Source organism: Oryza brachyantha, chromosome 4 (assembly GCF_000231095.2).
Source record: "Oryza brachyantha chromosome 4, ObraRS2, whole genome shotgun sequence".
In the NCBI taxonomy this organism is placed as follows: domain Eukaryota; kingdom Viridiplantae; phylum Streptophyta; class Magnoliopsida; order Poales; family Poaceae; genus Oryza; species Oryza brachyantha.
Genome location: NC_023166.2, coordinates 16,766,563 through 16,906,742, shown reverse-complemented (window position 1 = coordinate 16,906,742; position 140,180 = coordinate 16,766,563). Strand labels below are relative to the sequence as shown.

Below are 140,180 nucleotides of genomic sequence, written 5' to 3'. Positions count from 1 at the left end.
GATTTTTATTGTTTCTAAGAAAGCTATGCCAATCACTTAAGGCAGAGTTAAACGTGTGCCTCTCAATTACTTGAGGGAGAGAGAAACCATTGAGGACCTTACGGTACTGCAGGGAAGTTAAAGGACATGAATAAGACAATGCCGTAATCTACTGTCAAACACTCTCTTCAATTTTATGGTAATGAAAAAAGGAGCAGAAGAAACTGAGGTTTGAAACAAGCACGGTGTGAATATGGTGCATAACACCAGTCCAATTTCCACCATAATCCATTTGGAACTGTCCAATACGCAGCAAATTTTCCAACGATGACAACAACCACCCGAAATTCCTTTTCGCGCTTCCAAATGGGGATAGAAACTGTAGTAGTATACAAGTGAGCCTAACAAGCGTAAAGAGCGATGGGCCACATCACGGTCCCTCCCTACCACCTAATATCTTTACTGGATTCATCTCGGAGAGGCGAGGGCAGTATGGCTGTAAAGCTTCCACTATCGCTTGTGCTGCGACCATTTGCCGTGATGCGTGTGATTTATGTCATCCGTGCAATTGTATAGTAGTACTGTCCTTCGTATAGTAGTATACTACTATATTGCATCCAACTCCTACTAACGTTTAGTTACTACGACACGGCCGGGTTATTGCTCCAACTAGTCCAACTACCACTAGTCCTACTTTATGATTTCCGTGCCATCTTGCTAGTAATACTGGAGCTTATAGAGAAAAAAAGTTGGGTTATGAGCAATAGAGATCGAAGAGAGTGAAAAGAAAAATTGGACTGCGTATTTGACTATGGAAGAGATCGTTGGTAAACGCCGTTGAGGAGGGGAATATTTGAGCACTTGGAAGAATCCACAGGTTCATGACTATGAGTGGACTGATTCCTAGCTTCTGGTTGCAGCCGAGATGAATTTCGCAAGGGAATTCGCTCGTCCAAACCCGGACTCTTCCTCCACCATTTCTTATTTTTCCACAGCCGGCTAGTCGGAGGTGTCCGTCAACAAGTGGAGCTCAATTAACGCCCACAACTTTCTGCCCAGCTTCCAGTCTTAAATAGGCGTCGTATGGCTGCGAAGACAGTATGTAATAGGAAAAGAAGACTCATGTTCGATCTTATGGGTTAGAAATTATCACGTTAATCGGAGAAAAAGAAAAAAATATGAACCATTAGATCACGGTGGGTCCAGATTATAACGGTGTAGATAAATCAGAGAAAAAAGAAAAAATATGCACCGTTAGATCATGGTGGGTCCAGATTATAACGGTCTAGATAAATCATAGAAAAAGAAAAAAGGAGGAGTTTTTTTTAGAGAAAAAAGAATGTGATTTTTTTGGATAAAATTGAACGTGGATTTTTTTTTGGAAAGATTGGATCTTTTTAATATGGATCTAAAGTAATAGGAAAAAAAGGCTCCACGTTCACTCTCACGGGCTAGAAATTATCACGTTAATCAGAGAAAAAGAAAAAAATATGAACCATTAGATCACGGTGGGTCCAGATTATAACGGTGTAAATAAATCGGAGAAAAAGAAAAAATATGAACCGTTAAATCACGGTGGGTCCAGATTATAACGGTGTAGATAAATCAGAGAAAAAAGAAAAAATATGCACCGTTAGATCATGGTGGGTACAGATTATAACGGTGTGATAAATCATAGAAAAAGAAAAAAGAAGAAATTTTTTTAGAGAAAAAAGAACGTGATTTTTTTGGATAAAATTGAACGTGGATTTTATTTTTTGGAAAGATTGGATCTTTTTAATATGGATCGGACATACGTGATTTTTTAGTAGAAAAAAGAACATTATTTTTTTTGATAAAAATAGAATGTGGATTTTTTTGGAAGGATTGGATTTTTTTTTTAATATGGATCGGACAAGGAGATAAAAATGTTTTTAGGAGAAAAAAAGTGATTTTTTGGATAAAAAAAGAGCGTGGATTTTTTTGGAAGGATTGGATTTTTTTTACCTGGATCGGACAAGGGGAAAACATGATTTTTTTTATTAAAAAGAACATGATTTTTAGAATAAAAAAACTTGATTTTTGGATAAAAAATAACGTGATTTTTGGATATAAAAAAGAACGTGGATTTTTTTTTTAGAATCTAGATTGGACAAGGAGTTTTTTTAGAGAAAAAACGTGATTTTTTGGATAAAAAAGAACATGATTTTTTGGATGAAAAGAATGTGGATTTTTTTGGAAGGATTGCATTTTTTATAATCTGGATCAAAAAAGGAGAAAAAACATGATTTTTGGATAAAAAAGAACGTCGATTTTTTTGGAAGGATTAGTTTTTTTAATAAAAATTGGACAAGGAGAAAAAAACGTGAATGTAAAAGTTTGATCTAAGTTAAGTCCGAGTTTAAAACTATATTGGCACTTTAATATTTATATTTTATAATATAATATGAAACTATATTTGATATTATAAAAAATTTCGTAACGAAGTCTGCGCGGGCCACGATGCTAGTTTATAAATAAAAATAACTATAAATTATATATATATATATAACGATTAAAAACCAAGGCAAAAAAATTAGGACAAGAAAACTCAAAATTTATTCTAAGTTAAAGGTTACAAATTAAATTTAGCATATATATATACACACACGTCAGAAGTGAAAAGATAGGCTTTTGTTTTTTTTTTCTAGTTTAATTCCGCCCTTGACGTCTAAGCGAAGCTTGGACGTCACACATCTCCCTGCCTTCCTGACTTGATGCCGCTGTGCCCCAGGCCCAGATCGACGCTCTATGCTGCCTTACCAACTTGGCCAATTTGCCATTTGCCAAGTGAATGAATGGTGGATCCAATGCATATATACGGCTCACTCATTATTCATCCTCCCATGGACACAACAAACATGATTCTTCCATGGCAATGGGGGCCCTACTCCGTGGGTCAGCAGCAACCGTCAGATCAGTCTCAGGGTCAGGGGCGATGCAAATGGGACGGCAGGGCGTGTTTGGTTCCCAAATTTTTTTAGATGCATGTCATCAGCATTGCGGTCACACAAGTATTAAACATAGTTTAATTATAAATAAATTTTAGATTTCGTCAGAAAACCGCGATACAAATTTTTTTGAGCCTAATTAAGTCATCATTATCACATATTGGTTACCGTAGTACTTATGACTAATTATAGCCTAATTAGACTTAAAAATGTATCTCATAATTTTTTCAATTAGTTTTTTTTTTTCATCTATAGTTAATAATCTATTTAAAAGTTCAAAGACTTGATACGATATTTTTTGGAAAACTTTTCGGAACCAAACGGGGCCTTAAAAAAGTGAAGCGGGTTCAGTTAATGAACAACGACGGGCAGGCGGCCATCGGATCAAAATCAACGCGGGTTTGAAGCTTTCGGGAGCAGCAGCCGCCCGTCACCATGGAGACGGCGGCACGGCGTCAATGTGGGCGAGGCGGATCCGGCAGGGGTGATCCGGTCGGCTCTCCTGTGTGGTTGGAGCCAGTGGGCTCCGACTCCCGAGCGACCTGGTCGCGCCAGCCCAGTGCCAGGCTGTTCGAATTTTCCCTCGCATCCGCGGCAGACTTGGCCCTTGAGCCGCCCCTTGATGCGTACCGTATTTTTTGCCCTTTTTATTTTTTATTCCCAGTAAGAAAAACAGTGTAAAGGGGCTTGGTAACAAGGGGTGTTTATTTTTAGGGGCTAAACTTTAGCCTCTAGTGATGGATATTTGGATACTTATTATAAATAATAAACGTAATCTATAAATAAAACTCATCCATAATCTTGGATTAATTCGCGAGACGAATCTAATGAGCCTAATTAATCCATAATTAGCGTATGTGATGCTACAGTAAATATTTGCTAATTATGAGTTAATTAGGCTCAAAAAATTCGTCTCGCGGATTAGCTTTCATTTATGAAATTAGTTATTTGATTAGTCTATATTTAATACTTTAAATTAGTGTCCAAATATTCGATGTGACATGGGGCTAAAAAGTTTAGCCCCATCTAAACAACCCCTTAGAGCGTCTCCAACAGCATAGCTAAATGTCTCTCTAAACTAAAGTTAGGTAATTTAGCCCCATCTAAATAACCCCTAACTTTAGTAAGTCATAGGAAATGTGATGAAAAAAACGAACGACACATGTTAGATAAACTAAGTCTATAATAATAGATGATATATGATGTTAAAAAATATCACTTAATATTTTTTTTCTTACGTTTATAACCCAAAATTTAAATTTTTAACCTTAAATTTAAAGTTTTAAAGTTGATTTTAAGTTTTTCACACCGAAGCTTATCTTATCGTCATGACTTTTAGATAACTAAAAATAAGTATAAAAATAAGTATATGGTAGTTTTATTTAAAAATTATTTTATATTTACAAATATACGTTTAATCACCCCACACGGTAAGGTTGTCGGGGTGGCACAACTAAATACGTATCCGTACAACTGATCGATGGGTGGGTGACTCGGAAATAAATTGCATCTACGAGCTCCCGTGCACAAAAAGATAGCAATGCATGCACTGTAGCACTTGAGAAATATTTCGCGCCGACATTTTCACGTTGCAATTGCATCGTTCTAGTACAGTAGTCGAGTATATGTATGTGTTGCTGCACTCAACCTTACAACTAGTAGCAGTATAGTAGAGTAGGGGAGGAAACCGGAAAGAATCGCTGACAGGAAGAGCGTGCGGTCTGCGGTGTCCCAAAATCAAATCCAGGAATGGATTCCTTTGTCAATTCGTTAATTGAGCGCCGTATGCTTGTTTTTCTGGACGGGTGCTCGTGCCTAGATCATGTACTCACTCCATCCTAAAATAAATCAATTTTTTAGTTTTTATATAATATTTAACTCTTCGTCTTATTAAAAAAATTTATGAGATAAAATATGAATATTACTTTATGTGTGATTCATTTTTTTTAAATTTCTTGAAAGTTTTTCGAATAAGACGGATGGTCAAACGCTCGATAAAAAACCAAAAAGTTTTTTTTCAGAGGGAGTATAGTAGAGCAAGTTCAATAGTATAGCTAAAAGTAGTACTAGATTTAATTAATCTATTATTAATCTAATAGTTAATTCATATAATAGTTACCGATAAAGCATTAATACATGGTCTTACATATGATACACATACTGTAGAGCTCGTGCTGTAGCTGCCTACAAATCAGTAGCTTACTGCTATTCTCTCTTCTTTCTTACTCCCTCTGTTTCGTAACGTAAGTCTTTTTATCATTGCTTAAATTCATATAGATGTTAATTAATCTATATATATATATATATTCTATTCTTTAAAATATATTTATAGCTAGCTTATAACCACAGTTTTGGTCACCACTCACCAGAGCATGAAAACGAAAAAAAAAAAGAAAAAGAATTTCGCCGAATCCTGCAGCTGCTTTCCGCCAGTGACCTACCAATCGCCGTAAAGGCATCTTCACACTTTCCATCGCCACTGCTTGCAATCAGTAGTATAGCACTGTAGTACAAATACGAGTACATATTTCTTTTTTTTTTCTTTTTGTCTTGAGGTTAGCAATAGGGAATTTGACGACGTAGGTGCATTTACGCCACCAATTTGCACTAGTAGGGACAGCAAAGCTTTGGTACTTTTGTGACAAAAATGGGCTCTTGTGATATCTCCATTGTTTTTCGTATTTGCCAAATAAATATTTCATATCGCTATAAAAATTAACCTGAGTACTAGCGTACCTGTGGCGACAAAGCATTTTCGTAGATGTTGGAGGAAGCATTTAAACATGATGCAACTAGTTTTATCCAGTAAAGAGCTTGGTTATCTTTACTCAAGTTTATCCCATTTTTTTCCAAAATGCTGGACGATCTCTTGGGTGACTGGCGCAATTTCAATTCTTTGTATTATATTGATTCCCTTTTGCTGAATCTTTTCGTTCTATAAGAGCATCTTCAACACACAGTCTAAATTAGAATCTCCAAATACCAATTTAGCCACTCTTCATTGTCAAATTTGTTTTTTTACTCCAACCGTCTCTCCATTCATCCTCTCTATTTTAAGTGTATAACACAATAACCCCACCTGTCAGTCTATTCTTTTCTCTTCTTCTCTCTTTCTCTCCCACTCCCTCTTTCTTTTCTTTCTTTCTTCCTCAGCCGAGAGGAGGCGAGTGGCGGCCTAGGAGGCGGTGCGGGGAGGGCGGTGATGGCTGCTCCCCGCGCGCGCGAGCGGCGGCGTGGCACGGGGAGGGCGGCGTTGGCTCTCCCCGTGCACAAGCGGTGACGAGGCAGGAGGCAGCAGCGCGCGCCGTCGCAGCACAGGGAGGGCGGTGGCGATGAATCCTCCCACGCGCGCGAGCGGCAACGAGGCAGGGGGCGGCGGTCCAGACCTAGCGGGCGGTGAGCCACTCGGATCCGGCGGCCGACGAGCGGTTCGGATCTGGACGGCAGCAGTGGCGGCGACGACGACTGTGGACAGTGGCAGTGGTGGTGACGACCACCGACGACCGTGGACGGTGGCGGCGACAACTACCGTGGATGGCGGCGACGTCATCCAGTGAATCTACGTGGGCCTATGGGTGAGGCCACATTTGGCAAGTGTGTCCATGGTGGCCAAATTTGGCCAGTTGCTAGGGTAGTTTGGCCAGCCATTCGGTTAGCCATTCTGTCGGAGTACTTTTTTTTAGAATGGTCAAATTTTGGTTTGAAGAGAGCAATGGGGTGTCTCTTGGAGATGCTCAAATTTTGACCACTTGCTGCAGTGGTGTGTGCATAGCATTTTGGCCCCTGAGGGCAGGTGATGACTTTGAAACGTGAACCAAGTGGGGCCTCTCAGCCGGTGCTACAGACACAGGGACGCAGATGTTGACCTCCCGCGCTTTGCATCGACGGAAAAGATACCGAGGATTCCGGGGTCCACGTGGCTGGACCCACCGTTCAGTGGCGCTTCCCCTGTCCCGGTTCTTCCCGGTGGTGGTGTGCCGGTCAAGCGGTTTGGCCCGGAACATTCGGATTTGTTGTTGGCTCACACGTGTCAACCCGAGCCGACCGTATGTCTGTCCGGGGATTTTATGTTTCAACCTTGCTGTGTGGACGTGTGTGAGCATATTTGTGTTGCGTGACTCCGTCCATGGTGTGCAAACCGCAACAACCTTTCGCACGATGAGAAACGTGAAATTAGCTGAGGTAACAACCGTTCACACGAGGAGGAATGTATGGTAGTACTTGCATTGATCTTTTTTTAAGATATATGCCAATTCCTACTTAAAGATTTCTTCCCGCTATGAGTAATTTGGATAACTTAGATTATAAAGATAAAATCAAATATAGTCTCTTAAAAATTTATATGTTATTTAAAGAAGAGAGCATGTACAGACAGTATGGTCTATTAATCAATAAAATATATTATCCTTATTTTCATTTTATCCACCTCATATAATAAAATATATTTTAATAAATGTTAGAGGTCGATCATGAGCCGTTATCATGTGTAGCACATATTTTATATTCTCTCATCTCTCCTTTGTCATCATATTTGATTTTACGGTGATGAAGAGAGTAAGCTAATAAACTTTTAGTATGCACTCATCAATATAAAAATATTAATCTATGCAACTCATAAATCGACATGTTTTTATTTCTTTAACTTTTGTTCGATGCAAAACTTCTATAATAAATTGAACCACTTAATTACCCTTGCATCCAAAAGATGGTAAGTAAAGTTATGTTGTTATACTTCTATCAGAAAATTAGGGCGATATATCACCGTGTATAGTTCATAGAAATAATCCCAGAGGGCTTTCTAATAATCTTTTTCAATATATTTAAAATATAAGTGTTTATCATTTATAAAAGTTATACTTGGTTCTTGAACCGAAATAAGCGGATAATGATGTCACGGGAGAGGTTATATAGTGGAGAGACATACCATGTATACCCATATCATACACTTATCCCGATGGGTAAACACTTTTATGTATACTTTTTCTTTATTATCTATGCCATACTATATCATCATAAGATAAGTATGACCTAATTTAATATACCTAATTATTTCACCTTCATCGATGTATCCAAACACCGGTTATGTAATTAAGTTCACATGCAAGCTAGTATTCTGTGGGAGATGATCTCTCTGAACAATATAATACTTTATCTATTCTAAAATATAGTTACTGTCATATATTTTTATCACAATATGAACATGCCTATGCCGATTTTCATAATCTAGTCATATCAATGATTGTTCAACCAATCGAATCTTAGAAAAGGAGTCTAAACCATTGAGAATTTATCTTTTAACCATTGAAAGTGAATAAGAGCACAATTTATCCCATTCTCAATATTTATTAAATAAGCTAGAAAATGTTATATTTTAAATCGGATGGACTAGAATACTACAAGTCGATTACAAATATACGTGGATGAGAGAATGAAAAAAGGGAGTGTTGACTCTTAAAGCTGGTTCTACTTATGTTCAAAGATATCTGTATTGAATACAAAACGAGAGAAAGAGATAGAAGCAAATATATCTTTATTATTTTGGTTTAGATTATTGATCGGTTCACACACGCTTTCCCAACGCTAAACAGTATAGTTTGTTTGCAAAGTCGTTATGTCGCTGCTCTACTAAATTTTCAATTTTATGATAGTTAATTTTTTCACTTATACTATTAAATAACTATGAAAAAATTACATAATATTTCATATTTCAAAAGAACACCGTCATATCTGCTTAGCGCTACTATTAAGGCTGCTCTCAGATCTGCTTCCTCTGTGTGATTATTATACTACCAGTATTTGAGAAGATATGGTATATTAAAGATCATTTGAGAATTATTTTTGCCGATGCCTGAATAGGAGTACTGGAGCATCCTTAAAAAAATACATGTATTAGTATTTCGCTTTTTGTTTGAAATTATGTATGGCACCTGCGATTTTCACATTTTGGTCCTTTTGAAAAACTTATTTTATAAATAGACCTATGAAAAAAACTTATTGTATAAATGGACTTTTTGACCGCGCCAACGTCATTGGCGCCGTGTTGTATAGGACACCGATGACATTGACACCGTCCTCCAAATCATGATGTTAGGCTCATGTGTCAGGAGGACGGCGCCAATGTCATTGGCGCCGTTGTTGTAATGACATTGGCTCGGTCAAAAAGATCCATTTGTATAATAAGTTTTTTATAGGTTTATTTGTAAAATAAGTTTTTCAAAAGATCAAAATGTTAAAATTTCGGGGCGGGAAGACTTGTGAAAAAAATGTTTCACAAAGATAACCCAGAACTACATGTACCCATAAATTATGATATAGTAAAATATAATGAATATATTGTGTATATATCAGATCATATCTTTTCTACCACTAAATGACGCAAAATATTCATAAACTAGTCTTATTGTATCCTTAAAAGTTGATTGGAACAGATCCACCGTCTAACGATAGGATATTAGAATATAATCCCTGTGAAACGAACCCCTATTTTATTGTTCCAAAAGAAACTCCAATTTTACAACTGGACTTTTGGGTTTTAGTTTTGCATTAGGAATGGGCGGTTTGAAGACGTGACTGGTTACCAAGAGTACGAAGCCTGTTTCAGCTGTCAGTTCATGCTAATTAGCCATCTACGCTATTCACAAGAAAAAAAAAAAGAGAGAAGCCGTCCTTTTGCCCGGCCAATTCTTCATGACACGAGAGGTTTACAGGGTGAGCATTCGTACGTAAAGCTCGTATTTTTTTAAGAATATGCATCTTATCTCCAAAGAAAAAAATCTAAACTTTTATGCATGATTCCCTGTATTGTTTTACCCACAACCATGAGACACATGGAACTATGGCAGTTGACTTGTTAGGCACTTAATTAATAAAGCAGAAACCTGATGCGTATGGAGAAGTGGTATGAACATACATAGGGCTACAGAGGAGGGAAGCAGGGTTTGAGCGCAGAAAAGGTGGGTACGGGGTTGTTGGGCGGATATTTCGGTTTCCTAACTAATTCCAAACGCACCCCTTGGCAAGCAAAACCCTCCCTCGCGCGCGCAACGTCGAGCAGGATGAGAGGGGGGAAAGAAATTCGCACGCGATCTGACGGAACTGCCCTCGTTTTATCCTATTGTTCCTCCACATCTCGGTAGATCGCGTGATCTGGTTAGGGGGCATCTTGGTCGATTTAGTGCGAGCCAGGCAGGCCAGGATCGCTCGCGTCGCGCGGCGCGGCGCGGCGCGAGCCTGGTGACTGGCCAACGTCGACCTGGGCCTACCAAAGTTTTGAAAGCGACTTTTGCATAACCCTACCCAATCTTTCCGTGAAATACCACTATACTACTTGGTATAGTAGCATAATCCAGCATAGTAGTACTACTAGTAATGGTTAGGTCGGAACATGAGGGGAGGATGCTACGAGTTCGGGAAATCGCATCCGGGCGCCGGGCCCATGAAGCGTGGCGGCAGAAAGTCTGGTCCCACCGGTGAAGCATCCATCCATGACCAGCGGCGTTGCTTGCGAAACACACGCGGCTCGGAACGTAGAAAACACCTTGAAACCGCGGGGAATTCGAAACAAAAGAAAGAGGGGGCGGGCGGTGGTCACCGGCAGGCGTCGGTGGCGAGGCGTAGCCAGGTCCCCCTGCCTCAACTCCTCTCGCCGCGGGAGGCCGGACGGCGTCATCGCTCGAAAAGTGGGGGGAGAATTGCGTGACGCGACGCGACGCGACGCGAGCCATATAACCCCCCTCCCTCTACTCCGTCTCCATTCCTTGGCTTGGCACACGCCATTCGCCTCGCTTGCCCGCGCATTTATTTTTAGCACCAAAGCGAGCGGGCCCCGCCATAACGCCCCTCCCGATAAACGCACCCCGCCACGACCCACCAATTCCTCGACGCCTGGCCCACGCCGTCAGTGGGAGTGGCGGTGTCGGGTCCGAAACGAAACGGCGGGTTTTCTTTCTTTCTCTTTCCTTTTTTTTCTTTTTTTCTTTTTTTTGCTTCGGAAGCGTATAATAACAGCATATGGGTGAGGGCGTTTTATTAGCGCAAGCAATTGAATGGCACCGGTTTTTAGCTGGAGGCTGCAGCCATAGCATTTGGAGCTAGCCTAGCGGTATTCCTCCCCCACCTCCACCTCCTCCTCCTCCTGCTCCTCGGTAGATTCGTCTCGTCGTCGCCGCCGCCTCGCTCCTCCGTCCCTCACTTCCTTGCAGCCCCTGCGCGCCTGCATGGAGCCGTGGCGCGATCCGCATCATCAGACGTACCCGTATGGCGGCGTCGTCAGATCGGCGGTGCAGGTGACGATGCAGCAGCGGTCCGACGCGGCCGCGGCCGCTGCCGGCGGGGTGCTCAAGAGGAGCCTCGGCGACATGGAGAGGTGGCAGCATCAGCAGCAGCAGCAGCGACAGCTCGCGTTGCAGCAGCAGCTGTTCATGCGTACCGTGAGGCAGCGCACGGCCGCGGCGTCGGCGGCCGTCTCGCCGCTAACCTCGGCGGATATCGCGGCTGTTCTAGGCGGGCCCCCGTCCCAGCCTCTGGTTCTGTCCGGGTCCAGCATGGGAGGGACCCTAGGATCACCGTCGTCGACGCTGTCGTCCCTCACCACCGCGTCCAGGGCGATGGCGATGCCGCTGACGCAACCACAGCTGCATCTGCAGCGGCAGCACGTGACGTACACGCCTTCGCCGCAGGTGCAGGTCCTTGGAACGGCGAGGGCCCTGGCACCGCCGGCGGCGGCAAGCGACATGTCCATCCTGCAGGAGCTCGAGAAGCAGCTACTTGGAGACGACGACGAGGTGGAGGCGGCGATGAGCGGTACCGGCTCCGCGGTTACCGGGTCCGAGTGGGAGGAGCAACTCAACTCCATCACCACCGCGCCGTCGCCCCCGCTTCCTGCGGCGATGACCCCAAACAACAACAACAACAACGCCGTGGGCATGACGCGGTCGCCCTCGAATTCGTCCACCTCCACGGCGTCTTCCTCGGCCTCCTGCTCACCGCCGACCTCGGCCACGACTTCACGGCAACTACTTTCGGAAGCGGCGACTGCCATCGCCGACGGCCACCTTGAAACGGCGGCCACTCATTTGGCCGCCCTCAAGCGCGCGGCCAACTCACGGGGCGACGTGGAGCAGCGGCTGGTTGCAATGATGGTGCCGGCCTTGTCCTCCCGCATTGTTCAGACGGCCTCAGTCCCGTCGCAACACGTCCCGGACCTCTGTGGTGCCGAGCAGCGCACCGGGTCCCAACTCCTCCACGACATCTCTCCGTGCTTCCGTCTCGGCCTGCAAGCGGCAAACTTGGCCATCGTGGACGCCATCGGCGACCACCGCGCCATACACCTGGTGGACTTCGACGTCAGTGCCCCGCAACACGCCGACCTCATCAGGTGCCTCGCTGCACGCCGCCTGCCTGGAACCTCCCTGAAGGTCACCGCCGTCACCGATCCCTCCTCACCATTCACGCAGTCTCTGAAAACCACGCTCCCCGCCGCCGGGGAGCAGCTTCAGAAGATTGCGGAGCGAGCCGGCATAGATTACCGGTTCAAAATGGTCAGCTGCAGAGCAGCGGAGATAGAAGCATCCAAGCTGGGCTGCGAGGCTGGGGAGGCGCTGGCTGTCAACCTGGCCTTCGCGCTCTCCCACGTCCCCGACGAGAGCGTCTCGCCGGCGAACCCGCGCGACGAGATCCTCCGGCGAGTACGCGCCCTCGGCCCGCAGGTCGTGGCCCTCGTGGAGCAGGAGCTGAACTCCAACACAGCCCCGCTGACCACGCGCTTCGCCGACGCCTGCGCGCACTACGGGGCAATCCTGGAGTCGCTGGACGTCACGTTCCCCCGGGAGAGCGCCGAGAGGGCGCGAGCGGAGGCGGCGCTGGCCGGCAGGGCAGCGAACGCGGTGGGCAGGGAGGGCCCCGAGCGGCTGGAGCGGTGCGAGGTGTTCGGCAAGTGGCGCGCCCGGTTCGGCATGGCGGGGTTCCGGCCGGTGGCGCTCGGCCCGGGGATTGCTGACCAGGTCTTGGCCCGGCAGGGCCCCGTCGTGGCCGGGTTCGCCGTCAAGGCGGAGAACGGCGTGCTCCGGCTCGGATGGATGGGGCGCGTGGTCACCGTCGCCTCCGCCTGGCGTTAGACCGTGGAGGCCGCGACATTATCGCCGTCACCAAACCGGTCGCTTAATTAATTCACGCTCTTTTTCTTTTTCTTTCTCTATTCTCATTTCCCATTGGTGCGTGTTGAGTTTGGTATTGATCTGGTAAAGCTTAATTAGTTGTAGCGACTCATAATTCTTGGTAGCTAATGCTATATGGAAAGAGTAAATTATATGACAATTACTTGCTGTTTTCGCCTTTGTTTCCGTTTGCTTGAACAAGATGTAGATAGCATTTGCTGATACTAGTACTAGTAGTATTTACGCATTTGCCTAACAAGTGGGCGCAAACGTGCATCCGGTCCTACCATTTTTCTTGTTGATTGACGCTTCCTTGCCACGTCGACAACGGATGATGTTTTCCTTCGGTGGCAAGCCCTTACAGTATATTGGTAAATAAAAAATAATAAAATTTTAATATATATATTCATAGCGATAAAAAAAGAAACAAGACAAATGAAACTCATATAAAAGCAAAGAATGAAACTACGATAGGTGAGAGATTCAAATTTTAATTTATAACGACAAGGAAAAGAAAAGGTTGCAGCTTACGGAGTAATACCGTAGCAGTTGATACGGTAGTAGTAGTAACAAAACTGCCAACTTTGGAGTACTGTTTGTTTATTACCACTCTTGAGCTGTTTGCAGCCTGCACAACCCACGGAATGGATCAGGTTAAAATCTTAAAATATGCGATTGCTTTCGGGACTAAAGAAAGCAGAGAAGGTTTGGGAGTACGGGGAAGAGATAGATGTGCACGAAAGGATTTTGCCAACGCATTGCAGCACCGAGCATTGGGATTTTCCAGGATTTCGCTACGTGCCTCTTCGATTTGGCTTGGGCAACGCACGCTTTGTTGCCAAGTTGGGGCAGGGTGCTCGGGTTTGCGTTCGTGGGGGCGGAAGGCTCCCCCCCCCCCCCCCCCCCCCCGGGTCTCGTGGTGGGAGATGTAGTTGTCTATTTCTTCTCTCCGCTGCTTGCTGTGCGCTTCAAGCTAGCTGCGGCCAGAGCCGGTACGTGGAATCCGCGTGCCGGACTTGGCTGCTCCTCGGCGGAATTCCAAATACCGGACTTGTGGACGTTTCGTGCGCCATTTGGGGGGCCGAAGGCGTGGCTGATTGGCCACACTTGGCTCCACTACTGCGGTTTTGCTGCACAGGCCAGAGATTTCATTCAACGCGTCACACGTGTCACGTGTGCTACCTACCTGATCGATGTTCGCTCGAGACCGACAACGTTAGCGTTTTTGTTGCACGGTTGCATCCGTGAACGAGCGCGATTGGTCCATAAACCAATCGGATGGCTTTTAGGGAGGGTCTGTTGGCACGTACTATCCGGTATCATCCTACAGAAAAAAGAGTAATAAAATATCTTCTTCTTGGGTAATGCTTGTCCGTCGACACTGCACGTTGGAGTCTTGAGCCATGCGGTATTTTAAATATCTTTGTGATAACGATGAACGTACCAACATGGTGTTTTGCTTGCTCTCGGACGATGTTGACTCGAGCCAAGTTAATTACGTGTCGCGCTCGTCTACAGTGTAGTACAAAACTACCAATATCCCAATGGGAATCAACAAATTTGTGATAACGATGAACTGTCTATTCGTCTTTTTTTTTGTTTGAAAAAAGTTCTTTGCAAAAGGAATTCCTAACCATGATTTGCATGCCGCCATGTTTCCCATTACTTACTTTTACCAACGCAATATCATGTTAGTTAATTGCACAATTATATTGAAGATCATTCTTATCCTAATAAAGGCACCAAGCCTTCCTCATTCATTGCCCCGTTAAAACCTAGGACTAAGATAACAAACAAATAGAAAAAAAAAACATGATTTTAGAATAAAAGTGCAAATCATATGAGTAGACAACACTGAAAAAAAATTAAAACTTGGTTTGCTAGATCCACAAAGCATAGCTCAGAGCACATGGCTCGGGACATCAACGCCAGTGTAGATCCGATTTGACATTGGTGAGGGTGCAACACAACATGATAGAGGCAATAAGTCCGGATGTTCGGAAAAAACGACAACGACGACATTTGAAGGTAATGTCATGGAGGTTCAGTGTTGATGTGGCGTTCCCGTCTGATCAACTTCGATGGTTATTCCGGTGGAAAGATTTGGTCGAAAACTAATTTACAACATAGTACTCTCTGGTGTTATCTTCTAATTTGCTTTGACATCAGTCGCTAAAATAGTTTTGAGGTAAGTGGACTTCGATTGGCTGGTCGAAAATTGATTTCGGTTATTATGTTTCCTGGTATGAGAAACAACAGTAATGCAATGTCTTACTAACTCTAGATAAAAATGTTCTCTCTTTCTTAGACCGGTAATTTAAGTATTTTTTTGTTTTATATTAATATAGATCGATCTATAATAATTGGTTGCATTTTTTGGAAACAAAATCAAGAATCAATTCTAATATCTAAAAATGAAAAATACATAAAAAAAACAAACGAATTGGTTGAGAAATATAGGCGCAGAGAAAAATTTTCAGCAGGTTGGAGTCTTGCTATCTTTCATCCTAAATATACACGCCCGTCCTTAAAATTTCCGTAGGATTGGAGAAACTACCATCATTTGTTTTAAAAGGTTATTTAGGAAAAAAATCCTATAGGATTTAAATCTTATAAAATTTATTTACAAATCGTCTGATTTAAAGAGGGCCTTTAGTTCAACCACTTTCTATTGCTGAGACGATCTGAACTAGGGAGATGACGACATCGGAGGAGAGAATGGTGGGATCGAACGGAAGAGCATGGATTTACATATAGACACAACAAGATATAAAATCATCACCCGACCATTTGTATAACACAAATTCCTTTTGATTTGTAGGAACAATATATAAATTAGAAAAAAATCGTGTAGTAAAATTTCCCGTTTAGTCATGTGAAACAAATGATTGAGACTTCCACAATTCTACGATATTCCTATGAAATAGCTAAGATCAATAAGATTTTGGAGAAAAGTTAGCTTGAGTCAATGTCTCTCCTTTTATTTCCATGTTTGTCCTGTGGCCTATTTAAACGATGATTCTTGTATTAAATTATTTTCACAAAATCTTGGTTTTATGCCCATTACAAATATTTTTTACAAGAAACCAGCAATCCAATATTTATTTCTAGATTTAAATGGTAATACACCGTACAATATAGGCCCTCATTTTGTTTTTTTCTTTGAAAAATCCAAACAACATATTTAGACTAGAAAATAATTCGTGTACAATAATTTTATATAGGTGCTTTTAGTGATATAAAAATAATGACAAAAAAAACTTTAATTGAAAATTTTTAAAATCAACTTTAAATATATAGTGGTGAATTTAAAATTTTACTTATATGTATAAATAAATGGAAAATACTATAATGGTATTCTGAGACAGTGCAAGGATATGCATTACCGACTGATAGTACAATGGTGGCAGCACTGTAGCAGCAATAGATGCCATCACGTACTGTGTACCAGGTTTCGGCACTCATAAATGCAGTGCACATCGGATGTTTGGATCACGGTTTTTTTTTTCCTTATCAAATTGGATGTTTTAATATTAATTAAAAGTATTAAATATGGACCAATGATAAAACTATTGCATAAATAAAGGCTATTTCATTAGACAAATTTTTTAAGCCTAATTAAGTCATGATTAGCAAATGTTTACTATAGCATCATATTCGCTAATCATGGACTAATTAGGCTCAATAGATTCGTCTCATGAAATAGTCCAAAATATGAGGTGAGTTTCGTTAATATTCTATATTTAATACTTCTAATTAGTGTCCAAACATTTAATGTGACGTGGATTAAAAAAAGTTATGGGGATCTAAATATGGTCTAAGATTACACGTAGTAATGCAAAACGGTACTAGTACCTTCCAATAAAGTCGAATCAACCAAACAAAATTATCCATTTAATCCGCCACTAGCTTCAAAGCTGTTAATTCATAATATTAGAAAATGTATTACAGAATCCGTCCCCTTTTTATTCCGCGAGAGCTGTACTCATTAATTTGAAATGTTGAGGCGTAGTACAACGCCACTTGTAACACCAATCATTTCAGCACATTCTAATGATGCCGGGATTATTTGTATCAGAACCTGCAGAATTGTCTAGTCCTCTCCTCTCCATTAGTTGTTTTTTTTTCCTTTATGCAAACCATGCTAAACAGAGTCACATGCACCTGCTCGGTAGGAACTCGATCTGTAGTGTAGAGTAGGCATACTTGGTTGAAAAAAAAATCGACTTGAACACGGCGTGGTAGTAGTTCCCTCCAGCCCATTTACACCGTGCACTTAGGCTTAACCAACCTCTCGAGTTCATGAACACCCAGCCAACAAGAGTCCCGTGCCCACACCTCCGTGCAGAACTGCAATCATATCCACCCATCAATTGCACGGGAGAACATCAAATCACAATCAAGCGCATGCAAGGGACTAAAGATCTCCAGAGAAAACCACATACTGTTTTTATAAAAATATAAAGCCAAACAGTGTATTTATAAAAAATAATATATATATTCTTAGCAATTTAAAAGAAAATGATGAAAAATAAACTTAAATAAAAAATCTTAAAATTAATTCTAAATTTAAGATAAACAATTCAAATTTTGATACAAGTATAAGAAAAACAAAAGGTGCGGACATGGCTAATCAATCGATTGACGCCGGCTGATTCCACGAGGTCCCACCAGGGCAGGGGCGGCACGTACTGCACCTTACCACTGTTCAAGCTGAATTCCATCTGCAATTCGGGAGAACCGCTTCCAAGCCCGTGGCCGTGGATGTGTGTGTCGGCCGGCCCCAGCATGAGCTAAGGTTTCGCGTGGGGGACCCAAGGTACGTGCATCGGTTTCAATTGTGGAGCAGGGTGCCGCCGTGACGTACGCCCCCCCACAGGCCGAGCCCAATCGACCTCACCAACATTCGGTTGGGGGCGAATCGGAAACTTGTGCAGAAAAACAGGACGGGGGCAAATGCAGCCGCACATCAGTCAGTCTCTGGCCTCTGCTTGGAACCAACAAAAGATGAGATGGCAGCACGCACCAACCGATACCCCGACCGAGCCGCGCTCTTCGGCGCAGGCCAACCACACGAGGGAGGCGGCCATTGATTTTTCCGAGGAATCTTGTGTCCCTCATTCACGGTTCACACAAACGACTGGAGAGTGGAGACTTTATGGTACGGTTTGTTCGTTCACTTGTCTGTGTGTTTATTGTGATGAGTTGGCGTTGACGTGTCAACTAATTTGAGGCTTAACTGATCAAACGAAACGAGTGGAAGAACTGGAGATAAGGTGAAGACGATAACCACGGAGTGGACAGACGAAAACTGTTCACGGTCACGCTTTTAAGCTTGGCTGCATTTGCACGTATATGAATGATGGGATGAATTTAGGTCCTCGTAGTACAATCAAAGGTCACGCCTGGGTCCTGGAGGCCTACGCCGTAGTGGTAGGAATCGGTCGGTATGTTCAAGATCAATACTCGTAATAAGTAGGCTAGATGTTGGCCCTCCTTAGTTTACCGCACGTCTCATACCAGGAACGACTTATAAACCCTTCGTGGCACGTGTCACGCAAACGCAGCGCGAGAGTGTGGATCAACCACGCACACGCAGGTAGATTAATTAACACCAGGTGTTAGTTTCGCATGAGCAACACATGCGTGTGTCATGACTTGATGAGCATGAGGAGAGAGCATCAATCGCTCATGATTCATGAGCTAGAAAGAGGGTGTGGTCTCAGCTCGTTCCACGTGACCCCGCAACGTTTCCAGCGGTCTATTTATTCGCACCTCCCCGTACGTTTTGCGACTAATCGGCCGAGCCCCCGCTTGCCAGCGTCACGGACTAACGGCTACGCCGAACCGCCGCTCGATCGATGACGAGGCGTTCCGCTTCGTATGTTTTTGAAACTATTAAACACTGTATTTTGTAAAATAAAGTTTGCAGAGATTACTTTAAAATTGGATAAAACCATTTTTAATTTATAATAGTCAATATATAATTAAACGGTAATGACATTTGGAATCAAGCCGTTTACATGTATAAAGAAAGGCTCCAGCTAGTTAAAAACGCTGCCGAAGCCTGACGCCGCAGCCGTGCAGGCCGAATAGTTAGTTGTTCACCAACGCGGCAGTGGTCACTGGTCAGTATAGCTTGAACCAGCGGCCGGTGTATCGTCGACTGGTTGACTCGTGTTATCCATGGTTCGCTTCTGCCCCCCCCCCCCCCCCCCCCCCCTTTTTTTTTTTATTTTTACATGTGTGTTCCTACGGATGCTGTACCCTTTATGTTCAGGTACCATACAGTGCAACCACAGCAAAGTAGGTAGTAATATAGTACAATTTTGCTTCCGTGAAAAGTGACACGGCCTCCTTTTTAGCAATATAGATATAGGGTGTGATTGTTTTTCTTTTTCATGCGGTAGTAATTTGTGGAAAAAAATTTATATACAAATTCTTAGTAATATAAAAATTAATGCTGAAAAATAAACTTTGGCTAAAAAGCTGCAAAATCAACTCCAAATTAAAAGTTGAAAATTTTAAATTTTAACCGACAAGTATAAACTAAAATGAAAAGAATAGAGATAATAGTACTTCTTAGGCCGCATTCACCGCTCCATTTAAGTTAACTTACCCACCATCGTTTTCTACACGCACGTTTTCCTAACTGCTAAACGGTATATTTTTTAAAAAAATTTATAAAGAAGTTGTTTTAAAAAATCATGTTACTCTATTTTTATATTTTTTTAATAATTAACAATTAATTAATTATATATATTTTCCGTGCCATAGTCCTTTTTAGCAAGTCGGCAGGTTCCGGTGTTAGGACGAACCAACCAAGAGGTAGGACTTCGGAGCATCGAACAATATTAGCCACCGTTACGTACTACGTACTCTCATTTGGAGCTTTGTGTAGGTTCGATCAAGTTGACAGTCGAAAGGGAAGTGGGGGCAGTGCAGCGGGGAGTTCTTAACTAGGGTAGGTGAGTAGAAGGTCCATCAAGCCACCGCCTAGATAGAAATGGTGGCGCCACTTGTGCAGCTTTCTTTTCTTTTTTTTTTTCCTGTTTGGAAGAGTGTTGACATGTAGAAGCAGCAGAGCACAAGTGCAAAGCATGTTGGCCAAATTGCTGTGCGCCCTAAAAAGAAACAGCAGCTCGCATTCTTTTGTGGCCTCGTGGGCACGCAAGTTGCGGCGGCAAAAGACCGGGTGGGATCGAGTTGAGACGTCTACCGAGCCAACGCCGGTGGCAACGGAGTTTGCTGACACCCACACGCAGTTCTTTTCAGCCCCGCTATGTGGCTGCCGTCTCGACGTTTTGTTTCATACTTTCTCGAACATACTGCAGATGATGGATCAATAGGCGATAGCTAGCGCAAAGGATCGTATGCAGGGAGTTCAGGGGATGACATGGTAGATCTCGCGTCAGCCTGACCCACGGATATGTAACTAGCACCATATACGAAAGGCTGTAAATGCTGTAATTTCGTCAACTAATCAGGGCTCTCAAATATTTGAACCAATCGGCAACAATACTACAGTAATCAGCGAGATAAAGTCCTGTTCCTTATCCCGTTCTGTCTTCAGGAAGAAATATTCAGTGTCTATTTACAAATTCAAATATTCGGCACGTAACACACAATGCATCATGAGGACAGGTTTTTTGGGTCAACTGACAACTGGAATAATACATTATCCTTCAGGCTCAGATGATTTCAGTTCCCCAGTCCTCATATACAAAATACGTAGTACTAACGTTAAACCTACGTGCAAAGCTAGCAGGGTAACATTAACCGTCATTATAGTTTAAGGCTGCAACTGAACTACACTGCATTCCCGCAGATCCAGTCATACCCCATTCCATACTGGCCCTTTTTTCAATCCAACCGTCTTTTACACCAATTAATAAAACTTCACAGCATTTGTTATGAGATTTCTACGGCCTCCAGCGAAAAGAATCTACCCGGTACTGCTTCATCTATCCCAAAATATAGCTACATAGTACTATATTTGACGCTTTTTAGTACAATGAATTTGGATAGATACATGTCCAGATTAGGTATGCTATGAAGTGTCAAATCCAGTACTAAATAGCTATACTATAGTATGGTGGAAGTAGACTACCCTCCTATTCCAAAATAATTTTATTCTTCACTCATCTCGCATATATCAATACAAAAGATTAAAAAAAATAAAAAATCCTTCACTTTAATAAATCTTAATACAACTATCTCTTAATTTATCTATTTACAATGTATTTATTTCTTGCTTCCATACACTCCAATATAATGGTTATTTAAAAATGAACTTATTTTAGAACAAGTTAAAACTAACCTTATTTTGAGACATAGTTAATACATAGCAAGCAAGTTTTTGGTCACAAAGAAAACTTTGGAAGAAGAAATTCAGTCATTGAGCATTGTACTTCTACCAGATGTACTGAGCAACTGGAAAAACATGGCAAAAGACGTGCAATCGTACCGATGTTTAGGAATTTCTGACTCTTTCTGGACTTCTTTCCACTTGCCACTTTCACAGTAGTCCTTGTCCATTCTTACCCTTGATGTACATCAGTACATGCAATATGCTTTCTGTTTCAGATTTTTTTTAAAAAAAAGTAGTTGCGGTTATATTTCCTAAGTTTCATATCACATAAACAAAGTTCAGGCTTGAGCAAACAAGAAACAAGTGAATTAACCTACACGCACTTCAAAAGAAAATAATTGTCATGAAATTGTATGAATAGCTCATAAAAACTAGTTCCATGAGGCAGGGATAACAGAAGCTGTTTACCCGAAGCAGTGGTTCACAAGAGCAAATACGCCTTTTTACTGAAAAAAAGATAAGGCAAATGCACCTTCTGTCTGGTAAAGGCATTTACTCCCGAGGAAGAAAACAGCCAGGTAGTAGTAACATAGATTATGGTAAGGAATCAGAGCTGATTGCAGTACATGCATTTTAATAATCAAAAGCTATGAAATACTTGGCAGAGACCAGCTGTGGGCACTTTTTAGTTGAAAAAAAAAACTTTTGTTCTACCGTTTGGCTTAGGTAGCATAAGTGCATAACAAAATATATTAGAGGGTCAACTTACTTAGAAGAAGGATTGCAAATCGTAAGGATGCTGAACAATACACCAAACCTCAGAAGGTGCACAGAATAATGAGATATGATTGCTATTCACTACAACAGAAGTTTATAAAAAATAGGTGCAACAAATTGCATGGACAACAAACATTTTAATAAGCATTAGCACATAGTGAGACCATCACCTCATTCTTACTACACTCATTCTGAAAAAGGCATAGCGGCTCAACCACCACACATTGACAAATACAACAAATCAAACTGATTGGATCAGAATCTACTCTAACACTGCGCTGAAGCAAACATCCATCCAATTCCAATTGTACACCAACTTTTATCACATGGCATGCCAGCTCGGTCAGATAAGGAGACAGAAAAAGGGGATATGTAAAACATGCACCCAACTAGCAATTACACAAACAAAAATAAACAAACAAGAATATGGAACTGAGTGAGCCTATACAAACCTTGCGTTAGGAAGTACAGTTTCATCCATCTGAAATTAAAAACCTAAAAATTTACATAATCCGTTTGACCCTCACAAAGAAACCATGTACCGATGTACTTCACATTGTATTTGAATCTCTCAACTCTTGTACCATAAGCTGTTATACTAGTTGGGGAAAAAACACTCGTACTTCGATTCCAGTTCAAAATGGATCCAGCATAGAGATACATCAGATCTGGTATAATTGAACAAGATGAACATACTCATGTATAATCACCTAAATCAAACAGATATAATAGACAGCTCAACACGACAGTTAGAACACAGCTACAGATCACACGACATTAACCTTTACATCACAACTTCAGCCACTGAATCAAAGTAATCAAGAATTCTCACAGATTGCTGTGATCCTTAAACGAGGTGGCTGCTCGGGTTCACCATTTCTTTTCCAGAAGGCACGCCGCCACCATACCTCGAACCCTCTCTGAATATTAGGGCAGTCCTCCCCAGAGTTGAGGAACCGATTAAACCATGCAAGCAAGATCTCCTGCTGAGTTGGTAGGGGCAGTGTCAGGATGGTGTTTGCAAGTCCATCCTCAATCAAATGCCGGTCAAGCCCCTTGCAGGCTCGCCTCATCCATCCGAAGTCCTCATAGAATGGTTCTAACCAAGTACTCAAGAGCTGGCAACGAGCCTCTTTGGATACTAAGATCTGCCCCTTGCCAACCCCAACAAACAACCTCGCCGTCACTCGGCTAACTTCATAGCGGTGAATTGCTGGCACCTTACCATGCAACTCTGCCAACTCAATCTGCATTGCCCATGTCCTCAAGAAATCTTCGGCAATCTGGCGTTCTACAAGGATGTCGAGCATCCAGTGAAGGTTGTCAGCCTGCCTGGCAATCTGCACCACCTCAGATTGATCACCACCTGCAGCCCTCACAAATTGATCATGCAGCAGGCGCAAGCAGCCATTGCACGCCGAATACAGTGACTCCTTCCGGAGGTCACCTCCGATGGCTCCTCCACGCGATGTGCTGTTCTCCCTTAGCATTTTGGAAACCAGCCCCTTCATTTCCCTTCTTGCCTTCTCGTCCTTCCCTTCCAGGACGACCTGCAGGAGCCTCACTAACACCTCCTCCCCACCACCATTGCAGCCTCCACCGACCTCCACCTCTTCAGCCACTGCCGAGGGAGCCAGCTCCAGTGAGACCCTCTTAAGCACCTCCCCAGCGCCGGAGCTCTCCAGGTGCAGCTGTGTCAGCAACGCCGCCACCTTCTCATCGTCATCCTCCGCCCATGGCGCTGCCTCCAAATATTCCAAGCAAGACAGGACCCCAGCATCGAAGACAATGGCCGCGGACACCTACAGAAAGGAGGAAATCTCATCAGTGGACAAAAGTCAGTGATCCCGGATGGCCATAAGACATCAAAGAAAGAAAAAAGGCGCACCTTTAGAATGCCGAGAACCTTGTTCACATCCTCCCTCATGAGCCTCCGGCGCAGATCCTTGCAGTACATGAGCCGCAGCGTCTCGACGTACACCTCGACATCGTCGCAGTCGGAGATCTCGACGATGTGCGGCAATGTCCGCTGCTGCTTGGACCACCGGTCAGACAACTTCGCGGCGAAGAACCTGCTGTGGGCGACGAGTATGTGGCGGTGCACGCAGAGCGTGACGGAGAGGCCATCCTTGGAGGTGAGAGTGAGGCGGACGTCGGAGGAGTCGGCGTCGTTGAACTGGTTCCCGGGGCTGCAGCTGCCGATGAGCTCGGCGACCCGATCCTGGAGCAGCACCTGCCTGTCCATGGAGCGGGCGGGCTGCAGCGGGTGCGGCTGCGGCGGGGCCGGGATGGAGTGGATGGCGGCGGCGGTGCGCGGGTGGTAGTCCTGCTCGTTGGCCATCATGTCGAAGAGGGTGGGGCTGGAGCGCGTCTTGTCGAGCGGCAGCGGCGGCGGGGACATAGGATTGAGGAGGCCAGCGTTGAGCGCGGAGTTGAACTTGGTGTAGCTGGACGGATAGGACGGCGCGTAACCGGAGGCGGGCGGCTGCGGCGAGGGGTCCATGGGTGCGGGGTCGGCGCGGGCAGGGGAGGCCGGTGCGGCGGCGGTGGGGGAGCTGGATTGGGACGACAGGAAGAACAAGGCGGCGGCGGCGGGGGAGTGGCCGTGCGGAGAGCAGCACCAGGAGGAGGCGAGGTCGTGGGGGACGAGGTGGGAGGCGGAAGGCTTGGGGAACGGCCTGGATCTGGAGGAGGTGGATGAAGCGGGCATAGCGGTAGTAGACTACCTCCACTACGCCGGTATTTGGGGCAAGGAGGATGGGTGGGATGGGACGGGGACGGGGCCGGGCGCGCGTCGTGGGGATTCTCGCCGCGCGGGGGCAGGCAGCCGAGCACGGGGAGCGCTTGCTTGTCGTCTTTTGATGCGGGGACGGGGACGGGGGCGTGGGGGAGTTAATGGAATGGCTGGCCAGCCCGGGGACCACCCGGTGGCCGGCCGTGATCAATGCCGAGGGGTGGCGGCTTCGTGGCTGAGCCGGGGAACCGTTGGCCGCGCGCCGGTTGGACCCCGTATCGCAGCCGCCTAAGCGCGAGGAGGCGATGCCTGCCGTGTTCCGGCATTCCTAATCTATCTATAGCACTAGCACTAGAGTAGTTTTTATAAATTTCATATAATCAAACTAGTACTAGACATTACTCTTCCAATACAAACAACACTATTTCATACTTCAATTTAATGCTATTTATCTCACATGATATCTTGAATGTTGTGTAAAAATTATGTCTCATGCAAGACATGATTTCATTCTCTTTTCTTATTTATTCACTTGCCACATCATTTTTCATCCTAGATGATAACTTAATTAATGAGCAATTGAGTTGTGAGCACGGTAGAACTATCGCATGCTATGACGATACCGGTGCGTAGTAATTCACCGCAGCCATTATCAACTTCTCTCTCTTTTTAAATGTTTAACCCATTTGATTTTTCTATGCGCATTTGAATACTTGTCTTATCTAATTTTTTATCAAAATATGTGAAGTTATATATATATACACACACATAAAAGTATATTTAATAATTAATAAAATGATATAAAATATTTAATAAGCATATAAATTTTTTGAATAAGATGAGTAGCCAAACATGTATAAAAAAGTCAATGGCGTCAAACATTTAGGGAAGAATGGAGTACTAGGCTAATTTTTTTATGACAGAAAGATAAAAGAAAATATTATTTGATGTTTTAATAGTTATGTAGTGTTGTAAGCTGTAAAATTAACTAGTATAAAGTTAAAAATTTTATTTTAGTGATATGGAATGATGATATTATGTATAAAACTTTAGAAAAAATACAGATGTCGTTTAAGAGTTCAATAAGTGTGCACGTAAAAACAAAAATAATCTGCATGGTAGCATCAGGGCATTTTAGTGTATATTTCCTTGGTAAATTTTAAGGATGGACATGTGATAAGGTGCTAGTTTAGTTAAGTATGTTCCAATGCTTAGACTCATATTGTTAGACTAAGGTGGAACCCACTAAGATAAAAAGTTGCCATCCTTCTCACCTTTATCCCACCATGCAACATTTTTTTAATCTAAGCCCTGGTTGCTTTGATAAGCAATAGCTGCTTAAAAATTTAGCTTAGCACCCTCTCTCTCCAAAGTATAGCATCCCCTATAGATTTCTCTCTTCTATGCATCTTCTTAGAACACATATTAAAGATGCTCTCAAAAAGAACTAAGACAGCGGTTTATAGTCTCATAACTCTAAAATAGCCCTATATCGAGTTGACGAATTGAGTCGAGAAACTAGTAAAGCATGCACCAGAATGAAAAACTCAGCAGAACAGACGACTGCTCCCTGTTCAATGACAGGGCATGGTACCCCCGCTTAGCCTAAATGAAACGGCGACGACAGCGATTACTTCACGTGGCTGCGGCCGTTGCTTAGTTCACGGACGCTGCAACCGGTGAGTGCCGCATGTGCGTCCTGAACTCCTTGATCGTTACCTTTTGGCCTTTACTAATAACCAGCCATAACACAAGAGGTTAAGTGCATCCAAGGCTAGTTTTGTTTGTTCAGCAAGCAGCCAGGGAAAACCAGTTTGGCGCTGGACAGTTGCGTTTTGCTGTCTGTTCGTTGAACTGTTGTTGCAAGAGGAAACTCCAGCTTGGTTTTATGCAAAACCACGACGAAATTCCAAACGCAGATGGCCGCCAGACGCTTCTCCTCCACGTACTACAAAACAAAGGGATTTGCTGTTAAGACGAGCAGCTTTTGCAGGGTTAACTGGTCATACCTGGATCGACCAGGACAGACAGCATTTCAACATCACCAGTGCCATGATCCCCAATGGTCCTATTATGTATACTCCCTCCGTTTGAAAATGTATTTGTTTTTAGTATTTAAATTTTCAACCGTAATAACATTTCTACATTGATTTAAGTAATTTTAACCATAATGATTTGAAAGCCAATTAGATATTTAGAAAAAAAATCCAGTTAATTTTAATTTTTAAAAATAACCATTAAAATAGCTAAGAGAAAATCGTTTCACTTCTTAATTTATGTTACGGCAGATTGATTTGCATAGCCCTCCTTCCCCTGATGGCAACATCATGGTACTCTCATAGTCTCATGTTCACTGATTTACCATTAACCGCACAAACACTTAGCACTTCCATGTTCGTGCGGGGAAAAAACATTTCTGCTCTGTTCTCAATAATTTAAAAAGAATTATCATAGTAAACACTTTAATTCTTTCCATTTTCCTTTAAAAAGTTTTCGATGTGAGGCGTTGCTGATGGCATTGTCATTCTTAAAGTATGATCGGTCCAGTCTTTATAGGTGCTTAGATGCGTAGGATGATGCGCATGTTCACAATGGTGAGTGTCATATGTTATAAGGTTGTGATTAGATTCAAAAAATTTTTAGGAGAAGTGTCACGTCAAATGTTTGATTAGATGTCGGAAAGGGTTTTTGGACACGAATAAAAAAACGAATTTCACGGCTAGCCTAGAAACCGCGAGACGAATTTTTTGAGTCTAATTAATCCGTCATTAGCACATATTGGTTACTGTAGCACTTTTGGCTAATCATGGACTAATTAGGCTCAAAAGATTCGTCTCAAGATTTCTTCCGTAACTGTGTAATTAGTTTTTTGGTTCATCTATGTTTAATGCTGTATTTAGGTGTCCAAAGATTCGATATGATGTTTTTGGAAAAAAAAATTTGGGAACTTGTAAAACAAGGCCTAAGTGTCTCCGTGTTATGTTTCGCAAAAGAGAATTCTTTAAAATATTTCACAGAAAAGAGGTCTATCCGTAGATTCTGACGCTTAGAGGGTGTTTAGATTGAGAAAATTTTTGGAAGATGTGTCACGTCAAATGTTTGACCGGATGTCGGAAGGGAGTTTTTGGACACGAATATAAAAATGAATTTCATGGCTAGCCTGGAAACCACAAGACGAATCTTTTGAGCCTAATTGATCCGTCATTAGCACATATTGGTTACTGTAACAATTATGGCTAATCATGGCTCAAAAGATTTGTCTCAAGATTTCTTTCATAATTGTGTAATTAGTTTTTTAGTTCATCTATGTTTAATGCTTTATTTAGGTGTCCAAAAATTCATTGTGATGTTTTTAGAAAAAAATTTTGGGAACTAAACGTGTCCTCACCCTCAACCTCACACTCGCTCACCAGGCTGGTCTGGCCCATACAACAGTCCATGACATGCTAAGAACTGTTCTGAACTGATTACCGAGTTGCATTGTATACAGCTAGTGGAATACTATGTGAAAAACTGATCCCAGTATACGTCAAACAAATCTTAGGTGTTCATCATTTGGTTTAAGTAAACGGTATATTTGTAAATAAAATTTATATATATATGTTTTTAATGATCTAAAAACACAGATAAAAAATAAAATATGATTAAAAAACTCTAAAATTAATTTTAAATTTATAAATATAAACATAAGCGAAAAATCAAGAGAGTGAATGTTAGGACGGTGTGTCCAGGAGAAAGGGCGAATCCAAAAGACAATCCAGAGAACAGAGGACTAAAATTGATGGTGCATGAGAAATTAATATGTCTAGCGAACTCCATTAGTGCCAAGCGGTACCGGTAGTCCTCGGCACGGCGGTATATATGCCCTAGATGGTTGGAATTGTTTTGCGGGATAACTAGCTATTAGGGATGGCAAATTACAGCCGGGATCCACCGGGGACGGTACCTACAAGGCCAGGGCGGGAGAAATTTGACCCGCAGGGTTCTTTACGAGCCTCAAAGTGTACTAGCCCACTAGTATTTTTTTGTATTTGAAGCTCAATAGATATAAACCCTTAAACCCTATTTTTAAGTATCTTCCCTCCGTATTTTAGGTTTTCACTCACCATTCTTGCCGCCACGCCCATCACAACCCATCCCCATCGCCGAGCCCTCGATATCTACTCATAGAGGTCTGGTAGGATCAAGACTGTTGTGGACCAATCCGCCCGACTCACCCGTTGCCAGCCCTACAACAGTGATGTTGAGAGGATTCTGAAAATATCCTTCCAAGTTTATCCTATCGTCCATGGCATCGAGGAATCCTATGGAAACGGAGAAAGTTCCCAGGTTTTCTCAAACAGCATCATGGCTACTGTTCAACAGCAAAACATCCCTGTGAGTAGTGATGTTGGGCCTCACAGACGTAAGTGGTAAGCTGAGCGGGCTGCACCGGATTAATTTCTGGACCGTGTTACTCCCGCTCTTTCCGCATAAAGGTGTGCGATGATATGGGGCGAATAGCCCAACCATCTTTAGACTGGGCCGAGCTTGAACAATGTTAGCGTGAAATTTAGGCCCCATGGATGTATGCTTTCTCTACGCTTTAGGCCCTTATCCCTCTGTCACAGAATGCCAACGGTGAAAGCTTTTTGCATTCATGCATCTTCAAAAGTTGCTTTGCATATTCTTTTAAAGAATGTTGCTTTTGCATTCTCGCTGTTGGTTACAATACATACTTAATAAACCTATTACTCTGTATCAAGCTGCAAATTAAGCTGCCAATCACACGAAATGCTGGCACGACTGGATAAGCGCGGCCAGATGCATCGTTAACAGCAGAATCCGAGGCCGTACGAGTACGTTATGGTAAAGCATGCCCTTCCCCGCACGGCATCACAACTGTTAACTCGGATAAGCATACGCGCGCGTGAGCGCAAATGCATCCATGGAAAAGTCAGTACTAGAGTACTCTCACAGCTACTAACCTGCCAACTTATCCTGGGAGAAGGGCATCATGCATGCATAGCCTAGCACGACGGGTTGCATCAGCATGTAGGGGCCTCTGAAAAGGCCTGGAATCATGTGAGGCGTACACTTGTGAGAAGGAGAGAGGCAGCGGCCGCACAAACTGAAAAAGAGCACCGACAGAGTGATTATTGATTGGTACCAGCACACAAGATGATCTTGTTCTGATAAGGATGACTCATGAACCACCGTCAGAAGGCAAATACTGCCAAGTAACCGGTGACTTGGAAGCAAAACTACTGCAGATAGTAATACTATAGTCTGTACTATTCTTTGACCTCGCAGTAGCCGTCGTCATGTATGGTTGGTGAACCACGTGACAAGTCTGTAAGACGATTTGAAGCCAAACTGCAAGGAGAAAGGTTTCGAACATCATGCGCACACCGACAGAACGATTGTTCATTAGTAGAGTTACTAACTGAAGTTAGAAGCCAACATGGCACAGTAAAAAACACAGGGGGCGGGAAGCATCTTACGCGCATTTCGGTATCAAGTACGGCCAGCTCGCACTTCCATTCACCCCAGATGGAGGTGTACTACTCTAAGACGCACCATTCCCGGCAAGTTAAAGTCTCACCGAAGAAAAAACGACAGTTTGCCTGCATGAGTCACGCACGCCAATACGCGAAGCCAAAAGGCAACTAACCATAGAGCCTTTTGCGCTTTCTAGGAGTCGTGCACCTCCGATCGAGACCGATCATCGAACCAAATCCAACGCACCAAACAGCTAGTTAAGCACCTGTTGGATGCACAGGATCTGCTTGTCACGATCCTGTTAGCACCAAACAGCTCGGATTGAAGAGATAGTGTACCCTGTCCGTGGTTGGGCACTTGAGCTGTACGTGAAGACACAGAAACCGATTGATCACGAGAGAGGATCACCGCCCGTACGTGTGTACCCGGCCTTGTTCAGGCAAAGCTAGGTTCAGAGAACGGCACAAACGTTCATCTTTTGGTTTTTTATGAGAAAAGACCTATTTACCAAAGAAGCATAATTTATTTTTAAAAAAAGTTGTATATGTATATGTTATATGTATGTATAAGATTTTTTGTAATTTTAAAGTAAATGTTAAAAATAAATTATGATAAAAAACGTAAAATTAATTTTAAGTTTATATTTAAAAATTAAAGTTTTGGCATAAAAAAAGGGAAAAGATGCCACCGGTAATCGCTCGCAGCAGAGGGGTCCAGCGAGCCGTCCCTCTCTCGCGCGCGATTCCGCTGAACTTGAACTGACAAACGTGGGTGGCTCTGCTAGTTCCGGTGCCGGGCCGGCCCGCCCCCGCGCTGCGCCTAGCTTGCCGTGCGCGCGCGCGCCGCGTGCTCGCTACCTCTGGCTTCCCCGTCCCGTCCGTGCAGCGCGGCGCGCGTCCTATGGATTTGTAGGTGGTACCGCCTGCGATGGCATGGACCACCGGGGAAGCCCGTCGTCTCCGGCATCTCGTTGGGACACTCGCCGCCGTCACGTGTGAGGGGCAGCTAGTCGCGACGGGCCGGGTTCGTACGTGCGTGCGCGCCCGGCGGCCTCGTGGCGAGCGCGGCGCAGACTGCTGCGTGGATGTCCATCCATGTGCTGGATCGTATATCACGCTGGACGATCGGCCGGTGCGGCGCGGCGCGGCACGGCGTCCTTGATTTTAATTGATCGGATTCCGTTCGATCTCGTCGTCAGGCAGCATGATTGCGTGAGCACGTCGCGTTGATTAGAACGCGTGAGAGTTTTCGAGCTGTTGGATCGCCCGGCCCGGAAGGCCGGAACAGAAATAGTAGTAGAACAGATCGGTTTTAAGGAACTAGAGAGTGGACCAGATCGAACTAAATGGATCACGGATTTTATTCATCTTTTGAATATAATTAACCAAGTGGAATAAACATTACGATCCCAATGTGGATGGTTGGATGCCATCCTAGGTACCAGGAGCGCTGGTCTGCTCCTAGGATAGAACATGATTCAACATCTGAAAGTGGCATCATGCGAGGACATAGGGACTGTTTGGATGATATACTCAATTTGTCTAAGGTTGTCATAATATTTTAGTTAACTTGTCTAAGATTTGGCTAACAAAAATGGAGTCACACTTTACCTAGCTTGTAACAAGTGTCATACTTTCTTGTGTCATTGACATGTGGGTCATATATATCTAAAATAGAATATTGTCACAAGTGTGGCACAAACCAAACACACACCTAACTTGATCAAATTTGGCTAACTTGAGATGTGGCAAACTTATACAAGTTGTGCTAATCAACCAAACAGACCCTTAATACGTCATCGCTTGTCATGAGCGAGAGACTGCGTAGGTGGGCATGCTTAGATGAGATGTCATGCACAAAACTATCGTGGACAAGAACCACAGGGATCATGCGGAGTTCGAATTACCACAGGATTCCGTAATCATCAACCAGTACTTTGCTCACTCTTTCTTCATTTACTACTATTACTATTTTAACTTTAATCATTAATAATAATTAGACGATCGGTTGGTGATTTGTAAAAATTGTACTACTATATATTTATACGTCATACATCATAAATACAACATATTTTTTATATACATAATATTTTTTAAAAAAAGATGAATAGTAGACCGGAAGGAGTATAACCCGCAAAAAGATATCTATGTTTTTCTTATAGGGAATGCTACCGGACGGTATACCGTCCAGAGCAAGAGCGACGGGATACAAGGCTAAAACCGTGGTCGGCTTGGGTTGGGTTGTAAAATCTCTCTCTCAGCGTGTCAACGTGTCATGGTGTGAGACGGTGCATATGCATTCTTGGAAAGTTTGCCTTGCGCTGATATACTTTGCACACGTGCCATGAACTTGTGAGGTAGCGTTTACCTTGCGTAAGTAACATGTTACTTTTCAGGTAACATGATACCTCAAACATGTTACTTCTCAGGTAACATGATACCTCAATGTATCAGGCATGGTACCATGTCTAGATAACATGGTAACATGCTCAGATAATACGATACATTCCAAGTAACATGGTACCTTACATGTATCATGTATGATACCTAAATAATATCATATTTGTTACTAGTGGTATCATGAACGTTCATCGTCATTGTCGCACCTGCTCTTTCCTCCCCTCCCCTCTCCTGCCCCAACTGCAAACAGCAGCTCTTCACGCTCCTCCTCCTCCTCTCGCCAGCTTCGCCGCAATCTCCAGCAAGGCGGCGACCTACCGGCGACCACGGGCTATCACCCCGCTTGCTAAGGTAGGCCGGAGCAGCTTCCCTCGCCGGCCATTTCGCCTGCCTCCCCTCCGCAGACGCTGCCGCTTGCGCTCTGCGCTCCGTCCGGCAATGCCGCATCCGCTATCCCGTCGCTGTCCGTTTGGACGGTAACCCGTTAGATAGCATTCCTCTTTTCTTATTAACTAGCTTGTAGCTTGTGTGTTCCGCGTAAATTATACGGCTAACTTTATTTTATTCTTATATAATTTTAAAAAATGGATAAATATTAGAAGTGGCAACATAATTTTACACTCCCGTCTTTTCATTTATGTTTTTGTCTATAAAACAAAAAATTAAAATTTTATTTTAAAGTTTATTTTAGAGTTTTTTTATCGTAGTTTATTTTTTAGCCTTGATCTTTTGCAAGGACGATAAAAAATCCTTTCTTACCACTACTCTAATTCTTGCTACTACACTAATTCTTAAAACAACGAGGTGAATTATAGCTTTGCATCCGTAAAGTAATAGCAGGATTGTTTTATTTTTCATTAGGGTGCTACTTCATATGGAGTAGTACTTTCACTTGCACCAAGTTGACTAAAATAAGTGTTGCACTACCCGCCAGAGTAAGCACTTCAAGTTGCATCGTATTAACATGCATAATGCATGGAAGGTGCTTTCAGCCCCACCACCCCAAGTCCTCTACGGAGTCGAATTCAATTGGCTGTTTCTTTGTAATTATTAAATGGATACCTAGTTAATTCCTAATGTACCATTATGTGCACATTAGTAGATAGCGAAATAACCTTCCTTTTCGTCCGACGTTTTTAATTTGGCATGTCCAACAAAAGGGCTACAAAGAAACATGATTTCCTTTCAACAAACAATCTCATGTGTTTTGAGGACATAACAATCTCATCGATCTGTTGGCAAGTCGAATTTACCTGGCCCATACACCCCCCCCCCCCCCCTCACACCACAAAGCGCCAACTCGTACTGTAGTGCCTTGTCTCGTCATGTGGATGTAATTTGTTTCTGTACTAAACAGACTTAGAAAAGGCAACACCTGATCACCAACAGCCCCTTTGAATTTGAGGATGTTTCAAGAAAAAAAAAGTCAGACTATGAACAGCAACAAAATACAGTATCACGCTTGCACACGTTTCACGCTAGTTTACATCAGTTGCATGGGAAATGAAAAATATATATTTTGGCAGAACATCTAGATCACATAAATTCTTGCAATTTTAAAACGCATAGTGTATTAATTTTACAGTATGTCAAACCTACACAAGTACTAGAAACATCTCTAGTAGCTCATCTAAATTTGATTATTCCTATCTCCATTTAGATGATCATCTAAAACAGTTTCATTCTTCATATCTCTTTATACTCCAGCAGATCATCCATATATGACATTTTCCGTATCTCTTTGAAAAATAGAGAGAATATCTAAATATGTCTTTTCTCTCTCCTAATATGAATGACATTTATAAATAGACGGTGAGATAAATATTCTGCTGAAGCTCAATTTTTACTCTCTATACTCTATTTTCAGAGTAAAAGATGAGATAATTGATTTAACGGGATGCTATAAGAGTACACAATAAACCATCACTATATCGTAGACACACAACTAGTATAGGTGTAGCTAGACACCTAACATCAGGCGTAATACTCTGCTCCTACTCAAGCAGTCCAGTACTTTTACCCCTTCTCCACAAGTGCAGAAACCAGTGGTTCGTGCCAAAGCGCATCGCGAAAGTCAGGCACGGCGCATGACATTTCTGTGGTGGGAAAAAGGCGGCAGAATGCAGGAGAATTTAAGGTTAGGGTCCTTTGATATGAGGCCTAAAACAGTTCTATTTATATTTATAAATCAAAATTTAATTTATTAATATTAATTTTAAAGTTTTTATCATAATTTATTTTTTATCATTTGCTTTTAGATTACTAACAACACGTATATAAAAGTTTTATTTATAAAATATTTCTTTTTTACAAATATGTTGTTTGATTTTGTTTCATGAAAAAACAAACAATTATCTCGACGTCGTCGAATCAATCATTCCTGGGAATGACTTCGCAAGTGAGTGCAACGTTTAACTACTGTGCTGCGGGTTGCTGACTTGCTGTGGCCGACTGGCCTCTCGCTGCGATCTTTTTCTCGAACGCGCAAAAGAATTACACGTCAAAATGCCTCTCACTGTGATCATTGGAATCTTGAAGAAGACAGCCCGATACACCCTCCAGGTTCAGCGTAACCACCATGTAATTCTATCAAACCAGAGCTTTTCAGAACCGTCGTTGCTCTCCATGGTCGACACTCAAGACCACGGGTTGATGCGTAGCGCAAAACTCTACTAGTAAGTACGTTGCAGATGCACTCTCGATCTCTTGGGTCTGTTTGGAGAAGCTTTTAGATTCTAAGAAGCAACTGTTTGGCTGTCAGTTTTGAGAATCTAGAAAAGCTCTGAAACCCAGCTTCTGGTTTTTTGGTTCATTTTTCAGAATATGTAACCATAGATTTTCAGAAGCCGTGGATCGTTTGAGACAGTGAGAAACTCCCCAAACAAGTACTTTGTCCTCTTTGTCATAGACATCAATATCTATGATTAGAGACCACTCACTCGAATAGAAACACTAAAAATAAAAGACATAATATTAAAGAGGTAGAATATAATGTTAAAATAAATCATTTAATCCCTAACTTGTCTATAGCCGTTCTCCACCAAGGCGGCCTCGACCTTTCTCGGTGCCAACCTTAATCCCTGAGTTCAACCTTGAGCGATGACCAACTTTTAATAAGGTTGGTGTCGAAACCTTGGTCACTCGAGCATTGGCGGACCAAGCCCAAAAATCGAGTGGGGCACCTTATTAGGATTGTTAGTACGCTCAAAATATTTTTACTTAATTATACATTAGTAATACACTAAATACTAATTTTGAGTGAAGCAGAACGTGCGTCCGCCCCTGTACTCAAGTACTAGCGTAGCCCAAATCCATTATGCTAAGTTGTCGACGTTAACATCAACGGGTGTGTTAGGCAGGGTTCCTATTACTGTGGTAACTGGGCTCTCCACCGGGACGCGTCTATAGCATGACGCAGTTTCACCATACGAAATTGATCCAAATTAAAAAAAACTTAAGGAAACTTATGAATAAAAATATATGATGATATTGATTTGTAATGACGTTGAGTGAAAAAATTGATGAAAAACTAAATTTACGAATGGATAAAAATCCAGTACCGAAAAATGTTAGGTAAAATAAAAAAGACATTGTTCACAACACCTAGTTGAGTATGTATTTGATATATGAGGCACATATTTGAATGTTTGCAGCACTTAGTTGACTATGTAATTGATACTTCATATTTGGTTGTAGGTACACTTGTGATGTCAAAATTTGTGAAGAATTTAGAAAATGTTATGCCAAAATTCTCTTTTTTTTCCTGTAACATGTTCTAAATGTCAATTATATAACTACATACTATTTTTCTTGTATTTTTGTAGATTTTTTCAAATTAATTTGCATCAAGCTGTCAAATTGCACTAACCGCGATTTTTGGTTGAACCCGCGCGGTATTGACCCGAAACCGCACGTTAACTACACATATTGAATTCAAATTTTTTTGGTTCAAATTTATCGTGGTATCCGTGGTTACCACGCAGTAAACGGGAATTTGGCATGCCTGGGCACGGACGGGACGAACAGTTTCAGGAACCATCTATTGTTTTCTTTTTTTTTAAGAGTCTATATTTATGAAATACTACCTCGCTTCATAGTTTAAGATGTTGACTTTTTTGTTTGTAACGTTTGACCATTCGTCTTATTTAAAATTTATTATAAATATAAAAATGATAAGTCATGTTTAAAGTTCTTTTGATATTAAAGTAAGTCACAAACAAAATAAATAATATTTCTATAATTTTTTAAATAAGATAAATGGTGAAAGATTAAAAGAAAGTCAAACATTATGTTACGATACAGAGGGGAGTAAGTTATAGTGAAGAGCAACCATGTACTCCAAAAAGGTCCAACAGTAACATGACAGCTGTTTTAGAAAGTGCACGCTGGCGATCTCGGCTGCGGTAGACTTGTGTCCCATCTCTTATTCGCTCCTCACCTCCTGTAGTCCTGTAGATCTAAAGATGACAGGAGGGAGGCTGCTGCCACAGCTCGTCCTAGCAACAGTACCCCTGTTTGCGTAGATGGAAGCAATCAGATTCAGGAAGCTAGGTGGCATCGTACGGCCTGTGATGTTAGCGAGGATACAGCTGGTGAGGTCACATTACCTGATGCGCATTGGATGCAGCATTTTTATTTCCTATCCTCCGCAGATGTACCATGCCTAATTGTCGCCGATGTGTATCAGCATTTTCATTTTTAAAGTATTCTATCGCTGGCTGGCCAATGGTTCGTCTCAGCTTGTTCAGTGCCAAGATAAGAGGGAATCCTCTTTGGCTGGTCGCCTCAGCAAATCTACAGAAAAAGCGATGGCAAACAGCTGGGGGGAGCTGAGGCTTGCAGCGGATAAGATAATCAATCCTACACTTGTTCCATGGATGTGAAGTGGTGTTTTGCTCCGCGAACAGCCAGAGAGCAGTGTGTAATGTTCGATGCATTACCACTTCAGCTCGAAGAACTTAATCTGGCAGAAAAGCAATTTCTTTTTACTGAACTTTAGACTCTATGACTGGCTCGGTTTTTCTGACCTGGCCCTTGCTTATTCGCTCGTCCTCTTTATGTCATTTTCACAGTAAATTGCAAAGATGGAAAGGAGGGAACAGGATCTCAAGAGACAAGACTTCGTGGGTCTCATGTCCGATTATTTCATTAGTTAGACCAAACACCACGACATGTTGGTTATCACGCAATTAAGCGACGTTGATGCGGGGGGTGCTTCCGTACTTGACCTAATGGATCGAAGAAGATTGCGCTAATCTTAATCATGGGGCATCACAACCATGCAATGTACAGAATGGTACGCCAGTACTAGAGATCGAGTCATCCTGCGATGCAGCTGGCGGCGATCAGACCGCCGAACACAGCGGCTGTTTTGTTGGCTTCCGGCCAGATTATTTTGGATTTCAAGGGCTAAACTGTAATGCCAATTGGCGCGGCGCGTTTGTACTCACCTGACATTGCAGGATTTAAAAGTCTTAGGGTGATTATTTGAAAAAAAGTCAAACCTATTTATAAACGAAAAATAATTTATAAATAAAAATTATACATATATATTTTGAGCGAGCTAAAAGTTAAGGCTGAAAGCTAAAGTTCAGCTAGGAAAATAGGGGATCATATCTCTAATAACAACTTAAGAAAAAAAACCTAAAATCAACTTTAAATTTAAGATTAAAAATTTAAATTTTAACTCATAACTATAAGCAGAAATGAAAAAATAGGTTGCAAATGTGAGACTGATTGACTACGGTGATTGATCGGTGAGGAGTCTTCGAAACAATATGAGAACTTGAAGCGCCTGAAATTCTGAATAGCTAGCTAACTATTTTTTTTTCTTTTGATGCCATGCGACAAATTGCAGAGCTAGAGTTTTCACGCTGATGCTATGCCAATTCGGAGAGCCTCCAACACCATCACTCGAAGTCCTCTACGGACTACGGAACAAAGTAATCTGAATCGGTTTAGCCCTCATCGGAATTAGGAAAACAATCGCGGTTCGTAGAAGGACTGTCACCTTCTGAAAGAAAAAACTAAGCTGCTATCACCCTAATATTTTCAGTTCTATTTATACTTATAAGCTAAAATTTAAATTTTTAATCTTAAATTTAAAACTGATTTTAGGTTTTTTTTCATCGAAATTTATGTTCAAACCTTATCATTTAGATCTCTAAGATACATATATCAACGTTTATTCACAAATTAATTTTCTTTTGTAAATATGTCATTTGACCGCTTCCTGGGTGTATTTTTCTACACCAACATTAACACTGTCTGTGCATTTACATAATCCCGATTCGCCCCCTCCATGCTCTGTGGAGTATGATAATGTGCCGAACAACATTCATAATGCATCACTCACGCACCAACAGTGTCAACAAACTGTCAATTCAAAATTAAAAAGACACCTCTGAACATTATTGTTATAGGCACAGACGAGCTGCCGATTGATGCGATCTTTTGCAAATCCAACCAACTACGTCAGTGCACCTTTCGTTGTTAGGGCCGGCCGCCTTTTGAACGGGGGGTCACTGCTCACTAGCTCCCCCGTTGTTTATAGTTCTGGAAAGGATATCTATGACTGGAACTTTTTGAATACGTGCGTTCTAAACCACTTTAGACCACGTAATTGACCAACTCAAGAAAGGATTAATAAGTGTTTAGAACTTTTCCGGAAGAAATAAAGAACTTGCACCGACGTACGGGCTATGATTAATCTAATGAAACCATAGCAGGGCTTGGCTTAGCTGAGCTAAGAAAAGAGGATTAGCGCGTCTGCAGACTGCAGGTGGTTAGACTGAAGCAGAGGCACTTTCGTTCTTCTTTAGTTTCTGGAGATGTAGCGAGTGCTTTCTAGTCCATGTAGCCCACAGGGTTCATGGATTATTTTTACATCATAATCTTTTATAAAAAACTTACTCCATAAATTAATTTATGGATCATTTTTTCGACGCCATCGTAATTGGTGCTAAGGTCCACTGTATCAACGCCAACAACACTGGCGCCTGTACCCTCAGCCCTTGTGGCATTCGAGCGATGATGGAGAGGGTATTAGCACCGATAAACTTTCTCAAAATAATAAAAAGTGAATAACTTATCTTACAAAAAATTTCTGAACATCCTACTCTTTAAAAAAACCTGAACATCATTGACACTAAAATATTAACGCTCAATAACTAATTATAAAATAGGTTATTTATAAATAGGTTAGAGATTGGAGTCGACCCGTTTCATGTCAACTGTTATGGGACGAGGATCTCGACGTTTTCTGAAGGAACCGCCGACTCCCCCGCGACGTGATAAAGCACTCGGCGTCTGGTGTCCCCAAGTCCCGCTCAACTTGAAAAGCAAAAAGAATCCAAGAACCTTCCTGCAAGCATCAATTTCTTTACCTGGCCAAGCCGATCCAACTTTCCTCTATCCAAAAAAGAAAGAAAGAAAAAGAAAAAGAAGACGGCCTCCAGCTTCTGTTCGTCATCTCTGGCTCGGTGTTACGGTGTACTCAAGGCCCTGTTTAGAGACACTTAAAATGTCAAATGATAAATGATAAAAGTTTTGATGGTAAAGGTTTTAGCATTGTAGTTTTGAAAGTTGGTGTTTAGAGCCATGTAAAAGTTGTCATTTTTTGCAAAAGTGAGATATGGTCTGCGTCCCTATGTATTTTTTGGCGAAATTTGCTAGTCTAGACTGCCAAATGCCAAATACAAATTGTCATTTACTTACCCTAGTGTTTAGATCCATTTTGTCAAAAAGTGTTTCAAAATAGTAAAACTTTTACTATTTTAAATGATCTAAACATGCCCTCACAATGTGTGATTTTTCACTGCTACTATCACGTAGTAGTAGCAAGCAGCAGAACGAAGGGGGTTGGGCTGCGGTTACCAGTGTGTTCTATGTGAGGCGAGTATACATCCACACGTGTATGTATGTATCCAGGTAGTCCCTCCGTTTTATAACGTAAGATGTTTGATTTTTTGGTTGTAATATTTGACTATTTTTTTATTTCAAAAATTATGGAAATATTATTTATTTTGCTTGTGACTTACTTTATTATCAATAGAACTTTAAGCACAACTTGTCATTATTTTTTGTATTTGTACTAATTTTTTGAATAAGATGAATGATCAAACATTGACCTCAGAAAAAGTTAAATATCTTACGTTATGAAACGGAAGCAGTAGGTTAGCTCTGTTGAGGAAAAATTTACACGGAATGCAAGATAGCGGTGTTTGTTCCTGGGCTGCGTTTGATTCTGCCGATTGCAAAAGCTGCTTTAACAGCACGGAAAACGATAAAACGTAATTAGCATTTGATTAATTAAGTATTACTTATTAAAAATTTAAAAAATAGAGTAATTTGATTTTTTAGAACAATTTATATATAGAAAATTTTTGCACCAAATACATCATTTAGTAGGTTGAAAAACATGCTAACTAAAAACGATTAGCCTAACCGGTTGAATCGAAAGCTGCCCTTGTGTTGCGCTGCCGCCTGCGCCCGGTTAACCGTGCGATTCACCGACCGTGGTTCCCAGCGGCTGGGAACACGGAAGCAAGCGGGGGTGCCACCGGGGCGCGCGACGGCGTGATCGAGCCGTGAGGTTCCCACGCCCCCACTGACTCACCGAGACCGAGCCACCACCAGCAGCAGCAAGAGGAGGGAGACTGGGAGAGTCCTCATCGGGTCCGGGTCGCGCGCGCGCGCCACACCGCGGAGCGGCTCACCACGCGACGCAACCAAAGGGGCCAGCGCGCGCGCGCCCCACGCACGCGAGCGGCGACCGAGCCGAGCGGCCGGCCCCCACGGGCCCCGACCCCTCCGCGTCACCCCTCGCTTGGCCTCCGCTTTATATAGCCTGCAACTCCCCACGGCCGCTCCTCCCATCCGCGCATCATCGCCACCACCACCACCACCACAGGCGCACCGCCTCCCCTCCACCACGACACCGACCGCGTGAGAACCCCGACGAGTCCGTCCTCCCTCGCCTTCGCGTCGGCGCGGCATGGGCTTCCCGGTCTGCTGCTACTCGGAGCTGCTCCTCCCGAAGCAGCTGCTCCACCTCCTCCTGCTGCTCGGCTACATCCGCCGCTTCCTGCTCTGGGCGTTCCACGCCGTCGGCCTCGGGGACCTTCTGGATCTTGGAGAAGAGCAGCAGGCGCTGCAGGAGCACGGCGCGCCGGCGCAGGCGCTGCTGCAGCACCGCCGACCCGAGTTCCGGCCGGTGCCGGCGATGGTCATCGAGGAGGTGCTGCCCGTGGTGCGGTTCGACGAGCTGGCGACGGTCTGCGGCGGCGGGGACTGCGCGGTGTGCCTCAGCGGCATCGGCGGCGGCGACGAGGTGCGGAGGCTCACCAATTGCCGCCACGTGTTCCACCGGGGCTGCCTGGACCGCTGGATGGAGCACGACGACCAGCGCACCTGCCCGCTCTGCCGCGCGCCACTCATCCCCGACGAGATGGCCGGCGCTCTCTGGGCCGCCGCCGGCGTTCCCGACGCCTCCGACTTCGACTTCTCCTACTTTGGCGCGCCCCTCACGGCGATGCCCACGCCGACTCTGCTTCGGCCGCATGAGCTGCTGCTCACTGGCCTGGGCGGCTACCAGTGACCGGTGAACCGTTGTTGGCAATCTCCACCTACTTGACAGCAGGCACCGGCGCCCCCGGAATGCGCAGTTTTACAACGACTGAATTGGTCGTCGCGTTCGGGGAGGAACAAGAACAGAAGGCGCCTTCAACTGTACATAGGCAAAATGAGTAAAGCAAACCTCCCAAAAAAGGGCTTAGATGATTAGTTTTTTCTTTTTTGGTTTGTTTTTGTACAGAAGATTCCATCTTCCAGGTTTGAGAAGTAGTGAATCTTTGTGCTGATTAAATTCTTTGAGCTTGGCGTTTTGGATGCAACAATCTGTGCATTTTTAGACCTTTTTTTTGCTCCTTCCAAGAACCAAGGTGCTCTCATCAGTCACCCACGCATCTATCTGCTTAGCCTTTTCGTTGCATAATTGTCATCAGTGTAGTGCACGGAGAAGCTTTGCTTACCTTCCCGTTTATTGTGGAAAGGGTACCACTACTATTTAGGTTCTGTTTTTGTATGTGCATTTCTTTTGTTGAACAGGAAAGTACGGAAGCCGCAGCCTTCCTGTGGATCCGGATCCAACATCAATCCAACGCCATCCAGCATTCCAGCAAACCATTGTTCTACAGGCTACCAAATCACTCGAGGGGATATCGCGTGGAATGGCCCAAGAACTGATGATGCTCAACGATGTTGTGAACTGAAAATTTGTTAGTTTCGCACAGACTGATTCTTCTAGAGGTTTGTTGCGCCATGCATTGCCCTCGGAAGGATTTTCTTTGTCAGATTTTTCCTGGGTAGTAGTAGCAAGTAGTTACCCTGTACCCTTTCTGCAGTGACAGGACGGTCTGGTTTCGTTCAGGTAGACGCAAAGGAAGAAATGGGAATTTCACCTCACACCGTGAGCGTACAAGAGCGAGAACCAGCTGAAACTTCAGGACCTTTGCGATAAAGCGGGAAAGTTTGAGACGTACAAGGTACTAGCAGCCTAGCCTACCTCTATAGTACAGCGACGTGCAGGCAAGGTGCGCGTATTACACGTAACGCTCCATTCTTCAGAAGGGAGCTTGGACAGGTAGAACAGTCGATGGCGCCTCTGCGCGCATTGGGCAAGCCAGTGGATGCCCGGCCTGAACGCACCGAAACACAGTGAGTATTAACTGCATTATCCACGGATTTCGTACTAGAACAGCAAGCAACTTCATCTACTTTCATGAGAGGGATATTTTTTATGCTTAACTTAGGTCATGGGCTCATGGCTTCGTGTCGGCTGAAACGCAGCTCTCTCTCCGTTCTCCTACGTTGCTGCAGCCGCTGTGGTTTACGAAGGCAACAGTTTAGTACTATTACAGCAGTGGTAGCAAGGTATTGTTTAGATTGAGAAAGTTTTTGGGAGAAATGTCACGTCAAATGTTTGATCAGATGTCGGAAGGAGTTTTTGGACACGAATGAAAAAATGAATTTTATGGCTAGCGTAGAAACCGATAGACGAATCTTTTGAGCCTAATTAATCCATCATTAGCTCATATTAGTTACTGTAGCACTTATCACTAATCATGGACTAATTAGATACTGTGCAATTAGTTTTTTAGTTCATCTATATTAATACTTTATTTAGATGTCTAAAAATTCGATGTGATATTTTTGAAAAAAAATTTAGAAACTAAACAAGACCTAAAGCGTGCTACTACTACGCGAGAGGGAGGGTGGTGTGGTGGGGCATTATTCCCGATCCATGCACTGAATGGAACCAAAAACGAACTCAAAGGTGATAATTGATGGGAATAATGACACGTCAAATCCCGCCCCCACCGGCTCATTATCGTACACGCGACGCCGTGGTGTTGGCCGCTTTGGCCTGACCCGCTTTCGACGTGCCGTATAACGGCAGGTCAGCAGCCACCTCGTCCCCTTGGCTGCACAAAAATTAATAAGGCTCCCAAGCCGTACGATTTCTGTTCTGCAGACACACGTCAGCAAGGATGTTACGGCGCCTTGATGTACGCTTGCCTTGGGGTGCAAATATCTACAGGCAGTTACAGTTAATTACTCGTAGTAGGAGCAGTACACTGTTCTTGCAAACCGAAAGCAACATGACGAAATGTCCCATGTTGCTCCGGCTCATCTGGCAACCGGCGACTGGGCAGGCAAGCCCTTCGGAGGAAAAAACAAAGCTTGAGAGAGCGTGACATGGTAAGGATCGTATTCCTGAGAGCAATCATGGGATATGTCATTCAGCAGCATGCCCATGTTAGCTTCTTCGCACATGATCGATCGTTTTCACCCTCCACTCACCGACGATCGATCTTTCTATCCGGTCGAAAGACCGCCACCGCGAATTCCGAATCGTGTCCAGGATAAGAACGAAATATAAATATACATCTTTTCGTTTATGCTTCCTGTACTTAAACTAAACTTTAAACTTTAAAATTAGAGTTTATTTTGTGATTTTTTAATCAAAATTTATTTTTTATCATTAACTTTTAGATCACTAAAAATATGTATATAAAGTTTTATTTATATATTATTTTTTTATTTTTAAATATGTTGTTTGATTTTTTTTTCTCGTAAACTCACTGGCCGTGAAATGCCACCAAGAACAGGAATCTTCACCAACGATTGATCCAAAGTTCGGCTCTTCAAGTGACGAAGTGGCGATCCTCTTGGATCCGTCCCAATCGTATAGTGAGAGATGTGTCCCAAGATCCCTCTTTATGTTTGGACCCCCGCCCGTTGCTTGACGACATTCTGAACATGGAACACATGCACCGCCCTTTCGGTTTCGTTTCGTTTCGTTTTAGATTCATTGACGGTTTGCCAGGCAAAACGAAACAGAAGAAGGGGAGGAAGAACACAGGTGGTTGGGTTGGGCGCACCGGCGCACAAGGACCCCTGGGCGTCAACGGTCCACTCCACTCCACGAGCCATCGGATCAGGAGCAATGTATGTGGCTGCCTTTCGAGTACCACGACACCATTTTTGCACGTTGCATCTCGCAGCAGCAGCAGCAGCTGCTGCTTGACACATCGTTGGAACGTTGCGACGTCGATGATGGCCGGGAGGACGATGGCCACGGTGACCGGTGCGTACCGTAGGCTGCTTTTCTGGCCTGCACGAGGAAGGCGTGTGTGTAGCCATGTAGGCAAGGCAACAGCAGGAATGAGCATATGCATGTTATCGCGGATTTTATGGAGATTTTGTGGCCACTTCAGATGGCAACCGCTGTGTGAGAGCCTACCTGCCGCTAAATATTCCCATCGTCCCCTCCCTTTCAGCGGTAGTAGCTGGCAATCGCAGATTTGTATTGAGATGTGAACTTAAATACTACTCCATTGGTTCCAAATAAGTGATGATTTTTGGCTAAATATTGTATCCGAAAATTAGGACTTAGAAGAAAAAAAATCAGATTAAATAAGAGCATACACAATTGTTGCACATCTTTCCATCATCAAGGTAAATATATATGGGTACGATAGCATTTTAGTTGAGTACTAATTTATCTAAAATTAATCAAAATAACCACTTATTTTGGGACAAACGAATATAATTTTTCAGTCGCTCGAAGTGTCAACAATCAGATGTTAACCTTTTGTCAGGTAGCACCATGATATATTTGCTGATTCGAAGTTGGCAACAATTAGGTCTTTTCATATGAGAAAATTGGCTAATCCTGTATAGTCACATCCAAGTACCCAACCAATTTCATGAAGAAAGAAGCAGCCAACCACTGGTTTAAATCGATGCCAGACCCTGCTTTATGGGGAATGTGGCTGTCAATATGCTGTATGTTTGAGAGGGAGTGTGTGTTAGCAAGCCCATCAATCATTTGGGGGCCAGTTAGCAACTGGGCTGTACGATTTGTTTGAGACTAAAAGAGGTGGGCCTATTACCAAGCCCATTAGTTTTTATTTAATATAATTGACTTTTGGGTTCATGTTTAATTGCTTATTTTATTTAAAACTTTTATGCAAATATGCGAAATCATAAGTTATGCTTATAGTTTTTTAAGTAATAAATAAAATCACAATATAATAATTAATAGCCATATAAGTTTTTAAATAAGATGGATGATTAAATGCAAATTTAAAAGTCAATGACATCAAATAGAATAAAGTGGAAAGAGTAGTAGGACACATTAGTTGGTCTAGTTACCTTTAGACAGTACTCTTTCTATTTTTTATATAACGCCATTGATTTTTGAATCTATGTTTGATTGTTCAGCTTATTCAAAAACCTTATTCAAATATGTAATATTATAAGTTATAATTAAAGTTACTATAATAATAAATTAAATTATAAAAAATAATTAACTATAATTTTTTTAAAAGACAAATGATTAAGCGTGGACATACAAATCAATGGCATCATATAAAAAAATGAAGAAAGTATTTCACAAGTCATTTGGGCCAAGTCATCTCATTATCGGGCTCCTTCTTAAACTGTCTCTTCTATCTTTGTTAGGATTACACAAAATTTCAGATTTGTAACAAATTATAAGTAGAACGTATCGATTCCTCCCTCTTGAACTGTCTCTGCTATCCTTGTCTTTCTGTATTTCTGTTCACAGGCTAACTTGCTTGTGCAGGCTATCCTCATCTCGCCTCACTAACCTACAAACAGTGTGACGCACAGGCAATTGTCCAGTTCGCCCATTCTCTTGTCTACGAGCAATGCTGGCAAGTGGCAACAAGAGGACATGCCGCTATGTCAGGGATTCTAACACGCGAGAGAACCACATTAGCAAAACTGCAATAAATGACATGATGAAATAGGTGCCATGGCCGCCCATTCCGATGACATGAATGCATCCCCGATTCCCAAATTCGCAATCCCATTCGTTGATGCAGCAAAGCAGTCTTTTCTGTAGATGAAAACTCGTGTTTCATGTGTAAAAACCGTATATGACATTTTGCGACCTGTCTGTTGTTCCTGTTAATTGAAGAGGCACGCTGGAGACTGGTGGGTTCTCCATTTCTAGGCACGGGACTAGTGGATTGCGATAACTCACACAAGAATCATAGCGTTGGTTTTGGTTTCGCATCACTTCGAGGAAATGAATTCGTCAAAAACCAAAAGCTCTATAGGCAGAGGACCCTCCTACGACCAAGATGCAAGTCCTTTTCTCCAAACGAGTGGACTAGCCACGGAAAGGGACAGCAGTAGCACGCTTCGATTTTATCAGGTCTCCACTGCGAAGGTGATCGGGTATTCAAGATCGTATGGAAAGCCGGCATTGTTGCGGCTTGCACGGGCAATTCTCCTCGTTTGACTGACGAAACGGATGTCAAACTGCAGCAAATCGGTCTGGAAATGGTAGGCGGCCAAAGTCTACTACTGTCTACGGCGCTTTGAGCTGGTGGAAATGCAGCCGACTCGAAGCATTAGACATTAGCCTTTGTTTATGCTCTCCTACCTTTTCCTTTTTGCAATTGGTCGTTGTTTATACCTGAACAAGACACCACATGAGCACTCACACGGTCACACCCATATAACTCGTTTTGATAGGCGTGTGGCTGGCTTTCCACACAAACCACCACTGAATCACCAAGTGCGAGCTATGGCTGTCACTTTCAAGCAATGAGTGATCATGCCTTGTTCAGCCTCGACACAGCCACAGCGCGAATTAGTGTGCGTGTCATATTTGGTTGCGCTTAACTGAAAAATACAGCTAACTACTGTTTTTCAGAAGCTGTAGTTCTGCAGAACCTGCAGGCTTAACTAGCTCATTTCTCTTACACCACCGATTTTGTTGGGGGACAAGGGATGTGCTGTCACTTGCCAGTTTGCTATGGGACCAAGCAACGACTAACATTAGATTTCAAAAAAAAAAGCAACGACTAACATTCCTCATGACTTAGGGCACTGGGCATGAGTGCTCGGTAGTAGGAAAGTAGAATGCAATCGCTGTCTTTTTCATGACCTTTTCTTTTCCTAAGTGCAATGAGGTGAGGTCCATATCTATGAGCTCTAAGGATGCAGTAATAATGCTGAAGTTTAATTCTTAGTGACTTAGGGATACGGATAGAGTTGCTGACCAACCCAGGCATCACTCAATAATCACTATCGCCCATCCACGAAATCCAAGTCCACATAGCATCACGTAAGTCCAAACATAGTTCATACAAGGTTGCAGTGCATGCTGCTAAGAGAAGGTGTAAATCACAGAAAGATGAATTATGCATAGTAAACGTTACGGCATGCTAGTAAACAATCATGGAAGCTTGATGAGAACCTGGGGGTTTAGGAAACACTAAAATTGTTTTTTTTAATAAGTATGTGAAATAACTGAACTTGCAAGCAAGGACCAAGTAGAAGCACTCCAGCTCGAGAGCTGCGATTAATATACTGGTGTTGCATACCTATAAACCATGTGCTAACAAATTGCCTCGATTTACGTGAGTAATTTGTTTCCACGTATTTCGGTACAAAAGAATGTCCTTATGCTCAAATCACGACGTAAAACATGTATTCACCGTTTGCGTCTTATTTAAAAATTTTATAAAAAAACTCAAAAAATTAGTCACATGTAAAGTACTAATAATATTTTATCATCTAATAATAATAAAAATATTAATTAAAAAATATTTAAATAAGATAAATAGTTAAATATTGTATTAAAATAATAAAAAATAAATTTATTTTAGGATGGAGAAAGCATACAGGTGGTGCGAATTCCAACCGGCATGAATGAAACATACTCCACCATACTTAAATATTTTATATTAGTCTCTAAGGATTGTTAATCGTTGTTTGTAGGGATCATATTCCAAATTAAGCCCAACATTTAAGATTTCCTACTTCTGGAGGCCTTCTTGTTTGAGCTTTGCCAACTTTAGATTTCGGGACAAACTTAGGTGTTTTTAAGCAATTTTACTAAATATACCGAGAAATACCACAATAATTTCTAGTATTGATTTCGGTAAATCCGGGTACTTTTTAAATGATGATAAAAATGTTTTTCTATAATCATTGCTCAAGATTATCTTTGACTATGCGTCTAAGATTACAAGTGTAAAAATCTTGTTCTGAAACTATTTTCCATTGCATTCGTCATATTACTCGGCATATAAGTAGAAAAAAAATATTACTTTTCAATTAGGCTTTTAAAACGAGAGTTTTATAAATCAAACGTACACGATTAATCCCCCACTTTTATATAAATCAAACGTACACAATTAATCTCCCACTTTTTTGTTTTTATATGCTTATAAGCTAAAATTTGATTTTTTTTCAACCTTAAATTTACAGCTGATTTGGTGTTTTTTTATTAAAGTTTATTTATTAGCCTTGGTACTTGAATCGCTAAGAATATATATATATATATAATTTTTTTATTTGGAAATATACCAATTGACTTTCAATCACCCCAAAAGTAACAGGAGATAGCTGCAAGGTAACCAAGCCTAGACAATGAAAAATATAGAACAAAACCAAAAACTACTTAATTAATTCTAAAATATTTGTTATGAAAATCTAAAACTGTCTTGAGCTGCACACAACTGCACAAGCAAAAACCCTCCACTGGTAGTACGCGGAAACGGGGAATTCCACTGATTTCTGATAGCAAATCCTCGGCAACGGCACTAATAATAATGGGCAGCAGTGGAGGTAGCAACGGCACAGGGAAAACGCTGGAGAAAATAATAAAGAAGGCCGAAAAAGCGAACCCAAAAGGCCTTCCCCTTCCGGCCCTCCGCCGAGCCACAGCCACCCCACCACCACCATTCGCCGAACGGAGGAGGAGAGGAGGAGGGAAGCGGGGCGCGACGCGGAGGAACAAGCGGGTGGGGAGAATGCGAGACCTGCCAACCTCGCGCGCCACGCTGGTCTAAATCTAGCGCTATATTCTGGGATCCCTTTTGGTTCTAGCCACCCGCCCGCCCGCCCAAGAGGCGGAAGATTGGCCGGAGAAGCCGGAGGCGACGGTGGGGGCGGTGACGAGCAGCCACGGCGGCCGGAATGAAGGGCGGCGGCGGTGGCGGCAAGGAGGCCGTCACCGCCTCCATCCTCCGGTTCCTGCTCCTGCTCCTCCTCCCCCTCACCGCGCTCTATTTCTTCTACACGCTGCACCTCCTCCTCGCCTCCGCCGCCTCGTCGTCGTCGACGTCCTCCTCCTCCTGCGCACCTGACACCACCGCCGCGTCTCAGTTAGTGTCCCGCCTGTCGACCAACCGCAGCGCCGATGCTGCTGCGGTGACGGTGGCGGCGTCGGTGTCAGAGAAGAAGGCCGCCGCAGCCGCCTCAACGGAGACGACGACGCTGCAGCATGTCGTGTTCGGCATCGCGGCGTCGTCGCGGTTCTGGGACAAGCGGAAGGAGTACATCAAGGTGTGGTGGCGCCCCCGCGGTGCCATGCGTGGGTACGTGTGGCTGGACCGCGAGGTGCGGGAGTCCAATATGTCGACGGCGCGGACGGGGCTGCCGGCCATCAGGATCTCGTCTGACACCTCCGGTTTCCCCTACACGCACCGCCGGGGCCACCGCTCCGCCATCCGCATCTCCCGGATCGTCTCGGAAACCTTCCGCCTTGGCCTCCCCGGCGTGCGGTGGTTCGTGATGGGCGACGACGACACTGTCTTCTTCCCGGACAACCTCCTCACCGTCCTCAACAAGTTCGACCACCGACAGCCGTACTACATCGGCTCCCTCTCCGAGAGCCACCTGCAGAATATATATTTCTCCTACGGGATGGCGTACGGCGGCGGCGGGTTCGCCATTAGCAGGCCACTCGCGGAGGCGCTCGCGCGGATGCAGGACGGGTGCATACGCCGGTACCCCGCACTCTATGGCAGCGACGACCGGATCCAGGCGTGCATGGCGGAGCTTGGCGTGCCGCTCACCAAGCACCCGGGGTTCCACCAATACGACGTGTACGGTGACCTCCTCGGTCTCCTCGCGGCGCACCCGGTGGCGCCGATCGTGACGCTGCACCACCTCGACGTCGTGCAGCCCCTGTTCCCGAACGCCAAGTCGCGCCCCGCGGCGGTGCGAAGGCTGTTCGATGGGCCGATCAAGCTTGACCCGGCGGGGATAATGCAGCAATCCATCTGCTACGAAGGCCGCAACCGATGGACGGTGTCAGTAGCGTGGGGGTTCGCCGTGCTGGTGTCCAGGGGAGTAATGTCGCCGCGGGAGATGGAGATGCCGGCGCGGACGTTCTTGAACTGGTATCGCCGTGCCGACTACACGGCGTACGCGTTCAACACGAGGCCCCTGGCGCGCAGCCCGTGCCAGAAGCCGGCGGTGTACTACCTGTCATCGGCGCAGCGAGGTGGCGCGCCGCGCGGCGGGGAAACCACGGTGACGCGGTATGAGCGGTGGCGCCGCGCCAACGAGACGCGGCCCGCGTGCCGGTGGAATATCGCCGATCCAGACGCGTATCTCGATCACATCGTCGTGCTCAAGAAGCCGGACTCCGGACTATGGGACAGGGTAATTCTTCTCTGCCAATTCATCTTATTATTTTGTTCCAAAAAAAAATCATCTTCTGTTGCTTGATTCTAGCCATCACACATGATAGAGCAATTGCTAGTATTACTGAACATGATCGGTCCCTTATTATGTTTGTAGCATGTAGATTAGTGCAACATTGATCAAATAAACGAGGTGCATTACTGCAATAGGACTTGTGTGATTAGCATAATACCAAATTAGCAAGGTACTGTAGTAAGTATAGTACTTTGTACTAGGTTTGGTTGACAACTAGCAGGAATGTTATAGCCAAATTGCCGTCTGAAGATTTGTTTCTTGGCCTTGGTTGTGGTGTTCAAACTTTGTACTGATTCATACTTTCACATGGTTGTGCAGTCTCCCAGGCGAAATTGCTGTAGGGTGCTATCTTCACCCAAGGAGGGGAAGAAGGGAGGAGAGAAGACGATGACCATCGACGTGGGTGTATGCAAGGATGGCGAGTTCAGCCAAGTAGTGTAACCTGTTAGCCAAAGTGAAATAGGATGATTCATTTTTTTTCACTCTTCTTTTGTTCTGTATTCTACTCTTCTCGGAAGATTACAAACTTGTCATCTCCTGCGCGTCCGTTTTTTCGCCTCACGAGTTCACCTAAGTACAAGAACTCGAAATTTTGGCCGGACCATTTCCACTACATGGCTGCCCCCACGCACGGGCCCAATGCTACGGCCTACGGCTACGCCGGTCTACAGTGATGGAGACGGGGCAGAGGAGAGTGGAGGCTCAGCGTGCTTCTGCTGCATAGTATTGCTGTGTGCCTGTCTCTGTGGGGCTGCGACTTGGACCTCGTGAAAGCACTGCTTGGCGTTTCGAGCTCCATGTGACCACGGCGCAGGACAGCAGACAACAGTCGCCACGCGTCGTGGGATGGAAACGGAGGGTTCAGCTCAGCTGGGCGTGGTTTACCCGTGAAATCCTTTTTTTACCCGCGGCATGCGTTTTTTTCCGTTCGTTTTCTGTATGCCGGGAGCGCGCCGCCGCGGCCAAAAACCGCAGGGCGGCCACGGCGTGCTTTTGGGGGGCTTCTACTTTCTGGCGAAAACGACGACCGGATCTACCGGTTCCTTGCTCCCAGTGACTCACAACTGGGGTGCTGTTTGTGTACATTTATTGCTCTGATTAGGAGTGTAACAGGTTGTTGTAACAGGTGGCATCGTCACACGTCGCGGCGCAGCGATCTGCTCCCCGCGCTCAGGTCACACAGCCTCACCGCTCAAGCAAATTGCAAGCAGCTACGCCCATCATCCCATGCTTCCAGACCAGGGTTTCTTTTATACCGGAGAGAACCGAGGGCTTCTTTTTAGTTAATGAAAATAAAATTTTTGGATCACGTTGAACATTGACTGGATATTTGATGAGATTTTCAGAGACGAATGAAAAAACGAATTTTACAACTTGTCTGGAAACCATAAGACACATCTTTTAAATCTAATTAATCCGTCATTAGTACACATGGGTTAATGTAGCACATGTCGTTAGTTATGGACTAATTAAGCTCAAAAATCTCATGGTTTCCTCTCTAACTGAGTAATTAGTTTTTTATCTACGTTTAATGATCTCTTTAAATATCCAAAGATTCAATGTGATGTGGTGAGGAAAAAATTTGAGAAACTAAATTGGCCCCGGATTCGCTGCGTGTATAAAACTGTATAAATTTGAATCCAAATTTTTTAAACAAAATCATCATTTTGGAAGCGATACCATGCGATTTGACGTTCTAATCGCCTGACTTTTTATGATAGTCGTGGTGGTTAAAGTGGAAGGTTTTCATGGAGAATACGGTAACCGAGCGATAAGCGATATTATGACAAAACCATGGCGGCAAGAGCAATTATCACTATGACCGTCCCTGTGTTGTCTAATTATTTTGTTTCAATTTAACTCTCCTCAAATCAAATTGCCGCATCTTTTGATTGATTCACGTTCTTCTTTGAAAAATTTCTTCGCCCTAGGTCTGGGAATTACATAACTATCATCAAGAATTTTTTTTAGTTGTTACTACATGTTTAACTTTTTTAATTGGACCATTCGTCTTATTTAAAAATTTAGTATAAATATAAAAAATAATAATTCATGCTTAAAGTTTTTTTTATAATAAAGTAAGTCATAAACAAAATAAATGATATTTCAATAATTTTTTAAATAAGACAAATGATCAAACATTATAAAAAAAATCAAACATCTTACGTTATAAAACAGAGGAAGTACTCAACTTTTTTTATTTTTTTAATTTGCACAATATTTGCCGAACCCTAGCACCAAACCAAATATTGAAATCGTCCCCTCGCGATACAGACGATAATCGCCATGGTAACCGTGGTTTCGCAAGAATTTTTTTAGTTGTTACTACATTCGTTTGTTTCATAATGTAAGATGTTTAACTTTTTTAATTAGACCATTCGTCTTATTTAAAAATTTAGTATAAATATAAAAAATAATAATTCATGCTTAAAATTTTTTTTGATAATAAAGTAAGTCATAAGCAAAATAAATGATATTTCAATAATTTTTTAAATAAGACAAATGATCAAACATTATAACAAAAAATCAAACATCTTAAGTTATATATAACGGAGGAAGTACTCAACTTTTTTTTATTTTTTTAATTTGCACAATATTTGCCAAACCCTAGCACCAAACCAAATATTGAAATCGTCCCCTCGCGATACAGACGATAATCGCCATGGTAACCGTGGTTTTGCAAGACCCTGTTCTAGACAAACATTTCCCAGCATGCACATTAGAAAGAGAAATAATTTGCATAATGATGCAATCGTTGAAAAAAAATTTTGCATCTCCATGTTGCACTGCCGTGATCACTTTTAATAGACATGATACTTCCGGTTCTAACAGAAACCCTTTTTTAGGCAAGATTCTGACCTAAACATAGATATGAAAGCAAAAGGCTTGTCAATAAGAGGGCCGTCGTGCGCACATGCAAGCAGGATCACCGACGTTTCTTGTGTTCGTCTTTGCAGTAGACCGCTTGCACCGGCGACGTTGTCTCCCGACACACTGACTCGGGACAGTGTCACCATACCTATTGATGCGTTCAAAACAAAAACTAGACCGGCACGCATGTATAGGCTCCTGCATTTTAGAGTCCCAAGGAAAAACGGGACGCTGCAATATTGTTGCTTTGAGCCAGGCAGTGGTGCCAGATGGTGGGAGCATACAATCATGCATCGTCCGTATAATAATTAATTTCTTACCACTCTTCCATTTCATAACAGATAGATTTATTTGTTATTGAACCCATGTCACATGTCATAGACACGTGAAGATCCACGTGTCAATGAGTGACAAATATATTATCGTATATTTTTAAGAGTGGCAAAAAGTTAAATACATATGTATATAAGAGATGCATGGAAAAGGGCCTACCCACTCGCATTATCAGCATGCTGACCAAAATGTTTACCATGGTCCTCTTAGGGGATGATATATCAAGTGAAAACTAAGAGTTGGAAATTGACCTTAGATCAAAAAAGGCTGTTAACAGAAAGTATATGGAGTCGAGGTCTGAAATCTGGAGACGTCAAAAGGACTGAGGCACGGCCTTTGCCATCGCATTAGAAGAAATGTTCCAAAACCACCAACTATGTACCTCTATCGAGTGTAGACTAACGTAATTCTCCTGCAATTTAAAAGATCGAAGATATATATCAAGCCATTCCTCTTTTAATTTAGAGTTAATTTTAGAGCTTTATCATCGTATATTTTTCACATCTTTGTCTTCTAGATTGATAAGAACATGTATATAAAAATTTTACTTACAAATTATATTTTGATAGTTAATAAGCATAATAAGCAGTTTTACTTTTACATTTTAAAAGAAAAAAAAGGATGACGCTGCAGAGTGCAGACTGTAATAAATATATTTTAAAATGTGGTATTCATGCATCAACATACCGAAGAAAACGACACATGTCTTACATGCAAATACCATTTAATAAATATCCGAGTGGACAGAAAAAGTACAGAGATGACATGAGTAAAGTTGGGAACAAAGATGCACTCAAATGTAAGAAAAATGTTTTGGAACTGCCAGATGCTAGATGACGAATGGAAAAAAAGTAATATGGGAACAGAAGTGAAACAATCAAGCCGAGACTTTGATGTGTTTTAACGTCGTACTAGCAGTTTTGATGTGAAAATATGACAGACGAAACTGTGTTGGATAGTATTATCTACATGGCATAGCACAAAAGCGAAACGTTATTGCACTTACCCAACTTGCAACTTCCAAAAGCACCGTAATCAGCAGCACTGCGTGGTGCTTCCCAGTTCAACGCCATGTAACTTGATAATCTTAGCAGCCTCCAAAAGAATGTCCTGTGTTGTAGACAACCACTCATCCTTTTTCTGTAATATACAGAAGAATTGTGATGAATCAAAAGAGGATTAGTGATGGGTTGTTTCGGGCTCTCTTCTACTAAATAATTGTGTTCTCATAAGTTGGACAGGATGTTTGGTAAAGAAAAAGGGCGGATCCAACAGGACACAATGTGATGTTAGGGATAGGCACGGGTCAGCCGCAGATAATCCATGGCCGGTACTACTTCAAATAAATAACCTAAGTTTCATTCTCAAAACCTCAAAAATAAAACTTAGTTCATTTATTTGAACTAAAGCTAACCAGGAATTACCGGTCGACCACGTACATCCCTAATTTTTAAGTGAAGTAAATATCGTAAGAACAATTTACTGTATGCTAAAGATGTTGATTTCAACGGGATTACCACATTTTGGGTAACCAAGATTTTATTTGTAGCCATGTCTGTAGAACAGCAATACAGCCAGCTACCAATTCGGATGGACTATGAACATGATGCTGTCGTGTTGGTAGGTATGGACCAGAAAATTACGCTGAACACGCGTTGTTACCCAAAACATGCTAAAAAACAACAGACTCTGTAACATATAGTTATAAATGGATTATTGAAGATACAGGACATGATTATTACTGTGAAATAAACAAAGTTAACGCACCATTTTTTTGAGGTTGCACCCAATGGTGAGCTCTCCATATGAACTTTCCAATCTTGAAAGATAGCAATAAGGAGCTTGGGTTTCTGAGTCTGAGACAACCTTTGGATTGGACCTTAACATAACTTTTATCTCCTCTGATATAGCAGGAACCTTTTCAACATCCTCAATTCTAATAGGAATCTTTGTCACACTGGCTCGCCGTTCAGCTCGTGATTTGTTCACTATCACCTGCAAGTTGTTATATTAACAATATCACGATACTGTGAAACCAAGAGTGGTTTGTATTAATTGTGATAGAAAATTGGTAAGTGTGAGAGAAGCGTGTGTGTTTGACTAATGAGGGTCAGGTCGCGAAATATGTGCCCGCAAAACGATGGTTCAGATTGTTTGTGTGCAGGTGCTTAGGGTCAACCTTGGTCAACGATAGACCGGGATCAAACTCAGGGGGAGTTGTGGTCTAGCACGGTCGAGAGCATCGGGTGACAAGGTGGGACACAGGCGCGTACACAAAAACAAATATTGTGCGGAAGCATCTGAATTCGCAAAGAAAATCGAAGAGGAGGAGGTACAGTAGATATGCATGGCTGCATGCATACACATATGCATGGCTGCATGCATATGTACGTGCAAAGAATGGATGGCTAGCTAGTTGGTTGGTGCAAGCCAGCATGGCTGGCTTGGATTGCTCGGCTTGGTCAACCTGCATGCGTGCATGTATCGGTGAGCTAGCTTGTGGGTGGATGGCAAGCAACAACGCCATGGCGCATGCACTCGGGTGCGATGCAGCAGCCGCTGACGGGCAGGCCCCGGTCGGAATATTCGGTGCACATGAGAAACCAGCCTACGGCCGACGCGTGGCAAGACCTTCGTCCTCATGCGCGCACGGGAGGCAGCTGTAAGGTGGATTTTCTGTGGCATCCGGATCGGCTGCGGCAGATCAGAAAAAGGAGACGTGGCTCATTCTGAGCCCTTGATCTTGCATCCGACGGCTGTGAGAACTTGGAGTAGCCGCCAAGTTTTAGGGGTATTGTGGTCATTTTGCAATGGAGAATTAGCCCTATAAATAGGGGAGGAATGTTGCTTGAGTAAGCAACTTTGTGATGAAATAAAAAAATATTTTCGGGAGTGGTTTGTTACTCTAGCTTGTGTTGGCTAGATGTTGTGACAATAACTCTCATGAATTGTTTTTGTTAAGCTTGTGAACCAAGCTTTGTAAACTTCAAAAATGAAATTTAAAGTTTACTTGTGAAATGAAATCGCTTTCTGCATTTAAATTCCTATCGATATTTCCTGCTCTGTTTTATTTTTGATATCTCCATTCATGTCCTCCTATTTTTCACGGAGATATCTTTTTCGGAGTTCTGCGATCGAATTGGAATTTCGTTTTTTTTTCGGGGATAGTTACACTTTAGCTATATTCACCCCAAAGGTTCAAACAGGAACACATCATTCCGAGTTTCAAATGATTTAAATCCTCCAAAGATTCTTTATTGTACTCCATCCCAAACAGAGACTAAAATCTAAAATTTGGGCAAGACCTAAGTTTCATATTTCAGTGATAAAAAGATTTTAACTGTAGCCTTTAGCAGTACCACTGTATCAGTTAATGGATTTAGAAATTGTGATTTGAGAACCATGGATAGCAGTGCAAAGTGCAAACCAATGACAATGTCAGAAGATGACATCATATTAAATTTGCTAGCGGTGTCCACTTTATTTGGTCTGAACATATCCTAGGTATTTTGCATGTTGTTTATCACAGAGTAGTAAAATCTGCCGCAGTTCCAAGTTAAATTGTATAATAATAAGATAAACTTCTAAATCCCCAAAGTTTCTAGGTTCCTTGAAGAATCAATCTCTCATAAATTTACTGACAATACCACTACCGACTACAGAATATTCAGTTTTTCTTTGTGTGAACCAAAATAGTAAGGACAGGACAAGGAAAATGAAGTTTCAAGGTGGTTTAGAAAAGCATTTTATATGTCACTCCTATTTAAACGTGATTCAAAAGGTTTCCAGTAATGCAAGCCATAGGATACCTGACTGGAGAACAGAGAGTTGGGTACTGTGACAGGAAGCTGTTCTGGATTGATCAATTCAGTAGAAGTCAGTCCTATTTTCACCACCCTACCTTCTATTGATCCTGCCTACAATGAAAATTCTTCAATTACTGGGAGTCGACTAGTATAGTTTATAGAAAAACAACAATTACAAAGCAATGAAAGATAAGTACAGTATTTAGCCAGCCATAGTTGTCAACTTGAAATACAAGATTCATTTAGAGAAACAAGGTAATATCTGACTCACTTAAAACAGGGCCTTCCTCAATTCTCCCACTCCCACCTTATTACTGAACATGGATCACATACTTATTCCTTGGAGACATGCAATAGTGTTATCAACTAATCAAGTACTGAAAGCACAAATACTGCGAGAAGCATTGCTGTGATGATAATCATAGAAACTTGGGAAGTGTATGGTATAGATGTTTTGCTCGTAAGTCATAACTATTCCCCATGTCCATCTATAAATACCGTTTATAGCTTATAACCCTTCACTTACTACCCCTTTTGTTGGAAATTTGTTTCTAATGCACGTTTAGACACTTCATTAATTGCAATCCTTTAACCCTGTAAGAGATGATTTTTTTTTAAGATCATGCTCTACGAACAATATGCATCCCTTGTTACTAGTAAATACTATTCATTGAGAACCTACAGGCAGTAACTATACCAAACATCTGCATATCAACATATAGTATGAGTGACATACAGCCCCCTAAATCTATAAGGCACCTTTATGTATTCTCCAGCTTTGAATGGGCTTGAAAACTGCAAGGAGAACCCACTGAGCATGTTACCAAGGACATCTCGAGCAGCAAAGGCAGTAGCAACACCTGAATTATAGAGGAACAAACCAGAAATTCAGTTTAGTTAGAAGTGTCATCTACTGCAGTCAGGAGCTACCCATAATCCCCCAGAATAGTTATAGTATTACTATACTGTGATATCTCAGTTCATGCATTCTAAGTTGATAAGCTCTGGAACAAACTATTGTTTTTCTAGATGAACAGTGGAATACACCTAGCATCATCTATTAATATCCAGGCATCTAATACATAGTGAAACAAACTATGAACATGCAATTATTTAATACCTATTGTTGAAACAGTAAGGTTATTACAATATTTTGAATGAAACATGGTATAACACATTATATATCAAAATAGTTATAAAATTACCTCCCACACCACCAACAGTTAATATTGACTGAGGAGCTACACCACAGGCTTCTGCGAGAGCCATTATTCCGAGTGCAATCAGTCCTAATGATGAGACCTTATCAAATGCTGATAACCTGGCTTGATCAATACTTGAGGCAGCAGATTTAGTGATGAAGTTTGTTTTCCACCTATGAAGGAACCAGACAAAAGATAGAACAATTGCACCCCTCCATGCCTGTGGAAGATAAGCTGATATGCTTGGTGAAGTGAACCCAGCCCTGAGGAAGAAAAAACAATCAGAATAATCAACATTTCAACAATACAGGATCACCTTTTTTATCTGTGTGTGAGAGAGAGATTGCATGGAGCACCAGATTCTCTTGCATCCACAACAAAGATAAATTTTCAGAAAAAAGTTAAGAAGGGCCTTACATTTCTGAAAATGCCATAAACGTGATAAGGTATTTCGCAGGATCCTCCAATGCGCTCCAGAGGCTAGTTTCATATGAAACATCATTCTTTGTCGAGTTTCCCAAAAGTACTGATATAGGATTTTGTGACGCATACTTGTGAATCCTCCTTAACATGACAGGCATGACAAACCAAGCCATTACTGTACCAAGGATCGTCCCACCAAGTGGAACCACAACCTTTTCTAGATTCGGATTTGCATCAAAGAGCTGCTGTACATGAGGTGTAATTGCATCTGTCAAATCCTTAACTTTCTTGCCTGCGTCAGTAGTAGCTTCTAGAGTAGATGTGCGAGCATTCTCCAAGATATCAAACCAAGAACTACCACCACCAGGAGTTCCAAGCTCAACGGTTTCTGCAGAAGATACATTTGAGACAGTATTATGTGGAACTTCTGCCTTGATCCCAGTGTCTGAGGAGTATGCTCGGCAGATGCTTGAAGCACCCAAGAATCCTGCCAACGCATTAAATCTGGGCTTTGAAGTAGTCGACCAACTGGTGTCCATATGAGCTGAAGAAGGCATCCTACTGATCATTGACACACCATTAACTGGAGAATACCGATCCATTACCTTGATATGGTTAAGTATGGAAGTGTTTGTGTGCTTAGTACAGCTGCTGAACCACCTTAAAGAAGCATCAGAAGATATACAAGGTCCAACACATATCTCCATGATATTCTGACTGACCGTTGCTCTAGACGCTCTGCGAAGAGTTGCTGCTATCATAGGCATTATGCAGTACTTGACAAAATAGAACTCCTGAAAAACAAGCAATCTCATAATTAAACAATTCATACACTACTAGGTAAAGATGAATTCATCCCAGCATAGGTGTTAAAAGGCCTATTGAAAATTGAAATGCATAGCAAACCATAATGCAGTGTGTCTTTGAGAGAGACTGAAGCTTTTGAACAGACAGGACGGTGGATCAATATGACAACATAGTACATGGAATTCTTAATTAGATATAAAAATACTAAAAACGGAGCTCTCAGTGCACAAATTATTGGAAGCAATTATAATCAAAACTTGCAAATGCGAAATGCCAAGTAGATTGAACTTGTGGGGTAAATCTAGTCAGACAGAAAACACCAAACAGTGAAGTGCAGTCATGAACTGCTATCCATCTGCTTTAGGATTAAACAAGGTTTTGCATCTCAATCACGATTCCACATGCCGTGAATCGCATCAACTAACTGAGCTCCGACTTCTAGAGATCGAGTAGACCGGAGTCCGAAATGCGGAGCGATTCTCCCTCCTATTAGGAGACAACTAGCACCCAAAACTTCCAAAATAACAATCACGACGGGCTAGAATTCGTCCGCATAATCAGAACCAGGTTAAGCAACAGGGGGCATTTGGGCGTCCAATACGAACAGAGAAATCGAACTACCAGTGGCTACTCCCAAGTCCCAACTCGATTCGAAAGCTAACACTAGCATAAACCATTGGAAAATGCGGCACTGAACCGAACCAGCGGAAGAGCACCGCTCACACACACACACACACACACACACTCTTAAGGAAACGAATGCGCCAGCACCACGAGAAAGCTCTAGGGAGAACGATCGCGTCGTCTAGAAGCAGTACAGCGAACCACGTCGTGCGAATCGAAGCTACCAAACCAAACGAACACAGCAACACATCTGTAAACTGGGAAACAGCAGGAGCAGGAGCAGGAGCGGGAGCGGGATGCTTGGAGGCTGGAGCTTACGATTATCGGGAGGCGGAAGGCGGAGGCGTCCGAGACCCGGCCGGCGGCGCGCTCGCTTCCTCCCCGCCGTGCTCCCGACACACAGCCGGGAAGGGAGAGGGAGAGCGCAGGTGCCGGAGGCGTGAGCCCTGATGGTGACGGTCTCCTCTCCCCTTGTGATCTGCTTTCGCTTTCGGCAAAGTCCTTGCGGGGAGGAAACGGCGGCGCCTCTGTGACTCTGCAAGTGGGTCCCTTTCATCGGATCCCTCTCTTCCACGGTTCCTCCCCACACGGCCACACCCGCGTGCTACCGTCTTCTGGGCCTTCCGTTTCCGAATTTCGAGTTTCCTTCCCAAAAACCACCGTGCAGCTTTCTGGGCCTAAGAAGGCCAGGCCGCATCTCCAGCCTTCTGCCCATATTTCACAACACAATATTTTTCTAATCTTATTTAGATTCATAATTATACTAATTAATTTAAAAACATATATAAATTATACGAATATATATGCATTACTAGAAAAATTTATAAGCAGTTGCAACTACAAAGCGATGGAAGCCTGAATCTTTTGGCAGTTTAGAAGCATAAGTAAAACCGCTTGTCAACAATAAAAAATAATTTATGTGTAAACATTTTATGTACCTACTCTTATTGATTTAAAAGCAATGACAGAAAATAAAATAAAAAAAAACCAAAATTAAATCTAAATTTAAGTTTTAAAATTCGAATTTTGATTTATAAGTATAAATATATGCGAAAGGATTGGGGCACGCTCTTGTTCCAAAGTAGTATAGCTTGGATCCAAAAGCGAACAGATAACACGAAGAAAACAAAGCAATTGAAACATCAGCCTAACTGAACAAATATTCAGCAGCCTGGAAAGTCGTCCACTCAGCAAGTACTTAAACATTACCAACAAAGTTTTGACAGCAGCTTACTTGATCCTTACAGGTTTAACCACTAGACAGTACATAGCTTATGCTACATCTCGCACGTTTTCATCTTTCTAGTAGTTTATTACTAGAACTTAGTATGTACAACGTCTTCGGAGACGGCATGTGGTCGGAGATAAACCACAAATTCACTCAGTTCCCTGGGAAAAAAAACACTGTGAATAATATCAGCATGGCATTATGATGCAAAGTAAAGAGCAAAATGTATGCATATGGGTAGCATACCGGCTTATTTATTGTCTTCATCACTACCGCTTGACATATCGAAAAGTGAGAGCATGATCAAGGGGCCAAGAACTGGTGGCAAAGGAGGTGGCCTGCTAAAAGCAACAAGTGGCTCAGTGTTTTCATCCTTTGCGAGCACCGAATCATCGGAGTTATTTTCCCTCCCATGCTTCTGAGTAATTGTCATCAACCCTGTATGACAATATTAGAAATCAGACAGCAGTAGAAGAGGAAGCAATTAAGACACTGAGCTTCATTACTGAATCTCCAAGTAAACTGGACTGAATCTCATATTAACATACTCGGCAGTCCGTTGACAGGTTTGATTTGCCTGGTTGCATTTTCCACCACAAACCTTGCGGCTCCTCTCATTGATATGTTAATTCGCTACCTGTATCTGTATAGAAGAACCAGTGTTTTACTTGATAAAGAACGCTAATGTAATATCACAAGACAAACAAGGCTACTGAAACTTTGATAAGAATGTAGTCAGATTTCCCTCTGAACTTTGGTGGCTTGCTGCAGATTGAGTTGGCAGCTTTATTTCCTTGCGCTCAAGTTATTCCAATCTTTGATTGGTCTGATCCATGTTCAACTATAATAAACTAGAAACTTGTTTACTAGAGCAACGTACTAAAAGCGTACTAGAATAAACTAGTTTAATAAGAAGTGTTCAGAACTTCCTTTTGTCGATACAAACTACAGTTTCTTTTATGGGCTTGCACAGAAATCATTAGAAAGAACGAAAGACGATTGCATGATTGTAGCCAGAAACTTACTTTGGGCCTATATATATCGCGCAAAATACTACAATTTTATAGGCGAACATAAGTGGTTAATCAATTTATTATCGAAACAAACGGAAAGAAAAAAAAGGAGCTTTGAACAGCCCCATTTCCTACAATTGATTCCCACGTTCACCCTGCTGCCTCAATGTCCTGCCCATTCACAAGAAATCAAAGAACGACGGCGAAGGAGGTAAGGAATCTCGATACGAAAACATACGTATGCTACTCTGCTACGATCCATGCGAGAAATCATGTATCTTTGACACAGGGAAAGCAGGATTGCAGGGTAGCCTATGTCAACCGCAACCCGAATTGAGGGAGAGAAACGAAATCTTACCTTGAATCCCAGAATGAAAGTTGCGGAGGATGCCTCAATTACAGTCGAGAAACGAGGATGCAGGCTGCAGGAGATGGACGAGATCTCCAGAAATTTCCGGAACAAATGCAGGAGATGCTAGAAGCGTCGTTGCCTCCCTGAGCATATATGGTAATATGGGCTCCAGTTTACGTTCGTGCCGCGTGCGGCCGTGGACGGCCCAGAATGTATATCGAGTAATAGCCGTCGTCCTATATTTGAATGGACCCAGCCTGCTAGCTTAAGATTGGGATTGGGCTGGACCTATCTACCGGCCGAACTTAAATTCGAGTAGATTATTAGCCGTTGTCCTCCATCCCCACGGCAATTTTATTGAGGACTGCTATTAAACGGGATGATTTTTACCGTATATCAAACATTATACTTTATCGATATTAGATATGATATTATAGTAGTATCAATTGATATACTATATGTAATGACAAAAATCAAGATGGTGCCGGCAACCCTCGTCAAACAAAGATGATACTCTGAATTTGGTACGAGGACGATATGTAAAGTATAAATGGTACCTAGAAATATCTCAATTCTAATAAAAAGAAGACTAAAAATAATAAAAGATTGAAAAAAAATCCGACCTAGATAACGGTTTAAGCGGTTGATAATACTTTAAAAAAGTCCCATCCCCAACACATGAGCAATCATGTATTCTAATATTTTTTCTTTAACTTATAAAAAAATAAAACATGGTCATATGGCTCTAGCAGCATGCTTGTCTAATCAAATCAGTCCGAGATGCACCACGGATAGTATGAATAGATATAACCTAGTAGTGGTATGGATGGTAGAGAGGTTGCATTGGTTAGCATATACTACCATGTCAAAAAAAAAAAGTATTTCTGGTTTTTTAGCTCGAATGCTTGACCATCCGTCTTATTTAAAAAATTTATTAAAAATTGAAAAAAATTAGTTCGCACGTAAAGTACTATTCATGCTTTATCATATAGTAACAATAAAAATATTAATCATAAATATTTTTTAAATAAGATGGAGAGTTAAAAATTCTATAAAAACACAGAAATTCGTTTATTTTGAGACGGAGGTCGTAGGTGAGAAAAAAAAATATACGTGTGGTATGCATGGTGTGTCTGTACAGATGAAACAAATATACGTATGGTTGTAACGTTTCAACTGGATAGCTTTGAACCGTACAAGAACAGCGGAACGGTATACCTCTCCCTAGCATTTCCATTTACTTCTGTGCTTTTACAAAGTTATTATTTTTTATATTACTTATGTGTCATTATAATGACATTTTTATTTTTTTATTTAATTTTACATTGACAATTTAAATCAATGTTAAATTTGCAATAGTAAACATAACAGTTTTGATGGGGAGTTTCAGAGAGGTAGAATCTATCCGAGAGATCATGAGGAAAGTGGCGTGGCCATTTGAAACGTTGTCGCCATGATTAAGCCTCTTATCATTTTGTTCGCTGACGGGAGCCGCGCACACATTCGGTTCCTGACCACAAATATTATAAGGAATGAAAACTAACTTTTTGTTTAGCGATAATGCAGCGCGTGCTGCTGCTGCGCGTTTAGGCCCAGTTTAGTTTCCACAAATTTTTACCCAAAAACATCACATTGATTCTTTAGACATCTAAATAAAGTATTAAACATAAATAAATCAAAAACTAATTGCACAGTTATGTGAGAAATCATGAGACAAATCTTTTGAGCCTAATTAGTACATGATTAGCTATAAGTGCTACAGTAACCCATATACGCTAATGCCGAATTAATTAGGCTCAAAAAATTCGTCTCGCGGTGAAACCAACCATGAAATTCGTTTTCTTATTCTTATCTGAAAACCACTTTCGACGTCCGGTCAAATGTCTGATGTGAAATGCAAAAATTGTTATTTCACCGACTGAACACCTGCTCGTAGCTAGGTGTCGTCGTGCCGGGTTGTCTATCGGCGCACGCGCTCCCATCAGCTCGTGGATTTGACGTAGGCAGTGGCGCAGGCACACGAGCTTATAGATGATAAAATACTACGCGCGCGGGAGGAGCGTTCAGGCGGTTTATCAGTGATGTGCGCGCGTGTCACCTGCTTTAAGTCGGCAGAGCCTTTGTCAAAGCCAGGTAATGGATGGAAGGTAAATGAAACACTTAGCAAATCTCTCGTTGGATTGCTTTGTGGAAGAATGAATTTAGAGATTTGCTCCGGTCCACCCAGTACCTCGAAATACTAAATCATTTCTTACCATTGAATTTAGCTGAATATGATGTCCACGGTTAAATCTAACGATCATAAATAATTTGGTACCATAAGATATTTTTTATTGGACCAGAGCAAATCTCATGAATTTGAGTTCGGGTGAGCACAATATATAAAAATTGAGCTGTCGGTGTGAAAAGCAGAAGAAATTAAAAAGAAAACACAACAATACGGAAGAATTGTTTAGAAACAATAGTTAATACCAGAAACATTAAATTGTAAATCACCCATATGACTTGACTATATACATGACTACGCGAATACAAGCTTATATTATGCAAATTGAGTAAATTTCACATCCAACCATTGTTTTTTTATCCTGGTTTCACAATGGACCAATGGTCTATCAAACTTCTTACTTAGAGACATTTTATGTACTTAAAAAAGCACATTAGTATATCGAGGTACTTCTTATTACTCCATCTGTAAATATAATATATTTTAAGAATAAATCTAAATAACCACTTATTCAGATTTATCCATAGAATTCTTACATTTTAGAATGTATATAGCAAGTGCAGGTATCCAACAGAATATGGTACTCAAGGCAGACGGTAAAAAAACACTTTCACTTAGCACCATCTAACCTTGTGAAAACACAGCAGTTTGGACCAGGGATAGTGAGATATTGCTTGAGCGGCTGCTACCGTAGTACCATGGTTAGAGCATCTCTAACAGATGCCTCATCTCACTCTCCAAACTAAATTTTAACCATTACAGTCAAAAACACGCTCCAACAGCCTCTCCAACTGAATGACCATACCATCCAACTGGCCAAAAACCTTCCTCCACTGGCCAAATTTGGCCACTGGCCAAATTTGGCCACTGGCCAATAGTAGGCCCCACACAGCCCATCTCCTCCATTCCCGCATGACAAGCACGGGAGGAGCACGAAGCCGGTCGCTGCACCACACCATCGCCTGCAACGCCGACGCCTTCAAGAACACCACCATCAACCACGACATCCACTTCATCTCTAGGACAACCCGCCCATGCAGCACCCGTACTACCTCATCGCTGGCGACTAGGACCGGATGCTCACCAGCAAGGCCCCCTTCGCCCGCAAGTTCCGCCGCGACGAGTCGGTGCCGCCGTGGCCGTGTCCGGCGGCGAGAGCGAGACAGCGCTCCAATTCCCGTGTCGCCGCGCCGGCCGCGCCATCCACGCCGTGCTGCCTCCGCGCGCAGGGACGCCGTCGCGTCGCGCCGCCTGTTGCCTCCTCGCGCCCAGGAACGGACGCCTCCGCCCGCGTGGACGCCGCCGCACCGCCGCGCCCGGACGCCGCCGGCTCCGCCACCGCCTCCATCTGCCGCCTCTGAGGAGGAAAAGGAAAGAAAAGAGAAGGAAAGAAAAAAAAGGAAAGATGGGAGAAAGAGATCGTGGGGAGGGAGAGAAAAGGAGAATGACATGTGCGGTACAGGTGTCATATATTTAAAATATAGAGTGTAGAAGGAAGAATTATTAGAATAAAAACCAAAATTGAGTAGCCAAATAAAATGAAGAGTTGCTAAATAGGTATTTAGAGAGTAAGATTTGAAGAGTCCTTTGGAAATGCTCTTATTTCGCTCAAGGAGAACGAGGTGAGTTGAACACATGGGGATAAACGGCGAGCTGGATCAGAGCCAGCGGCTGGTAGTGCTAATGTGCTATGCGTGAAGTCGGTGGAGAGGTCAGTAGCAGTTGCATAGCCGATTGACGTCGAATCAAATAATGCTCCCTTCGTACTCTTTGTTATTTTATATAGTTAATTTTTACGTCTACTTTGAGTTATTATTAAATTAAATAAACTATAAGTATGACTTGTAATAAAATAAATAAGCGAACATAATTTTAAAAATCAACCGCGCAAAAAGGAGAGGGAGCAGTAGTTAGTCTTCCTTAAGGATTGAAGGATATAAGAGAACCTCGTGTAAGATGATGCCACCTTCCGCGTCCAACACTCCATGGCTGCTTAATCAACGACCATATCTGACCGAGATCAGTGTTGTACACCAAAAACGAGTGTAAAATGAGGGGGTGATGAAAGGCAAACGGTATTTTTATAAATAAAAAATAATTTGTTAATAAAACTTTATATATATATATATGTATTTCTAGATATATAAAAGTTAATGGTGAAAAATAAATTACAATGAAAAAATTCTAAAATCTACTCTAAATTTAATATTGAAAATTTAAATTTTAGCTTATAAGCATAAGCAAAAATAGGCCTGTTTTTTAACACAAAATAGAAATTGCTAATTATGCTGTCATATAAGCCTGTACAATCTAGTGATGGAGTCATGGGGAATGACTGGGGGCAACTCTACACAACTCACAAGGTGACGATGACTCGAGTATTCAACAGAGAATCATTCGCATATGCCGATATGCGGGGGCACCTGTGAACAAGAGAGCCGTGAAAGTTCTGGATTTTCCGCATATCATTGCCAACAACCTATTTTAGTTTCATTCAAGTGGTTCACAATCTTCTCTACATGTGTTATACACAGTAATGTGGTGTTTCTTACAGGACAGGGGACTGGACGGGCAACGTCTCCACCAAAAAAACGTTTGGTGCAGCGAAGAATGCAAAGAATAATCAGCCACAATCAAGATACCGGCCATACAATGTTCAGCAGCAGCCAAGATCACAATCAAGCAAGCACTGTGATATCCACCGCTGCCGCATCGTCGAGTACTCCCTTCTGCTTCTGGAGTCCCCTTCTCCGGTACCGACAATGAACTCGACGAAGCGGCCAAGAAAAGAACAAAAATCTTGCAAGGCAAAGGGCAATTCTGCTAGCTCGACAGCCGCATTCTTGCTAGCTGCAATTGCCGCCATCGAGATCACAAGCTGCGGTTGATTCTCACGATCTCCTTCTCCAGCTCCTCCAGGCCCCCAACCTCCTCCAGCTCCTGCACTCATCACCGCCACACGCGAGTTGAGATCGAGAAGGCAGGTACCAAGGAAACCGGGATCGCTTTGTCCTGTAGTACTGGTCACGGGCAACAAGTCGACAAATGTACAGGCACCACTCACTCACCTTTGGTCCCAGGAACAGCCCATACGGTACGCCCTCGAACTTGTCCGTGTGGTGTATCTGCCCGCCACGGAGCCACGTACAGCCACACAAAGAAAATCAGCGAAAGTTTTCAGCCCAAGTCGGTAGTAGTATACGCTCTCGAGTAGCCAGTAGTAGCAGGATTAATTAGCTAGTAGCAACAGGACTAGTGGTAGCTGTGCGGTGAGCATGCTAGTTGGCGGTCTCGTACCTTGTGGGCCGCTGCCACTCGCCGGAAGTAGGGCACGTTCGCGATGGGGCCGACGGGGAAGCGGCGGTGAACCAGGCCGTCGTGGACGAACATGTAGGCCATGCCGAAGAGCGTAATCCCGAGGCCCTGTAAGAAACGGACGCGTGGCAGGTCAGATCCCAATCGGATGGCTCTGACGAGCGGGCCCGGCCAGCCAGTGAGACACGTGGAAACGTGGCGCCCTTGGCGGTGCGGCTGCGGCCTGCGGGGGCTCACGGCTCACGGCGGCTCACCGCGCCGAAGCAGAGGCCGGGGACGATGCCCCGGTGGAAGAAGCCGTAGGCGAGGAGGGAGATGGCCGGCACTGCGTTGGTGATGGCGAACACGTCGTTGAGCTCGAACGGCCCCTCGCGCGCCCGGTGGTGCGACTCGTGCATGTGCCACAGGGAGGCGTGCCACAGCGAACGGTGCGCCCACCTCGCCCAGAACTCCATCCCAACCTGCAAACCCCCGGCAAGCGTCAAAATTAAGCAGATTTTTAACATCAAGAACGTTATCGGCGAGCAGAGAGGGATTTCTGGGTTCCCGCCGCTTACCGCTGCGCCGACGGAGAGCGCGAACGTGCCAAACATCTCGGTCATCGGCACATCGCCGCCCTGCACGGCCGCACAGATTTCCATCATGGTCAAGAACCATTTGCATATACTTAATTACAGGCGATGTCTTGCCCGGCGAAAATTACGGCGACGTCTTCGCCGCATACTATAATGGAAGCAGAAGCAAAAGAGGGCATGTACCTCCAGTTGCCAATGGAAGCGGTAGTACACTGCGGCGACGCCCGCGGACGTGACGCCAAGGCTGGACATGACGGCCGCCACCAGGTACGTCCGCCTCTCGGACAGCTTCCGCGCTTTCCTCTCCGCGACGCGCCGCGCCGCCGCGGCCGCCGCCTCTTCCTCCAGCGAGGGCACGGGCACCGGCAGCGTGGGCGGCGGGGCCGGAGCCGGCGCCTGCCGGTTCTTCGTGTCCTGCGGCACGAAGCACGTGACGGTCTCGAGCCCACGGCGGCGCAGGGTCCACGCGAGCGGAGAGAATGGCAAGGCGCGGCCAGGCAGCGGGGGCCACGACCGGCGGCGCAGCACGGCGGCCGCGAAGAGCGGGTTCTTGACGGGGAACCTGGTCATAACGGCGCCGGAGACACCGGTGGCCATGCCCGTCGCGTTACGTTCTCCCGGCCACGTACGCGCGCTTTCGTGGACAGGGACGGAGCGGGAGAGTGCGACAGGGGAAGGGACTCCGGAGTGGAATCGAGAGACTCGCGGCATGGTTGTACTTAAAAAGAGACGTCGAGTCGCCGGGTGGTTTACCGCGGAACGCGTGTTCACCGCGGGGTACTCCAGTTCAACTGCGGTTTCTCGTTGGCTCACACCTCACAAGCGAGCATGTCAGCGAGAGACCGAGGGAGGTCTGCTTTGCCGGTGGATTTGGATCCAACGGCTGCAAGGTTAGAGACTTGCCTTATTCATTTGTGCCTCTCCTGTAGGCGGTCAATTTTTGAAGGACCTCTCAAAGCTGCATGCAAAACAGGAGTAGCTGGTCCTGAGTCCGGACACTTGACAGCGAGAACCGTCCAACGACACACGGTAGTACAGTACAAATCACAAGGATCGAGAGCACCATGCATGCCGATACTGTGCGGCCAAGGGCAGGAACACGCGGTTGCGTCCCCCGCCCTGCCATCGTTCTTGGCCGCAACGAGCTCTCGCGACTCGCGGTCTCGCCCACCCGGCTATCCGTTCTGTCCATCCATCGGGCGGACGCATGCTGTCTGCGATTCCGTGAGGCATCAACGAGTCACCGCCACGGGAGAGAAGCCAGAAAATTGCCCACGGAGAACGGAAGAAAAGCGGGAGAAAAAACGCTGAACCGAGGCAAACTTGATGGTGCAGATTGCAGGAGGAAGAGTCGCTCGTTGATGGTGATCCTTTCATTCCCTCTGGCCTCAGCGAGTCTGCGTCTTGGCTTCGCACGGCATAGGTGCTTACGTTGTACACAAAGATCATTAATTTGGGAAATTGACCACAAGTAGGCAGCACAAACATATGTCCACGTCGGCGGGATACGGTCGTCCATCGAAACGAATGGAAGGCGCTGCACCGCCGGGGGTGGTGGCGCCGCGAAAGCAGGCTGATGGACCGTGCTTTCTTGGTCATAAATTTGTTTGCGCGGCCCAGAAATCTATTTAGTGCCTCTATCATAAGTATAGCCAGTCTATCATAAGTATATGCTCTCGATAGCAACAATTTACAACGAAAATCCAAACAGCCATGCAATAGTAACAGGCCAAAACAAAGATACACGAACACATCCACACACAGAGCCACACAGGCAAGCAATTAGCATGCATACTCACATATAGACCGTATGACCGAGAGCTTTGCTACAAACGTACATAAACTAGACCACCTTTCCCGTATTGTTGAACTGCAAGTATCATTTGGAATACAAGTAAACATTAATTTGAAGATACAGAGGTACACCCCAAGGCATAACCAAGGACTTGGAGCCAAATTCGGCATCTCCCCCAAAGTATAGGTGTAGTCATAACAGCACAGTTATAGTCTTGTAGATTTGCACGTTAGTTAAGAATCGTCTCCAAAAAGAAATCCAAGCGACGATGGCCCTCCAGGTGCACAACGGACTCTCGTAGACGGCCGGTCCTTCAACAAAATGCGAGGCAAAAACTTAATAGAATTACCTCAGAGCATGCTTATGCATGATATAAAATATGCTAAAGTCTAGAAGCAAATTATTCCTCGTATCAGCAAGAGGTACTCACCGTGATAAGAAGGCCAGAGTTATTGCCTAATTGGTTAGTATGGTAGATGTTGGAAGCAGATCTGTTAGATACTATTGGATTGGAGTCTTCTTTCTTCATAGGAGTAGCCTGGTGTTCTTGATCTGCTTCGTTGCTGCTGGCCATCTTGTCCTCAAGGACAATGTTGATTTTGGGGGCTTTGTTAGTTTCCTGAATGGATTTAGTCGAGTGATCCGGAACGAAATCCTCCGGGTCCGGCTCGAAGAGGTAGCCGAGAGAGCTCCGGCCACCGCCACTGCTCTCTCCTCTACAAGCTCTACTCATCTTCTTCCTCCCACCCTCTCTGTGTCTGTGTTAGTCTGATCGAGCAAGTGATGTTGTGCTCTTCTCATCGGTAGCATGACTTGATGTGCTGGTGTCAGCTATTTATATGGAGCTTTGGTGCGAGCGTGGTGCACACTGGACATCCTATTGATAGCTATCGAATCAACTAATCACACGATAATGATTAGGGAGCTATGGAAAGGCATGAGCAGGACGTTATCCCCTCTGGGGATGCAAGAGCACGACAGTTTCCCCACTCCGTAATCTCGGCCTCCAACGCTGATCGAACGTTCGGAAAGCAACAGAACTGCGGTTAAACGTTCGATGCAGAAGAAGAAACCCCATTAATTCGTCACAACTCACAGGCGGTTGAAATACAGCGACATCCTGCAGTTTTGCTCTCGGTTGGTAAGTGGGTCATGCCGCACAGTGAAATGGAGCCCAGAAAGACTATATGGTGCTGCGCTTTGAATAGTTTAATAGGATTAGGATGCGTTCGGGAGCTGGATAAGTTTTTATCTCTCTTATTTTTAGCACACACGTTTTCTGAACTGCTAAACGGTATATTTTTTATAAAAAAATTTTATAGAAAAATTATTTTAAAAAATCATATTAGTATATTTCATTTTTTAATAATTAATAATTAATTAATCATGTACTAATCTATTGCTATGTTTTTTTTTGTGCCGGATAAGTTATCTTATCTATCTCACCGACGAACGGGGCCTTAGAGCGTATAATTGTGATTGTTCAAGCTAAAAATGTGTTATTTGCTATTTTAGGTGTGGGGGAATATCCGATTCTTTTTTCATCCTACACACCTATTACCTGTAGAAGCGTTAACGTGTACACTACAATAACACCAAATGAACAGTACATGCATATCTAAATCACCGTTCCAATCAGAGCTGTTGTGGCAGCCAGATTCTTGTTGTAGGACCGCGCCAAAGCTGTCGCTTACTCCTATTACCACTACTATTAGGATTAGGCCAGCGATGGCGATGCTGCAGCTAAGTCCATAACTCCATCCTGCTCAGCACATTTGGATCCGACGGTTACCTTACCTCTCTTTTCCGAGAAAAAGGAGGAAGAAGATATAATCCATCTTGTACTGAAAGCTAATAACCGGTTAGCTTACAAGTTGAGTACATATGTCGAGGGCCATAGCTGATTTCTGCCCGGCATCTCGGAAGGGGCCATAGCTGATTTCTGCCCGGCATCTCGGAAGGATTGATTGCAAAAGCGCCGCTGTACTGACATGTCACCGCCAACGCGGGGATGTACGAGGGCAAGTGAGTTTTCGGCCTAGCCCGGCCCACCCCTCCCATCCCATCACCGGCCTTATCTCGACCTAACCCCTGTGTTTGCCACGGCAACCTGTTCACGGCAAGGTGAGTCTCGCAGAAGCAACGGAGCTGTCAGGGGGCCGTTCATGGTTCGCCGTTCCGTGCAGCGCATGGTTTGATCATTCGGGAAAAGCTGGGACTGGTGCAAGTGCCAACCCAGAGTTATCGGTGAAAATGGACCGACAGGAATTCGGCCGTCACCAGAGGAGAGTTGTGAATAGTGATGGCTTGCCGCGTTTGTACTCCTACGCCACGCTTGACAGTTTTGAGATTTTTGAACAGGGGCTTAGCTCAATGTGCAATGCCTAATTTGGCATCGTTTTAGGCCATGTTTAGTTCCTAAATTTTTTTCCAAAAACATTATATCAAATCTTTAGCCACATAAATAAACATTAAATATAGATAAATAAAAAAACTAATTGTACAGTTATGAAAAGACGAATCTTTCGAGCTTAATTAGAAAGTAATTAGCCAACGAATTAATTAGGCTAAAAAATTCATTTCGCAATTTTCAACCGAAATCTAAAATTTATTTTGTAATTAGACTACATATAATACTTTTGCATACACCATAGTATCACAACCAACCGAGAGCGGATCGGCTGTGCTGTGTTTTCACTCTTCTGGGCAGGGCAGGTTAGTGACTGAAAATATATCTTTTCTTGTTGCAGCGCCAAAATATTTAAACTTTTAACAGTTCAGTTAAAATTGATTTTAAACTTTTTTATCATATTTTATTTCAGTTCTTTTTGGTTTTATATCAATAACAACCTATATATTAAAGTTTTATTTATAAATATGTCGTTCCAAAAAAATCCCAATAATAAGAGTGTCAGTATAGCTTCTTATGTACTTTCACGGTCTGGAATACTTTCACGGTCTGGAATAGTGGAAATTTACAAGGCACTAATGGTGCCTGCATTGCTCAGTCGTATGACATTTCTTCTCATGGATGCTTGAGGCATCTCCGAAGCCTGACATGCGAAGTTTGTTCATAATTCATCCTCGCAATGGGAATGGCACCAAGTGCAAAACAAACGCATCACTATTTTTCAGATTGTAAGGATTAACCAAAGAATGTCATTTGTCCGTAGGATCAGAAGCAAAAGAGAGATGGTAATCAGTCACTGAAAAATCAGAAACACGGACCAATATGTTCTTCATCACTTCCTACGAACGAGTTTAACATTTTTTTTAAAAATAGAATCACTAAAAGTCGCAAAGAGGTCATCAGAGACTTAAATACTGAGAATCACATCATGGATCATATTGTTGCAGTTTTCTCTCATCATTTGACCCGCAAACTGTTGCTTCAAAAACACAAACACAAAACAACCGCGGATTCATATCAAGAACTTCAGAAATACCACCAGAAAGAAAGCTTAACATCGAATTTGTTGATAAATATACCACGCACAAAAAAAAAGAGAAGATAACACAAGCAAGAACAGGAAAATAGCAAGGAGCGAGAACTCATCAGAAGTAGCGAGACAAATTACGGAAGAGGCGGCTGCGTCTTGAGGATTGCTGCCGTCCCTTCCCTTCCCAGACCACACCTCCTTATAAAGGCGTGGCATAGAAGAAACCCTAGATGGCCCAACTGCTTATATGGGCCGGGCCCATTTAAGGCGCGATACTGTACAGTACGTTCCCGTCGAGGCCAAGAAGGTTCTGGAAACATACAGCCGGAGGAGTCGATCTGTAACGGGCCAGGAGACTGGAGTCGTTTCACAATCACACCTGCACTTGCGCAAGGGAACTGCATAGATTCTGCGGAGTCCAGACTCGACAGTCCACAGTCCAATCGATAAACGATTACAGATATACTATCGCTAATTTGGTTGGCAATGTTAACATTAGGACCGACAATCGAACGAAGTTCCATCCTAATCACAGTATCGAGATGTTCCAATCGGGTTTAACCCCCATAGATTATGTGAATACAAGTATAACCCCCATGGATTTGTAGTAAAAGTATCTACAAGAGTGAGCAACCTTAACCTGTCATGCCATCGAGTTACTAGTACTAATTCATGCACTTAACCTCCTAACAGTTCACGATGAATACCGATGCTACATTCACCTCCTAGTCGGAGCGTTTCTCCCACACCCATCTGCTCGGCCTGAAAATCTGTCTCAGGAGTGCCATCTTGGGGACGTTCCAATGCTCGACATGCCTGCGCGACAGCAAAATCCGTCAGTTCATCATGCATGAAGAACCACACAAACATGTGTAGGGTTCTGCTCCTGAAAATCATCGGATTCTATATATCGTTTCAGTACGCACCTGCACACCTTCCCCGAGCCAGCATCGAAAAAGTATTCCGTGTATCCGGTGGCTGCAAAGACACAGAATGAGAAACGGGAAAGTGTCATGTATCGATGATAATTCGATACCCACGGAGCAAGCTAGCAACTGTTTGGACATGCCAAATGAGTAAAATGGAACGTATTTTACCGGACAGGATAGGCCTCCAGGGGAACGACATGATGCAGCTGAAACGCCAGTGTCCAATTGATTTGTCCTGCAACCAGGATCATCAGCGGCAACACGGATTAGTTGATTTACCCTAAACATCAGCACCACGATTTAACATCTGCGACTGCGAGATCATGCGCGCGATTAACAAGAAACGCCGTTACCTCCAAATCCTCCCATTTGGTGAGCTTCATGTTAGATTTTTCCAACAGAGAGCCGAAGTTTGTGCAGTTTCGCTTGAAGCGCTGCAGGCCCCTGAACGAACCTGCAGGATCGGCGAACTCGCAGTCGTCTTCATAAGCTGTGAGCGTGAGATTCCCTGCAACAAGTATGAATCAGAGCAGAAATGTGAGCGGGGAAGCCTTAGGGGTTAGCAAAAACATTGCAAATAAAGTGAACCATCGCATGGCGCATCGCCCGCTGTTGATCAAAAAGGAGTTAATTTTGTAGCGTTTCAGAGTCTGTCCAGAGTCCAGACCTGTGACGAAGTACGAGCGCTCGAAGTCGTCCTTGATGGCCTCGGCGACCTGCGCGCGGCCCCGAGGCTCCGAAACGCCTTCTCCTGCGGCTCCGGCCTCCGCCACCGTGGGCGGCTGCGACGGCCGGAAGAACGACGCGGCGATGCCGAGGAGCTCGGAGCCGTACCACGCGGCCTTGAGGACCGCGTTCTCCGAGCGGGAGGGCGTCTCGCTGCCCGCGCCCGGGGAGGCTCGCTTCTGCGCGTGCAGTTGGAAACGGCGAGCAGAGTGGAGCTTTGGACGCCGGAGGAGCACGCCGGATTTCTGGGGGTGATCGCCTGTGGGGAGGGTAGAGTTTGGAGCACGGACAAGCATGGCCATTCCTTTCTCTGATGGAGGTCCGGAGCTGGCCCGGCTGCGCCAGCAAAGCGACCAAGAGCAGGAGGAAATGGTTTCTTTTTCTGTTTTAATTTGGGAGGTCCAAAATACGTTTCCCTTTTTTCTTTACTTTCAGGAATATATGCGGCCAGTAGTAACCAAACCCTATTTCAGATCAAATAATTGAAACTTCATGGTTTTCCCTGAATTTTTACGCATGCTTTAAGATATATTTGATACACAATTCTTGCTCATATTTCTATGTATGCAATTATATTTATATATTACAATGGATATATATTTATATATGATGGATTTTTTTAGCTTTATGTATGGGCCAATTATATTTTGTTAGGGAACTATCTGTAGCTTCTTTAAGGTCAATGCTGAATTTATATCTATTTTCTAAAAAATATTACAATGGATATTAAAATTATGATGGGATTCATTATACAACTCTTATCCTATGTTACTTCAGATATTATTATTCTTATTGTATTTTATATACACTATTTATATCAACCTACACTGATATAGGTTTGTCACAATACGGAACTTCATATGTCCTAGCTAAAGTGTGCTATTAATTATTGTAGCCATGTTTCTCAAGCTTCTAATAGTGTGGGTTTTGGAAAATTTCTGTGTAATAATTTTTTAGAATACTTTGGAATCCTTTGTAAATTTTTCAGTATTTAATTCATTCATATAGACCCTCAAATAATTGTTACAAAATAGGAATAATCTACCACCCATCCTCCACGGTCTACATGGAACAAGGCTGGCAAATTTAACATAAAGTTATGTCATAATTTGACAAAAAAAAAACAGTATATCAACATCGAGTCATTTAACAGTACGGATTATTAGAGTGAGTACCTATATAAGCATACTCTAAAGATTATCACATAAGATTTGTGCTTAGATGGAGTAAGATATTTAAGTTTTTGACACATCTAATAGCGACATTTAACAATTTACCGCATGTCATAGATAACTTAAGTACTATATCGATCTAAGAGTGAGTTACATTACAAATCCTTAAATATGTCTAGATGGAGGAGAGGAAAAATGGGTTTCAGATTTATGGCAAAGTACATCTTAGGCTTAAGATGCAGTGTGTATATAAAAGGTGGAATATTTTTTTTGAAGGCAGGTGGACTAAATATTAATGGTTTAATATTTATATGTGTGAATAGGCTGTTAAATTGATCATAAATGATTGCCAATTTTTCTCTTCTGTTAAACCTGCTCGTAGTCTCTGCAAAGGTCCTCTTCTGATCAGCCCAAAATCATAATGCTACTTTTGTATTGGGCCATCATGGACCCCAAATCCAGAAGAAATGACCACCCACAAGGAAAAAAGTGTATTTTGAGGGTGAATTTGATTTTTGTCTCTCAACCGTAAAATAGAGTACAAAACATCTCTCAAAATCGATGTAAATAACGTCTAGTCGGATTGTTATTGACATGGTGCATGTGTGACTTGTTGTTCTATGTAATCATCCCGTGTGGCATTGATGTAGAATTATAAGCAAAATTAAAAGATTAAAAAACCAAAATAAAATATGCGGGACTCATGTTTGTCAAACAAAAAGATAAAATGCGGTGTTGTCCGTATATTTTATTTTAGTTTTAATTTTGCATCTAATGTGACGTTAGCGTGATGCCGGATGATGACCGATCCAAATTAACCACATATGCGCCATATCAGTAATAACCAAATTTAATATTGTCTTAGGACCTTATTTACAACGGTTTTGAGAGACAATAGATATATTGTACCTAGTTTTGTGGTCAGTCGAGGTATGAAAGTCAAACTTGCCCTATAGTTGAGGGATGTAAAATACACCTTGGCGTACAACATTTTGTGGCCCATCTCTCAATCTTGGATGAGGTTTGTGCTGCTAACTATGTAAACATATAAGAAAAATTATACTAGTACATGTACAGAATCTTATATATAAAGTCAACTTACACATCGATGAGTAAAACACGAAGCCAATGTATGAACAATACGTGCACTGTTCACACCTGAATTTGTACCTCTTCTTGGGTAAATTTCTTATATGCTCTTAAAATTTTAGCCAGTTCTCTATGTTGAATTTTGCTAACTCTCTTGCATGCTCTTTAATTTTGATTTTGATCCCTCTGTGTCCTTTTTCATCAATAAACCATTAGTTGACCTCTTATTTTTATAAAAATATCAATTTTTCCCTTATGCATAGAAAGAAAAACGATAGAAATATATGGAATATAGTATTCAAAAGCTATAAATGTGTTGCATGTTACTATTATATTCTTTATGTTGTAAGATGTTATTCATGAAAAAGATTGCTTTTATAATAATTAAAAATCATATCATATTTTTATTAAAAAGGTAGATGTAATGTATTTTTTTATGGTAGTACAATAGATTTGCTATGTGTTGTATATCTTTAAAAAATAAATGCTACCCATAATCTAAATTATTATTTAAAAATGTTACACACATTTTTTTTAAATTATATAATATTAATGTATAATACATTCTCATACATCAAACTACAGAAATTATTATATTATTAATGTGTAAATACTATATTTTCTCATTCCTTATGTATCCATCGGTTAACGGTCAACTAACAGGGTACAAAAGAGATCAAAATAAATATTGCAATTATATAAGAGAGTGACCAAAACTATAGGGATTGACTAAAATTTTTGGGAGCATGGAAGGAATTTTCTCCTTTTTTTTACTTTATGTGTAAATCAAATCTGAACTTGATTTTTTTGAGTAACAGATATCACTATTCACTACAGTTACATTAGTGTCATATTTTTCTAGATATTTTAACAACCATTAGTATTGAATTTGGGAGAAAAAATATATACGTGGGAAATCCCCCCTAAATATTTCATAATCCATTCCCCGCGGATGGCTGCGCAAGGAAACGATCGCACATTGGCCTTGTTTAAAATAGATTATTTGAGTGTATTATCGTCGTAGATTACCAACTTGATTATAGCATTTTTTAAATTAATATTTTCAAAAATAAGTTTAACAAATATCTCAAAACAAGTGGTCCAATTCATTGAATATGCAAACATGCCTTTAGTCTCCGCCAGAATTCGTATCTGCATGCCTATATGTGACTGCGTCTCAATGTCTCATATTTGCATGATCAACGACGACGGTTGTCCAGCTCTGCCCTCAAAATTGGAGCACATGTATGAAGAAAGCCATCTCACGCTGTCACACACACCCTAGTTTTACAGTAAAATTGAAAAATTAGTTGGGACATGGGAGGGTAGAAGATCAAGGTAACATGTATTAATAAGAAAACAATATTGTGAAGCAGTAGATAAAGGATATCTAACTAGCACTGAATGCATGAAACTTCTAAATTTATGGGGGTGATTGTACCATATATTTATAAATAAAAAATAATTTATAAATAAAACTTTATATATGTATTCTTGTGATCTAAAAGTTAATACTGAAAATAAACTTAAGTGAAAAAAACACAAAACCAAAAATTTAAATTTTGGCTTATAAATATAAATAGAAGCGAAAATATGGGGGTGATGGACTAAGGCCGCGTTCGTTGGGTAGTAAGTTAACTTATCCCCGCGCGGAAAACATAGTAATAGATTAGTACATAAGTAATTAATTATTAATTATTAAAAAATATAAAATAGATTAATATGATTTTTTTAAAACAAATTTCTTATAGAAAATTTTTGCAAAAAGTACACCGTTAGCCGTTCAGGAAGCGTGCGTGTGAAAAACAATGAGGATAAGTTAACTAGCAGGGTGGCCGAACGCGGCCTAAGAGCAGGTAAGAAACAAAAAAGCAAGATCATTTTGGAACACAGGGTGAGAGCTGAAAATTAAAGTTTTTTTAATCTTGACTACACAATTTTAACGGTAAGTAGCAATTCATTTTCAGTTTTGGAAACATGCACACAGTCTCGCAGTATTGGAACATGGATGTGCTTGAATATTAGGGATGTGTTTGGTTCGTGGATAAGGTGGGTTGGATTGTTTCCATCCCTGAATTGTAGGATAAGCTGGTTTCATTTTTCTGTTTGGTTGGATGGATGGGTTGCACCTTGTTTTTTTGTTTGGTGGAGGGATTAGATGAGATGGGTTAGACCTTTTTTTTATTTGGTTGAAGGGATGAGATGGGATAAAGGTTACCTTTCATATCCAAAATAAAATATTAAATACTAGGATTAATATATGAATAACCTAAAGTAATTTAATGTATATTTATATTAGTAATATATTTTAAATAAATTTAATAAATAAAATAAACATCTCTTTGTGCGTCGTGGTCGTCTTGAGACGGGTCTGTCCCACTATTTTGGTGGGATGGATTGAACCTGAATCTATGAGGAATATTACTCTCTGGGGTCTAACCCATCTCACCCATCCACCAACCAAACAGGATTAGGGATAGGTCGGCTCTGTACCTAGAACCAATCACATCCTAGAAGTTTGGAACCTTCTTGCCGCGGTCTCGTGCGTTTCCATGGCAGCAACAGCGGCGACATACTTTTGGTCGATAATCTTCTATGCACGTTGTTCTCCCTGCACAAAAAAAAACACGTTGATTGCGATTTGCAAACAGTTGATGGCGACTCAACCAGTTAAAACCATGTTTCAAACATGAAGCGACTGGTCGGTCACAAATGCATGTTGCCATGCATGTGCAATGACCAACCAAACGTTTACGAGGGAACTTGCAGACATGCAGGGTGACCATGTAAGTTTTCTACTAGTTTTGAATGTAAGGTGGAGATGCCACTCGCCCGGCTATGCTTGCCAGAAAGCTACCATGCATGGATGGATTACGAAAATGGAGCTAGTGAGATATAATTTGCACACGGCAACATATCTGAGCATATTTTTTTTAAGGAAGAAAGAGCGTCATGGTCACGGTAAGCGAGAATGTTGAACTTGACAGGTTCCGCGCATCAGCGCATGCGAACATGCCACTTTGGATGTCTATTTTCATTGAACATGAACATACGGGGACAATTGTCAATCGACAAAAGACCATATAAATGCAAAGATGCACGCCGGCACGTTTTCGCGTCCCCCGTTAGCTCCATCAATTTTTTTTGGGGGGACAAATTGCATTTAACTGCAATTGTCAATGAGTGGGTAAATTTAATATGCCGTGATGTACGTGTGCAGGTTTGCCTGGGCAGGTGTAAAACGTCGGTATATCTCTATCTCTATCTCTACTATTTAAAAAACACGAGATGATTCTATCATCCGAAATCTCCAGATCTCACACGAAGTCTTATAGAAGGTTCAACAACATTTTGTTATTCAACCCGCATGAATCCTGGCCTAGCTAATAATCCATGGTAAAAACGTGAACATGACATACATATCGGTTTTCTGTGCCAAGGTCTCACAGGGCACAAAAGACGAAGTGGATATGAGGATAGGCCAAACAACGTAAATCAACTCATTTTAAGACGGGTGAGAGCACGTGGTTATCTTAATATGATAAATATGATCATCTTTAGGGTGTTTAGAAAAACAAATAACATATTTATAAATAAAAAATAATTTACGAATAAAACATTTATATACGTGTTCATAGCGATCTAAAAACCAAAACTAAAAATAAAATTCGGTAAAAAAGTCTTAAAATTAACTCTAAATTTAAAGTTAAAAATTAAAAATTTATAACTTAAATCCAAAGCTAACAGAAAACCCTCGAAGATTTTGACGTGTCAAATTAGAACAGAGTACTACAACTCCAATGAAAGTACTACTCTCACGTGGATCCTCAAGAGTTGTCACGTCCCTGAATTATGTGTGGTTGTTCATACCACCGTCAGAAAAAAAATCATTTTTCAGTTTTTTATCGAATATTTTGACTCTTCATCTTATTTAAAATTTTTTTGTGATTAATATTTTTATTCTTACTAGATGATAAGACATGAATAATAATTTATACATGACTAATTTTTTTAGTTTTTTATAAATTTTTTAAAAGACGAATGGTCAAATATTAGATACGGAAAAAAAATAAAATTATTATAGGACGGAGGTAGTACTACTACTTTGTTTCCTGATATACGGCACGTTTACACTCGTACTATCATCAATACTCTCACCGTACCAAAACAAATCAACTTTTCAGATTTTAGATACAATATTTAACTGTTCGTCTTATTAAAAAAATTATGATTAATAATTTTATTTTTATTAGATAATAAAACATAGATAGTACTTTATGTGTAACTAATTTTTTTTAATTTCTTAAAAATTTTTAAATATGACAGATGGTTAAATGCTCAGAAAAAAAACCGAAAAATTGGTTTTTCGTGGACGGAGGGAGTACTAGGCCACCGACCAATAAAAAAACAGCCAACAAACAACCGAATCGGTGCTGACATGCAGATGAGAGCGAACGACTCCATCGTCCAGCAAGGCAGCAATCTGTCCGTCTATCGTACGGTTTCACGTATGTCGCGACCACCGACCGACCACAAGTTTTGCATTGCATGTAATCGGCGAGCAGTACGACCGGGCCAGCACTCATTGCTTTAACTTGGAAAATGACTGGTTTGAGTACAGACGTTTGGGCTGTACAGGAGTACGTACGTGTATTGTCAAAGTTTACACCGATTTCGTCTTGGTTGACATTGCTGGTCCCAAGCCAAGAGTGCGTATGGTTACCAATTTACCAGCAGTTTAGCAGAGTACTTAACGTACAATGTCGTGGCGCTGTGATCGGGAACTTCTGGCCAGTTGACATGTGTAAGAAGATATGGATCGTATGATGATCGTCTAGCGATGCTAATCCTCACTCAGTGTTTCTTCCTGCAAGCTGGAAATTCTAGAGCCTGCCTAGTTTGATTTTTTTCCTTAAAGAAAGCTATCCTCCGGTAATAAATACACGATGTTTAGGATATATTTTGATTAAATATTTTTATATACTTTGACCATAAAATTTATTTTATAATAAATTTATAATATCTAATGAAATTATCATATACAATTCAAGGGAAATTTATATTATATATATATATAACTTTTCCTTTACTTTAGATATAAAAATTTAAGAAATTCTTGATTACTAGAGTTTTGAAAGTTTGATCGAATTTTGTTTTGAACGTTAAATATCTATTATATATATATATATATAAGTTAATAGAAAAATGAGTAATCACGTTCGCTCTCTCGGACTAGAAAATCTCACATTAATGAAAAAACAAAAAAATATAATTTGATTAGAAATATAATTTTAGAATTTAAAATAAAGAAAAGTAAGAAAAGAGTTGAGGTGTAAATACAATTTAGAAAATTAATATTTGAATTAAAAATTAAATATTATGTAGGAAAAAATCATGTACAAGTATAATTTAGAATATAAATATAAATACAATTTAAGAATTAAAAATAAAGAATGGTAAACTGAGGTTTCACATGGAAATACAATTTAGAACAACCTAAATTCGAATTAAAAGTTAAAAAATAATCAATATCAAGGTTCTTATGTACAGGTACAGTTTATATTATGTTTGCCATGCAGTATATGCGAGTCACATACTAGTTTACGATATATGAGAGTAAAATTAAAGCTAGAGATGCAAGACGACTTGTATTTTGTTATCAACCAACTCAATTTTCTTCGGAAACCAAAAGGAAAAAACTCATGTTTCCTACATGTTTTCTTTATGCTTCAAACTAGCTACCACTATACCGCTAGTACTCTCTTTATATGACACCGTTGGCTTTTATGATTACGTTTGACCATTCATCTTATTCAAAATTTATCTCCAAATATACAAAATTATAATGCATACTTAAAATTCCTATAATAATAAATCATATTATAACAAAATAATTAATAATTATATAATTTTTTAATAAGACGAATGGTCAAACGTCAACCTAAAAGTCAACGATCTCATATAAGAAAATATAGAGGGAGCAGTATACTTGCTGTTGAATGTTCAAAAGGGACAATTTTATTCCTGAACGATGCTGCTGTTAAACCAAATCGAATCAATACTATTGCACCAACGTTTTTCTTAATTGGCGATGGACTAATATGGCCTAAAGATGTTTTTTTTTAACTGACCCAAAGATGTTGCATATGTGGAAGAATTGTGAAGGAGACTATTTTGATTTTCTTTTCAGACATGAAGATCTTATATACATCAGCGCATGGCATACTCAAAGATACTGTTTTACCAGTTTTGGATTACATAACTCTTTACTACACATAAGTTATTTTATGCATTTCTTCTCGTACTTTCCTTTTAATGTATTTTTATAGTAATTAGATTAGATCGGGAGTTTCCATTATCTTCGTAACAAACATTTAAGTGTAACCGCCTCATCTTTTCGTTTATTCATGCTTATAGCCAAATTTAAATTTAGAATTAATTTTTAAAGTTTTTATTATAAATTATTTTTTACATTGGCTTTTAGGTCACTCAGACCACGCATATAAAAATATTATTTATAAATTAATTTTTATTTGTAAATATAATGTTTAACTTTTTTCGTGAAAAATCTAAACAACCACCCACTAAAATTCTTCCTTTCATATTTGTTTGGGCCAAATAAGTACCACATGTTCTCTCAGGAGTAAATGCTTCTTCTTTGTAAAACATATTTATGATGCCTGAAAAACGATTGTTTTAGGTGGTGTTTAGATTGAGAAAATTTTTGGAAGAAGTGTCACGTCAAATGTTTGATTAAATGTCGAAAGGGGTTTTCAGACACGAATGAAAAAACGAATTTCACGGCTAGCCTAGAAACCACGAGACGAATCTTTGAGCCTAATTAATCCATCATTAGTATATGTTGGTTACTGTAGCACTTATGGCTAATCATAGGCTAACTAGGTTCAAAAAATTCATCTTAAGATTTCTTATTAGTTTTATCTATGTTTAATATTTTATTTAGGTGTCCAAAAATTCGATATGATGTTTTTGAAAAAAAATTTTAGAAACTAAACGAGTCCTCAGTTGTTCGGAGATGCTGGGGGATAATTCAATGTGGCTGTGTAGTAGGTTTGGCGCGGCGGCGTCCGAAGCAGCGATCAGTGCGGTGCTAGTTCTACGGTGTGTGTAAGCGCGCGTTGTTAGCGTGTACAGTGGTTTCACGTTCCTTTTCCTGATTATATCCTCCCAGGATGCAGTCTTGTATTTTTTTTTCCCCCCTTTTTAGTATATCTCTATGTAACATGGCACAATCTGGTGTCGTAAAATGAATAAAACTAAAATAAGAATACATTGTAACAAACCCTCTAACATTGACCATTAAGCAATCTTCTTTGTACTGTATAGATAAGCCATATTATTTTGTTCTAAATAAATGAATGGACGATAGTTTATCTGATTTTGTTATAATATGTAAGAGTATAAAGAATTAAATTAGCAAACAATATGATTTTGTATATCTGAATTTTATTTTTTCAAAACACGAAAAAACATGTGCACATAAACAACTACATACGCACAGTGGATGGGTCTCTAAATCTTGCTTAAAGACTACTAGCAATCCCTGATTTTACTAAAATCATATCAAAATATGTTTGCACATACATAGATGAGTATTATAATTTAAAGCCTGATGATATATAGAGTCGTGCATTCATGGCTTCTCCACTGCACCCCTGGCGCCTCTTCAGTCTTCACTCTTTAGCCGACCCGATTATTCTGAATGACTAGAAGTAAATCCTTCCGCACGCCCACGGGTTCTACCGATCCATCTAGCGATGCCCTCCAAATCGTGCACGCATGCTTTTAATTTCTTTTCCAATTTTTTAATCAAAACACGCAGGGGGACCAGCATGTCCAATAGTTTATTTAAATTAATTATCCATATTTTAATATTTTAATATTATCTAAAAATATTTTATCCTCCATCTCCAGCAAATCATTCGTATCACATTTAACTATATTAACATATATCAACTGCCCTATTTGCCCTTAATCATATAATACTCGAGAAATGGTCCTGCACACTTGTTTGGAGTAAGGAGAGGTATATCAACCACCTATTTCTCTTTATTCATATAATACATAAGAAATGGTCTTGCATAATTATTCCAAGTAAGGAGAGACGAACTCCAAATTTGGAGTTTTGGAGTTTCTTCTCCCTACATAGGTATATCTAAAAATAGAGGATATATTGAAGAAATTGTCGGATCATATTTTTCTCTTTTGATCCTCTATTTTATAGATAGAGTATGAGATGTATAAGCTATTGAACATGCTCTTATAAACTTTATTAATTAGAAAGAAAAAATGTTACGTGTCACGAAAGTATAATCCGGTTTTGCAAAGAAAATCTCAGAATCAAATAGTCGATGAAAAAGTAAAGTAAAGATCCGTCTTGGAAAGGCATCTCTCCAAACAAAGAAAGAAGGTTGTTGATTTGTCAAATATTTTTCCATTCCATTGCTTCCTATATTCCATGCTGCATATATATAACATTTTTCCACAAAATGCGAAGCACCATATGCTGATCTTGGAGATAGAAGAGATCATATTCCCAAAGTTAAGAGAAAATTTCCACTTGATTCCTGAATTTACATTAGTTTTTTCTGCGCGAAAGATCCCAACCTCAACGGACTGCAATTAGTTTAAGTATTTGACCGTATAACTCCAGCTAGCAAAATAAACAAACCTAGATGGCTTTCCATTGTTACAGACTAAATTGATTTGTACATAAGGGGGGATTATTTGGCTCGGTATATTTGCAAATGAAAAATAATTTACGAATAAAACTATTATGTATATATTCTTAGTTATATAAAAACTAAAAACTAAGGCTAGAAAATAAACTTCGGTAAAAAAATAAAATCAACTCCAAATTTAAGGTTTAAAATTCAAATTTTGTATGTGGGTGTGTGTGGAGCGCCCATACCCCTAGCATTTTCTCGGGCTCCTGGTACCTCACACGTTATTCAATAAGACGTTGAGTTGGGTTAACTGAGCTTCTCAAATATATCGTTGATGAAGTAGTTTATGATGGACATGGCCTATCCACTGACTGTGTACCACTCAGGCAACCGTGCCAAGTGTTTTCTACCTATGTATATTTTGTAGGTTCCAACTCTCTTCTTACTCATAAGATAGAGCACTAAGGTAAAAGGATGGGGACCGCCAAGCCCTGGGCCCTGTGTAGCAAAGGTTACATGTGCACGCTTCTCCTAGACACAGATTTCGTATGTCTCCGCATCCTTCTGAATGAATTCTGTCCAAAGCATTGTGTGTGGAGGGGGCGTTAGTGCCCCTGGGTTACACGTCTTGGGCATGACTCTTGTGCCCTATCATCCATCCTTGTGTTACTTTTCATTAGTGTTATTGGGGTGACGCGTCAACTAATGTATATAGCCCTAAAGAAAGGTAAATCATAGTTTTCATTTCACCAACACTTGAGGTCGGAAGCCGACCGCAGCGGTGTTGGGCTGTTGGCAGAGGCATGCTACAAAGATCACCTTTTTGGGTAGGATATGCTAAACCTTTATAATACTATTTCATTATAGATTTTCTTGTTTTAACCATGGAACAAGTAAGACTTCCTCCTCCTCATTCTCTCTCCACAGTAAAATTTTGTAGTAGTTTTAATATATTTTAGCTAATTTTACACTGTAATGTTTTTTAAACATGGAGGAATACCTATTTATTTTTCTTAGCTATAGGTTATCTTCCATCATAATAGGTATGATATTGGATACAATTATATGTCATTCAAACTCTCCCCTGTTACATGCCTTGGTCAAACCCCGGCCTAGAGATGTGTTTGTTTATTGATGGAAGATGAAAGATTATTTAATTTTTTATAGTTATTTGATAGTATAAAGGATACATTTAACTAGTACAAAGTAAAAAATAATCTATTTTAGAAAGATGAAATGATCTATCTGTATAGCAATTCAGAACACGTGTATATAAAAAACTGAGAGAGAAAAATTGACAAAAAGCCGAGAGAAAGAAGGCCTTCCGTCGTCCAGCCTTCCAAGATCAGTCCACTGTGGCGTCCAACTCCAACCCGAGTCCCGTGGCCGAGCTCAAGCCACCGGCTGGCTCCAGACCCAACTGTATTGTATTCCAAGGTTACAGCAAGCAGCCAACTGCTGCAGTGGTACTCCTACTTGGTAAACGGAAACTAAAAGCGGACAGCGATGGACTCGTGCCAATGGACAGCAATGGTCGTGGCCTCGTGGTACTTATCATCCAATACATTTTCATCGAAGTTTCCGGGCCTTGACATGCCACGCCGATGGTTTATAAATACCACTCGTCGATGGGCAGCTCGTTCTATCACCCCTAGCTAGCTAGCTCAATCCACCAATCTAATCGATCAGCTAGCTTAGCAAAGTGCGCATACAGCACTTGTCGTCTGTCTAATCTCTGCTTGCTCATCCGTGTTTTGGTAGCTAGACAGTAGACACCTTCTCCTTTCTGGTCTAGCCGTCAGGGTCCAAGCTTCTGATATATCCTTGGTATCCAGAACCAAATTAAATGGTGTACCAGGGCAGTCACCTTCTCTCGATGAAGGCCATCGGCGATGGCCACGGCGAGAACTCATCGTACTTCGACGGATGGAAGGCCTACGACATGAACCCGTTCGACCCGCGGCACAACCGTGGCGGTGTCATCCAGATGGGTCTCGCCGAGAACCAGGTAGTTAAACACATGGTAATTTTCCTTTCGCTGAATCAACCATCGTTTCTTGATGAAGTGCTCGTCTGATCTTGTTGTTCTGTAAATGTCACAGCTTTCTCTGGACCTGATCGAGGAATGGAGCAAGAACCACCCTGAGGCATCCATTTGCACACCGGCGGGCGCTTCGCAGTTCAAGAGGATCGCTAATTTCCAGGACTACCACGGCCTTCCGGAATTCAGAAAGGTAAGACCAAACAAGGCCCTGAAATCACATCACCATATAAGACAAGCTATTCACATCATACAAAAATCGACAGAAAAAAAAAGCACAAGGTTACTGCTTGCGACTGTGAAAGAGACGGAGCAGCGTCTCCGAGGAGCATTGTTAATAACAGAATGTGATTGTGATGTTGCAGGCGATGGCCCAGTTTATGGGGCAGGTGAGGGGAGGGAAGGCAATGTTTGACCCCGACCGTGTCGTCATGAGCGGCGGCGCCACCGGCGCGCAGGAGACGCTCGCCTTCTGCCTCGCCAACCCCGGCGAGGCCTTCCTCGTGCCCTCGCCATACTACCCAGCGTATGTCCCAATCAACCTTAACCATAACAACTGAATTTGCTCTCTACCTCTCACATAGAAGTCATCGGTCAGCTGTCTCCTCTGAATATCTAGTTCGTCAAATCCTGGAAAATATCCGAGTGTCAACTAAGAATATGAGATAACCATCTCTCCGAGATTTGAGTTACGTTTTAAAATTCACTTGGGAAAAAGGTGGCTAAATTTTTTCCCATGATAGAACCAAACTGCAACCTTAAGTCCTGGAAGATGTTCAAGTCGAATTTCATACGTGGTCCAGTCAATGCAACTTTCAATTCCCATGCATGTTCCCAACGTTGACCCCATGGCTGATTCTTAGAGACGTAACAATCCAACGTAACTATGTAATTAAGCATTGCACATTTGCACGTACGTAGCCAAGCTAGGTCATGCGCGCACAGGCCTGACGACATGTGCTTCCATTTCCATGTTGACAGTTTCGACCGCGACTGTTGCTGGAGGTCAGGAATCAAGCTTCTGCCGATCGAGTGCCACAGCTTCAACGACTTCAGGCTCACCAAGGAGGCCCTCGTGGCGGCATACAATGGCGCACGGAGGCAGGGCATCTGCGTCAAGGGCATCCTCATCACCAACCCGTCCAACCCGCTGGGTACCATCACCGACCGCGGCACGCTGGCCATGCTCGCCGCCTTCGCCACCGAGCACCGCATCCACCTCGTCTGCGACGAGATCTACGCGGGGTCGGTGTTCGCCAAGCCGGAGTACGTGAGCATCGCCGAGGTCATCGAGCGCGACGCCCCCCGGTGCGACAGGGACCTGATCCACATCGTGTACAGCCTCTCCAAGGACTTCGGCCTCCCGGGCTTCCGCGTCGGCATCATCTACTCGTACAACGACGCCGTCGTGGCGACCGCGCGCAGGATGTCCAGCTTCGGGCTCGTCTCCTCGCAGACGCAGTACTTCCTCGCCAGGATGCTCTCGGACGAGGAGTTCATCGGCCGCTTCCTCAGGGAGAGCGCGCGGCGGCTGGCGGCGCGGCACGAGCGGTTCACCACGGGCCTCCGCGAGGTCGGCATCAGCTGCCTGCGCGGCAACGCGGGCCTGTTCTCGTGGATGGACCTGCGGCACATGCTCCGGGAGAAGACGACGGAGGGGGAGGTGGAGCTGTGGCGGGTGATCATACACAAGGTGAAGCTGAACGTGTCGCCCGGCGCGTCGTTCCACTGCCGGGAGCCCGGGTGGTTCCGCGTCTGCCACGCCAACATGGACGACGAGACCATGGAGGTCGCGCTCGGCCGGATCCGCGCCTTCGTGCGCCAGCACCGGCAGCGCAAGGTCAAGGCCTGGGCCGCCAATGAGCAGCTCCGCCTCAGCCTGCCGCTCCGCGCGTCCACGTACCTCGCGCTCTCCAGCCCGATGGCGCTCCTCTCGCCGCAGTCCCCAATGGTTCACGCCGCCAGCTAATTCCGTGCGTGACGTACGTACATAATTCGTACGTGCAATTATCCTTCCCTTTTTTTTTCGATCGCACGTACGGTTGCACGACGGCACATGGCCTGGCATGTTTTTCCATGGCTAGTACGTCTGTGTGGATATGTGTGATCGTTGTGGAAAGGCTACACGTGCATCACATAGCTAGGCTTGACATTTTAGAGACGTGCCGTGCCGTCTAGGCATCGGATGTACATCAGTACATGGGTAAGTAGAGTCTGATTATGTATATTGGTTTCGTGAGGAATAATGATCCGATTAAGGTCCCATCGGTTCTTGTATACTGTAAACATGTAAAATAAGGTTTAGGGTCGAATGGATCCGGATCGAATCTGTACTATACAACACACGTAAAAGTGTGGTACAACTAAATAATGCATTTCATGAGTTTTACTCATATTCTTCCTTTTGAGGTACCAAATCGTTTTTCACCATTGGAACTGTTAAGTAGGATGTATACTGTTGGATCTAACGATCAGAAACGATTTGGTATCATGAGAAACCGGTACCTCGAGATATAAAAGGGAGGACGGGAGTAAAACTCATATTTCATAGTTCATTGTGCATCTTGTGCCACTTGTTCATATGAGTTTTGAGTGTACCGTGCATAGTATTCTCCTAAGAGATTTTGAAAGTTCCACTAAATGGAGTCAACCGCATCACATATTTAAATACTGAGGAAGTGTATTATAGCTATATCTAATCTGTAGGGGAAAAAAATGAGCTCATAGTTGTCAGCAACACCTAATATATATATATATATATATATATATATATATATATATATATATATATATATATATATATATGTGGCACCGGAAAAAACAAAATATTGGCCATCTCACAACGCAAGCAACGCCGTTAGCTAGGTATCGGAAAGTGGATTTCTAATCCCTGGAGAATGATATCCCCTCTTGACTTCAATATATTTTTACTAATTATGTTCCAAAATATATATATTTCTAAGGGTTTAGTAGTGTTTAAGGTTAAGCATAAAAGACTGTAGCACATCTAGAAAAAGAGAAAAAAGTTAGATGGAACGGTATGTGGATATAAAATATGAAATAAATGATGGAACATGTAGTATTGAGAATAATATTATAATACTTATTGAACAATATTCAAGTTCAAATCATAAAGATACTTGTATTTTAATGGGGAGCACTTTATGTGTGCAAACTAACTCAAATCAACCACATTCGATGGAAGTAACTCACTGGTTTGTTCGAATGGTTAATGGACATATAGTATATCTCATTCGTTCTAAAATATAACAACTTTTAGCATTTAAATTTATTCAAAATATAACAATCTCTATATCCATTTTTCTATTTAGCCAATCCCAAGCTTTCATCGCTAAAGTTCTTTACATACCTTTTGTCATTAACTAATCGCAACATCACTTATTTAATTTCACCAACTTTTTGATACATGTGCATGTGTTTAAACATAATCAGGTGGGGTGTAGTAAATATTACTCTGTCCCATAATATAGATACTTATTAACCTATAATAGGTAGCCACATTATAGAACAAAGAATACATTATTTGGTTGGACATGATTATAAATTGAATACCACTGAGTTAGATAATCGACTGACCAATTAACAATTATTGAAAAGACTAGTAAATAAATTAAAAAGATAGATATATAAGAATAGCACACAACAGAACAACATATGGGGAGTGTGCAGTGATGTCCTATCGATGGCGAGGGCCCGTATGTCGGTGATGCGCATGCTTAGATCTTGACATGGTGAGAGTTCCTAATTGCTAGCGGCGACGAGACAACAATCTAGCATAGGAGGATCCTGCATGAGGGAGGCCTTAGGACACATGCACCGGCGTAGTGATCCAGATAGGGTAGAGCACTACTGGCATTAGTAAGAGATCGTATGCAGCGATGTGGGGTTCATCAGATTCCAACTTTGTATTGTTCTGTTGACTTCATGACCCACTGTGGGTGTTAAGTTCTCATATTGTACCTTGGTCTTGTTGAGCTCTTGATCAGCCATGGGCATCATCGAGCTCTTGTATTACTCAACCTCGTTAAATTCATGACATGTCTGTCACTAACCTCAATCAAGCTATAGTAAAAAAGGGTTTGAAATAAAGAAGATATGTGATGAGTTATTTGGTCCATATGAAAAGATAATGCATAAAAAAATCTGATATGCACGTAATAACATGATTCCAATTTAATCAATGCAATTAATTCATAATGGGCTTATGTCTTGAATTCAATTAGGCCAATCTTTTTAAGTCAAAATTTTATGTTCAGCCATGACCGAGCAAAATTCACCATCTAAACGTGCAGTTACGGAAAAAATCTCGCAAAATGTGTGACTCCGAAAGCGATAGGCTCACAGAGTCTCAGCCACACGTCCCCCAGATTCCTCCGGAATCCAACACCAACAGCCAGCACAGCTCGGTCGACCGAGAAGTCGCCAGAGAAAATGACGGCGGCGGTGGCTATCACCTCCTCCCTTCTCTTCCGCCCTCCCGTCGCCGTCCGTTCCCTCCCTTCGCCGCCTCGTCCCCATGATGTACCCTGTCCCAGAAGCAGCCGACGTCGCCCCGCCCTCCTTTGTTGTTCTGCTGTGTCCGAGCTCGCGCCCGCCGCCTCAGCCGCCTACGGCGCCCTCCTCCTGGGCGGCGGCGCCTTTGCATGTACGCGTGGTCCCGTGCGCATTCCACTGTCGTGATTTCTACTGAGCACTAACCATCGAGTCTCTTTGTGGTGTATAGATGTGAGGTCGGGGAGTAAAGGCTCCATCTTTGGAGGACTGTCCGGATCTGCGCTTATGGGCATTGTGAGTGGATGACGAATACTCCCTATATGTTTCTCAATTCCCATTTTGTTTGTTTACAGCAACCTAGCTTTCAGGTTAGATGTCAAATGCTGAAAGGAACTTTTCGGTCATGATTCTTGCTATACCATTTTTTTCTGGAAAAGGAGGGATTCATGTTATACAATTAGCAATTATGATTGGACCAAACTGGCAGTTTTATTGGAGCGTTGGGGGATAGAATATGATTCTTGGAAATTATAACTCGGAAAATTGCAAGAACTTAGTGCAAGTATGGAATTTTCCATGTGCTGCTGTAGTTGGACAGAAGGAAGAAGAGAACAAAATTTGCTAGGTGCGGGAACCAACTTTCAAATCTTAATTTGACCAGTAAGTGAACCCTGGGTTCAGTCTTTTTGACCTTGCCACCAGGAATAACAAAACAAGACCCCTGTTAAATTTTCAATGCTATTTAAGAGAGAGTTTTTATTTTTTGAAAAAGGCCTAAGCCCTGCTTTTTATATAAAGCTATTTAAGAGTTTACGGAAGAAGGACATTAAAACAACCGGGTCACCGGCTTACAAGGGATAATGCAAAACAGAACTACAGAGGCAGAGCAAAAAGGCGCCTGCAATCTGCCGCAATAGTTTTGGTCTAAGCAGTAAGCATGAACAACTGCCTAGGAAAGTAAAACAAACAAGCCTTTGAAGAAGAAACACCGACGAAAACCTACTCCCTACAACTAAACCAAACGGGGCCTCAAAATGAGCGTTAGCCAACTCCAGCTTTTGTCGCCTGCATCCGGCCAACAGATTGTTGAAAGGAAGCGATCCAGCTTTCCAGAACTTTCAGGTAATCAGGTTTCATCGAGAGCCTCTACTGTAAAAGAAGACAGATAATATATAGAGGAACATAGATATAGTTGCAGTGTGGTTATAAAATCCTGATTCCATATCTCCATCTGTTTTCCTTTCATGATGCTAACGCTTGTCAAATTCAGAATGAACTTATTACTGTTGACTATTAATCAGGAATCCTGTGGAAATATATTTTCAATTCCAAAATTCCATTTTTTTTTTTGGTTTAGGATTGTGATGCTTGTGGAATTAAGGGGTGGAAGTATGGAACATGAATCTTTTCGATATGATAACTCTTACTATTCATCATTCTTTTCATGGCACCACTACACTCAACTGTCAGATTCACAATTAAGTTTAGTAAGTTGTTTCGGTCCTAACACAGCTTTAAGCAAAACTTAGACTTGAAAGTCCAAATTATTATTGTAATGATCCAAGAGTATATACAATATATCGTTGTTACTTTTTGGTTTTGGTGATTTTGTTATCTTCAAAAGAATCCCATTAGAAAGTTCATATCCACTGCTTATACTTGATGGTACTGTTATTCTGGCTGATCCTATGTTAGTGGCATCACTCTTAGAGAATCTCATGGATAAGTACATCGTTTCCCTTTTTCTAGTGGAAGCATAATGATTTCTCATGCTAAGAAACTGACTGTCAACTAATTTTGTCTTTGAACAGGTAAACAGTGATATTTTTGTTAGGTTTATTTATAACATATCTATAACCTTATTGGCTTATTGCAGTCTTATTATCTGATGCAATCACCTGACACAAAGGCGATAGGTGACGCTGTTGGATTTGGATCTGCCTTTTTGTTTGCCAGTGTTTTTGGTACATTTCACTCTCATGTGCTCTGTTTTCATGAAGTCCAACTGTGATGTTGGGATGTTAAAAACGTCCATGTTCCCTCTGTTTCAGGTATAAGGCTGTACAATACCCGGAAACTGGTGCCCTCTGGCCTTCTTCTAGTTCTTTCACTTGGTGCCTTGGTCGTCTTTTATTCTGCTTACTTGCAAGACAAGGTGTAAACAAATTTGATTTGGCAGTCGAACATTTTGTGCTAACTGAACCTTCCTTGAAGGTTATCTTTATTAGATGCAAAATTTTGAACCAACGTCGGTGTCTCTCCTCTGTTTTTGTCACAACAAACATCATTTAGTGTTGTCCAAGTCTTGCCAACGATAGGCCAAGTTTTCAGTCATCAATGTGATGGTTGAAATGTTGCTCCTGGGACTGGACTAAAAATGTCTTGACATCCAACATGTGTATTTTTCATCCTGTACTTGCCCAGGCCGTCGGCGCATCGTACAGATTTTGAAACCGCTAATCCGCTATCGAGTAGCTATCAGCCTGTAGAGTCTGATGCATGGATGGTCTTAAGAGTACCTAATTCCTGGGCCTGTAGATGAACCAAAACTACTCCTGCACCTGCACCCAGGTCGGGTTCAGTAGTTCACGCTATTGCACACTGGCAGCTTGCTGCCCCTGCATCAGGCAGGTTTTCACGCAGCGCAGCAGACTGCATTTCCATGACCTACTATGAACGAGTAACTACTGAGCCTGTGAGCCAGAACAAGTCCTCGGCAGCTTAATCATGCCAGCCACGAATGGTCCCGTTACCTGGCCCAACTTGTCAGCGTCCTCTCCTACTTGCACGGTTGCACCGGTCACCGGAGCGACACAACCTGGAGTAAGCTTGTAACGTGCATCACCGATGATGGCGCGTTGCTAGGCGGGCCAAGGGGACGGAGACAGACACGATGTGATTGTACAAGACTACGACTCTACGAGACAGACGCTCCCGGCCCAAACGTAACTGGCCCAGCCTTGGGCCAGTTGGGTGAGCTTGTCATTTTTCTCCTCCCGTACCGACCACCTCCACATGACAAAACAACAAGGCTTTCTCCTCCTAGATAGTTACCCAAAATTGGGCGCATGCACAGCAGTTGGCATTACATGCAACGCTGCATGCCGCATCAACCTACTGTATTTATTTGAACTAGCACGATGGCCTAGCCATCGTTATAAAATTTTCTATCGTAATTACATATATACTTTTATGTTTTATTTTTAAAATATTAAAATTGGCAATATAATTTTTAAACTCAATCTTGACTTGACCAAATTTATATGTTTGACATTTTAATTAACATAATAATTCATATATATATATATATATAAAGAAAAAATGATGGTCTTTTACTATTCTCATATTTATAAAATAAATTAATGATATCTAACCTCTATGATATATTTGTTTATCTTTATTATTTCATCTTTATCTTTAGAATATTAGTGATGTCTTCTTAGTATCAGAATATTATTTATTATCGGTGTTGTTATATTATAGCTTCGAGGATTAAATCTTATTTGTTAGTTGCATTTTTTATATGGATACAATGATAGAGCTATTTTCATTTTCTTTGATTAACACGTGTAACAATTTTCAACTAATATGAAAATTGTATTTCTAATGGACTTGTCTTTTAGTTTTCTCACTTTCTTATTCTGAAATACAATTTAATCACTTGTATTTTTCTCTTAATTAATACTGAGATAAGAGTCCATGTAGAAATATTTCTCTCGATTGTGAATATTATTTTTAGTTTTGAATCTAAATTTTAGAGTTTTCCTAAATTGTATTTCTATCTGGACTCTTATCTCAATATTAATTTTAAATTTTTATTTGAATTTTACATTTTTTGGAATTTGTATTTCTACGTGACTCATCTTTTAATTGGTTCCTAATTTGATATTTTTTTAAATCGTATTTCTAGTTCACCTCTGATTTTCCTATTACTTTATAGCTAGCCAGCAACGTGCAGTAGTTGTTAACAGCAGCTAGCTGTGTATATACGTGAAATAGTTCTAATCTTTTTCGATTCCAAAGCTGACACGTGTACGTATAGCTTATTATTTTTGTCCGATTGATTTTTCTCGATTCGAAATCTGAAACGTGTACGTGCAATTTTTTATTTTTGTCCGATTGATATTTTTCGATTCCAAATCTTTTTTGTCCGGTTGTTTTTTTCCTCCTTTTCTCTTATTTTTCTTCGATTTATCTCAGAATTTCGACAACATAAAGCCTTCTTTTTCTATTATTTTATATTATATGGGTTTGGCATCAGCAGGCTGCAGGCGCCTACAGCGGCCAGTAGAGCTCTCTGATGAGCTTGGATGTCCGTACCTTCAGTTTTGGCCGATGCAAGCGTGCAACAGCACAGCATGGCAGCATATCTGCAAGAAAACGCAACTGTACTCATGGCCACTTGTCAAGTGTCAACAATGGAGATCAAATTAATTGGAGGACGGGGGGAAGAATTTCCCAAAAGGATTGAACGGAAGAACGCAGTTGATGTGGTGAGGCTTCGGCGGTTTTCCCTCAAAGGAAGGGAAGAAGCAAAGAGGAAAGGACCTCCAGAGAGGTAGTGCATTGATGGCGCGTGTCGCCACAGCTTAGGCCATCATTAGTAGCGCTCGCGTCTCCCCACTTCCCCTCCCGTGCGTCCGTCCCGTCACCTGCGCCTGCCGCGGCGCCCACCGCCTCGCCACCGCACCACCGTCCACCGCGCGCCCACTCCATGCACGGCACGGGCCCCTCCCCCACTCCATTTGTATCCATCCGATTCCAACCCCGAAAGCGCCTTGCGCCACTTGCACCATCGCACCCGGTTTTTACTGTGAGATCTCTCGCGTCGCGTGGCGCGCGTCTAATGAGGCTACTAGTGCACAGTTTTCTTTTTGTGCGGAGAACATGGGCGGCACTCGGTAATCTCGTAAACCAGAAGACAGTAAACAAAATGGGGGAGTTGGACGTACCAAGGACAGTGCTGTACTGAATGCACGAGAGGTGAATCTGGTAACCGAAGCAATTCCGGTAGATGATACGTGATCAGATGAGGCCGAGAATTTCTTGGAAGCAATCTAGTACAGCAGTAATCTACATTGTATATACTACGCGGTAAAGTAACCATGTGTGGCGTTACTACATGCGCCAAGCCGGTGGAGGGTGCCGGCGGCGAGGTGGCGTTCTCTGCCGGTGCGGCGGCCTCGGGGGGTCGAGGCGGGGCTCGGCCGGGGCGGCGAACACCTCGTCCCAGATCTCGGCGAAGGCCCGGAGGATGGCGTCGTGGTGGTGGGGCGCGTTCAGCTCGAGGAAGCGGCGGAGCAGCTCGCGGAGCTCGTCGCCGGTCACGATGCGGTTCTCCACGATCATGTTCAGCATAGACCGACGGAAGTCGCCGAGTGGGTCCTCGGACTGCTTCACCACCGCCAAGCTCCCGTCGAGCTTTCCGGCGCTGAAGCCACCATTGTCAAAGCTCTTCGCTTTCCGGTGCTTCGGCGCCTGCGGTGGCGGCAAGTGCTTGCCGTCTTCTTTTTCCACGCTCTTCACGTTCCGGGGTGGCTGCGGCGGCGGCGGAGGTGCCGGTGGCGCCATGTGGGCTTCTCCATCTTCTCTGTTTCGTTGGTCAACGCCCTTCACCGTCCGATGCTGCTGGGTCGTCGGGCAATGGGAGAACGGCGGTGACGAAGAGAACCTGTCATTGCCTTCTTTGCTGCTGCGCTTCCCGCCGCCGCCCACAACTCGGTGCTGCACTGGCCGTAAAGGTAACGACGGGGGCGGAGGAGGAGGAGGAGGTGGTGGTGGCGGCGGCGGTGGGAAGTTATTACCACGGCGAGGGCTCTTCCATCCCCACGTCATGACACTCTGCTCGAGCTCGTTGAGCTGCCGCAGAAGGCCGGAGAAGCTCGACGTGGTTGCCGAGCTCACCCCCTTACAGTCGACCTCTTCGCCGTCGGCCTCAGCCTCAACATCGTCCCACAGAAAGGACGACGAGGCGGACGGCACGGTCAGCGTGCCAGTCGACGCCGACGGGTGCGTCCGCGCCCTGCGCCAGGTCGCCGTGGTGGCCGTGGACGACTCCGTGGCAGCGGAGCACGGCGACGAGGCGGACGCCGCCACGGCCACGGCCTTGGCGTCCCTGCAGCCGCACCCGAGCGTGAAACCGCTACCGCCGCCGCCGCCGCCGAGCCGCATCTTGGGCGCGGCGCCGGGGCTCATCCTCGCATGCGCTCCACTTGTGTGGTTGTCGCGCCCGCAGCTCACAAGAGTCTTGGACGGAGGCGAGACGACCCGTTGGCATGTGGCTCGTGAGTTATAAAGGGACGACGAAGCTAGCCACCCAGTGAGGCAGTGACCCGGTAGAGCATTCTTGGTCTCACTTGTATAGCGCATGTAGCCATGTACCGAGTGCCCCCCATCCATGCGTGACGTGACAAGCAACACCGTTCCTTTCCGTTTGCTCTCTACTTGATTTTTTTTCTAAAAAAAAATGATCTTTACTTGATTGGACGAGAAGATGAAAAATACTTTACTGGATAGTATAATCTATGACGCCGTTATTGACTTTGCAATCACGGGCTTCATCTGAAAAACCCCAACACCATTGATCTTTCGTCAAATCGGATCTTTCGTGATTGCTGTATTATATTCGTCGCGAACTCCTTGGCTGTATTCGGCTTCTTGGTGGAGCTTCAACGAGTGCCGTTTAGCTAGTAGCAACTGTAGCGGGTGAGTACGTACATGTACAGGGGGTAAAGCTGATTGGCCCTGGCTAAGATTTGTATTTGTAATAGTAGCAGTACATACTACATACAGTACCCATTAAGCTGGCCAGCGAACTGTATCCTTCGACGAGATCGTTGGACAGCTACATGGGAACCACCTCCTCGCGAATACTTATTGCGTGCCCGCCCGCATGTGCAAATGTGCAATCACAGGGTACACGCCGACGCGGTGGAGTTTTGAGATGGTCCCTTCAATCCTTCCATCGTCCAGGCCACCAGCCGCGCGCGCGCAGGAGTTCTCAGCTCTGCAAGCTCGGCCCGGCTCCCGGCTGCAATCTGCTCCGCTCGCCATGAAAACGGAGGATTCTTTCTGGGTGAGCCGTGAGCGGTGGCGCCGCACCGCAGATATCGGGGCGATAGCTTGTCCTAACTTGGAGGATTGGAGTGATCAGCTCGGCCACGCTTTCCGCTGGCCGCTGGATTTCTTTGGGTCCCGGGCACTTTCATGTGCCCCAGGCGTGGTCGTCTAGGACTCGTATCTGGCGATCTCTGCAGATGCATGCTGGGATAAAGCTAATGAAGCATGCTGTGTCTGGGATTGAGAGTTCGCGTTTTCATTTTCTCCCGCGGTAAACGTGAGTTAATCATAACTGCTGCGGTAGTAACTAACCATGGAGGCCCCACGCCAAAGATCCTGATAGGACTGAAGCATGTGCTTGTGGGACACATGTTTTTAGAGCAAGTATAATAGCATGCTATAAACCAGCTAAATACTGATGTGGAAGAGAAAAGAGAAGAGAGGGAGGAAAAGTTGGCTATTAGAAGACATCATTCTTATGAGGGATAGTTTGCGCTATGCACCACCGCTACTTCGTCCATTCCAAAATATAAAATTTATGTATATTTCTTGAAATGAATTTGGACATAATCTATATTTATTAGAGAATTCTCTTCTTCTTGTCTGATCAGGGACTCCGCTGGAATCATGAGAGCCTCCTCTAAACTACCTAAAAGTTTATGCTAAATATAAATTGAAAGTGGTTGAAACTTTAGTGTGCCTGACTTTGATGAACGGGGAATTGAGACTAGAAGTAGATAGGCAAGGTGCAGATTAGTTTTATTTAGATATAGATAAGCAGAGTGCAGGTCATGATAAATAAGAAGAGTTTCTTTAATATTCTCTAAAATATAAAAAATTAGTATCTTGACATATAATGTATCTTAAGTTATTAGATTTTTCACTAATATTTTGGTATCTCAATGTATTTCTCAAGAATAGTAAAAAAAAAAACTCAAATAGGAAGAACCACCAGATTTGGCCAGACCGCAGAGGGAACATTAGCCTGAGGTCGAGTGCACAATTATTCCCGAGACAGCTAGTTAAACCACTACTCCCTCGGTAAAAAACGAATTTTTCGGTTTTCGTGTCCAACGTGTGACCATTCGTCTTATTTAAAAATTTTTTAGAAAATTAAAAAAAATTAGTCAGACGTAAAGTATTATTTATGATTTATCATCTAATAAAAATAAAAATATCAATCGCAAAAATTTTTTAAATAAGACGAAAAGTCAAAAATTAAAGATAAAAAATAAAAAATTGGTTTATTTTAGGATAGAGGGAGTAGACACTAATAGCAGGTTTGCCCAGCTGCTCGTGCTTGATGGTCATCAGCTGGTGATGTGATGTTCTAACCCCGTCTCCTTTGTCCGATTGGAGTTGATTGTGCCCGTACAGGGACGGAACGGCAAGAAAGCGGATCCACGTAGGAGTAGGTGGTGCATTGGAATTCGATTGTCTCGTTTAGGGATGGATAGAAAGCTCGTGGTTCGTTAGCTTGTTTGACTTGTGACAAATTCGGCTCGGCTCGGCTCGTATTATTTTTCTAACGAGCCGAGCTAGTATTTTAGCTCGTTAGAGATAACGAGCCAGCTCGAGCTGGCTCGTGAGCTGCTCGCGAGCCTAACAAGCTAGACCAAAGATACATGATTCGTCGGCATTCATTGATTCCACCCCAAAAAGTATATGTTCAATACTTATAGGTTCGCCATATGATTTGTTGGTTCAAACTTTAATATTTAGATACAATTTCATATGATTTGCATGTTTGAACTGAAAATTTACTTGTATAATCTATTGAAAAATTATTTAAGTTAACTTTTCATGCACGGCTCGCGAGCCTAACGAGCCAGCTCGAGTTTTGTAACGAGCCGAGCCAAGCTGGGTTTTTAGCTCGTTACAATAACGAACCGAGCCGAGCCAGCTCGTTATCTTAACGAGCCAGACCGAGCCGAGCCGAGCTAGCTCGTTATCCACTCCTACTCTTTAAAGGGTGGCTGCTTCTAGGCAAACCTCCTGGCTGTCTTTGCACCCCCACCTCCTTTATCACCAAGCGGTCATTTAGGGGCCTTAGCTGGTGATTCGGGCTGTTTCCCTCTCGACGATAAAGCTTATCCCCCATCGTCTCACTGACCGATCTTAGCCCCTGTTAATTTTGGGTCATATCTAGTATTCAGAGTTTGCCTCGATTTGGTAAGCCCGAAACTCCCAGCGGATGGCCAATGAGCTTAAAAAAACGAAAGAATGGGTTACATTTTTCTCTCGTTCCAGGAGTTGCACAGTCCATCCATCCGTGCTGGCCTCGCCTTGTTCTGGTCTTCGAACGCCACGGTGAATTCGACTGGGCCGCTCGCAACATGCCGCGCGTCCCAGTGCTACTGGGCCGACGAGCCCAGAGTGCATGGCGTTTCGTGCACAAAGCCCAACATACTTCGGGCTTTTATGGGCCAACGGTAGAGGTCGTGTCCCTCCCGGCCCGCGAGGCCGTGACCATCTCTTTCTTACTCGGGGGACTCTCGTCGGCGTCGGCGGCCACCGCTCGAAGCGCCGGAGTCTCCGTTCCGCACTAGCGCTCCGGCCACCGCGGGTCGCTTGATATGGCGCAGGCACCGGCGCGCGCCGCTTCCGCGTTGCGGCTCTTTGACGCGCACTGCCACCTGCAGGACCCGCGCGTGCTGGCCGTCGCCCCCTCCCTCATACGCGCCGCCACCGCCGCCGGCGTCGTCCACTTCGCCGTCAACGGAACCTCCGAGGTCTGCTTCTGCGCCTACCTTGTGCGAGAACACGGGAAGTCTCTCCTCGCTGACTCTTGTGTAGGGGATGCCCGCAGAAAGACTGGCACCTGGTGAAGCAGATGGCTGAGGAGCACCCGTCCGTCGTCCCCTGCTTCGGCCTCCACCCATGGCAATATTCCCTGGCTGCCTCTCATGCTTCTGTGATCCCTATGCTCCGTGGTTCCTAAATCGGTCAATTTCATAGGTGGGTACCGGAGAGGTCGCATGATTGGATGGATTCACTCCGGCGGTTCTTCGCTGAAACCCCAGAGGCGGCGGTTGGGGAGGTGTGTTTTATTCGTCACTCTTTTACATTCCTAGATTCTACATGTAATTTTCCAGAATAATCTGTACTTCCTCAGAGTACAAACTAAGTCATACCTAGTACAAGTATTAGTTCTCTATGTTACTCTTCATCTTGTTTCATCAATATTAGGATACGATGTTCTTCTGGGCATCCTATCTAATTGAATCTTCAACGTAGAGGTCGTTCCTGAAATAAGTGAAATAGATTTTCCAGAGTCTCTTCTCTTTCCCTTTTGTTGTCCATAGGAAGTCCCAATTAGCAACTGAACTCTGTACATTTTTTTAAAAAAAATAAATGGCATGACCAATTTTGTATCTTATAGTATGTTACTGTAAAGCAGATTGGTCTGGACAAAGGTTCACATGGAAAAACCATTGACTTTGGAGAACAGGTTTGTAATTTGCCACCCTCGTCTTTTGGCTTTTGCTTATGCTTATAAGTCAAAATTTAAATTTTTAGCCTTAAATTGAGAGTTAATTTTGAGTTTTTTTATTGTAGTTTATTTTCCAACTTTGACTTTAAGATCAGTATGAAAACGTTATAAAAGTTTTATTCGCAAATTATTTTCTGTTTGCCGAGCCGAGCCTTAAATTTTCTGCAAATATGCTGTTTGGCCTTTTCTTATAAAAACCAAAATACGACCATATGCATTGTCCCTTCTTCACTTATTATTGCCCATGCTTTGCTACGGACAAAAGAAAATACTGCATCTGTCCCATATTATGGATATCTCTAGCTTTTAAAATTAAACTCTAGAGTAACTATAATATCAATATGGGATGGAGGTAGCCTTTCATAATATTGCTTAAAATAATAAACATATATTTACCATGAAATGTGTATCCATCTTTTTGCTATAGGAAGTATTCAACTTAATTTGATTTTATACAAGGCTATCTGTTTATATTTGTTTTTTTAATGTTAAGAAGTTCAAGGGGGTAATTTGCAAAAATGATAATGGGAGCAGATGGAGTGGCAGATTCACTGGCACCATCACTACTTCACTTTTAAGAGATTCATTTATCTGATGAACATAATTTTAACTATTAATTTCTCCTGTTTTAGTTGAGCAGCCATTTTATGTCCATAAAACTTATTTTAACAAAAGGGCAGGAGCTTTGCCTATTGTATTAACAGAGTATAAACATCCAAGTTTACAAGGAGGCAGGGAAGAAGGGAGTAACACAAAAGCAAAAAACTCATGTAGACTATGCTGAAAAAGCACTCTCCCTTCTCTCAATATGCTCTTTGATCTTGTGGACGCTTGTGGCTGTAGGCTCTGATCTTGAAAAGCACACCTATTCTGCTCCTTCCAAATATTCCAGCATGTGTAGATCGACCATTATTTAACCTACACCTCCAGTCCTTTTGCATCATGAGCAAACTTTATGCCACCAATCCGCAATAGTATCACTAAAGACTATTAAGAAGCTAAAAAATATTACTGCAGGTTGAAGTTTTCCAGCGGCAACTTGAACTTGCTAAGGAGTTGAACAAGCCCGTTTCTGTTCATTGTGTCCGCGCCTTTGGTGATCTTCTGGAGATACTAAAGTAAGACATGGCGATTTGTTCTTGAAGAATGTTTATTTAAGTTGAAATTCTTATAGTAGATTATTTTTAATATGGCATCAACCAGTTCCTAACATGGTTCATAATACATTTATTGAGCAGGCAAATTGGTCCTTTCCCAGCTGGTGTGTTGCTACATTCATATCTGGGATCTGCAGAAATGGTGTCCAGCCTTGCAAATTTAGGCTGTTACTTTTCGTTATCCGGTTTCCTTACAGGCATGAAATCCAATAAGGCAAAGCAAATGCTAAAAGCAGTAAGTAATTTCATTCTGTTGGCATGCCATCTCAAGGGGAATTACTAATTATCTGCTGCTTGTTTTAGATACCCTTGGACAGAATTCTGCTAGAAACTGACGCACCAGATGCATTACCAAAACTGGATGATATTTCTCTATTAGCAGTACCTGTGGACAGCTCAAATGCAGATAATGAAGAATTTAAAAAAGATTCTAATTCACAGTCATCCACCACTTCGAATGAGTCTTTGAACCATCCATCTAATATCCACATTGTAAGATCTTTGCTAGCATGCCCTTTGCTGACTTTTTTTTTTCCTTAAAGAATCTTCTTGGTAGTTATTACAATCCTTTATGGTGGACCACTTCTTTTGCATAAGCTCCTTGATAGCTCCACTGTTTTATCATTTTTTTTGTCTTGGCTACTGTGCTTTATAATTCCTCCACAGGACTCAAGAGGTTTATCATACTACAATATGTTTCCTATGCTTGCGTACCATTCCTCCGTGCGACCTGTTTTAGATGATAGCATCCGAAAAGCACAATTGCATATTACTGTATTGCTGCTGTTTTGTTTTAAGCCACTTAATTTGCTCCACTGCCAACTAACTATTCATTGCATGTTCCATCTTTCCAAATAGGCCCGTTTGATTTCACAATCTAACATAAAGCAGCGTTTTTCCTTTTGAAATTTACATAAAGCAGAGTAAATTGTGGACTGATGAAAACATAAACTTTGCTTCTTTGTCTCAGGTTATGAAGTATGTCGCCTCTCTGCTTGAAATATCAGAGATAGAACTTGCTGAGGTGACATACAAGAATGCAACCAGGCTGTTTTCTTATCATGGATCCAAAGTTCACACTGAAGTGGAAGCTGTGTGGTTGGGTGGTCATCCAATTTGAACCCTGTTCCTCTGAATTCTGGTGCGTATGTTCTGCCTCTAAATAATGCCCGTTATATTGTATAGTACTAGTAACCGTAAGTCCGTAACACAAAAGAAAGTGATTATTTAGTTAAGGACGGTGCTATGTTGGCAATGTCTTATTGCGATTTTACATTCCTTAAGATGAGACAACAAGGTATCTACATGACTATTGAATACACCGTGACTGGCAACCAACCAATGGTCCTGGCCTCTACTGGACTATTATTTTCTGTGCCAAAAAGTGGAAACAAATAGTAGCTGCCAGTGCTTTATAGTGGGTTTTGATTTGGCACTAATAAACTGATAACATGGTGCAAATGCTGGTTGCAACGGCAACTTGCCAATTTCTGAAAGGAGCATTTGCGACTCAACAATAAAGAGTATTTTGTTTTACTTTGCACCGGCTTAGTACATATTTGACACTTTGCATCGGGGTATATCAAAATAAGTTTTACTTTGCACTAGATTATGTATACAATTGAAGGAAAATCTTATATGACATGAGTAAATTTATTAAACTTTTTAAATTTAGACCGCATTTTACAGAGTTTCATTCAAATTCTGTAAAATTTGATGAGATTTTATATAGGGTTGATGATGTATCCTAGTGCTAGGTGAAACTTATTTTAATAAAACCTGGGATAAAGTGAGAGTGTGTGCTAAACCCTAGTCTAAATCGAAACTAGGTTCGCTTTGCACAATGAAAGGTGCAATTTAATCTATTCTTTATTTGTTTTGAAGGAAAAACAAAGGATCCAATTCTTAAGGATTTGATTCTTTTGAAAGTCATTCGGTTGGTAGGAATGAAGTATAGTAAAATCAAAGAAAATTTCCATTTCCTACAAGATGAGAGAAAACATAGGAAATTTTTCATCCACTCAACCTCTTGGAAAAATTCCTATGGATTGGTGTTGCTATATATCCCTATTCCTCTACTTTTCCTACTCCTATAGGTTGAAATTCCTCCAAACCGAATAAGCACCATTAATCCTCTCCATTACCAGTACAATGGCACCTCTTACCACCGACAAGTTGGGTTCATGTCATACCGTATTACGTAATATCTGTTCACGAATAAATATAAATAATAGTACATTCCTTATCTAGTCAACTTTGGGATCTATAACCATCAATATATATTATGAATCGATCAATTTTATTACATTTTTCTTGCAAAGAAACCCACAATACATACTTCTAATGGTGTACATGGTGTACTGAGGAATATAGCTACATAGCTACATGCCTATATTCTAGCACAAGTACCGGCATCGAGAAGTATACAACAATTAACAATGAAAGAAACTTTCCCATGAAAAAAAGGGGTCGCTCTAGCTTAAGAAAAGAAAAAACTGTCACCTCTACAACAATAAGAAAAAAAATGTATCATCCTTCTATATTTAGAGCTGAGCCAATCGGTTAATCTAAATTTCTGTTATAAGCTTCCATTAAACTTCAACTCATGTTAATCCACTACTATCCATCGTCTACCTAATCCGAAGGCTATGCACGAGTGGAAACCATTAACCACACATACCTATCCAGCCAGAATACCTATCTCGCCAGAAAAATCTCAATTTGGGCCCATGCAATTGTAATGCGCGTCCATTTCTCGACGAGACGCCGACCAATGGATTACGATCCGGCACACTCCAGCTTTAGACTTTTCAGGTCGCGTGGACGCACGAACCGATCAAAAGTTCGCACTCACCAGATCAACACACGGGATGGAACTGGAAGTAATCTATGAAAGCAACTTTGTACACCAGATCATATACCATATGTCCATATCAATGCTACATGTCTCTCTCCCTCTACCAGCAACACGCTGCAACGCACAGCTGAATTCACGAAGAAATGAAAGTGTATAAACTCTATCTAGTAGCGAACATGTATGTGCGTCTGATCCCAAAATGAATCAGCAAGAAATCAAAGAAGCATGGAGTATAATACGTACTAGCCAATAGCGAACATCTATGTACATCTGATCATCAGCTAGGAGCAGCAAAAATGCAGCAGCAGCCGCGCGCACGCGCGTCCTACACGCGCGCTGGCTCGTCGTGGACGGCGCCGCACGGGCCGGCGGCGGAGGCGCAGAGGGAGAGCCACGCGAGGGCGGGCGTGCCGAGGAGGACGAGCCCCGCGGGCACCATCCAGAGTCGCGCGTTCGCCGGGTGGAACGCGAGCGCCCACCACACCAGCAGCGCGCCGCCGCCGAGGCCGACCGCCACGAGGCTCGCGGCCGTGGCCGCCACGGACGACCACCACCGCGACGCCTTCGTCGTGGAGGACGGCGTCGTCTCCCCCGGCAGCACGGGCGACGCCGCCGCCGCCGCCGCGTGGAAGTCGGCCGTGACCATATGGCGGCTGGCCTTCCCTGGCCCCGCTGCCGCGGCAGGCTCCATGGATCAGCCGGACGCGACCGTACCTGGCACGGCCGGGCCGTCCCCCCGGGTCCAGTTTTCTCGTACGCGTAAATATATAGGCACGTCGTCCTGTGAGTTGCACCGGCGGCGAGGCGGCGACCGTACGTGCACCCATAGGCTACTTAGTCTGACAAGACGTGCGTTACTTTGCCCTATTGTTCGTAAGTTTTTTTTTTCTACACGTAGTGCGCCAGCTTCTGTTGCACCGTTCGTTGGTCTAGTTCGCGTTGCACCGGCAGCAATATTTTGTTCGGTGACAACTGACAACGACTAGCCGGGGAGAGCGTGTGCGTCGTTCTTTCCTTCGCTGACGGCTGAATCAACTTTCCGGCCTTCAGAAAAGATCACAAAAGCAAGAGGAACTGGGCCAGTAAAGGGCACTTTAAGTCACATTCTGCACGTTAAAGGGCCTGTGGCGTCCAGTCCAAGTTAACCCGAGAAGACCGCATAAGAAACATGATGGTAGTTAATACAGCCAGCCAAACAACCATGGATGCCAGGGCAAGGCACACCTCTAGTTTTATTTATACTGGAACAGCTCGCGGACGTTGATGGGAGAAGCAGCGACGGAGTTGCCGTCGAGAAGTTTACCGGCGACGATGAAGTTGACGGCCTCTGTCGGGTGGAACGCATCCCAGAAGACGTACTTGGAACGGTCCTTGCATAACGTGGATGTTGAGTTGGCAATGCCGATGCAGAGAAATGGAGGGAAGCTGCCTCCGCAGCACGGGTCCAACGCATTCTCAAAACCTGAAGATTTTCGGGGTGTTTAGATTGAGAAAATTTTAGGAGAAATGCCACGTCAAATGTTTGACCGAATGTCGGAAGGAGTTTTCGGACACGAATGAAAAAACGAATTTCATGGCTAGCCTGGAAACTACGAGACGAATCTTTTGAGCTTAATTAATCCGTCATTAGCACATGTTGGTTACTATAGCACTATAGCTAATCATGGACTAATTAGGCTCAAAAGATTCGTCTCAACATTTCTTCCGTAACTATGCAATTAGTTTTTTAGTTAATCTATGTTTAATGCTTATTTAGGTGTTCAAAAATTCGATGCGATGTTTTTGAAAAAAAAATTAGGAACTAAACAAGTCCTTTCATTCACAAATGCAACACTGACATCTTATGTTTCTGCCTTTCTTTTTGGTGCTCTGCTGCACACTGCATCAAAGAAGAAGAGCTTACCGAAGTGACGGTACTGCTGAATGATTTCCATCACGATATCGTACGTATTTGCGTAGACGAATTTACTCTCTGGGCCCATTTCCTGGTTCAACCTGTAGATCATCCTCTTCAGTTTCTTGTTGTAACCTTCAGTGAGTTGGTTAGCAGATGCTGAACACTCCCCTTCAGGGATGAACTCCAGAGCACGAGCATATGGTATGCAGCCCAGTGGCCCAACGTCAGCGACAACAATTTTTCTTGCTCCCAGTTGATTTAACCGCTTCATTGAGGAAGAGAGTATGTGAGATCATCTTGAATTATTATTGAAATAAATGAGTTAGAAGTTTTAGTACCTTCAGATGAAATGTCAGGTTGGAAACTAGGGAATCCTGAAAAACTGAAGGATCATACTTTTCTCGTCCCAAGAATGGCATTGAAGGTGAAAGGTACTCTAAAATATCATTGGATCCTGCTGCAACCGTGAATAACGCTTTCTTCAAAAACTCAGTTGCAGCTTTTTCTCCCAAAGTCTCCATTATCTGAGCTCTGGTCTTTTCGAAATATCTGATTTGCTGACCTAGTGGCACTCTTCCAATCTACAGTGCAGATCAAGTATGGTTTTCATACAAACTACTAGTAGTACTACATTTCAGAAGCAAAGCAAGAATGTTAAGCACACTAACACATAAACCGAGTTAGTTCACATACATAAAAAGAGCCGGTCTCATCAAATATGCCAGAAGAGCCAGAGCCATAATTAACACCAGTTTTCATCATTTCAGCACTTGAGTTTGGGGCTAAGTAGGGTGGAGCAAAAGATTTCTGCCCCAAGGCTTCACCTGAGTTCAGTGCCAACAAATGTGAGAGCAAGCATGGACAGGGAAACCAGAGTTTCTTCATGAAATTCATACTTGACATTACCAATGACATCGGCAATGGTCCTCCCGTTTGTGAACCTTCCAGTTGGCTTGCCACCAGAAAATGCAAAATCAACACCATATGGCGGAGCATTGGCCTTGGAGAGTGTCACAAGATAGTCATTGTTCCCTACATCAACAAGGGAGTCTCCAAAGATAAAGAAAGCATGAGGTAATGCTGGAGATGAACGAAAAACGAGCAGCGTCATTACTACGAAGAGGGAAGAGCAATGGGGAGAATGAATCACAGCCATCTTATGCATGCTGCAACACTGAAACGTCTCTACAACTGCATATATTCCCACGCACAAGGCATTGGCATGCATCGTGCTTTCTGCAAGCGTCTGCTTTGTACCATTTGACATGGTCATTGTTTTTACTTCTTCCAGAAGAGAGAAAAAAAGGACCAACATGGTATCAGCTGTACCAACTGGGGTGACAACTTAAATCTGAACCAGAAGATTTTCCGTTGGCAGTACTGCATTAGTAGCCCAGGATGCAGTCAGGCATAATTGTTCTTATCATGTTTAGATAACACAGAATGCATCCATGCATTTTACAGCAATTCGTTGTCAAGTTGTTCTTATAACTTTGTTGGTAACAGTGAAGGCATCTTCCTCAACAAAGAAAGGAAATGCAGTTATGCTGGCATTCACTGACAGTGGTTGCACTATGGTGGCGTTTGGATGCGTGTTAGGATTGGATATAGGGATTTTGGATTGGTATAAGAAGAATAAAGAGGCCTAAAAAACAGCTATTGAGGTATACAATACTCGTTTAGCAATTAGCAGCCACAAGCGAAGCAATGTCTCCAGACGCTTTCGTCAGAAGCAAATGGTTATGATTCACACAACAAACTGCAACATCTACAATCTAACAGGCTAACCGCTTCTACTCACACAAACAAGAAGGAAAAAGATTGCATTACATCCACATATACAATCATTTTCATATCAAACCCCAAGCTTGTCTTGCTTCTCCAGGAGCATCAAAGACCACAACGTCTGTAGACTTCTTCATGGACCTACTCAATTGGAACACAGGGTGCCTGCAAAGCCTCTCGACACCTTTCCTAAAACTGAATTTGTCGAACATGCCTTCCACATTTCTGTTGTCAAATTCTTTTCCACGACTGCCGACTTGGTTATTCAAATCATTACCAAGAGGAGAAGCTTCACTATGGCGCTTCGGTTGGTCTATGTCGTGCTTCTCTGGTCCTTCAGATTTGCTATTCTCGCGGTAATCAAGCATTTGCTTAGTTCCAAACAGGAGCTGATCACAAGTAGCCATATCAAATATAGGTTGATCGAGGCCTTTCTGGTTTGAACAAATGATGGGTTTCTCCAAATTCTTTGGCGTCGGAGGTTTATCTTGGCTGTTTGGAGAACCAGAGCATGGTTCTGATGTCTTAGGTGTTCCAGCTGCCTCTCTTTCCTTCAAAGTTTTCACGATTAATGTCTTGAGGAAATTCATGACCTGAACTGCATGTATCAGCGCTGTTAACGGATCGGCCATCTGGAAAATAAATATTGTTAGTGTATTCGTATGCTTTTTTAATGCAAGAATCCATACGGGTATCTTTAGAAAAATGGTTGTTTCTATTAACCTGAGTCATGTTTGGTGCAAAGACCATAGCGATGTTTCTAGCATTCATCTTATTGTAGTTTTCCTGCTCCACGACATCAGCCATCAGATTGATAGCCCAATCGAGTAATGCTGCTTCTACTGGTGGTAGCATGGATGCAAGGAGAGCACACTCTTCTTCTGTGTTGCAGTGCATTACTTGTTCTGGTGTCAGTGTGTCCAATACGCCAGTTGGGAGTTCCCGAAACCATGCCTAATAAAAGGCAACATAATGATTATGGAATAGATCCTTCAGTAAGGGAATAGCCCATGTACAAGAAAAATGACAAGCATGTGCATCTAGTAGTTAGTACTTAGTTGCCCGCAAATACTTATTCAACCTTTTTACTTAAAAGGTACTGCACCAACTATTGTGTATTTTTTCTGTCTGCAGACATTTCAGGCTCTAAACATGTTTAAACTGCATATAAGGGAATGCCACATACATAGAAGCAACTGCCTTGTCGTCAGTACTGAAAACTAAAGAAACAAGAGCAAATTGCACATAGACAATTACAAGTTTATGCCTCACACAGCTCAGGTCAAAGACCGGGCAAGTTGAGGAGAGATGGGGGGTGTTCACTGACGATACCTTTATCAACCCTGCAAGGCAGTGCAAGTCAACTTCATCTGGAACCACACCACTGTTTAGTTGCTCCCTGACACAGAGTTCCTGGCTATTCTCTGGGTTAATTCTGAAGATCCCTTCAATCTAAGAAGTAAGAACGCAATGGATGGATAAGTATTTGAAGACTTTTGCATATTGGCTCTCATCGTTTCGCAGTTGTAGCCACTTATAAACCAAAATTTGAATTTTCAAATTTAAATTTAGACTTTTTTTTTGGTTTTTTCATCGTGGTTTGTTTTACAATTTTTGTTTTTGAGTTGCTATGGACACATATATATAAGTTTTACCTATAAATTATTTTTCATTTGTAAAAACACGTTTTCACCTTTTCTTCTAAAATGCGAAACGATAGGAGCCATTGACTTTTTAAATGCTAATCCGCCAGGTTGCGGGTGGCCATACCTTAAGTCCCTCTCGTTCATACAACTTCCTCTGCATCATCAACAGTATTGTGGGCACACTATTTCCTCTATGATCAAATGCAGATTGCAAAGAAGTTGGCGAAACACCAAATACATTCACACTGTATTAAAAAATAGACAGAAAAAAAGTTGAAGTATCACTAAATAGTAAAGGGACGGATGTTGTTTAAGGTCTTATGATATATAGTTGAGGTGAATATAGCTAGGGGTGGATAACGAGCCAGCTCGGCTCGGCTCGGTCTGGCTCGTTAAGATAACGAGCTAGCTCGGCTCGGCTTGTTATCGTAACGAGCTAAAAACCTAGCTCGGCTCGGCTCGTTACAAAGTTCGATCTGGCTCGTTAGGTTCGCGAGCCATGCATGAAAAGTTAATTTAAACAATTTTTTAATAGATTATATAAGCAAATTTTCAGTTTAAACATGCAAATCATATGAAATTGTATCTAAATATTAAAGTTTGAACCAACAAATCACATGGTGAACCTATAAAGTATTGAACACATGCTTTCCGGGTGGAATCAATGAATGCCGATGAATCGCGTATCTTTGGTCTAGCTCGTTAGGCTCGCGAGCAGCTCACGAGCCAGCTCGAGCTGGCTCGTTATCTCTAACGAGTTAAAATGCTAGCTCAACTCGTTAGAAAAATAAAACAAGTCGACCCGAGTTTGTCACGAGTCGAGCGAGCTAAAGAGCCACGAGTTTTCTGTCCACCCCTAAATATAGCAAATAAACTTTGAATCTGCGACAGCTAAAGTTAACGAAAAAGATAGATTAGGATATAACAGCAGTACAACAGGGGTGTGTCTATATTCCATATCTCATTTAACTAGGAAGTACCATAAATATTAAAACCGTGATTTGATGTTAACAACCTTAAAAGATGATGAAAATGCCAATTGTAAATGCAAAAGGACAAACTTCACAGACTATCACTATATATGATGTGGTGCAAGTATAGGAGACCTAATCCAAAATAGAAAGATAGGTTTGAAGATTCCCATTTGTTGCTCATGCTGGCCAACCACCTCAAACAGCCCCATTGCTTCAAGCTCAAGCACAAGTAACTCAAGCGTGATCAATTGAAAAGTTCAACAGCATGGCCTTCAATGGTACCAAATCCTACATTAGTTATTCTTCTCTTGTGTCCTAGAACTTCAGAATCGTATACCTTCACAATACCTTCAGTGTGCTCCGTTCCTCATTCGATGACATGTTGTACTTCTTAACTATGAATCTAACTGCATAACCTCATACTAGAATTAACTGAAATTTAATTAAAAAGGTACCACATGTCCTTTTTCAAGGAGATCCACTTGTTGAATAAATTAATTCTACATCCTTAAACTATTGCCCCCTTTCTACCCTGTATCATCTGAGCGCAACCAACTAAACATAACAGGAGAGAAACCAAAGCTTGCTATCATCGTCCTGCAACAACATAATTAGTACTATCAACTTGCTTGGGAGCCTTCTCTGAATATAACTATACCAATTACTAAAGTTCCATGTATATTTTTCTACCACAAGAAGTTATACGCTAATTGAATGGGAGAACACAGACAGAAATTCAGTACAAGTATTTCTTTTTGCGTGAAACTGAAAAATTCTCAAACAATGTTCGGTATGTGGAGTACGTAGCTACTCCAGCTTCCTGCAGGTAAAAATCCTCGGGAAAACTGCAAGGGAAGAAGGCAGAAGAAACAGAGGAGAGGTAGAGAGCTCACCTGGCGCTGGGCGTGGGGCGGGGCACGTCGGGCTCGAGGTCGGCGGGGAGGCCGTGGAAGCCGCCGAAGCGGTCGAAGGTGACGTGGGAGACGTGACGCACGTCCGTGGGCCGCCCAATCTCCATCCCCTCCTCCTCGTCGTCGTCCTCGCTGTCCTCCCCGTCCCCGACCTTCCCGGCGCTGCACATCACCAGCGACCTCCGCAGCGCCCCCACCACCGCCCCCACCAGCCCTCCCCCTCCTTTCTCCGCCTGCATCATCAGCGGCGGCGAGTCCGTCCCCTCGCTCAGCATCTCCTCGTACTCGAACCCTTCCTCGTCCTCGTCCTCCTCGTCGTCGTCCTCGTCGTAGGAGCGCGCGGGGGACATCCGGAGCCCGAAGCGCAGCTGGAACGGCGCCATGACGCGCGCGGCTGCGCCGAGGCGGGCGGGTACGGTTGGTTCTAAGGTACACGGGGGTCGCGCGCGCGCGCGGGTGCGGACTTGCGGAAGCGAGGCGGGTCGCCGTGGTGGTGGGTTCGTTTTGCCGGTAACTTGGGTTTTGCTTCCCTGGTTTTATAACCTGGGTTTTGAGCGACTTAATACCACTTGTTTCTCCAGCTTTAACTTTGACTCTTTTCTAGCGTGTGTTTACCTCCGTCAACGTTGGTAATGGAAGCCTTCTTACAGAAGAAAAGAAAGTGTACTGGACGCATATCACCCACGTATGATACTCGTGAAGCTAGCTCTACATATATTTCACTCCTATGTAACGAGTGCTAAATGCTAAATATACGATTTTAAGTTTTTAACTCTAGTGGATTAAGCCTATAACCGCATTGATCTTATGGCGACACGTTTGTTTTTGCTTGTATGTGCTTCTTTTAATTGAGAACCTACCAAGGTGAATTGTTTTAAAAATATATAAATCTAATTGTTTTCTATACTCTTGGGGTTCTTTGAGATATATATTATGCTAATTATATTTGTACTCATCACTTTACTGGATATACAGGACATGGGTGGTTATTTAATCCCAAGTATTTTGATGCGAGAAGGGATGACACTTACGTAAAGAAGGAAGGGAAGGGAAGATGACTCTCACAAGCGATGGAGGAGTATGAGGAGGAAATTATTGGCAGGTATGTGAGGACTTGACTTGAACCCCTTAGTGGTTGCTTTTCTTTTAGCTACTTTGAAAGTTATCGCTCTGAATCCAACCATATGACACTGCTTGCTTGCATGTGTTTCTTTAGATACTAAGGTGAAAACATGTGATAATTTATAATTAAATTGTTTTCTATAATCTCGAGGTCCCAAGAGATACTTTGTTCTAACTTTGTTTGTAGTTATTGATTTATTCTATTGGCAAGCCCATGGTTGATTAGTTGATCGCAATTTATGGGAAATGAATGCCACACTATGGGGAGAAGGAAGAAAAGACGACTCGCAAATGGTGGAGAGGTATGAGAAAGAACATCTAGGTTAGTCTAGCTATGAGAATTTGCCTTTTCGACTTTGACCTTTTTTATTTCAGTCGTTGTTTTTCTTTCAGCTACTTTGGAAATTGCTACTTTAGCAACGTAAATTCTGAGTCGTGAGTTGCAAATCTTACGTAGGCATGTAAGTGGGCTGCAAGTCTTTACTCAGTGTGTACGAAGAAGGATGAACCTAGCACCGATGGAGCTTGCATGTCAAAATTAGAGGAAGACAGCATTAAATATCGTTTCAATGATCTTAACCAATAAAACACCCTTAAATACTACCACCTAAGCTTGTGGAATTGCACAATTTTGTGTCTGGGAGGCCCATTCGTCCTGTGGCACATGTGTATGCCCTAGAATATGCAACAAACACACCCCAATTTGCATCTTACCACCACTCATTAGTTTGTACCTAGTTAACTTGCGGTGAGATACGTGCAACACTCGCGACCACTTCTCAACATCGGGGGAAAGTAAGTGAAAATTTTCTCGTATACCAATGAGACATGTCACTGAGATGTAGGCGGAGTCATCAGGAGAATATTCATTCAATTTAAGATTTTTTTTAAAAAAAATGACCTGAAGGCAACTCTAGAGCGTTGCATTACGAGTGTACCAAGAAGGGCTTGGAAATTGGATTACCCGGACGCTCCCCCCGGCCCCGCATCCGATCCGCTGTCAGTGAAGCAAACGCAAAGTAACCAATGTGTGTGTGTGTGTGTGTGTGTCCAGTACGTCCAGAAGGCGTAGCGAAGCAGCGCTGGCGAAGTGGGTGGGTTGTGGGTGGTATATTAAAATCCGGCGTTTGGTTAGTGGGGCGAAGTGGGGGAGAGCAGCAGGTCGGTCGACCACGACGACCAGGGGGGAGGAGGGGGAGGATCACGTACACGCCGCGGCCGCGCGCGGTGCGTGTGCATGCTGGTTGCTGGCGTGAGCTCTTCGTCTTTACAGCCTGTGCTGCCGGAGAGCGAGCGAGCGAGATCGATCAGGTATAGTGGAGTATAGTAGTCGCCGCGCGTTTACCACCTCCGCATGCAGAGACACACACTTGTGTATTACCACCACGTGCCGCGAGTCCGCGGCCATGATGCACGCGCGCGCGCGCCGCGACGCCCTCGGTCCACGGCGGGCAGACCGGCAGATGGGATCGCGTATACCCGCGGGCGCGCGGCCGGGGGCGCACCGCGGCGTGCAGGCCGGCAGAGGATGCGATCGCGCGCGCCCGGCCGGGTTGGTGGCGAGCGTCATTGCGCCGGCCGCGCGCCCCGTGGTACGGCGCCGGGCTGCCGCTAGTAAATGTGCCGCGGGGTCGGCTGCGTCTTGCATTGCGCGCTGTTACAGTGCCTTGGCCGGCCCGGTCTGGACGCGAGCTACGGAGGGGAGACGGCCGTGAGGCTATTAGGGGAAGGAAAGCAATGGCCGGATCACGTCGACTGCGCAGGAGTACTTACGCGTACCACGGTACCAGTTGCGCTCGGGGAGTTGCAAGTACGCAGCTTACTACTGTGCCTGCCGCCTGACCATTGTCAGGTACGTACGTCTGTGCGCTGCCGCTGGACTAAAATGGTCAGATCAATTATACTGCGACGTGTCACGTGTGTGTGTATATATATTAGTACGTTACATTCATCAGTGATTAAGAAATTAATGGAGCTGAATTGAAATGCTGCTGATACCAGTGTACTGTCATTATCATAAATCATTTCTGTGGTCTATTTTTTTTTAATTTGTTGCTTTCTCTCTAGAGCTATATACTTCTCTTTGCTCTTGTCTCGCATATCGGCTTATCCCTTGATTGAGCCCCAAGCTCCAGATCAGCCTCTTGCAAGTTGCTATTCTAGCCTTGGAGTAATCTGGCTGCCATCGCTCCCAGTAGTATTCCCCGACGAGCACAAGATACCCTGCTAAACGTAGGCAGACGTGCAGTTGATCCACAGGCTTCGTGTTTGTTGCTTTGTGTAAAAGCAAACAACCAGCAGGCAGCAGGCAGCAGGCAGCTTGGACCGCCGGTTTCTCGATCTCGCTCGCTCGTCTAGTATAGCAGCTCGTATTTATTGTGGCTGCAGTGTACTCGCGCTTGTAATTGTTGTCTTGCCACATCCGGTCTCTCTCTGGACAACGTGTAGCTAGCGCACACCAAGGACCAGCAGTTCAGACAGCTAGTAGCTAGCCATATTATCGCCTATCTCCATATACACAACTCTTACGTACGTGGGGGCAAATCACTGTAGTTAGCACTTGGTGTACGAAGCTCGTGGCACTTAAATCAGTTTTGGACTTGCCGTTTGTCACGTCCAGCAATTAGAATATATGGCCGGCAAGCTTAATGTCGAGTAGTCGAGATCGATAGGTTCATAGATGAATATTTTTCATATTCTTGATGAGATACTACTATTTTCTATGTAAAATTTGGTGTCTTTTAGTATCTAAGGTATCAAGAGGTACCAAATTTTACATAGAAAACAGTAATACCTCTGGGTACCTTTTCAAGAATGATAAAACTGCTCTCTGTATATATAGATCTGCTCCAGAAATATGCAGCGCTATTGTTAGTTACATATGGTTGAATAAAGTACTGTTTAGCGCATATGCATGTAATAATAGTGACTAGCTAGCTAAGAGAACGCGGTCGCTTTGCCATAAGTGATGTGATGTCTCATTTTCTGCTTTGTTAAGACAAACACTAGCTACACTCCGGACTGGTAGCATGTATGCATCACCACAAAAAGAGTATCTAGCTTCTTAATTTTCTTTTCAATCGTTCTGTAAACACAGATGACCGAGTTAACAACGGCAGGTAGATACAAGGACTTTTCATGCATTTTTTCTCTGTTACCAAATGACATTTCAACTTACCCATGCATGCACATGCATGCATAATTTTGCATCTGGATCAGCTGGTAGCTGTTAGTGCATGCATGCATGTCATCGTAAATACATGAAGCAAGTGGCGTGTCACTTGGTTACTGTCATGCCGATCGAGCCATCTCGACAACAGACGATACGACAGCTCAAATATATATACTGTCATATATGTGTAGGCCACTCCTAGCTAATTTTACATTTTTTATACAGTTTTATTCAGGACAGCTCCTAATTGTTCTTCTCTTTTACCAAATGACATTTCAACTTACCCATGCATGCACATGCATGCATAATTTTGCATCTGGATCAGCTGGTAGCTGTTAGTGCATGCATGCATGTCATCGTAAATACATGAAGCAAGTGGCTTGTCACTTGGTTTCTGTCATGCCGATCGAGCCATCTCGACATCAGACGACACGACAGCTCAAATATATATATATATATATATATATATTCATATATGCGTAGGCCACTCCTAGCTAATTTTACATTTTTTATACAGTTTGATTAAGGACAGCTCCTAATTTTACTTCTATTCTAAGCATGGCATATACTATATATACTAGCTACCGGCCAGTCAAGATCGATATGTCGACGTTTCTCAAGGATTCCATGCTTTTCTGCAAGATCGATCACCCTCTCCCTCACCTACACGGCTAAACGTCGTCCGTTGGGGCGTCGCTTTTGGACAAGAAAGTATAGACAATCGATGTGGCTACGTGTTTTTACCTTTACCTTTCTTTATCTCGCTGCATCGAGAGTGTGGTGCCAACGCTAGTAGAGCTAGAAATCAAGCTGTGTATACATACGTAATACATTATCCGATATGAAGTGGAGTAAAGACGAAACATAAAACAAGCATATGGTCGTATTTTGATGCATTCTAGCTGAGTGTAGTTTCAGTTATTTACTATCTTCTTTTTTTTTTCATTTTTCTATAGAGGGTTTCAGACTTTCAGGTAGCAATCTATTTATTGTATATATGTCCTTTCACAGATCTCTCTGATCCACAGTAACCAGTTTCCCACCAAATTAATTTGTGGACACCTGGTATGTACTGGAGAGAAGATTGGCGAAGGTGTGGTAGGTCTGAATAAACTCTCAAAAAGATGGCGATCGATCATAGGCTCATATCGATCGACAGGTGCATGACAATTCAGAAGCATGCAGTGCTCCATTAATGATCAGGAGATAATGAGATATATATGGAATAAATTAAAACTACACACGCTGCTTTAATTTGTTGATCAATGCACTATGAGCTAACCCACCATTTTCTTAAAACGAAATGGTCGTGCTAGTGAGAGAGACAAAAGGGAGATAGAGAGAGCGAAAGAAACCAACCAATTTCCTACGTGCTACCTGAAGATGATGTGAACCTAAAAACTCGGCGAAAAAAAGGCTGCTCATGCATGTTGCTTAGCCTCCAAACATAACGATCTCTGGCTCTTGGTGCATGGCGCTTTTGGATGTGACAAATGGCCACGAGCTTTGGGCACGTTAATATCGAAGAGACCCTGCCTGCCACGATCGACGTCACAAGGACGTCGCCGTGGTTACTTTGCTTGCAGGTTTGATGTGTGCACCGCTTCAAATATCAGATGGTGCTGTCCATGCAGCTGCAGTGGAGCACTTGACAGCACGCACTTCCATGGGGAAAGACTGACAGTCGTGCATTATAATTTTTGACTTTATCAGAGTGGTGCAGGACATTGTTGTTGGTTAGGTCAGAGAGTACTGAAACTTACGTTGTCGCAAGCACTAATAAAGCTGACCAGCAGCCTTTAGTTTACCTATTAAACTTGCCAACGATAAGTCATTGTTTCCTCTGTTAAGTAGTAATAGTAACCCAAGTACCAGATTAGTGTAGTTAATTACACAGGGAATCGGACTATCTATTCCCTCAGTTACTTAATTTTTGTCACGAAACTCTATTTATTTTTAAACCTTCCCTATTCGTCCATTTCAAAAAAAAAACTCTAAATACTTAAATAGGTGGCATATTATTGCAAGACCTCCTCTACTTAAACACAACGACACACATTAACCATCTTACCTTACCTATAAGTATATATTGGCTAGCTTCTTGTTGCAACTTATTTGATTATTGTTGTATGAAACATGTAGAATATATTTAATATTTTATATGATTTTAAATGATAAAGTCGTTAATTGTAGATCCCATCAATAACTACAACTTTAATATGGGGCATCTCTCCATCCAACATCATTTAAAATATTGAAAAAAAATCATTTTCCAAAATAGATCTTACCTAATTAGTTTTATCAAAATAACTCTTATTTATATAATTAGTTTTTATTAATAATCTACATTTAATATTTATAATAAGTGTCCACGCCCCTTAGTCCTACGTCGATTACCATACCAACCAAACTGTCAGGCCCTAACATTTGATAGCTAGTAGAGCCCATTTGTTATGTTCCATTGATGCATGACTTCGAGGCTATAGAACTAGAAATAGAAACAGGGACGAGAAGGCCGGCGAGTAAATAAATATACTTGTAAATGAAATATCTCCATAAAGCTGAAGCATCTATAATGTTTAATTTGCATATAGTACATGCAAGTGTTTCATAGAGTGAAAAGTGAACATACGCGTTTGTCATGGCTAGAGTGGCCAATCGGCCCCATACATACAGCAGGTGGGCTCATTCCAAAAGTTAAGGCCAGAAAATGCAGCTAACGTTTCGAGGAGTAGCTCTTCCCACTAAACGCTTGGAACTTGGGCTCGTCCTTTGGAAGTTCCACTAAACGCTTGGAACGGGAGCCTGTTCATGAACAAATTTAAATGAACCAGCAACTAGTTGAGCATATCCATAATGCAGTCAACCTAAACATGACATTCCATTTAATCAAACTCTGCTCACCCAAAAAAAAGTATCTTAACTAGAAAAACAGCTAGCAGAATAAAAAAAACATCTAAATAGATTTGAGTTATAGCTAGCATCCCACTGTCTGTCCCCCCAAACATAGAATTTATAAGGTTAACCCTTCAATTAGCTGTGGTCCGTGATTCTTTGAAAATTAGCAGAGAAAACAAGCTCACCATTCTTGCAAATTTGTTAACAGGAAGTAAGGAATTAGAAAAGAATCTGATTCAGTATGCTCAATATAAAACATGACAGAAAAATGTAGTACCTTTTGTGGTTCTTTTTCAAGCTTTCCTGGTTTCTGGCTTGTGGGGTTGCTAGCTCCTAAAGGTTCTGGTGCTACCATTTCCTGATTCACCCTTTTGTTTGAGTCTGAAGGGGAAGAACGTGAGGTAGAAGGGAGAAATATTTTTTAGCACACGGGTGTATACACCCGTGTGTTTGCATGTTATCTAAATAGTTATAAAAAAATATGAAAAAATTTGACAAGATATATTAATATAAGTTATATCACTTCACAAACATGCAAGTTTAAATTCAACTTGTACAAGTTGTAGAAAAAACAAACAAAACTAAAACTAAGTATACGCATATTCATAATTCTTTTTGTTATTTTTGCTACAACTTGTAGAAGTTAAATTTAAACTTGCATGTTGGTGGAGTGGATATAACTCATATCAAACTATCTTGTCAAATTTTTTTATATTTTTTTATGATTATTTAGATGACATGCAAGTAACGGGTGTATATATATCCGTGTGCTAAAAAAAACTTCTTCCGGTAGAAGGCATCTCCATTGCCTGTAGCTTTGAGGTTTTACCATCCAACCGCTTTCCAGAATCAGTAAATGGTTTAAATTTTTGTTCATCTTCACCATTAGCATCATCATCGAGATTACTCACCCATATTCCCTCTTTTTCTATGCGAACATTTTCCAAACTGTTAAACGGTATTTTTTTACAAAAGTGATATATGAAAGTTCCTTTAAAAATTCTGATTAATCCATTTATCTAATTTTTATAGTTAATAATTAATTAATCGTATACTAATCCGTTACTTATTTTCCACGCCGGTTAATAAATCGGCGGTTAAACAGGGCTGGCATCTTTGTCACTGACATATGGGTCATAGGGTTCGTGGCCCACGTGTCATGGAGGTACTAGTCAAGTAGAAATTTATTAAACGAACCAGAATTCTCTTCCGGTAGATTTCCCTTTCGAGGCTTAGAAATGGACCTCATCCCCGCGATTTTTCAGCCTGCCAAAAGGCCCAAAACTAAGGCCTACGTGATAATAGGTTAGCCTGCGTCAGCCCATGTACATCGTTCCAACCTGCAAGAGTCAAAGTACCTTTGCTGTTGTTTCCTTCAGAAAAACAAGATGCAAATGCGATATTCTTACTCCAAGGACAAGTATTGACGGACAAAATCACTAGTACAATCAAGTGGTGGATGTATCTGCTTTTCGTTGGATGATTCCAACTTCCAAGTTTCGAAGATGATCTACACCATACTAGCCTTGGGTTGTGAGTAAAGGAGACCAGTAGTGGCGCACAAAAGTTTCAAACAAGAGAAGAAACTAGGGCAGCAATGATGCAAAGGTGTATGCTAACAGTAGGAAACAATGCTCATTGCTCAATGAGATGATAATTGAGCATGCAACAGTAAAATAAGAACTGGACCTATATGTATGTTCATCAATGACGGTAGATTGCGAATAGTAGTAGCTGTTTTTACATGGACGATTTTAGCTTCCAAGAGATTCCAACGTGAGCATTTCAAGCAAGCTAGGGTGTAGGGCCGGGACAGCGCGAGATGGGGGAGAGTAAAAAGCAAGAACGTGAAATTGTGATAACAGAAGTATGCACATGCAGCAACATAAATGGCGCCTGTGTTCCATCTAGAATTGTATAAGCTACTGTTGCAATCATGCAGAAAGCCAGTGTCCCCTGCTACAGAGAAAACATGCTGCCAAGCGATTCCGGTTCCACCAGTCTGAGTTAACTCCACCGCGGCGAAAAAAAATTACACCGCCATCCACGAACTGATTGCACGCTCTGTTGCCTGGTCGCTCGCGCAGTAATTCAGCATGCAGCCTTCTCTGAACTCTAACAGCAAAATTTACTGCATTCTGCACAGTACAGAGCAAAGTTTACGCCTGGTGGTGCTGGTGGCCTCCCTCCGACCAACGTTGCAACCAAAATACAGGTGTTGGTGGTCTCTCTCCGACCAACCGTTGCAGCCAAAATACATGGTCAGTTCTCCTCCCCCATTCTGTTACACTGTTAACAGGCTTACTCCAGCTAGTGCTCTACGGTGATGTGCATATGTGCAACAGGATTACAGGATGGTCGAGTTGCCAGTTGGTGCCTTGCCTTGTGTGTTTGTTTGTTAATACATGCCACATGCTACCTGTTCAGGATTTGTTCAGGCCTAGACGCTAGGATAGACGACTATTGATGCCCATCTGGTTGACAAGACGCCATGGGCTGCATTCTCTCCCCCAACTTACGGTCTCACTGCTCAGGTTAGCATCGACATCCGGGATCGCTAATACCTAAAATCTGATGTGGTATCCCGAGTTAACAGGCAAGTCTACCGACTTGAGGGCAGGGAGTCAGAGATCAAAAGGAGAGGAATCGTGGACTCGTCGTGCGCGCTAATTGTGCAGTTGTTGCTTGACTGCTGACTCTCCGCGCCGACGAGAAAACGGTGTGAACTTTCAGGTATAGTATATGCTCGTGCGGCGTCAGGCACAGATGGAATGATAATGCATGATTGCTGCGCGTGATCATGGCAGCCTGCACTTAGTCAAGGTATCATGCCAACCCAGTACCCCGATTCCGCAAAGAAGGAAAATTCGGTGAACTGATCTGCGTTCCGAAATGCAGCAAGGGCCCCTGCCTGATACTCTTAAGAAAACACAAGCAAGCAGCATTGCAGCATTGTAAACGGGGGAAAGATAAAACTGTCACATGATTTCCATCTCACCCCAAATTGAAGGCGCATTGACTGTTCTACGTTGAGATATTCTATCCTCAAACGTCATGCTCTTCAGTGTACGTTACGCACCTTAAAGTCCATGATTTAAATGCATTTTATGTACGGATATAACGCAGGTGCTAATTAGTGGAGTACTATTACTCAATGGCGCACATGGGGCTGAGCACCGGATTCAGGATGTAAAGAAAGTAATTTAGGGGCTCAAGCCAAGTACAGTGGTACCGAGATCTCCCGTCAACGGCCCCCGCCAAAGCAAACGTTCAGCGCTGCAAGCCACTCAAGCGAATAAACCACTATTCCAAGCATTTCTTTCCACAATTGCCAAAGAAAAACAAGGTGACCACAAGAGTAATATATCCATCCATCCAATAGATAAGTAGGGTCCCCATCTAATCAAACAGTGTATAAACTGATACACATGTGCACAAAGAATACTTGGATGTACTCCTGCTGAATACTGCCATACACAAATCATTCCATGCAGAGGGGAAAAGGTTTTAACGGCTAACTATGAAGCATCATTCATCTCCCACCATCCTCTTGAACCAATTGGGATAACAAAATACAGCCAAGATGTACAGCACAGCATTACAAAAGATCTAACCCATGGTAAAAGAAAATTGGAGATTAATAAAAGACAAGATCCCAAGAAGCCAAGCAGGCCCCTACAAGAAATCAATTTCCTAATGAGAGAGAGAGAGGAGAGTACATGGTACTCTCCTACAGAGCAGCCAAGAACATGGTGGAGAGAGACAGCAACCAGATCGAGCACTGCATCAGTAGCCGTTGCGATGGCGAGCCCCACATGCGCCGCGGCAAGCATCCGTCCACATGGTGATTCTGCTTCCCCGGCAGCCCACTGACACCTCGCCTAACTACGAGATTAGGAGGAGTCCTAACGGCTACTTCTCCCCACTTGGCGCCTCCACTATCCTTGGCGGGAAATGCAGGTGTTCTTGCTCCCGGGCTCACATGTCAGTTTGATTGTCCGGCTAGATGAAGCTAAAGGCTAATCTGAACTAAAGAAGAATTAGCGAAAAATGGAAGGAACAGGAAACTAATGGATTGGATCGGGCAGTGCCGGCCGAGGGGCGCCGGATATCACGCCGGGGATGGCTGGGAGGTCGGATCGGCCGACGACGGGATGTCAGGGCCGACGCGGCAGCCCTCGAGCATGAACACCACGTCGCCCATGGCCGGGCGGTCGAGCGGGTCCGGCGCCGTGCAGAGCAGGCCGACCTTGATCCCGAGGAGGAACTCCTCCCACTCTGACGACTCCGGGTCGAGCTCCAGTAGGCCCGGCTCGAGCAGCTCGGCCACCGCCCCGCGCTGCAGCTGACGCTTCACCCACTTCACGATGTCTTCGTCCTCCCCGGCGAACATTCCGGGGCGCCGGCCGGTGAGGAGCTCGAGCAGCACAATGCCGAAGCTGTAGACGTCACCTTCCCGTGTGGCCTGACCAGCGGCCGCCGCGTCCGGGGCGACGTAGCCCAGCGAACCGACGGTTGTTGTAGCTGACGTCGATGCAGCCGCCGCGGCCGCGGCAGCACCAGCCGTCACCACCATTGGCTCCAGCCCGAAGTCCGACAGGTGCGGCTCGAAGTCAGCATCGAAGAGGATGTTCTGCGGCTTGACGTCGCCGTGCACGACGCCGGACTGGTGCAGGAACGCAAGGCCGCGGGAGACGCCGAGGGCGATGAGGTGCCTCATAGGCCAATTGAGGATGTGTCCGTCTTGGTGCGACGCTTCCTGCAGCAATGTCGCGAGGTTGCCGTTGGGCATGTAGTCATAGACCAGCAGTCGAACATCTGGCGGTGGCCCGGCGTAATAGCCACGCAGCACAGTGAGGTTTCTGTGCTTCACCTTGCCGAGGGACTCGGCCTCTTTCCTGAACGAGCCTTCCTCAATCACCACGGCGCCATCGGATGAGGTGGAAGGAAGTCGTAGGATCGCTAACACGGTGCCGTCATTGTAGCAAGCCTTGAACACGAGACCATGGCGGCCTCGGCTAAGCACGTTCTCCTCGTCAAACTGCCGTGTCGCCTCCACCGTATCGGCATAGGTGATCCGGGAATTGAACATGATCAGCTTCGGCTGGGTGACACTATCTGTGCTTGTGCCGCTCGACCCGCTGCCCCGCCCTGGGCTGCGTCGCCTCTTCTTGACACCATCGCGCTTCTCAATGAACCGGCGCCTCCACCGCAGCAAGCTGTACACACAGCAGCAGCAGAACAGCACGAGCAGGAGCACCGTAGCAGCCACCACGCCAATGAGCAGAGTCAGGCGCTGCAGCCTCTGCCGCCTCCTATGCTGCCGGTAGGCACTGCATTCGTTCTCCAATGGCGGACCACACAGGTCCGGGTTGGAAGCAAACACTGATGGAGTGCCAAATCGGGAGCCAAGCATTGCTGGTATCTCGCCGGTGAGCTCATTGTGTGACACATTGAATGATAACATGCCTGGAATTTGAGCCAATGAAGCAGGGATGCTGCCGGTGAAATTGTTCGACGACAGGTCAAGAGTCTGCAGCTTCGTGAGGTTGGATAAAGAGGCCGGTATCTCGCCGCCAAGATGATTGTCATCAAGCTTCAGAGTGGCAAGTGATGAGCAGTTGGAAATCTCTGGTGGTATCTTGCCGGACAGCTGATTGTGGCTCAGATCAAGTTTCTCCAACTCGCCAAGGCGCGCAAAATCACTCGGAATTGGACCAGTCAGCTGGTTGACCCTGAGATCAAGCACGGTGAGGTTGGAACAGTTGGCGAGTTCCACAGGCAACTCGCCGGTGATACGGTTGTGGGAAGCCGAGAGCACCTGGAGTGATGGCAAGTATCCATAGGTAGCCGGCATTGAGCCCGAGAATGAGTTCACCGAGAGGTTGAGATGACGCAGGCTCCACAGGCTGCTGAACCCCTCTGGAACGTCACCGGAGAAAGAGTTGCCGGCGAGCGACACATACTGCAACTGTGGCAAACCGAAGAGCTCCGCCGGGAGATTGCCTGAGAGGTTCTTCTGACCAGAGAGATCAAGAACTCGCAGGTTCAGCAGGTTGCCAATGTTCGACGGGATGCGGCCGGAGAAGGAATTGCCGCTCAAATTTAAACTCTGAAGAGCGGTCAGATTGCCAATGGAAGGAGGGATCTCCCCGGCGAGCTTGTTGTCGGAAAGGTCCAAGAATGTCAGATTCCCCAGCACGAAGAGCTCAACGGGCAGGTCACCGGTGAGCCGATTCCCCGGTGTGGACAATGCTTCCAGCCACGAGAGGCTCCCCAAACTGGCCGGAATCTGGCCGGAGAATGAGTTACCGCCAAGATAGACCTCTCTGAGCCGCCGGAGACCGCCAAGAGCAGCAGGAACCTCGCCGGAGAAACGGTTGTTCTCGAGGTCAAGCACCTGAAGCGCGCCGCATCTGCCAATCTCCGCGGGCACGGTGCCTGTGAAGGCATTGCCGCCAAGCCGCAGCTCCTGCAGTGCAGTGAGCTGCCCTACCGCCGGAGGTACTTCGCCGGTGAACGCATTGCCAGAAAGGTCGAGCACAGTCAACCCGCCAGCCCCGGCGAGCCAGGACGGGAATGGACCGGCCAATTTGTTGGCGCTCAAGTCCACCACTTGGAGATCCTTGCCGAGCGCTCCCGGCACGTCCACATGAGAGAACTCGTTGCCGCCGACCTGCACGATGCGCAGCGACGAGTTCCCCACGCTGCCGAACGCCGCAGCCGGGATGGCGCCTGTGAGCCGGTTCCGTGACACCGAAAGAATCTGCAGCGACGGAATCGCAGCCACCGCGGGCGGCAAGATGCCGCGGAGCGCATTCCCCTGCAGGCTGAGGTGGAGCAGCGCCGAGCAGTTGGACAGCGCCGATGGGATGGTGCCCTCAAGAAGGTTCCCGTCCAGCCAGAGGTAATGCAGGTTCTGCAAGGTCCCCATCGACGCCGGCACGGTGCCCCGGAGGCGGTTGAATGACAGGTTCAAGAACTGGAGGTTCGTCGCCGATGCGCTGACGTTCGCCGGGATGTTGCCGGAGAAGGCATTGGAGGAGAGGTCAAGGTACTTCAAGCTGGGAGGGAAGGAAACAGGGAGAGGACCGGACAATAGATTGCCGGACACGTCGAACGTCTGGAGGTTGGTGAGGTTGGCAAGGAAGGACTGAGGAATGGGGCCGGAGAGGGAGTTGTACTGGAGGTAGACGGAGCGGAGGGAGGAGATGCGGGAGAGCGACGCCGGGATGGTGCCAGAGAGCGAGTTGGAGCGGAGGCTGAGCTTCTCGAGGTACGACAGAGCCGACAGCGCCGGGGAGATGCTGCCGGACAGGCGGAGTCTCGGGAGCGCCAGCTCGACGACGCGGCCGGTGCCGGCCGCGCACGCCACGCCGCGCCAGGAGCATGGCGCGGACGGCGAGGCCGCGTTCCACCCGGACATCGCGGCGTAGGGGTCGCGCAGCCCGCTCCGGAACTGGAGGAGCGCGCTGATCTCCGCCTGCACCTCCGTCGCCGGCGGCGCGTTCGCCCCGAACACCGACGCCTCCGGCGCCGCGACCAGCAGCATGACGAGCAAGAACAGCAGCCTCGGCGGCGGCGGCATGGCGGCGGGAGCAGAAACCGGAGCGGGCGCACGGAAAGGAACTCCTTTTCCTCTCGGTCTTTTCAGCTTGACTGCTTTGGCATTTAGGCTCTCATGGCCATGGATGGAGAGAGCGAGGAGCGAGAGAGAGAGCTTTGCATTTGGAGAGGACAGGAGACGAGAGAGTGAGGGAGGAGGGAGGAGGGAGAGAAAAAGAAGAGGGTTTTGGACGGGTTTGGGTGGGTTTCGAGGCGTTTTTTTTCCTCTCCTCTCTGCGCGTTTTTTATGCACGCCTCGTTTGTTTGTAAAAAAAAAAGAAGCAAAAACCAAGCAGACGATTTGTACACAGCTGTTGTGTACAGTAGTATACTTGAATAGTTGCCGGACCGGTAACAGTGTCCCAAAAAATGTACACCCCGCCCAAACAAAATAAGAGCCTTATACGTACACAACCCGGTAACAGAGCCCTATACGTACACTCTAAGTACATGTTCTAGCCTCCACAATACATTAAGCACAACACAGGGTTACGCACACAGATAAAAATCTGATTCATATTTCAAAACCAAATCATTTCTAGCTCTTAGACTCAACACGTCACGCAATGGCGTTTAGCCGTTTAATAAAGCTGATCAGATGGAGCGACAAAGCGAGACGCTGGCGCTGCGCGCTTTAGTAGACTATAAGTTGGCTATAAGCTAATGTGGAGAAAAGAGTTAATGAAAAAGAAATAAGGTTGACTCTTATGCAAGAACCAGCTATACATAATTAAAAAAAACACTAAATACAAAGGTAAGAGAAAGAGATAAGAGATAAATATATGTGTTGACTATAATATAAGCTTATAGCTAGTAAGTTGGTTTACTATTAAAATTAATCTTATGAGGGCGATTAGTTAACGTTAAGCACGCCTTTTACGAGCGAAGAAGACAGGCTGTCACGGCCGTTAACCCCTTTTTAAAAATTTTTTTTTTTACTGGAGAGGAGTGGCATCATGGGGCCCGAGGTGGGGCTCCCCCAACGCGACGCCGACGTGTGGGCCCGGGACAAAAAAGGCTAGGACGCGCGGTGTCAGTGGCACAGAGTCCCGTGGGCCCGGCTTGTCTGGGCGCCGCATCGGTTTTGCGATACGAGTTCATAGATTAGGCAGGACGAAGGGGAGATGTTTGACTGGGCTGGTTGTGCCACGTCGGCTGTGCTCCCTCGGCGTAGGCATTTGCGTGGGTCGGATGTGATTGATTGCCTGCATAAGAGCGAGGGTAATAGCATAGTTAACACGCTGTTTATAAGATTATTTATAGTTTTTTAGCTCATTTATATACTAGTGAGCTCTTTATGATTAATATAGGATTCACATGTCACTCTCATTAGAGTTTTGATTCCTATGTCTGAGCTGGCTACAAACTTACCGTCTGCTTTCACTCTCTCTCATCTCCTCTTCCCTCCACATAAGCATATAGCCAGCTTATAGCATGCTATTATACTTGCTCTAATCGCGACCTGGCGCTTTCATGCGAGTGGTTTACGATCAATGTTGTTTCCTGAACTCCTACTCTACTACTACACTGGAGTAGTACAAATTTATTTACCATTGGTGAATCGATCAGTTTTCTTGTCTTTTCAGGGTCAGTTGATGGTGAAGGAATGAAGACAATGTTCATGATGGAGCTCACTAATTAGCAGCTTTTTTTTTGTCAACTGTGATATCAAAGTATTGCTGGTCAAGTAGAACTCATACGAATACTGCTCTATGTATACCTTACTCCGTATGTGTTTATCCATCAAAGCAGTGATGAGGAAATTCAAGGATGTGTTGACAACAACATGAGTAGCAGCAGTACATTTATCACATACTCCAATATATGCATACAACATTGAATTACCACCCGCCAACTAGCAGCTTTCGGCTACGACGACATCCTCAGTTCCTCACGAGTCCACGATCCCACTGCTCTACTCCCGGCAGATCGTACAAATCGTGGTTCAATTAGAGAATTTAAGCGACTATCACATCCTAATTTGCATAGCAGAATAGGGCAATCATAGGCCATAATCGCGACCTAAAATTCCCCAGAAAGTCTACTCACAGCTCAACTTTCTTGTTCCTCATCGTCCACACCTTACATAGGAGTATTGTAGAAAGCATCACGAATTTTAATTTGTGCTACTTACAGTTCAATATACAATGCTGATGCTCCGTTTGCTCCCATTCCGTGCCAGCGTCGATCGAATCGATCTCATCCGTGCTCCAGATATGACTTTTTTGGTGCCCCATTTTCTCCGTTCCATCACGCAGACGCAGCGAAGGAATGGAGCACTGCACTCCACTTCCTGCCTGTACTGCCGTTGTAACCTGTACGCTGCCAAATCTCCCAAGATTGGACGGTTTGTTAGCTGCTGATGGATATAAAATCATCCAGCACCAAAAGAGCTGATTATGAGCAACTGCACATGCATGAGATTGAAGTACCACGGCAGTGAAGCATGCCACGGAGGGTGCATTAGAGGAATACTCGCATCCTGTCTGTGTTGATCCCTTGATGGCTTGATGCCTGTGAAAAGAGAGCATAAGGTCTCGCGAAATCTCTAAAAAATTAGAAGAGTTGTAGTGATAGAATTTAGAAGATAAATTGCAGTAGAGACTAAAAGTTAGAAAACTTAGCTTTGTAAATCCTAGGAGCATCCTATCAGTTCATCTAAATTTGGTCATTCATATCTTTATTTGGATAATTATCTTTATATCTCTTCGTAATCCAATAGATCATCCATATATGACATCATCTCTGTCTCTTTGGAAAACGAAGAGAGAACATCTAAATATGTAGTTTCTCTCTCCTAATATGGATAACATCTAGAAATAGAGAATGAGATGTATATTCTGCTAGAGCTCTATTTTTACCCATCATACTCTATTTTCAGGATGGAGGATACGATGAATGTACCGCTGGGGATGCTATAAGAAACTGGTTTCAAATCTCAAGCTTTTCACATAGCCTAAGGGGGTAACTGTTTGGTGAAGCCAAACGACTGATTTACAAATGAAAAATAATTTATGAATAAAACTTTTATACAAATGTTCTTAGGCCATGTTTGTTTTTATTTTAGTATTATTATAATCTAGATTATTAAGGTGGGTTGCTATAAGCTGGATTATTATAAGCGGAAGTAGGTAATGCATAGCATGATGGGTAAGTAATTTAAAGTGTCTAAGATAGTGTGTCTTTACCCACTCAATAATACTCCCTCCATCTCAAATTGATCATAATAACTTTATTTTTTTTCCCAACGTTTGACCATTCGTCTTATTTGAAATTTTTTATTAATATTTTTATTATTACGAGATGATAAAATATGAATAGTACTTTATACGTGACTAATTTTTTTAAATTTTTATAGAATTTTTTTAAATAAGACGAATGGTCAAACGTTGGACACGGAAAAATGAAAATGAGATTTTTATGAGATGGAGGTAGTAATAAGCTAACATAATAATCTAACAGCTTGTTTCAGATTATCCAGATTACAATAATTCTAAGCTAAAACAAACATGATCTTAGCGATCTAAAAAGTAAAACATAATAATAACACCAAGGTTAAAATTTTAAATTTTACTGTTGTGGTTCCAATATAACTGTATTTGTGGATTTCCATGTCTGATGTTGGACCGTTTATCTTATTTAAAAAATTAAAGGGAAAAATTTTAAAAATTATCACACATAAAATACTATTTATGTTTTATCATCTAATCATAATAAAAAAATATTAATTATGTTTTTTAAATAAGATAAATAATCAGACGTTAAACATGGTAGACAATAAAAAATACATTTGTTACCGAGATAGAAGAGTTGTATATTGGCAGAAGCGAAAAAAAAATTGTTAGCTCTGAACTATGGGAGACACATATGCACACCACCGTGGGGCGCGTACTGCAGAGGCCTCTCTTTTCTGCCAGAATCTTTCTGAAAAGATAGTGTACGTTGCGTTGGATTTTTTAAATTTTTTCTAGCCTCAACTATCCGAGGAGGCTATAGTTTTCCGCGCACATAACTATCCGAGGAGTATACACATCGTAGTACGACTATACGATATCAAATCCGAAATGATGTCATTTTTTTCGCTCGAGGCAACCAGCTCTCAACTCAAGGTGAAAATGCAGTAACTTCAGGTCAAAATAATTGCAACACAGAGCAGCAGCTCAACTAGTAGCAGTAGCACCTCACGCCACGTACTCCACTATGCAGTACATAGTACTACCACTCATTATACTGAAAAATATTAAATTCGGGAGTAAGTAGGGGCTGTTTAGTTTCAAAAACATCACATCAAAACTTTAGACACCTAAATAGATTATTAAACATACATAAAACAAAAAACTAATTGTACAGTTATGTGAGAAATCGTGAGATGAATCTTTTGAGCCTAATTAGCACGTGATTAGCCATAAGTGCTACAGTAACCCACATGCGCTAATGATGGACTAATTAGGCTCAAAAGATTCGTCTCGCGGTTTCCACGCCAGCCGTGAAATTCGTTTTTTCATTCGTGTCCGAAAACCCTTTCCGACATTCGATCAAACGTCTGATGTGACATGACAAAAATTTTTATTTCACCAACTAAACCCCCCTTACTCTAGCTAGTAGTATACCGGCTCCGTCCCGAAATATACCATTTTTCAGGTTTTTTATACAATGTTTTGACTCTATGTCTTATTTAAAATTTTTTGCGATTAATTTTTTTTCTTACTGGATGATAAAGCATGAATAGTATTTTATGTGTGATTAATTTTTTTTAAGTTTTTGTAATTTTTTTCAAATAAGACGAGTGGTCAAACGTTATACATGGAAAAATAAAAAATAAAGTTATTATGAGACAGATGTAGTAGTATTTTACTATGGTGGGTGAAGTACACGTTAGTAGCAGTTGCAGCTAGCAGCAGTAGAAGCTCACACCACTAGGCTCTTTTTGTTGACTTTCTTAGCCCCCTTCAGTTTGAAAAAAATTTTAGGAGAGAGATATTAAAATATTAAACATAATCTAATTATAAAACAAATTTTAGATTCTACCTTGAAACCGCAATACGAATTTTTTGGGTTTAACTAAGAGCAAGTTCAATAGTATAGCCAGCTACTAGCTCCAATTCATTTATAGTCAATGTAATAGCTAATTTATACAATAGTTATCTATAAAACATTAGTACATGGTCCCACATGTCATACACACAATGTGTATTAGAGTTCGTGTGCAGCTAGCTACAAATTAGTAATCCACATTTCTTTTCTCTCCCCTCTTATCTCTTTAAAATATGCTTATAGCCTGGTATTGTACCTGCTCTAATCCATCATTAGTACATGTTGGTTACTGTAGCATTTATGGCTAACCATGTACTAACTAGGCTCAAAAGATTCGTTTCACGATTTCCCCCATAACCGTCTAATTAGTTTTAATGTTTATGTATATTTAATGCTTTATTTAGGTGTTCAAAGATTCGATGTGATGTTTTTTGGAAAAGTTTTTGGAAACTAAACATGGCTAGTTTTGTAGTAGGTTTTTGTATGGGTGTTTTTTGAATTATGAAATAATGTGATTTTTAAAAATTATATACATAAGTTCATCGTCTCATATTTATAGAGAAGATTTTCTATTTTATAGTAATTAATTTTATCATTTCTACTAGTATTAAATAACTATAACAGAAATTAGATAATCTTCATATTCCTATCTCCCAGCCCACTTCAAACACAGCACCAACAGCAGCTGATATGAATTCAGATCAGTAAATTTGCACTGTGGTTGTGTGATACTGTGATGCAGGAGAGAAGGGGGTCCAATAATTCATCAAACGGCCATATGGGCGCGACCTGGCAGTGTTCATCCTGACACTGGAGCACCAGCCAAGCAGTGTCAGCTTTACTCCTCATCACTTTCCTGCTCCTCCCTCCCCTCTGCAAACAATTCAGCAAGCGAGCAAAGCGGGCGATGCTCGCTTGCACGTATGCATGGGGCCAATGGATCTTAAAAGTTTAGTACGCCTTAACACGTCCTCTCCGGCCTCCACCATCCCTTGTTCCATGGAAAATATCCTAATACTATCGCTACTGAAGTGCACTTTCGTCTTGCTAGATCCAAGCTGACACTGTTCACCCCAAAAACATCAAGGACGCATCTTAATTCTTAAATTTCGTAAACAACAAGCTCAATGCAGACTGAAACAATCATGGTGAGAGGTCATGGTTGGTGAGTTAGCTAGTGTTAGTCCAAGGCAGATTGATTGAATCGATCGTGAAGACATATTTGGGGAAAAAACAATAAATGTCAAGTTGTTGATGTACATGCTAGGTTTGGATCGAGCACAAAACATAAGAGAAATCACGCCATTGGTGCTCTGGGATGAGTCTCACACACTCCAAGCCGAGACCTCGCGTGTTCATTAATATTGTCATGGGTAGTAGACTCCAAGTTTCAGCCGGAATGCAAAATGAGCGGGAAAACGACGACGAGAGGCCAGGATAGCAGGCAGCCGCAGCTGCCGAAAGAAGTTTTTGGTCGCATTTCGCTTACTGTCCACCGCCCGTGGCAAAAGCCGTCCAAAACGGCAGAGCTTTGGACTGGCTCACACCTCACACACACACATCGTTCTCATAAGCTCATATGACCGTTCTTCGAGTTGATGCCGAATTTTATCTCTTCCAATGATCTGTTTAGGCTACACGCAGGTAAGCCTGCTAGTGGATTGTAATCCAATCCAAATTCGTTCCAATCCATTTTTTAAGCTAATTAGTCTTTCAAACTAATCCGCACCAATTATTCTTCATAAGAATCCAATCCAAACCAATCCAACTTTGATTTTAGCCTAACCCGTACCAACCCATTTGGTTAAAATGGATTCAATCTACTTTGCAGAATGGATGCACCATTTGATATGTAAGCTCGGACCTAAAATTTTAAAACCCGCGTTCATACTATAAAAGTTTATCAAATTTGACTGAAATTTGGTAGGATGATCTGTTATATATAAAAGCAACTTTGTGCAAATTTTGGTCGATTTCTACATATGCCCCACGTATATCTATTATCTTATCCATTAGCTATCCAATTAAAGGATCCATTTACCCTCCACGAGTTAAATTCATCTAGAACCTAAAATCACCCAACCAAATCTAGTCCATACTAATTCATTTGTCTCTATAATCTAATCCAATTCAGATCATTTGAAGTTATAATCCATTTACACCCAACTAAACACAATCCAAATTAAAACCAACCCATTTAACCTCTTTCTATCCAACCCATTAGCAGGCCTACACGACAGGATGGCATCCGAGTCGGTGACGTTGGAAACCGAAGCTGAAAATTTTTCATTTCTGAACTGAACGGCGCATATATGGGGACAGCTTCGTCCACACCCTCACGTTCGTTTGTTTTTTGAACTAAAACACTTTTTTCAGCTTTCCAAGGTAGTCTAGTAGTGGTAGGATTAGTAAATGGGCGTACATTATCTAAAAAAATGAGTAAATGGACGTGTGATCAAGACTTAGTGAGCACATCCCGCTCAATTACTCCTGAAAATGAGTAAACGAACCTGCAGAAACGTCGGGTTCCAATTATGCCTTCTGCTCGTCAGTTTCAGGAGCCTACTCGCTACTGTGTCGGCATTTCACTATCAGTTCTCAGTTATCCCATTAGTTTCAGTTTACGGATTTCAGGCACCAACTCCTGCAACGTCACCACGCTCCCATAAAGTAATAGTGCAGCGAGCAAAAAAAACAAGCACTAGCAACTCGCCGATAAGACGGTGGCCAGTGCAAATTCTTTTTTCGAGTTTCACGGATGGATCCCACTCCCCACCACCTGAACTAGGGAAAGTTCAGTTCTCATGGTGTCTGCAGTTGAGTAGGCTGGGCTAGTGGACAGACCATGATTCAGTCCCAGTTTTAGCTAAAACGGCCAGGCAAAAGAACAAGGATTATACTAGTAAGAACTGTAGTAAACAAGACTTGAAAGAAGATCCAAGTCGGCAATGTGATTGAACACATGTCCAGGAGGGAGGATTAGCCGGGCAAAGACAAGGAGCATGTCCCCTCCTCGCAGATCAATGGATGTGCTTTCTGACCAAACGCCTCTCACCCCCATATCCAGGCCAGGTGAGGGGCCATGGCTCCATGAGTGCCGTAGGTTGGTAGCACATCTTGCTTACTTTCATCAGCTCAGCTTCTTTTCTTTACTAGGCTAATCCTTGTGTTAATTTGCTCTGATGGTGTCCAGCTTTGGAGGACGGTGGCGTTATTACTGTATTGAACTTGTGATTGGGTAGGAAAATCATAGCACCACATCCATGTGTGTCCTAAAGCTTAAAGTGCCTTGCTCATCCATCAAGTTTATTCCACCTGTGTATCAAGTTATCAACCATGGTTTCTCTTACCACGGGGCGGTGTTGCACTAGCAATAAGTGCAATTACTTCAAAATTAGCCGCCGGTTTGGTGAACCTGATTATCAACCATATATTCAGATTGACGTACTTTTTTCTGAACTCTGAGAACAAATTTCATGTGTAAAAACTTAGAACACGACTTGTACTCGTTGATGGGCAATATTCCACGTATATCAGCAG

General features: G+C 43.0%; 14 protein-coding genes, 2 long non-coding RNA genes and 2 other non-coding genes across 20 annotated transcripts; 7 read left to right on the top strand and 11 right to left on the bottom strand.

The window, feature by feature from the left end:
• Window positions 1-10,848: 10,848 nt before the first annotated feature.
• LOC102711613 (scarecrow-like protein 8) lies at window positions 10,849-13,262 on the top strand. The gene has a single exon (XM_006652623.3). The coding sequence runs from the start codon at window positions 11,165-11,167 to the stop codon at window positions 13,061-13,063; it is 1,899 nt and encodes a 632-aa protein (XP_006652686.2). The 5' UTR covers window positions 10,849-11,164; the 3' UTR covers window positions 13,064-13,262.
• Window positions 13,263-22,842: 9,580 nt separating this feature from the next.
• LOC102711340 (BTB/POZ domain-containing protein At1g63850) lies at window positions 22,843-24,966 on the bottom strand. Its single transcript, XM_006652622.3, has 2 exons — window positions 24,079-24,966; window positions 22,843-23,992 (listed from the first exon to the last, which is right to left on the bottom strand). The coding sequence occupies exons 1-2, from the start codon at window positions 24,898-24,900 to the stop codon at window positions 23,009-23,011; spliced, it is 1,806 nt and encodes a 601-aa protein (XP_006652685.3). The 5' UTR covers window positions 24,901-24,966; the 3' UTR covers window positions 22,843-23,008.
• Window positions 24,967-41,686: 16,720 nt separating this feature from the next.
• Window positions 41,687-42,718, top strand: LOC102711060 (brassinosteroid-responsive RING protein 1-like). Its single transcript, XM_015836349.2, has one exon. The coding sequence runs from the start codon at window positions 41,800-41,802 to the stop codon at window positions 42,400-42,402; it is 603 nt and encodes a 200-aa protein (XP_015691835.2). The 5' UTR covers window positions 41,687-41,799; the 3' UTR covers window positions 42,403-42,718.
• A 7,274-nt stretch (window positions 42,719-49,992) lies between these two features.
• Window positions 49,993-52,398, top strand: LOC102710778. The gene is made up of 2 exons (XM_006652620.3): window positions 49,993-51,803; window positions 52,179-52,398. Exons 1-2 carry the CDS (start codon window positions 50,331-50,333, stop codon window positions 52,299-52,301), a joined length of 1,596 nt encoding a protein of 531 aa, XP_006652683.2. The 5' UTR covers window positions 49,993-50,330; the 3' UTR covers window positions 52,302-52,398.
• Window positions 52,399-54,422: 2,024 nt separating this feature from the next.
• LOC102710487 (mechanosensitive ion channel protein 1, mitochondrial-like) lies at window positions 54,423-62,509 on the bottom strand. Of its 2 annotated transcripts, XM_015836824.2 has the most exons (9): window positions 62,245-62,506; window positions 61,156-61,289; window positions 60,490-61,053; window positions 60,076-60,335; window positions 59,630-59,730; window positions 58,874-58,981; window positions 56,832-57,059; window positions 56,071-56,204; window positions 54,424-55,476 (listed from the first exon to the last, which is right to left on the bottom strand). In XM_015836824.2, the coding sequence occupies exons 2-8, from the start codon at window positions 61,260-61,262 to the stop codon at window positions 56,100-56,102; spliced, it is 1,473 nt and encodes a 490-aa protein (XP_015692310.1). In that variant the 5' UTR covers window positions 61,263-61,289; window positions 62,245-62,506; the 3' UTR covers window positions 54,424-55,476; window positions 56,071-56,099. The 2 variants fall into 2 exon arrangements, with proteins under 2 accessions (XP_006652682.1, XP_015692310.1); XM_006652619.3 differs by having other exon boundaries at window positions 54,423-55,476; window positions 60,490-61,289; window positions 62,245-62,509.
• A 6,700-nt stretch (window positions 62,510-69,209) lies between these two features.
• Window positions 69,210-71,332, bottom strand: LOC102710199 (beta-carotene hydroxylase 2, chloroplastic-like). The gene is made up of 6 exons (XM_006652618.3): window positions 70,820-71,332; window positions 70,619-70,678; window positions 70,316-70,522; window positions 70,044-70,169; window positions 69,815-69,871; window positions 69,210-69,686 (listed from the first exon to the last, which is right to left on the bottom strand). The coding sequence occupies exons 1-6, from the start codon at window positions 71,231-71,233 to the stop codon at window positions 69,618-69,620; spliced, it is 933 nt and encodes a 310-aa protein (XP_006652681.2). The 5' UTR covers window positions 71,234-71,332; the 3' UTR covers window positions 69,210-69,617.
• Window positions 71,333-72,295: 963 nt separating this feature from the next.
• Window positions 72,296-73,228, bottom strand: LOC121054239. Its single transcript, XR_005811669.1, has 2 exons — window positions 72,862-73,228; window positions 72,296-72,742 (listed from the first exon to the last, which is right to left on the bottom strand). It is a non-coding gene; the product is annotated as an uncharacterized LOC121054239 (long non-coding RNA).
• Window positions 73,229-75,428: 2,200 nt separating this feature from the next.
• On the bottom strand, window positions 75,429-75,524 carry LOC121054323. Its single transcript, XR_005811727.1, has one exon. It is a non-coding gene; the product is annotated as a small nucleolar RNA R64/Z200 family (small nucleolar RNA).
• A 211-nt stretch (window positions 75,525-75,735) lies between these two features.
• Window positions 75,736-75,809, bottom strand: LOC121054321. The gene has a single exon (XR_005811725.1). It is a non-coding gene; the product is annotated as a small nucleolar RNA Z199 (small nucleolar RNA).
• A 447-nt stretch (window positions 75,810-76,256) lies between these two features.
• Window positions 76,257-77,929, bottom strand: LOC102717895. Its single transcript, XM_006653636.2, has 5 exons — window positions 77,468-77,929; window positions 77,154-77,308; window positions 76,969-77,035; window positions 76,798-76,849; window positions 76,257-76,687 (listed from the first exon to the last, which is right to left on the bottom strand). The coding sequence occupies exons 1-5, from the start codon at window positions 77,826-77,828 to the stop codon at window positions 76,597-76,599; spliced, it is 726 nt and encodes a 241-aa protein (XP_006653699.1). The 5' UTR covers window positions 77,829-77,929; the 3' UTR covers window positions 76,257-76,596.
• Window positions 77,930-90,320: 12,391 nt separating this feature from the next.
• On the top strand, window positions 90,321-92,883 carry LOC102709919 (1-aminocyclopropane-1-carboxylate synthase-like). The gene is made up of 4 exons (XM_006652617.2): window positions 90,321-90,482; window positions 90,577-90,708; window positions 90,881-91,041; window positions 91,497-92,883. The coding sequence occupies exons 1-4, from the start codon at window positions 90,321-90,323 to the stop codon at window positions 92,482-92,484; spliced, it is 1,443 nt and encodes a 480-aa protein (XP_006652680.1). The 3' UTR covers window positions 92,485-92,883.
• A 2,022-nt stretch (window positions 92,884-94,905) lies between these two features.
• LOC102709639 (protein FATTY ACID EXPORT 4, chloroplastic) lies at window positions 94,906-97,277 on the top strand. The gene is made up of 4 exons (XM_006652616.2): window positions 94,906-95,181; window positions 95,260-95,324; window positions 96,907-96,994; window positions 97,082-97,277. The coding sequence occupies exons 1-4, from the start codon at window positions 94,968-94,970 to the stop codon at window positions 97,189-97,191; spliced, it is 477 nt and encodes a 158-aa protein (XP_006652679.1). The 5' UTR covers window positions 94,906-94,967; the 3' UTR covers window positions 97,192-97,277.
• A 2,696-nt stretch (window positions 97,278-99,973) lies between these two features.
• LOC102709358 (transcription repressor OFP1-like) lies at window positions 99,974-101,273 on the bottom strand. The gene has a single exon (XM_006652615.2). It carries the CDS (start codon window positions 101,223-101,225, stop codon window positions 100,149-100,151), a length of 1,077 nt encoding a protein of 358 aa, XP_006652678.1. The 5' UTR covers window positions 101,226-101,273; the 3' UTR covers window positions 99,974-100,148.
• A 3,278-nt stretch (window positions 101,274-104,551) lies between these two features.
• On the top strand, window positions 104,552-108,404 carry LOC102709072 (uncharacterized metal-dependent hydrolase YcfH). 2 transcript variants are annotated; one of them, XM_015836278.2, is made up of 8 exons: window positions 104,552-104,821; window positions 104,899-104,972; window positions 105,048-105,129; window positions 105,472-105,540; window positions 106,600-106,700; window positions 106,821-106,974; window positions 107,043-107,231; window positions 107,710-108,404. In XM_015836278.2, the coding sequence occupies exons 1-8, from the start codon at window positions 104,666-104,668 to the stop codon at window positions 107,857-107,859; spliced, it is 975 nt and encodes a 324-aa protein (XP_015691764.2). In that variant the 5' UTR covers window positions 104,552-104,665; the 3' UTR covers window positions 107,860-108,404. The 2 variants fall into 2 exon arrangements, with proteins under 2 accessions (XP_015691764.2, XP_006652677.2); XM_006652614.3 differs by having other exon boundaries at window positions 105,490-105,540; window positions 107,710-108,403.
• Window positions 108,405-110,678: 2,274 nt separating this feature from the next.
• LOC102717615 (GDSL esterase/lipase At5g41890) lies at window positions 110,679-112,760 on the bottom strand. Its single transcript, XM_006653635.3, has 5 exons — window positions 112,400-112,760; window positions 112,187-112,317; window positions 111,832-112,074; window positions 111,500-111,758; window positions 110,679-111,058 (listed from the first exon to the last, which is right to left on the bottom strand). The coding sequence occupies exons 1-5, from the start codon at window positions 112,758-112,760 to the stop codon at window positions 110,829-110,831; spliced, it is 1,224 nt and encodes a 407-aa protein (XP_006653698.3). The 3' UTR covers window positions 110,679-110,828.
• Window positions 112,761-113,221: 461 nt separating this feature from the next.
• Window positions 113,222-117,328, bottom strand: LOC102708792 (rho GTPase-activating protein 3-like). Its single transcript, XM_006652613.2, has 5 exons — window positions 116,792-117,328; window positions 115,049-115,169; window positions 114,611-114,730; window positions 114,002-114,232; window positions 113,222-113,910 (listed from the first exon to the last, which is right to left on the bottom strand). The coding sequence occupies exons 1-5, from the start codon at window positions 117,190-117,192 to the stop codon at window positions 113,344-113,346; spliced, it is 1,440 nt and encodes a 479-aa protein (XP_006652676.2). The 5' UTR covers window positions 117,193-117,328; the 3' UTR covers window positions 113,222-113,343.
• A 463-nt stretch (window positions 117,329-117,791) lies between these two features.
• On the top strand, window positions 117,792-118,514 carry LOC107304110. The gene is made up of 3 exons (XR_001550105.1): window positions 117,792-117,911; window positions 118,119-118,253; window positions 118,389-118,514. It is a non-coding gene; the product is annotated as an uncharacterized LOC107304110 (long non-coding RNA).
• Window positions 118,515-127,377: 8,863 nt separating this feature from the next.
• LOC102708515 (probable inactive leucine-rich repeat receptor kinase XIAO) lies at window positions 127,378-131,704 on the bottom strand. The gene has a single exon (XM_015836064.2). It carries the CDS (start codon window positions 131,587-131,589, stop codon window positions 128,113-128,115), a length of 3,477 nt encoding a protein of 1,158 aa, XP_015691550.2. The 5' UTR covers window positions 131,590-131,704; the 3' UTR covers window positions 127,378-128,112.
• Between the last annotated feature and the right edge of the window lie 8,476 nt (window positions 131,705-140,180).

What these genes read in the sequence shown, in the direction of transcription:
- LOC102711613 (XM_006652623.3), top strand. Translation starts at nt 11,165, where the DNA reads ATGGAGCCGTGGCGCGATCCGCATCATCAGACGTACCCGTATGGCGGC.
- LOC102711340 (XM_006652622.3), bottom strand. Translation starts at nt 24,900, where the DNA reads ATGCCCGCTTCATCCACCTCCTCCAGATCCAGGCCGTTCCCCAAGCCT. An exon ending in AGGTTCTCGGCATTCTAAAG is followed by an intron (nt 23,993 to 24,078) that starts GTGCGCCTTTTT and finishes TCCTTTCTGTAG; the next exon opens with GTGTCCGCGGCCATTGTCTT.
- LOC102711060 (XM_015836349.2), top strand. Translation starts at nt 41,800, where the DNA reads ATGGGCTTCCCGGTCTGCTGCTACTCGGAGCTGCTCCTCCCGAAGCAG.
- LOC102710778 (XM_006652620.3), top strand. Translation starts at nt 50,331, where the DNA reads ATGAAGGGCGGCGGCGGTGGCGGCAAGGAGGCCGTCACCGCCTCCATC. An exon ending in ACTCCGGACTATGGGACAGG is followed by an intron (nt 51,804 to 52,178) that starts GTAATTCTTCTC and finishes ATGGTTGTGCAG; the next exon opens with TCTCCCAGGCGAAATTGCTG.
- LOC102710487 (XM_006652619.3), bottom strand. Translation starts at nt 61,262, where the DNA reads ATGCCTATGATAGCAGCAACTCTTCGCAGAGCGTCTAGAGCAACGGTC. An exon ending in AACTGTTGGTGGTGTGGGAG is followed by an intron (nt 59,731 to 60,075) that starts GTAATTTTATAA and finishes TCTATAATTCAG; the next exon opens with GTGTTGCTACTGCCTTTGCT. An exon ending in GGTGCAACCTCAAAAAAATG is followed by an intron (nt 56,205 to 56,831) that starts GTGCGTTAACTT and finishes TGTATATTACAG; the next exon opens with AAAAAGGATGAGTGGTTGTC.
- LOC102710199 (XM_006652618.3), bottom strand. Translation starts at nt 71,233, where the DNA reads ATGGCCACCGGTGTCTCCGGCGCCGTTATGACCAGGTTCCCCGTCAAG. An exon ending in GCTTCCATTGGCAACTGGAG is followed by an intron (nt 70,679 to 70,819) that starts GTACATGCCCTC and finishes GCGGCCGTGCAG; the next exon opens with GGCGGCGATGTGCCGATGAC. An exon ending in CCGGCCTCTGCTTCGGCGCG is followed by an intron (nt 70,170 to 70,315) that starts GTGAGCCGCCGT and finishes CGTTTCTTACAG; the next exon opens with GGCCTCGGGATTACGCTCTT.
- LOC102717895 (XM_006653636.2), bottom strand. Translation starts at nt 77,828, where the DNA reads ATGGCCATGCTTGTCCGTGCTCCAAACTCTACCCTCCCCACAGGCGAT. An exon ending in GCGCTCGTACTTCGTCACAG is followed by an intron (nt 77,309 to 77,467) that starts GTCTGGACTCTG and finishes TACTTGTTGCAG; the next exon opens with GGAATCTCACGCTCACAGCT. An exon ending in CCAAATGGGAGGATTTGGAG is followed by an intron (nt 77,036 to 77,153) that starts GTAACGGCGTTT and finishes TCCTGGTTGCAG; the next exon opens with GACAAATCAATTGGACACTG.
- LOC102709919 (XM_006652617.2), top strand. Translation starts at nt 90,321, where the DNA reads ATGGTGTACCAGGGCAGTCACCTTCTCTCGATGAAGGCCATCGGCGAT. An exon ending in TGGGTCTCGCCGAGAACCAG is followed by an intron (nt 90,483 to 90,576) that starts GTAGTTAAACAC and finishes TAAATGTCACAG; the next exon opens with CTTTCTCTGGACCTGATCGA. An exon ending in CCCTCGCCATACTACCCAGC is followed by an intron (nt 91,042 to 91,496) that starts GTATGTCCCAAT and finishes CCATGTTGACAG; the next exon opens with TTTCGACCGCGACTGTTGCT.
- LOC102709639 (XM_006652616.2), top strand. Translation starts at nt 94,968, where the DNA reads ATGACGGCGGCGGTGGCTATCACCTCCTCCCTTCTCTTCCGCCCTCCC. An exon ending in GGGCGGCGGCGCCTTTGCAT is followed by an intron (nt 95,182 to 95,259) that starts GTACGCGTGGTC and finishes TGTGGTGTATAG; the next exon opens with ATGTGAGGTCGGGGAGTAAA. An exon ending in GATCTGCGCTTATGGGCATT is followed by an intron (nt 95,325 to 96,906) that starts GTGAGTGGATGA and finishes GGCTTATTGCAG; the next exon opens with TCTTATTATCTGATGCAATC.
- LOC102709358 (XM_006652615.2), bottom strand. Translation starts at nt 101,225, where the DNA reads ATGAGCCCCGGCGCCGCGCCCAAGATGCGGCTCGGCGGCGGCGGCGGC.
- LOC102709072 (XM_015836278.2), top strand. Translation starts at nt 104,666, where the DNA reads ATGGCGCAGGCACCGGCGCGCGCCGCTTCCGCGTTGCGGCTCTTTGAC. An exon ending in CAGAGGCGGCGGTTGGGGAG is followed by an intron (nt 105,130 to 105,471) that starts GTGTGTTTTATT and finishes TGTATCTTATAG; the next exon opens with TATGTTACTGTAAAGCAGAT. An exon ending in CAAAGCAAATGCTAAAAGCA is followed by an intron (nt 106,975 to 107,042) that starts GTAAGTAATTTC and finishes TGCTTGTTTTAG; the next exon opens with ATACCCTTGGACAGAATTCT.
- LOC102717615 (XM_006653635.3), bottom strand. Translation starts at nt 112,760, where the DNA reads ATGTCAAATGGTACAAAGCAGACGCTTGCAGAAAGCACGATGCATGCC. An exon ending in GACCATTGCCGATGTCATTG is followed by an intron (nt 112,318 to 112,399) that starts GTAATGTCAAGT and finishes CACTGAACTCAG; the next exon opens with GTGAAGCCTTGGGGCAGAAA. An exon ending in ACCTGACATTTCATCTGAAG is followed by an intron (nt 111,759 to 111,831) that starts GTACTAAAACTT and finishes TCCTCAATGAAG; the next exon opens with CGGTTAAATCAACTGGGAGC.
- LOC102708792 (XM_006652613.2), bottom strand. Translation starts at nt 117,192, where the DNA reads ATGGCGCCGTTCCAGCTGCGCTTCGGGCTCCGGATGTCCCCCGCGCGC. An exon ending in CGCCCCACGCCCAGCGCCAG is followed by an intron (nt 115,170 to 116,791) that starts GTGAGCTCTCTA and finishes TTTTTAATACAG; the next exon opens with TGTGAATGTATTTGGTGTTT. An exon ending in ATGAACGAGAGGGACTTAAG is followed by an intron (nt 114,731 to 115,048) that starts GTATGGCCACCC and finishes CTTACTTCTTAG; the next exon opens with ATTGAAGGGATCTTCAGAAT.
- LOC102708515 (XM_015836064.2), bottom strand. Translation starts at nt 131,589, where the DNA reads ATGCCGCCGCCGCCGAGGCTGCTGTTCTTGCTCGTCATGCTGCTGGTC.